General features: G+C 45.2%; 1 protein-coding gene across 1 annotated transcript; it reads left to right on the forward strand.

The window, feature by feature from the left end:
• Positions 1–1,578: 1,578 nt before the first annotated feature.
• On the forward strand, positions 1,579–61,200 carry LOC101338669 (ATP-binding cassette sub-family C member 12). Its single transcript, XM_073796775.1, is given in 32 exon segments — positions 1,579–1,697; positions 4,689–4,844; positions 7,409–7,556; positions 7,846–8,082; positions 9,378–9,551; positions 9,936–10,083; positions 13,686–13,834; positions 16,419–16,526; positions 21,299–21,595; positions 25,104–25,175; positions 27,529–27,548; positions 27,550–27,642; positions 29,940–30,012; positions 31,605–31,767; positions 31,770–31,807; positions 35,211–35,272; positions 35,274–35,337; positions 35,447–35,522; positions 35,620–35,670; positions 38,485–38,580; positions 39,273–39,368; positions 41,301–41,500; positions 42,179–42,405; positions 45,023–45,160; positions 48,575–48,761; positions 54,516–54,605; positions 56,302–56,491; positions 56,934–57,093; positions 58,157–58,235; positions 59,195–59,308; positions 60,847–61,011; positions 61,114–61,200. Coding segments are annotated over 32 exon segments (4,077 nt in total).
• The last annotated feature ends 82,979 nt before the right edge of the window (positions 61,201–144,179 follow it).

Below are 144,179 nucleotides of genomic sequence, written 5' to 3' on the forward strand. Positions count from 1 at the left end.
TTTGTTTGGCGACCTATTAACTTCATGAAATGGGATATCAAAATCTCTAGGATTTGAGAAGTTCTCAGTCATTATTTCTTTAAATTAGTTAAATTAGTTTTGTAGCCCCTTTTCCCTCTCTTCTCCTTCTGGAACTCCAATAATTTGCAAATTGTTTCCTTTGGCGGTATTCCATATATTATGTATGTTTTCTTCACTCTTTTTCCTTTGTTCTCCTCTGTCTGGATAATTTCAAAGTTCTTGTCTTCTAACTTACAGGTTCTTCCTCCTGTTGATACTCTCTATTACAGTTTTCATTTTATTTGTTGTATTCTTCAGCATGATTTTTTGGTTCTTTTTAATGATTCCTCTTTGTTAGACTTCTCATACGCATTTGAAGTAGTAGTCACCTCCTCCAGTCTTTACTAACTGCCTTTGGGAGAGAAATACCTTCTGTCAGCCCTGCTAGGGACACCGAGGTTTTCTCAGACGTTCTGTGGATTCCCCTGCAAAATTGCTCTTGTTAGGGGCCAGGGAAGCACAAATGAGGTAAGGCTTAGCCATGAATCTGATGTCACTACTACATATACTCTTGAGTAAGTCCCTTTGCCTCTCTGGGCCTTTGTTTCCTCTTCTGTTCAATGAGGAGTTTATAAAAGATTGCATTTGAGAATACTTCTAATTCTGACATGCCATAGGTTTATCAGCCATTAAAACTTCAGTGGGAATTGGTTTATTTTATGTTTATAGCCATGAAAAATTCCAGAGAGAATTCATAAGATGGGGACCCATGTATTTATAATAGTGAGGCTTCTGGTTGCAAGTGACAGAAACCAACTTGGTATATTTAGGTTAAAAAAGAGAATGTATTGATAGGATACGGGGAGCAGAATGTCATAGAACTCTAGGGCAAGAATAGAGCTGTGTATCAGGGAAGAACTGGAACTAGAAATAGAAAACCTTCAGGAATCATTCTCTTTTCTTTTCATTTAGGTGATTGGTGAATAGGGTGGTTGGTTTGTGGACTGGATGGGCACTCCCAAAAGGGTCCTCTCTACCTGGATTGTTGGTTTCCCTTTGGGGTAGTGGTTACAAAAGTGGGGGGATTGTGCGCTTGTTCAGATATGCCTGGTCCTGAGAGGTGGTCTCGTTGAAGTTCTCTGATCCTTGGGTGTGAGGACATGGGAACGTGGATGCACAAGCTTGGGTATCTGAAAGAATCAGAGAGAAAAAAGGGTTTGTATGTGTGGCAGACTTCATTCTGGGTCACAATAAGGCAGAAAATCCACCATCTTGGGGTTCTTTTGCCGGGCTGGGACTCAGTCTTGGTCATGGGCTGGCTCCTGGTAGAAAACCTGTAACAGGCTTTTCTGCTCCCAGTCAACCCAAAATGGGTTGTGGGGTCTCTGGCCACGCTCTCCCATGAATGTGGAGGGTTGATTGGTGAAACCAGGTCTGAGTGGTCAGAGAAAAGGAGCTGGTCTGGGTGGAGTAGGGGCTGCCTGATCTCATTCCAGAGTATCTTCTCATCTCCTCATCTCTCTGCTGTAGAGTGAAGGTCCCAAAGCCAGGAACCCAGGGCTCTAGACTGCCATCAAGATGGTGGGTGATGGCCCCTGCCTTATCTCTGATCTGGACTGGCGAGGCCAGCAGAGATCATTTTCAGAGAGATATGACCCCAGCTTGAAGACCATGATTCCAGTGAGACTCTATGCAAGGTAAGCCAGGAGGAGTATTGGAGGGAGGTCCTGGGCAGAACTTCTAGGAATCATTTCCAGCCCATCAGGAGAGTGGACCCTGACCCCGTTCCCCATGTTGCTGCTCTATATGCTTGTCCTTTTGTCTTTCCATCCATCTATCCATCCATCCATTTTTTTCATTTATTGACCATTCACTTCATGAATCCTCCTGTCCTTTGGTGAAAGGGAGACAATAGCAAATGTTTAAGAGAGCTTTCCATGTGCCAGGACCTGTTCAGGTGCTTTACAATCATCTTCTCATTCACTCTTCACAACCACCCTGGAGGTGTTGTGATTATCTTTATCTGATGGGTGAGTAAGTGAGACACAGCAAGGTTAAATAACTTGCACAAATTTAATCAGGTAGATTTTGCTTTGTAACAAACTGCCTCTACATTTAGTAGCCTGAGACAATTCCCATTTATTTAGCTTACAATTTTATGGGTGGGTCAGCAACTTGGGCTAAGCCTAGTTGGGTGATTCATCTGGTCTTGACCAGGCTTTCTTATGCATCTGCTGGTCAACGAGATGGTTATGCTTCTGGGGGTTGACTGGCTGGGGGAAGGTGGGCCACATGGGCTATGAACCTCGAGCAAGCTAACCTGCCCTTGATCACATAGTAATGCAGTAGGTGGCCAAGAGGATGAGACGAAGCATATAGGCCTTCTTGAGACTCAGGCTCAGAACCGGTACACCATTTCTTTCACTGCATTCTATTGGCCAAAGCAAGTCACAAGTCAGCACAGATTCAAGGTGTGGAGAAATGTCTTGAAGGAAGGAGCTCCAAGGGTCTGGGATACAGGTGAGGAGAGAGAATTGGGTCAGTTCTGAACCACAGAATAAGAACCCAGGCAGGCTGATTTCCAAGCTCACATGCTTAACTATAGCGTCATATTATAATATATATGTATTCTTAACATTACATTAACTATAACATTATAGAAAGCTGCCTTTTCTACATGAGAAGTGCCCTATACCCTGCCCTCTGAGCAGCAGAAGGCCAAGTAGCATCTTTATAATGAGGTGATACAGCACTGCTCTCTCCTAGAATCCATGGACCAAAGATACACCTGTGAGCCCTCTAAGGTGAGAGGTGAAGGTTGAAAAGTGAGGGCTTGGTGTACCATCCTTAGCCCCATGCAGAAGAGCTCTAACTACCCACCGTTTTGGCTCAATTTACAATTTCTTTGTGGAGAGGAAATGTGGGATAGTGCTTAAGAGGATGATGGGACCCTGGAGTCAGCAAGCATTGGGTTTGAATCCCTACTTCACCACTGAGCAGCTATAAGATTTTGGGCAAGTACCCTAACCTCTTTGTGCCTTAATGTTCTTGTCTATGAAATGGGATCATAATATTTCTCGACTACTTATCTCACTGAGCTGTTGTTAGGATTACATGAGGTAATGCATGACTTCATCATTAAAGTTACCCTTTAGGAAACATTTACTATGCACCAGGCACATAGTACCTTATTAATATTATCTTAGCTTGGGTTCTCCCAAAAGCAGAGGCTGAATGAAAAACTTGGATGCAGGTAGCTTCTTTGGGAGGTGATTTCAAGAAGCAGGAGGCAAGATTTAGGGAGAGTGGGGCAGGGAAGGAGAACATGGGGTGTGTCATCAGTGTCACTGCTGTAGACATGGGGACTGGATTCTACTAGGTCCCCCCAAGAAGTGTACAATTTTCCACCCATAGGATGGGTGGTGGGGGCATTTGTCCGTGGGCTCCTGTACTCCATTAGTTAGGTTTTCTTCTTGGGGACATTAGCCCCTTGCAATTCTGGGCTGCACTTATGCTCTGAGAAGACCCCAAACCCAGTAGTGAAAAGAGGTACAGGATATCTGTGAGATGGGATGCTGTCAGCATGAGCCTGAGCTGCACAGCGCTGTCCTCCACATCTGAGATCGGAGGTGGATGTGACAAAGATTCTTGACCACTGCGCCACCAGGGACTGCGACTCAGGACATCTTGACAGCATCTGCTACAAATACCAAGCTCTTTCAGGGCCTGGAATATAACAAACACTCAGCAATTAGTAGATACCACTCTTGTGTCTCTGACTCTCATTCCATCTTAGATGGCTAGTTCCTCAAGGGCAGAAACATATCTCTTCCTCCTTCTTCATTGTTTCTTCCTTTTCTTCTTCCTCCTCTACTTCCCTTTCTCCTTTCTCCCTCCCCGTCCTCCTTATTTATCTGCTAGCTAATATTTATGTAGCAGCTTACATGTATTAATCCTCACAATAAACCATGAGTTTGCCTCTAGCTCTTGCCTCCTTGGACAGCCTCACCTCTACTTTGGCACACTGTGCTCTGACCCTCCGCATTCTCCTGAGAGCAAAAGCCAGCCGTCCAACTCCTCTGATGATCAGCTACTGGGTCTCCATTTCCTCATGCCAAATGGAGCAGGTACCCTCTTTCCCATGGAGTGGTCACTGGTAAATATTCAACAACTGGCTCACTAAAAAATTCCCTGGTTCATAGCATTTGTCACTCTTTTGATGTAAATTCTCCTACCATGGCTGATTTCAACGTGATGTCACTGAGCGCAAAGTTGGGAACAGATGTATGGTGATAGAGCCCTATCCTGTGTGGTATTTCCACCACAGACACCACAGACTTATATAATCTAAAGAACAAATACGAGTAAAATCTAGTAAAATAATCTTGGAAGCTATGAGTTTTGAGTATTGATTGCCTTTGTCTTTAAGATAATTTACTTATATTTATGTAATTTAATTTTTAATATAGGCTGTGTTTAAGAACTGACTTGCAGAATTCCTAAAAATTGAACAATCAGCTCTTGCAAGCTGGTAGGAGGTGGCCCAGCACACCGCTGCTCATGGGGCTGATGATGTGAGTCACAGGTCTGAGCGTGGCTGTGGTTATCACTGTAGTTAAGAATTCCAGCCAGGGACTCAAGGCAATGACCCCAACAACCTGGAACACCGAGTGTTTCGCTTGTTTTAGGCTGGCACCCAACCCTGGGGATGACGCAGGGCTGCTATCCTTTGCCACATTCTCTTGGCTCACGCCAGTGATGATGAGAGGCTACAAGCACACGCTGACTGTGGACACCCTGCCCCCACTGTCACCGTATGACTCATTCGACACCAATGCCAAAAGGTACCAGGATTTGTCTGGGTCACATCTAGAGAGGAGCCCGCTTTGGGAAGGGACCCGTGAGTCCTTGTGTGTGCTCCCATTTCCCTTTGCGGAAATCAGCGCCCACTGGTTTGGTGGCTGTTCTCATGGCTTATCTCTGAGATGAGGGCTGGGCTGACTGACCTTCTTGGCCTAGTCTCTGGGGAGGTGAGTACTGGGGAGGTTTGGTAGGGAGAATGAACTTCTTGAGAGCCTGAGGCTTCAGGCTTCTGGCAGGGCCATCAGCTATTTTGTAGGATCACCACATCAGGGCAAGAGTGGCCGGAATCTCACTTCGCTCTGTGTTGGCTGGACACCACCTGGGCTGCTTCCAGGCATGGTGTTGTATTTCCCTTTAAAAATTGTCATTGGACTTTTAAAGAAATTTTTTATTTTATATTGGAGTATAGTTGATTAACAATGTTGTGTTAGTTTCAGGTGTTACAGCAAAGTGAGTCAGTTACACATATACATGTATCTATTCTCTTTCAAATTCTTTTCCCATTTAGGTTATTACAGAATATTGTGAGCTTTTATATTACAAAATATGTTTAGGTTGAACCAAATGAAAACTTCCAATATTTGACAATTTTGGCTTGCAAAAACATGTATTTCATTGATTCAACCTAATTCAGATTCATTATAGAAATGTTAAAGTAACAGAAGTTCAAGCAGTGGAAGTATCCCCACCGTACTCCAGCCCCACTCCCCAGAGGTCAGCACTGTTAAATGCTGGTGTGCATCTGTCCTGGATTTTTTCTACTCAGGTTAAACACACCCTGTGCTACCATCTTCTGCAGATCAATACCTCTTCTTCTTCCTCCTTACTCACAGGTCATCTTTTTTTCTTTGAACAAAAACTGAAGCATGCTATCTCATGGTTAACCATTTTGCTATTTTCAGTGAAGAGTTTATAAAGATTTTTCCACAGCCCAGAACCTCAACTTCATTCTTTCTAACAGCTGCATTGAACTTCAAGGTTCATGTCTTAAACAATGGGGAAGATCTCATCGCCCTCTCTCTGCATTTCTTTCTTCTGGAATTCTCTTTCTCTTTGGCCTCATATGCTTGAAGGGCTGGGAGTTATAATCATGCTCTTGCAATTGCTCCTACAATTGTGCATCCCCTCATCTGTGTCCTGCAGAAATCTCTGTCAGTAGTAGTTTCCAAAATCTATAGTCTGGAGAAAGTTGCCAGGGAGCACGGAGAGAAAGGGGCTGGACCAGTGCCTGTGGACCAGGTTTTCCTTCTACCTCTCTGTTGGTTTTTAATGTTGCCTTCCATCTACCCAACATCAACTTAGATCCTCTTCTCTTCTGTGCTAATGTTCTCCTCCAAAGGCTGACCCACCAAACACATGTTGACAACCTTAATAACACACTGTCTTCAGTCCATGCCTCTCTTCCAGACTCTGAGTTCATACACCCAGCATCCGACTGCACTTGGATGATTCACAAGCATCCTATATCTAAAGCTGCATTCTTTTTTTTGTTGTTTTGTTTTTGTTTTGTTTTTTTGTGGTACGCGGGCCTCTCACTGTTGTGGCCTCTCCCGTTGTGGAGCACAGGCTCCGGACGTGCAGGCTCAGCGGCCATGGCTCACGGGCCCAGCCGCTCCGCGGCATGTGGGATCTTCCCGGACCGGGGCACGAACCTGTGTCCCCTGCATCGGCAGGCGGACTCTCAACCACTGAGCCACGAGGGAAGCCCTAAAGCTGCATTCTTGATCTTCAGCCCCACCTGACGATGTTCCCTCTTCCCCCTTTCCCCATCTCTGTGAACTGTATTCCCGCAGTTGGTCAAGTCAGAAAACTGGGGCCCCTGATCCCCCTTCTCCTTTTCTCCCACATCTAATTCATCAGTAAGCCCTGTTGTCTTCCCTGACCACCTTTCCCTAAATCCAGTGTCAAGCCGCTGCCACCTCCCACCTGGATGCCGATAGTCTCCCACTGTGGTCTCCCTGCTTCCGTCTTTGCTCCCCACCCCCATAACCCACTACTCTCACAACAGCCAGATGTTCTTTTAGACATGTAAAATGATCTTGTCATGTTGGTTTAAAAGCCTGCAGTGGCTTCCTTGGCAATCTAATCTCCTTCGTGAGGACTGTGAGATCCCATGAGATCTGGCCCTGCCTTGCCTCCCCGTGTCCCCACACGCCTGTCACACTGGCCTCCTTTCAGATCTTTGAAATGGACAAACTCCTCCCTGCCCTGGAGAAGATTTTTTTCTTGGTTTCTCTGTTGCCTCAGTGTTTTTATCACAACCGGTATTGTGCCAGAGACAGGCAGGAGGAGGAAATCAAGGCCCGGAAAGAGCCCAAATGCCAGATACCAGCTTGTACTGTGTCAGGGCTCTGCCCGCTGCCTCGCTCATGTCCCATCCACCCTCCAGAAAAAGAAGGGAGAACAAATGCTATTCTTCTGAAGCCACCACTGCCAGGGATGGGGGTTGTGCTAAGAATTCTTGCAAAGTTTTTTCCATCAGAGTAGCTTTGAGCAGCAAGTGGGAATGTAAATCTTTTTCCTTCTTCCTGTTCTTTCATCACAGATTTCGAATCCTTTGGGATGAAGAGGTAGAAAGGATGGGTCCCAAGAAAGCCTCTCTGGGCCGAGAGGTCTGGAAATTCCAGAGGACGCGTGTTTTGATGGATATCATGGCCAATATCCTGTGCATTATCACGGCAGCCATAGGGCCGGTGGGCGCACTGGCCCTTCTTCTGCCTTGTCTCCCAGGTTCCCAGACTGGCAAAGAATGTCATTAGTTATTTTCTCTACGATCTGGTGGGTCTAGTACGTTGTTGTTATCTTTGCGCTCCTTGGGGGCGAATTTTCATAAAGCTAATCCTTTGTCAGGCACAGCAGCAGCCACTGAAATTAATTAAAAAGTTTGCCTCATAAAGTCAGCTTGCTGACATTAGCTGAGGCCTCCTGTACCTACCGTGACCCCCAGCAGCACACTTCTCTCTTCACCGCGCTGTTTTACAGATGATTCTCATTCCCCAAATCCTCCAGCAGACCCAGAGCACCTCCAGGAAGGTCTGGGTTGGCGTCAGCCTGTGCACAGCCCTTTTCACCACCGAGTTTACCAAAGTTCTCTTTTGGGCCCTTGCCTGGGCCATAAATTACCGCATGGCGATCCGGTTGAAGGTGGCCACCTCCACCCTGGTTTTCGAAAACCTGGTGTCGTTCAAGACGCTGACACACATCTCTGTTGGTAAGTTGGTCCAGAAGGAGTTTAACTTTAGGAAACTAAATTCCGAGTTTTCTGAATATGTGTGAGATGTGCTTCCTGGATGGACTATCTGCCCCCCTTTTGGTTGTCAATATCCTGCCCATCATGTCCCATCTCCTTGCTTAGTAAAGTGGTGGAGACTCAAAACACCAGAAGAATTGAGAGAAAGGAGAGCTCCATTCAAGCTGGAGAATTTGGAAAGGCTTCCCCGTTCCACTTGGGACAGGGCTTAGGGGTGACCTCATCCAATCCCTTTGACCATCAGTGAGGACACTGAAGCAGTACAGAGAATACTACAGCATTTAATAAAATTGATTGACTAATGGATCTGATGATTCCAACTGTGTAGTATTTGGGATGCCAAGTCCCAACAAAGACCATGCCTGTTGGACTTCAGAGTTGACATTTTCTTAAGCCCTCAATCCTTAGCAATAAAATCTTCGCCCTTTACACAAGAACATTTCCCTGGCCAAGGGAAACCTGGGTGGTGTGAGATAAGGGAAAAGACTTGTTTCTTTCTTACACTTGCTCTTTCAGTTTGTTCAAAATATCCTGTATCAATTATGATTAGATTCAGTTGCACATAACCGAAAACCTCCCAAAACAGTGGATTAAACAGGATGGATTTATTTCACTCTGTGTAAAAGGAGTCTGGAAGAGGATGATCTGGGGCTGGAGTGGGGACTTCCAGGCTTTTCTATTTTTCTTCATCACTACCTTAGCATGTGGCTCCCATAATGGTTCAGGATGGAAGCTGCAGGTCCAACCATCCCAACCATGTTTCAGAGAGCCGGTAGGAGGAAAGAGACTTCCAAGTTGAGTTGGCTCCCTCTAAGAATTCATCCCCAAAGTTCCATTCAGCACTTTGGCTTATACCTCATTGCCCTTAACATAATTACATGGTCACCATGCTTCCACAAAGGAGGCTGGGAAATGTGGTCATTTTGCTGGGCCCATGGATGCCCTGATTAAGCAGGGTTGTACTAATAAGGAAGAAGGAGATAGAGCTATCAGGTAGGCAGCTGGCAACCTCGCCGGCATGTTCCCAGGTGGTACTTAAGCCTTTCTTCATTGGGATTCTCAGTTCTAAAAGACAGGCCTCTCCAAAGTCACACTAAAATGAGACCCACGAAACTCACCCTGTTGGTCCTCTGACAATTCTCTCCCCCTATAAGTCAGTTTTTCTCTTCCTTCCTCAGACCCCCTCAGCCATTCCAAAAGCCTTCAGTTGAGGAAATGTTTAGGTGGCCCTTCCAAAGGCTGAACCCATGTGCTTTCTTTCCAGGTGCTCAATATACTATCAAGTGATAGTTATTCTTTGTTTGAAGCTGCCTTGTTTTGTCCCTTGCTAGCCACCATCCTTATCCTAATGGCTGTCTGTGTGGTGTACGCCTTTTTCATCGTGGGGCCCACAGCTCTCATCGGGATATCCGTGTGTGTGCTATTCATCCCCATCCAGGTAATGGCAGGTCTCTGCTGTTGTACTTCACACACACTCTCACTGAAGTGGACTTTGTGTCCAGGGCCTGGCCCTGAAGCCTGGGCCCTTACTTTGAGCTCACAAACAGTACAGTTCTTTTACAACTTGAATTTGAATACCCTGGGGAAGGGGAGCATGCTTCTTCAGTTTGGCAAAGTCCCCAGCACTTTCCTTGCATCCTGGCAATTCATGCATTGGCCTCATCTGCCCTGACCCCAGTCGTGTCCCCCAGAGCACGTCAGCCACAACTCAAGGGAAGGATTCAGCTGAGAATCTCGGGCCTGACACACTCCAATCCCTGGATTTTTAGGCCAACTGCAACTCAGCAATTCTCTGAACACACTGTTTGTACCTCGATTTCAGATGTTTATGGCTAAGCTCAATTCAGCTTTTCTATGATCAGCAATTTTAGTGACAGATCAGCGAGTTCAGACGATGAATGAGTTTCTGACCTGCATCAAGCTGATTTAAATGTACACCTGGGAGAAATCTTTTACGAACGCCATCCCAGGTAGGATGAGCAGTTGCTGAAAGAACCACTTACCCTGTAGAATGTGCTCTTCTAAGGGGTTCTTAAGGGTCCTGGGGCCGGGCATTCTGGAAGTTGGCTGAAGCGACCCCCGAGCTGATCTGTAGGCTTTTCAAAAAATTACAGAGATTTTAGAATAGACCCAAGGGCTCAGCAGGTGAGTGACATATGGTTTAGCCATACTGAGGTCAGTGAATCCTTGTACTGGCCAGTTACCTTTCACAAAAATAGTCCACTAAAACATTACGAGCAGGAGAAGAGCTGGCTCAGCCTATTTCCTTGACTGGGAAGATGTCCACACGGACACACGCACACACTAACATTTACACACATGTCCCCTCCTTGCCGGCAGCAGCCTCATCAGGATCGGATGTCTCACTGACTTGACATGCTTTGGGCAGATAAGAGAATGCATATATAGCTGTTTTGTTTTAAAGACGATATGAAGACTATTTCAATCAAATAAAAATGCAAATCTAATTGCAGGAATAGTTACGTAATTGCTGACATAGACTCAGGTGGTTGACCGGTTAATGATTTGAACCACCGTTACAACTAACTCTCTGGATCCACAATTACACTTTTAGACCAGCATGTAATTGGGCCTGAAGCTGTGTATCCACATTTTAGGAAGCAGCTTTAGAGAATCTGCTTTTGAGACTGCCAAAGGAAGTGCCCCAGGTTGGGATGCTGGCAGCCCTATTGTACCCTCTTTGAAGACATAGAAATACTTCCTCACACTCTGAACTCACTTTAATACAATTTATTTGATGTGATTAAATTTGATTCCATTTGACATCATTCAATTTAAAACTCAATTTAATTCAAGTCAGTTTAACTCAATAAATATGTGCCAAGTTCCTACTATGTGCAAGGCCATGGGAGTCACACAAAATAATTAGGAAAAGGGTCCCTAGTTTTAAAATTGAGGGAGGATGAGTTAACTAAGCTCAAAAATAGCTATTAGTTTGCTGGCTCTACTTCTAGAATATATCTGGAATCTTTCTGCTTCTCTTCATTCTACTGTCACCCTAGTCCAAGCAATGTCCTCTCCCTTCCAGCCTATGGCAAGAACTTCTGGATGCAACCCCTGCTTTCCTCCTTCCCCCTAAAACCCATGATGCACTCAGCAGCCAGAGTGACCTTTTAAAAATGTCAGTCAGATCTTGTCTCTCCCCTGCTGAACAAGCTTTAGTGGCCTCTTATCACACTTAGGTTTTTTCACGTTTAGGTCTTTTGGATGAAGTCCAGATTCCTTCCTATGGGCTATTAGATCCAGCACAGTCGGGCCCCTGCTGACCTCCTGACCTCATCACATCTTATCCCAGGCCTTGATACCTCAGCTTGAGCCACAGAAACCTTCTGTTTTTAGAACAAGATCCACACCCGTTCATGCCTCAGGATCTCTGCCGTTGCTGTTCCCTCTGCCTGGAATGTCTTCTGCTAGATGTTCATGCTGACTTTGTCTTGACTTTGGGTCTCCTGAAGTCAATGTCACTGACTCAAGAGGGCTTCTTTTTTTTTTTTTTGCGGTACGCGGGCCTCTCACTGCTGTGGCCTCTCCCGTCGCGGAGCACAGGCTCCGGACGCGCAGGCTCAGCGGCCATGGCTCACGGGCCCAGCCGCTCCGCGGCATGTGGGATCTTCCCGGACCGGGGCACGAACCCGTGTCCCGTGCATCGGCAGGCGGACTCTCAACCACTGCGCCACCCGGGAAGCCCTCAAGAGGCCTTCTTGACCACAGTCTCAAGCAGGTCCAGTCCCCATTCACCTCTTAATCACTTCATCCTGTTCATTTCTCTCATATCACCCAACACAGTTTGTAATTATCTTATTTACTTATTTGTTTCTTTATTGTCTATCGCCCCTACTGGAAAAGCTGAGACCCTGTTTGTCCCTATATTCCCCAGCACCCAGCACAGCCCCTGGCATATAGCAGACATCAGGTTAAAATGTGCTGAATGAGTGAACATGTGAATTAATTATAGGATAAAATGGGTAAAATGCCACAAAAGAAACTGAGAGGAGCTCCATGGGTGTGAGAGATGAGCCTCCTGGCAGAGGTAGCGTTTTAGACAGGCCCTGAAGGATATAGCAGGGATGTGGAAACAGATGGAGCTGGGGAAGCCCCCTGGGCAGGAGCAAAGGCCTGGAGGCTTTGCGTGGGGAGAAGGAGGTGGCTGGTGTTCTTGAGGGGAAGGGCGTGTGGACAGCATGCTTTGGATCCCAGCCTCTTAAGAGGCAAGTCACTTAACCTGCTAAGCCTTTCCTCTACTGTCAGAAGGGCATAATGATGGCTTCTGCCGTGTCACACTGTGGTGAGAGCAGCCGAGGGAGAGCGTGCCTGTGCAGGGTTCAGCCCAGCACCTGGTCTGTAGGCAGCCCTCAGCGAGAAGGGCTGTGACACCATGTTGCTAATGTGAAAGGGTTTTTGCAGAGGACGCTGGGATTGCCATTAAGGACTCTTTAAACAGCAGGGGAGGGAAGCTTGAATTTTAAGTGTGAGTGGTGCGGAGTCATGGCCTCATCTGGACTTACGGAAGGGAGATGTGCTCTTGGGTTTTTGCAGCTGTTCCTGAGACAAAGGGCAGGGGCCTCAATCTGGCAGTCTTCAGGCTGGCATATGTGTTTTGTTTGGCCCCTACAGTACTTTAACTTTTTCAATTAGTTCCCAACATTTAAGAGTAGGGAGATGTCTCATAAAATTCCACATTTCAGACTTCAAAACAGTCTGGTGAGCCTGGGACATCCTCGCTCTGGTATTGCTCTCTGCCCACTCCCTTCATTTACCTTACTTGCCTGACCCCTGTAGGCATCTGAGTGTATGACTCCTGACACACAGAGAATCAGATCAGGAGGGACCTTGGAAACCATCCAGCAATGGCAGCTGACATGTACTGAACCCCCAGTACATGCTGGCATTGTGCTCCGGGCTGTCTGTGCTTCCTCCCATTTAAACTTCACAACAAGAGCCCTTAACACTCATTTGCAGGAGAACAGGGCAGGAGTAATATGTTTCTTTTTTTAAAAATTGAAGTATAGTTGGTTTACAATGTTGTATTAGTTTCAGGTGTACAGTAAGTGATTCAGTTATACATATATATATTATATATGTATGTATATAATATATATATGTTCTTTTTCAGAGTCTTTTCCATTATAGGTTACAAGGTATTGAGTATAGTTCCCTGTGCTCTACAGTAAATCCTTGTTGTTTATCTATTTTATATATAGTAGTGTGTATCTGTTAATCCTAGACTCCTAATTTATCCCTCCCCCTTCCCCTTCCCCTTCGGTATCTATACTTTGTTCTCTATGTCTGTGAGTCTCTTTCTGTTTCCTAGATAAGTTCATTTGTATTACTTTTTTAGATTCCACATATAAGTGCTATCATATGATATTTGTCTTTCTCTGTCGGACTTACTTCACTTAGTATGATAATCTCTAGGTCCACACTTGTTGCTGCAAATGGCAATATTTCATTCATTTTTATGGCTGAGGAATATTCCATTGAGTAATACGTTTCTTAATGCTGGTGCTTGACAAGCAAAATAAGACCACCGTGGACTGCTTCTATTTCACAGATATAAGGAAGAGGGAAAGGAGATTACTGGAAAAAGCTGGATTTGTCCAAAGTGGAAACTCAGTGCTGGCCCCCATTGCATCCACCATAGCCATTGTACTGACATTCACCTGCCACATCCTCCTGAGATGAAAGCTCGCTGCCCCAGTGGTAAGCACCTCTTTAGAGCTGGCCTCTTCTGTACCCAACTCTGCAAGTGCCAGGTGGGTAGCTCCTCTGGCACTGGCATCAGATCACCCAATCACGGTGAGCCAGAAGACAGCAGAATTTCACCCTGACTTCTAAGACAAGTACTTGAGCTGACTGGGAGCCGAGGAGAGCTTAGTAGCAACTCTTATTCAGTCTACAGCAGGGCAGGGGTAGTAGTTAATGCTGGAACACAATTTTTCATTTGGACATTGAAACCAAAGGAGCCCTTGGCTATTTTATTCTTATTTATCCATATATACGCCAAGAAAAGAGTTGGTGAAAGTTCTCCGGGTGGGAGGGGTGTCAGTATTGGGAGAGGCAGTGTGGTGTCCAGATCAGGGTCCCCCTTGTTTAAAGCCTGACTCCACACTTGCTAGCTATGACTTACAGCAATTCACGGAACCTCTCTTGTCTCGGTTTTATTATCTGTAAATGGGGTGATGACAGTCCCTATCGTAGTGAGGATGGAAGTTGTCTTCCACAAAGCACTCGGTCAGCACCTCGAATGCGGTAAATGCTGCGTAAGTTGTTGCTGTTCTCATTAGCCTTATGCTCACCCAGGCCAGGCATATTCGGGTTGAAAACCTCAGAAGGAGAATTGGAGTGAACGTGAGGGGCTCAGGAGCTGAGCTAGAGAGGAAATGGCCCCTGACTGAAATAAAGAAACAAACATTTCAGATATTAAAGCAGCGTCTGAAGGGCAAGTTGGAAGAAAGAACGTAAAGGCAAGAAAAAGAGAGAGAGAGAATGAAATAAAAAAGGAGAGGTATGCTCACCAGAAAAGAATTGCACCAAAAATCAGGGATCTGGAGGGGAGGGACGTTTGAGAAGGCAGGATCCTCTTCTGGGGCATTCACTGTGGCGCTGTCAATCCAATTACTGCCCCGTGTTTCTTTGGGAGATACCTTAATTTTCTTAGTTTCTTCACACACATTTTTCTCTCACACACTCTGGGGGCTTGAACATAGCCATGAACCGAAAGCCAAAACGAACAGCAATGGTTGATGTACAGAATGAATGTTACTGGATTATAGCGGCTGCTGCCTACCATCCCAAACCAAAAAAATTTTTTTTCCCAGAACACACCAAGCAAATTAATTTGAAACCAAATTGAGTGCACATTGTTAATATTTTTTAAAACAATGATTTAGAAGAAATCTAGACCAAGAACAAATTCCCTGAATGCGAGGCTCGTATTTCTTTGGCCTAAGAATCCCTTTCAGTCTCCTCCTCTGCCAGAGCCACATGAGTAGGAGGTCAGCCCTGAGGAGCTGTCACATCAGGCAGCCCGGGGACTCTGCTAGCCAGGGCCTGGGCTTCCTGAGCCAAGATAGTACTCTAGGACCTGGGGGAGCTGAATTCTCTTTGGGGATGTATTTAGGACCAGATGTGATGAAGGGAGCATCTTTCATCATCCTCTTAATGAACTAACTAGGATTAGTTGAAGCCTGGGGGCCCTGTCCATGGGGCCCATTCAACAGCAGGAAGGATCACTCCAGATTTGTCGATGGAAGTTGTGTTTTTAATTTCTTAGATGGGTGGTTAGGGAGAGGCTGCTAATTACAAGGACAGATGAGAAGATGAAAGCTGAGAGATGAGATCATGCCCCCTGTGGGGCACCCACAGAGCAAGGAAACTTGTCTTCATTGAGGCTATATGATATTATCCACCCACCATGCAGGGCTCAGTGGGGAAGGCCCTAGTCAAGGGGGGTCATTGTTCATTGCTTTGGAAATGACAGTGGAACCAAGGCTCTCAAATTGGTCCCTTATGTGTGTGTGGAGGCAGGGCATGGAGGCCAGACCCTGAGGGCAGGAGAACCAGCAACCAGCCTGGGCCAGGCACATAATTCTAGGGAGCTTCCACCTTCAACACTGGTCTCTGTGTGGTATGTAAAAGGATGCTCTGTCTCTGAAGGGTCAGATGCCTCTGAAGCAACCGAGAGAAGGGGATAATTTAGGAAAAATCTGCATAGGTTTTTTTTGTTTTTTTTTTTTCACGGTACACGGGCCTCTCACTGCTGTGGCCTCTCCCGTTGCAGAGCACAGGCTCCGGACACTCAGGCTCAGCGGCCATGGCTCACGGGCCCAGCTGCTCCGTGGCATGTGGGATCTTCCCGGACCAGGGCACGAACCCGTGTCCCCTGCATCGGCAGGCGGACTCTCAACCACTGCACCACCAGGGAAGCCCTGCATAGGTTTTTGAAAGAATGGTCTAGGCCAAATAAGGATATGGTATGGATGGAGATTTCCAAAGGTCCTCAATTAGAGGCCCTTTTCAGACCTTATCCTCTGGATTGACAGAGATAAGGGGATAAGTTTCCCACCATTTTGGTGAAAATCCAAACGCAAAATAGTTTAAGATGTTAATACCTTCAATTTGCCAACCCATGATTTCTGAGCCATGAAATGAGAAAATTTTTCCTCTGAGAATCCCAACTGTGCTACTGTTTCTCATCTCAGGAAGTTTAATCCCCATGGACTTAATGGTTCAAAGCCAAGGCAACATCCCATCCTGAATTCTATACCTCTCTTTTGTTCTTCAGGCATTTAGTGTGATTACCATGTTTAATGTAATGGAGTTTTCAATTGCAATCTTACCTTTCTCGGTCAAAGCAGCAGCTGAAGTCAATGTCTCTCTAAGGAGAATGAAGGTATAACTAACACTGGGTGAGCAGGGAAGAAAGTTCTCATTTGGGGGCAGGAAAATTCCCAGATAAGGGGAGGCTGTGTCAACCCATTGGAGGGCTGGGTCACTGGTTTGGTGGGTGTTGGGAGAAGAGCCTCCATTCAGTGTTGGATACACAAATATGCATCAAGCAGGATATAGGCAGAGTATTATAGGTGGCCTGCCCTTTTAGTAAAACTGAGATGGAGTCTCCACCCAGGGAGATGATGTTCCTGACCCTCTACTCTTTCTCCAAGCCATGACTCTTAACTTGTTCCAGGAGTGGAGCTCAGTTTGCACTGAGCCATCTCCCCTTTGCCTACCTAGTTTGTCCTAGGATGTGTGTGGTGACAGAAGTGATGAAGACGGTGGCGGGGGGAGACACCATATTTATACACTCATTTAGTCATTTTATTTATTAATTTATTCATTCATCAAAGATTTACTGTGTGAGTCCCAAACAGGATCAACACAAAGAGAACCACATAAAGACACATTGTAATTAAAATGGCAAAAATTAAAGATAAAGAGAGACTATTAAAAGCAGCAAGGGAAAGCAGCAAGTTACATACAAGGAAACTCCCATAAGGCTATCAGCTGACTTCAGCAGAAACTCTGCAGGTCAGAAGGGAGTGGCACGATATATTTAAAGCGATGAAAGGGGAAAAACTACAACCAAGAATACTCTACACCACACGACTCTCATTCAGATTTGATGGAGAGTTCAAAACTTTACAGACAAGCAAAAGCTAAAAGAGTTCAGAACCATCAAATCAGCTTTACAAGAAATGTTAAAAGGACTGTTCTAAGCTAGAAAGAAAAGAACACAACTAGAAACATGAAAATCACAAAAGGAAAAAGTTTATCAGTAAGGGCAAATATACAGTAAAGGTAGTTAATCAACTATGTATAAAATTGGTAGGAAGGTTAAAAGACAAAAGTAGTAAAATCATCTAAATCCACAATATATAGTTAAGGGATAACAAAACAAATTGATGTAAAATATGGAAAAACAGTACTTGTGGGGGAAGAGAGTAAAAACTCAGGGTTGTTAAAATGCATTTGAAATTAGGAGATCAGCAACTTAAAATAATCGTGTATATATATGTATAGATTGCTATATATAAACCTCATGGTAACCACAAACCATACATTTATAATAGATAAACACACACACAAAAAAGAAAGGAATCCAAACATAACACTAAAGATAGTCATCAAATCACAAAGGAAGAGAACAAAAGAAGAAAAGAACAAAAAAGAACTACAAAAACAACCCCAAGACAATTAACAAAATGACAATAACTACCCATTATTACTTTAAATGTAAATAGACTAAATGCTCCAACCAAAAGACATAGAGTGGCTGAATGGATATGAAAACAAAACTGATATACATGCTGCCTGCAAGAGACTCACTTCAGATCTAAAGACACACACAGATTGAAAGTGAGGGGATGGAAAAGGCATTCCATGCAGATGGAAATCGAAAGAAAGCTGGAGCAGCAATACTTATATCAGAAAAAATAGACTTTAAAACAAAGACTGTTACAAGAAACAAAGGCATTATGTAATGATCAAAGGATTGATCCAAGAAGAAAATATAACAATTATAAATACATATGCACTCAACATAGGACCCTCTTAAATATATAAAGCCAATATTAACAGATATAGAGAAATTGACAGTAGCACAGCAAAGGAAAGCATTGGCAAAACGAAAAGACAACCTACTGAATGGGAGAAAATATTTGCAAATGATATGACTGATAAGGGGTTAATATCCAACATATATAAACAGCTCATACAACTCAACATCAAAAACCCAAACAACCCAATTAGAAATGGGCAAAAGAACTGAATAGAAATTTTTCCAAAGAGGAAATGCAGATGCCAACAGGCACATGAAAAGATGCTCAACATCGCTAATCATCAGGGAAATACAAATCAAAACCACAATGAGATATCACCTCACACCTGCCAGAATGTTTATCATCAAAAAGAACACAAATTACAAATGTCGGGGAGGATGTGGAAAAAAGAGAACCCTCGTATACTGTTGGTAGAAGGTAAATTTGTGCAGTCACTATGGAAAACAACACGGTGGAGGTTCCTCAAAAAACTAAAAATAGAACTACCATATGACCCAACAATTACCCTCTGGGGTATATATATCTGAAGAAAACAGAACACTAATTTGAAAAGATACATGCACCACAATGTTCATAGCAGCATTATTTACAAAAGCCAAGATACGGAAGGAACCTAAGTGTCCATTGAGAGGTGAATGGATAAGGAAGATCGTGGTACATATACACAATAGAATATTACTCAGCCATAAAAAGAATGAAAATTTGCCATTTGTATGAACGTGGATGGACTTGGAGGGCATTATGCTAAGTGAAATAAGTCAGACAAAGAAAGACAAATACTAAATGATATCATGTAAATGTGAAGTCTAAAAAAGTAAAGCAAAATACCCTGAATATAACAAAAAGGAAACAAACTCACAGATATAAAGAACAAACTAGTGGTTACCAGTGGGGAGAGGGAAGGGGAAGGGGCATGATAGGAACAGGGGATTAAGCGGTACAAACTGTTATGTATAAAATAAATAAGCTACAAGGATATATTGTACAGCACAGGAATATAGCCAATATTTTATAATAACTTTAAATGGAGTATAATCTATAAAAACTTTGAATCACTGTGTTGTGTATGTGAGACTAATATGGTAAATCAACTATATCTCAATTAAAAAAAAGATTTACTGTATGCTTCCTATATGCAAGGCACTGTGGAAAATGCAAATATAAGGAAGAGAGTCTTTACTCTTAAGAGCCTCCAGTCTAATACAGGACCAGGTATCCCAGTAATTGCTATATATAGTAAGGGTGAAAGTGATGTGTAGGAAGGGCAGATAAAGTGGTTTTGAAGTTGAGGCAAGGAAAGGAAAAGGAGAAGCACATTTCAGTCAAGAGAACAGTGCGTTCAGACCTCTGTGAATTGATTGGAAGATCTTATTTACTCATGTCTGAAATGTGGATGTCATTTTAAGCATCCTAGGTGCCTGTATCCCTCTTCTCCCTTACCATCCACATTGAACCAATCAAGAATCCTGTTGGGACTTCCCTGGTGGTGCAGTAGTTAAGAATCCTCCTGCCAATGCAGGGGACACGGGTTCGAGCCCTAGTCCGGGAAGATCCCACATGCCGCAGAGCAACTAAGCCCATGCACCACAGCTACTGAGCCTGCGCTCTAGAGCCCTTGAGCCACAACTTCTGAGCCAGTGTGCCACAACTACTGAAGCCCACGTGCCTAGAGCCTGTGCTCCGCAACAAGAGAAACCACTACAATGAGAAGCCTGCGCACTGCAACGAAGAGTGACCCCCACTCGACACAACTAGAGAAAGCCCGCACACAGCAACGAAGACCCAATGTGGCCAAAAATTTAAAAAAACAAAAAAAGAATGACACAAATAATAGTTAAAAAAAAAAGAATCCTGTTGACTCACCTCCTGATCACTGTATTCCTTCAATTTTAAGAGGCACCATTTATGAGACTGGATTGGAAGGTGCACTGTTGAGTTATTACATTTTGAACAAAACACAGAGTTAACCTCATGACATTAATTGTGTAACAATACCCAATATCTTAGACTAGAGGAACAATGCTATTTCTTGACTCCACAACCTCCACTCTGTCCCTAGTGTCATCACCTTCATTCAAGAATTCATAGTCTCTCATCTGAACTATCACAGTGACTGAAGAACCAATTGTCTTTTTCCAATGTTGTCCTTTTCAAATACATATTGCACTGTTAATTGAGCTTTAAAATATTTGTCTGATCACTGACATTAACCTGCTTGAAATCCTTGTCCTTCACTCTCCAGGACTGAGCCTGAGTCCTCCATCAGCACATCCTCAGTTATGTCTCCACTTCATTCCTTATCCCCTTCCTACCTTGAGCTCTGGCCCTTGGTTATACTGAACTTCTCGTCTTATACCTCTCATCCCCCCAAACCATGCTATTGCCTGTTTTTGCTCATGCTGTGCCCTCTACTAGAAAGCTCTCCTCCCCTAACCCCTCCCTCATCTTTGCCTGTACAGCACTGTACAGACTCAGCTCAGGCATCAATTACATGGGCCTCCAGGATGTGGAGCCAAGTGTCCCATCCCTGGCAGTTACAGGGATTTGTCCCTGTCACATTTCACTGAAATGATCTGTGCATGTTCCCATCTCCGCCTGGACTGCAGTCTCTTCAAGGACAGGAAGCACGCCTTATTACTAATATTTGCATTTCTGTTGTTTACCCCAGAATCTGGCACAGAGTAGGCACTGGGCAGGTGTTTTGTTGAACTGAGCTGAGTGGGGACTTAGGAAGAAGACACAGCAGAGACAGAACATGTGACCTTGGTTTCATAAGCATTAGTGTCAAGCAGTGAAGCCAACCACCGAAAGACTGGCAAAAGCTGGCCATCTTGGGCATAAGGGTAAATTGTAGCTGGGATCAGCATTCTCCAATGTGGGTGACCCAGATAGGCCTTGTGCTTAAAAAGGCAACCGTTCTACATAGTATGAGCTAATAGACTATTTTTGCTGCAGCTTCTCCTGGTGGAATATCTTCAGAATACCTTTCCTGGATGTCCCAGGTAGAATTCCCAAGATTATGATTTGGGGTCATTAGAAGATATACTGGGATGATTCTTGCAAATGGATGACGTCTGCCAAGTTAATTTTGTTTCTTTACTCTTAGAAAATTCTCATAGCTAAAAGCCCCCCATCTTACATCACCCAACCAGAAGAGCCAGATATGGTCTTGCTTTTAGCAAATGCCACCTTGACATGGGAGCAAGAAACCAGGGGGAAAAGTGACCTAAAGAAAGTGCAGAATCAGAAGAAGCATCTTCTTAAGAAACAGAGGCCAGAGGCATACAGTTTGAGTCCATCGGGTCAGGGAGTCACCAGTGCCCAGGAGCAACATGGCAGCCCCAAATCGGTTCTGCACAATATAAGCTTTGTGGTGAGAAAGATGGGTATGTGTTCCAAAGGTGTGGCCTCCATCCTTCTTCCTTGTGTCACAGGACCATGGCCTTCTCAAGGCTGAATATAATTCAGTTTGAGCAGGAGGTCGTGGTGGGATGTCTCCATTTCTCCCCAAATTTTAAAGCTATGCAAATGAACCCTGGAGACATCTCTTCAAGCTGAGAGAATACTGTTGTCTTAGTGGTTGTATTAGTGCCGATCTTCAAATTCCACAGGAGTTGAGAGCCAGTTGCAGTGTTTAATGGACAATCCATTTCAGGTGGCTAGACTCAAACTGACTAGCTTTCATAAGTCTTTTCAGATTTGTTCTTAATTTCACGTTGAAGTCCAGTAATAGATTATAATAGCTGACAGTTATGAGCAATTTCTGTTTACGAGGCACATAATTAACTCATTTAGCTACCCCAATAACCTTACGAGGTGGGGGTATAGCTGCCCCACTTTATGACTGAGGAACCGGAGACACAGCAGGTTAAATAACTCGTCCAAGTCATACAGCTCGAAAGTGGCAGAAGAGGGCTTCACACCCAGGGTGCCTGGTGCCACCACCTGCTCTTAACCACCAAGCGACGCTGCTCTTGTAAAAAGCAAAATGAGTGCCACAAGCAGCCTAGGAACAGAAGCCGGCCAGATTCTGCTGACTGCCTCCCTCCCCTCGGGATTCGGGGGTGGAGTCCTTAGAGCAGCTCTGCATTTGGGGAATGTTTGACCTTCTGTTGCATGTGGTTTTCTTGCCCTGGGTACTCGTCAGCCCACAGCCCGATGGCAGTGTTGATTTTGCTGCAAAGGGCTCAGCATTAATCTTGTGCCTAATATTTTAATCTCCCGTCTTGTTGACTCACCCTTTCCCCATGTGAGCACTATAGAGGGAGAGGTTCTTATGTATTATGTGATGCTAGGCTCAGTAACTGGGGTAGAGTGATACCTCGTAGCTAACAAGGCTCTCTGCACATATTCATTGGAAATGATATTTGGTTGGCTGAGTGCAATTGAGCTTGGCTCTCAGTGAAGTCTTGCTGTGTGCAGCCCACTTGCTTTCTCATCACTCTTCCCCGCCTCTGACGTGCAGCACCCAGATTACTTCAACCATGTCTTCAGTGTTGCTCCAGAGAGGACTCAGTGAACAGCTCTTGTGTTGTAAAGAAGCCTCCTCAGCCCTTCAATCGCTTTCCTCCTTTTCAGTACGTTGGTGGCTCATGACTTGTCGTCAAGGACATGGTCAAATATTTTGTGAAATAAGGTGAAGACAAAGGGTGCAACACAATATCTTGGGGATTAGGGCTATGCCTCTCTAGCCTGGTGGACCCGGGCTCCAGTCCCAGCCACTCGCCAGCTGCATGGCCTTAAGCATATTGCCTAACCTCTTCAAGCCAGTTTCTTTACCTGCTCCATGGGTATTTTAATAATAGTACCCACTTCACAAGGTGGATGGGAGGACGGAAAGACACATCACGCACAAATGCTAAGTCCCCACGGACGGGAGCTATTGCTGTTGCCTTTTTCCTCTAACAATCATGTCCAGCTTAAGTGCTGCCCTTAAATGTCCTAAACTCAAGGCATCTATGCTTTTCCAAATTTAGTTCTAAGATTCCATTAGACCATAGCCTCCTTGAGGTCAGGGTACGTATCTGTGAACTTGTTCACAGTCGTGTGGCCTTACACTGAGCCCAGAGCCTGGCACAGAGTAGGTTTCCAATAATGTTTTCCAAATAATCAGAAACTCAGGGGTGCAGGCCTCATGGATTTCCTGCTGAAGACAAGGATGAATCTAGAAGGCTTAGATCTGGCCACAAGTAGTGGACAGGACTCAACTAAGAGCCAAGTGTCTAGGGAAGCTGGATCCATCCCTGTGTCTCTTTGTCCCAAAGTCTTCATAATGCCCCGGCTGCTTGTAGTCCTTTTGGTGGAATTAAAATGGATCCGCTTCACTTACCTGCAGCGCCAGTGACAGTAAAGGCAGGGACTGCGTCTACCTTGATCACTGCTTTATTGCCAGTGCCTAGTGCAGTATCTGGTGTTCAGTAAAGACTTATCCAAGGGCTGAATGATGACAGGCAACAACCCTCTTGTGCTGGGGGTAGCAGGCAGGCGAGGGGCCCTCTGGTCTAGCTCAGGTGGGAAAGAAGCCACATTTGGCCCCGTGCTGGGCATCTTTGCTCTGAGGCATCACTGGGAGCAGGTCTCAGTGAGAATGTTCTAGATGTTCCAACTGCTGCATTGCAATATCTGCTTGAACACAAGAGTGGTCTCACCTCAGAGTCTCCACATGGACTCCTATTCTGCCAGCCGTGCCCCACCCTCCATAACTACGCAGCTCACTCCCTTGCCCCCTCCGGGCCTTACTCAGACATCACCTGTAGCAGGTACTGTCAGTGACCCATCTGTGTGGCCTGGCCATCTTCCAGCTGCCAGATCTGCATCTGTGTGCCTGAGGGCCCTCCCCACCACCCTCAGTAAGCCGAGGGAGCAGCTCTCAAACACTGACTGTTGGCTATTTAACCTGACTCCCTCAGCCATTGCGGGGACAAAGCCATGCTCAGTTTCCGCAATTCCTTGAGTTTCCCAGCAGCATTGAGCTTCATTTGCCTCCTGTGGGAGCTGACCTAACAGCACTCCCTTGATGGGCCACCTTCCTCCTCCTGTACCATCCCCCTCCCCGCAGCGGGTGTTTTCTGCACCTCCCCAGCAAGCTACCTTCACTCAATTCCTTGCTTTGGGGTCTCCTTCTGGGAGAGCTCAAGCTAAGAGGTCCACATGTCCAGTAAGGCTCCCCGCCCCCATCTCCTTGCTGCTTTATCTGCTCCCATGGCACGTATCTGACATACTCCATATTTTACTTACTTATCTTGTTTACTGTCTCCCCAACTAAAACATAAGCTCCGTGCGGGCAGACCCAGACTTTTGACTGTGATGTTCTCTGCTGTATTGTGCTATTGCTGGTGTTCAGAACAGCACCTGGCACAAAGCAGGCTTTAGCAATGATTTGTCAGCTGGATTGATAGATCTGCGGCTGTAGAAAAGTCCATGAAGCCAACACGCTGGAACAGCCTAACTGCTCAGTAATTTCAGACTGAGTTGTGATGCAGGAAGGATGCTTTAAGAGGACTTTTAAACAGCACCTGGCCTCCTGTACTTGCAGGCTGTCACTGTCCCTCTGGGCTATGCAGCCTTTGATGTCCATTAGATTTACTTTCCTGGAGTCGGCACAGGACCACCCTCCTGTTCAGGGCCTGTGTGTCCCAGAGCAGCGCAAAGCTGTTCTGCACTGGTGCTTATACATGATTTCTAGAAGCCCTCCGGGTGCTGTGCTGGGGTGTGCAGAGGAGGCTCTTAATTAAGACTGAGGCTCCTGCCTCCTATGAGGCCGTGTATCAGGGTTGGGGGGTGAGGCTGCAACTGCCACCTCACAGAGCCAGCAGTGCCCCACTGGTCCCTGCCTGGCCTGGCCAGTGCAGTTTGGTGGTGACCCTCTAAGAACTCGGAGAATGACTGTCTTTTTTCTCTTTCTCTGGTAGGGGAAGGTCTTGGGCATCTGTGGGAATGTTGGAAGTGGAAAGAGCTCCCTCCTTGCAGCTCTCCTAGGACAGGTAAGCTGTGTGCTGAGCGTTGTGACGATGGAGTGGCTCCCTGCCGGCCGCGTTTGGGGCCCTGGGCTCGGCCGTACTGGACTCTGTGCTCATAGTTAACGGTGATGCCCAGGAGGTCAATGCACTTGGCAGTTCCAGGCCCATGGCAGGCGGGGCAGGGCCTTCCACGCACTGTCCCCGGTTTGCCTCCTGAGGACATGAGTTAAGCAGCGATAGCTTCCTTGCCTGGAGCTGCATCTTGGTCAAAGGAAGCAATGGGTCATTAAATCCATGGTTTTCTCATGACATGCTTGGCCTGTGCCAAATAGAAAGGCCGGCCAGGCAGCTTGGCGGGGAAAATCCCAGGAACCTGCGACTCTCGGTGACTTTAGATCCATCTCCATTTCCCCAGCGTCTGCCCTGAGCAGCTGTTCCTCAATGGAGGAGGGGCTGAATGAATGTGTGAACCAAAGTACACATCGTGGTAACAAGGGAGGGCGGGTGCACTCTCCTCCTTTGTCTGCTACTTCTAGCTGCTTGACCCCAGGGAAATGGCCAAGCCATTCACTGTATCCACAGTAAATGAATAGTTCACAGTTGCCAAGGCTTCTCATTCCAAATGAATGAGAAACTTTCTGGGGAAAGAAATTAAGTTCTCTTTCTCTCCACTCTGTGTTCCTAAAGGGAAGTTTGGACACCTGGGATTGCCTTTGCCTGCCATAGAGAGAGGGGGATGCTAGGCTCAGAAGAGCCCCTCCAGACCAGGGTGACTCATTCTGGCCTCAGCTGACTCATTTGTAGAAAGAGTGACAACTCCTTCCCTGCTTGAAGGCGGAGGCAGGGGCTGAGTTAGGTGAGCTGTGGCGGTCCCTCAGTCTCCGGGATTCAGCGTGAGTGCCTTTGATAACCCTAGAGTCGGTAGGGGCATTACAGGTGACCCAGCCCAATTCTCCACCTAATAACATGAGTCCTTTCCACTGAATCCTATAAGAGATGAGTCAACCTCTGCTCAGATGCCTCCAGTGATGGGGAACTCATTATCTCTTTAGAGAGATTTGAGGTATATGGGAGTGAAATTTGCCTCATTTTAACTTCTACCCTATGGTCTGCTCCTGTGGAATGTCCCAGAGAAAACAGAATCCATCTCCATGTGACAGTGGTGGGATCAGGCCCCTCACATGGTCACTGGGTTAAGGGAGTGGGCTCTGGACGACATGGTTTCACCAGCTATCTCAGTCTCATGAGCATGGATAAGTCACTTAACCTCTCTGAGCCCTGGTTGGCTCATCTGTAAAATGGGGCTAAGGATGTTGTGATGAAGACTAAATGAGATAACTGATATAATAGTAGTTACAGGACAATTCCCAGAGCCAGCCACAGTGATTAGAATTTTATATGTACTTAACACAGTGCCTGGCATACACCCTATTCATTTTAGCTATTATTATTATAGTTGTTGTTGTTGTTGTTATTATCATTCTCTCTTCTCCAAGTCTAATGTTCTCTATCCCTTAGACCATTCCTGAGGAGCAATGGGGTCACATCCCTCGGCCACCTTGGCTATCGTCCTTGGCTGTGCCCAACACACTGCCGCTGGCCCATGAGCACCAGTCCTGAGCACCACGGCCTGCCTCATACACCCTTTCCTGACAGCTACAAGCTGTCACCACCACTAGCCTCTCCCGTTATCTGCTGAGGCTCACCATGGAGGGCCATCTTAAATGAACGTGGGTACTCAGGGTCACAGGCCGGAGCCCATGCATGTTTCTTAATTGGATTCCTCATTGTTTTGAAAGTTCAGAAGTTCTACATGAAACTAGACTTTGCAACTCCTCTTGAAAAATTAGAAACTCGCCACAGCAGGCTTGCATCCTTGCTTGGCACCAACTGTGCAATGGAGTCAAGGTTGCTTCCTTAGGATGGGGCATGCCAGGGCCACCATCCACAGCAGTGCAGGCTGTGCCCTCTCCCTGGGGGCCTGGCTGAGGAGGGTGGGGTCTAGCCAGTGCACCTGGGGGAAGAGGGAGCCTTTGTGATGGGTCTGCTCAGAAAGCATCTCATGCTAGCTACACAAAGGTGCACATGTGCCAGCAGCAGCCTTGCAGCCTGTGCTCTCCAGAGCACAGGGCTCACCTCTGCCCCTTCTGGAACATGCCCACCTGGGCTCTCGCAGATGTTTGACTTTGAGACCCTTGGTCGGCACAGCCGGGCTTTGCAGTGTGTGGCAAGACAGCTTGTCACCCTCTTGCACCTTCCGAATTAATGCTCATACATTAAGTGGGTGGCGAGTGTGCAACAGGCCCCACCCCCACCCCCGCCGAGGAGAAGGTGGCGAGGCCTGGCTCCTGAAGGTTCTCTGGTGTTGTTGCTCCAGATGCAGTTACAACAAGGAATCTGGGACTCTGGCCTACGTTTCCCAGCAAGCATGGATCTTTCAGGGAAATGGGAGAGAAAACATATTATTTGGAGAAAAGTATGATCACCAAAGGTAATATTAACTTTGAAAGCATGAGGCATTTTAGTATTTGGTATAATCTGCTACAGATGCTGATGCCATTGGTAATGATTGCTAACTGGGTTTCTTTAACGAGTTCTGATTAAACATTTGTCAGATCTAAATGGATGTTGCTTTTTCTCTTCCTGATCCAAGAGTTCTGGAGAGGTGCCTTCTGCAGACCTTTTTCTCTTCCTGATCCAAGAGTTCAAGAGAGGTGCCTTCTGCAGACCTGTGATCACGCTCTCAGAAACGTACGGAATCGCCACTCAATCCCAGTGCAGAGTAGCATATGTTCTGAGGTTCTCTGTAACAGTGCATATGGTGTCTGACTGGAGGAAGAGGAATCTGGCAAGTTTGCTTTAGGCCAAGTAACAAGAACTTTCCTTGAAATTGAGTGCAGCAGGTATGCAATTAGTCAGCCCTGAAACTATTAATTGACACCAGTTTTCAGGATATATCACTGCTGATGTCCCCAAAACGACCTAATGGAATGAAAACAAAGTTCAAGTCATAATTTTTGAATTCACTTTGGACCATTATATTTAAGCTCTGGCAATAGCTTCCTAAGGTTCTTTGCCGAGTTTGGTGTGCTGCCATGTACATTCTCTCGTTAGAGCCCCATAATCACCCATTTAAGGGAGGTCCTGGCATCGTATCCCCATTTTACAGATGAAGAGGTTGAGGCCCAGAGAGGAGAGCTGACCTGCCAAAGGTCAAAGCTATTAAATGTCAGAGGAACTGCAGGCCAGCATCATTTGTTCCCACTGGAACTGCCTGACAGCCCCCTCAAGTGCCACGATGCTGAAGGAAAGACAAATGGGGTTGGTTTTACAAATCTGGCTGTCAGCTCTTTAACTGTGGTCTGGACTTTCACATCTTATTGCCTGAACCCACAAACTCTATCCTTACTGACGCCATCGGCCAGCATGTGGGTTCTCAGCAAGAGATCTGTTACTTCCCCTCCTTTTTCCTGGCCATGACATCCTGTCATCAAGAGGCTCAGTCAGGGAGTCCTTGGCACCCGCCGAACTGTTCTGCTCAGCATCTCCTGGACTGCCTTTGCCTGTGCCTCCTCCCAGCCCCGCCTGGAATGGCTTCTCTTTTGCCAGAAGCAGACTAGAGGGAGGGATTCCTGTCTTTTATTATTAGGACACCAGAGAGCAAATATTTACCAAATACCTGCAAGACACAGGACTATGCAGGACCATGTGGGCCAGCAGGGTGGCTCAGGTGTAACTTTGCCCTTGAGGTGCTCAAGTCTGTAAAGGGTTGTAGGAGATGCATAATGGGCCAAGGAGGAACGTGCCAAGGGCAGGAGACTGTGGTGGACTGTTCAGAGGCAGCGGAGATCACAAGAGGGAAGAGAGGGTGGCGCTTGAATTGGGCTTGAAGGATGGACTGAGCACCTTCCTATGTGGCATCTCTAGCAGGGGTTCTCCTCCTGGGGTGGATATTGGGACTCTCAGGACCACAGGAAGCAGGAGGGTGGGAGGAAGTTTAAGATGGGGGTGGAGCTGGCAAGAAGATGAAGACGCGCAGAGCAGTCTGAATCTCACAGTCAAAGATTGGCAAGGTGATAACATTCATTATAACTACCGCTGATGGAAAACTTGCGCACGACAGCATGCTCTTGGCTTGATACGTGTGTTCCCACTTCTCACAACCCAGTGAGAGTTAGTAGCCTATTGTGTAGAGTAGAGAGTGAGGATCAGGGAGGTACAGTCATTTGTTCAAGGTTACCCAGATGGATTCAAGCCCAGGTTGTTCTGATTCCAAAGCTGCTGGCTTAACCACCAGGCACACCAGCCCTGAAGTTGACACATGGGCGCAATGCTCAGGGCGTCAAGAGCTGCCAGGACGTAGTGCGCCACCTGCCGGGTAGCTACCTGTGACCTGCCTGCTCATTCTAAGCTGGCACTGCCCACACGCTTCTCCTCGTCTACTAGTGGTCCTGCGGCCTCTGGGAGGCCTCCTCCAGCGACCTCAGCCCTCATTGGTGACTCCCTGCTCTGACTCCCACGAGCAATTTTCCCTTCAGGTGTTTCCTGTGCACTGATTTCATCTTTCTCGAATGGTGGGAAGCCTGTGAGTAGAGGGGCCCTCCCAAGTCAACTCTGCATCAGGTAAGCGGGGCAGAGGTCAAGGGGAAGCTGCCCTTGGACATCAAAGACCAAGCAATCAGCCACCTCCTCGCCTGCCCATGGCACCAGTGCACCTTTGGAGCAACCTAGGGCTGCATGGACGTGGGGTCTTTCTCACCATGCTGACTTCTAGCTTTCCACCCACAGGTATCAGCACACGGTTCGTGTCTGTGCCCTTCAGGTGGACCTGAGCACCCCACCTTACGGAGACTTGACTGAGGTGAGTCAAACCCAGAGCTCAGCCCCACAGCGGCTCATGGCAGATCAACCGCCAGGTCCTATGGGCTGAAGCTCTGCAGGCAGCAGCTCCTTCATATCCGTGTGCCCCAGAGGACAGAAAGATCCCAGGAAGTGTGGGGAAAGTCAGGTTCTACCATTCTGCATTCTCCATCTGGGTCCTTTCTTGGGAGATACCACAATGGATGTGACACCAGCTCCACTTGTGCTGGGCTCAGCCTGGTCACTCTTGGGGTCACTTCCAATTTGCCTGTCATCTCAGGGAAGGTTTCTGGTGAAAGGTGCTTCCTCACCTCCTGGGCCAGCTCTGTCATCCTAAGACAGAGGTCAAGGGTACAGCATTGTGGCTGGAGGCCCAAGGGCCCCTTCCTGCCTCACTGGCCCTGCCCGCCCAGGAGTATAAGGGTCATCTCCAAACATTGCCCCCCAGGGTTTTGTTTAAAGGGCTGGCTGGGTCCTGGGCTGAGCCTGCCAACTCAGGTGACCCAGGGGAGTCACTGGACCACCTTCTGTCTTCCCATCCCAGTGTACCCTCTGCACAGTCTTCCTACTCTGCCCAGGAGCCCAAAGAATGAGGCATCCTGAAGAAAGCCCAGTTCAGAGCACATTGTCATTCTCTGCTGGTACCTCCGTGTACCTGCATCAAAGAAATGGCCGTCACAGCCACTGCAGCCCTGGCCTTCCTGCCAGCGTTTGCTTCCACCCACCCCTACCTGCCTGCCTAGGTGTGCGCTCACCTTCCAGGCTCTAGACCTCTGCTTCTGCCAGTTGCCACCCTTCAAGTTCCCTCCCCAAATCCACACCCTTGAGGAAGACTTTCCCCAGACCCAGAGTCTAAAGTAATTTGCCCCAAAGTACTTAGTTTATGCTTCTCAGTTGGCACTTGTTAAATTCTTCTTTGTGCCATTATTATGTGTATAACTAGCAACTGCCCCCGCCCCCCCCCCACACCGCTAAGATGCTAGTTCCCAGTAGACAGGGGAATTTTCTGGTCCCACTTCATGTGTCCAGCCCCAGTGTTCAGCACAACAGCTGGCTGAACTCCTGGAGGCTCACTTTGTGTGGTGTGGTGCCAGGCCTTAGGGATGTAATGACGCAAAAGGCTGACATGTCTGTTATCTTCATGGAGCTTAGACTTGCCTAGTGGGGGCGGGGAATTGATCCACAGGTAAACAAAGAGAGACCCCTTGTCCCTCTTCTCCCAGACAGTTTTCCTTCCTGTTCCCTTGTCCACTTGCCCAGAGCTTCCTGCTCAACAATGCCCTTTGGTGTTAGTGGTCAAGATGGAGCCCCTCCCTACAGGATTGTACTGGGATGGGGCTGTCGTGAGCCAGGTACCCCTCACTCAACACTGGAAGGAACTTTTCCCTGTTTGCCACTGCCCACCAGGCTTCCTGCAGAAGTGGAGCTTTCCAGGGTAACTGGTGTGGCCAGGGGGTTCCTGTAAAGGGGTGATGAGCAGTCTGCAGAAGAATCTAGAGAAGCTTCAGGAAGTTCCTGGTCCCCAAGGACTGCAGGGTGGGGAATGGAGTCTGGTGGTGGACAGTAAGTAAGTAGCATTGCCCTTGTCTGCAGATCGGGGAGCAGGGCCTCAACCTCTCTGGGGGGCAGAGGCAGAGGATCAGCCTGGCCTGAGCCGTCTACTTGAACCATGAGATCTACCTGCTGGATGACCTGCTGTCGGCCGTGGACGCCCACGTGGGGAAGCACATCTTTGAGGAGTGCATTGAGAAGGTGCTCAGGGGAAGACCGTCGTCCTGGTGACCCACCAGCTGCAGGTGACTGGGACCAGCAGGACCCATGAGGTCATGAAACGGGTGCGGCACTTGATGCTCACAGAGTCTCTTCTTCTGCCTAAACCTGTTGTCCTCACCTGGACCAGGTCAGGGAAGGGGAGAGGTGCACAGGAGACACCGTGACCGTCCCCGGCCATCCTGGCTCGCACCTGGCCCTGCCTGCTCCTCTCTGTGCATGGCTTCCGTTGCCCTACCTTTGGGCTCAGTGGGGCCAAGACCTTTCCTCCATCAGAGGGAGATTCTCCAGCTCTGGACCACTGACCCCTACCTATGGGGTGGACATGGGGCACCTTCTCCAGCTCTGGACCACTGACGGTGGGGAGATGGGAAGTCGGGTAGGAACATTTAGACCAACCTTTCCTCCCGCAAGGGCTGGGCAGGCCTGAGGTGGCAGGGGATGACAGATCCCTTGATGAGAGGCCCAGCTACCCCTGGCATCACTCCCCAGGGGAAAAAGGCTGGAGACGAGGACTTCAGAACTAAGGCAAGAAGCTTCTCCCTGCCCAGAGCCACGCTCTCAGGCTTAGGAACATGAATATTGCCCAGGAAAGGGACTGACTGAATACCCTGAATGACTTTGGGAATTTGGCAGGGTGGGGACAGTTCTTACAGTGTCAGCCCCATGTAAAGCGTTCTGGATGCCTGGTGGGAATCCAGGACCCCTCTCTACCCTGAGATAAGCCAGGTTACCCCTGTCCTACAGTGACTCCCCAGAGATGTGCTCTGTGTGTGTGTGTACGTGTGCGTGCACATGCGTGTGCACGCACATGCGTGTGCGTCCCCTGCAGGAGGAGAGAGCCCACTGGACTGGCCTGTAATGAGAGGTCAATTGGAACAGAGGCAGCAGAAGTCCTGTCTTCTGACTCTCCCGCCACCTGTGGGGAAACGTTAAACTAGGGGTAAGAGGCAGGACTCTCAGCCTTTGCAAAGGTAAGTCAAGCTGGGATGGGAGCTGGCAGCAAATGAAGTTGCCATGGCTACAGGATGCTGTAGCCAGCATCTTTAGCCTCCTCTGTCAGTGGCCAGAAGGGCTGGCCAAAGAGGAAAAAGTTTCTTCAAGACCCAGGAAAACCAGGCCTTCCTATACCTGTGGCTTTGCCCCCAGCCTCTACCTCTGTTTGCTGAGAGCTAGAGACCTCAGAATAAGCTCCAAGCATCTGAATTTTGCGTGTGGGGATTGCTCAGGTTTCCTCTGAGTGGCATCTGTCACCTCCAGGAAGCATCCAGCTGGGCTGGTGCAGACAAGACCTCCTCGTTCCTCTGCTGGGCAGGGACCAGGGTGAGGAGAAGGTTGGATTTCTTCTGGGCCCCCATGAGGTGACTGGGAACGGGCTCTCGCCCATCTAGGGTGCTAAATATGGTGACCACAGCTCTGCAGTGCAAGGGTCCAGTCCCTGGAGACCATGTGTAGCAGGGAGGGCTGTCCTCCTGGAGTCCTGGGGGTGCACAGGGAGACTCCCGGCACCTGACGGATGTGGGTCAGAGCTGTCTTTGCAGGAGTCCTCAAGGGGGGAGAATGTGACCTTGGCCCTGGCCCAGTCTCTGAACCTCACTCACCAGCGGTATGAACTCAGGCAAGAACCCAGGAGGCCTCAGAGACTCTATTTTTCACCAAGGTCATTTCATCTTACTTTTTGTGTGTTGAAAAATACAGGTAGCCACCAGATGGCACTGGAGTCTCAGTCTGGCCATCAATTGTTGGGGAGGAGGCGCTCAGAGCCCGGACCTGGAGCCTGTGGGCTTTTCCAGAACATTTCTCGGGCTGCTTTTACTCTGGGGCCCGCAGGCAATCTGTATGCTTCCCAGTGCTCAGGCTGGACGATTGCCCTTCTATTACTTGAGGAAACAAATGAAATGAGGCCGCTGGCCTGCCACTGAAATCCAACCCAGGGCCAGATTTCGTGAGTTTGCAGAACAAAGCTGCTCAGATCACACCTAGTCTCACTGGAGAGAACTGGGAGCTTGCTGGCCAGAGGGGCTGCACCAGGAACTTCAGGGGCTGGAATGTGTGCCCTTACATCTGTGCCCCAGCTTCCACATCTGAGAAGTGGGCTGATGATAATGCTGCCTGCTTTCTTCACTGGGTTGTGGGAGACTGAGAGATAGGAGACGAGATCGGCCTTTGAAAGTTAGAAGATGCTGTGCAAAGGTGAGAGGTGATTTTCAGGAAAGTGGCTCTGTCGGAAAGTGTCTCAACTGGACATTAAAAGCCAGACTGTCCCTCCTTGGGCTGTCTGGGAAAGTGGACAGGGCAGTTAGTACAAAGGACGCAGAAAGGCTAGAGCTGTCCAAAGCCAAGCGAAATTGCTGTCATTTGGCCTTTGGGGCACCACCCTCTTCCCCCCAAACCCAATCAGATGCACAATGACCAAATGCAGCTACTTCTTTCAGGGTTTCAATCGAGAGCATCAAAGGTAGATTTGACCTTGGGTGAACCCCAAAGCACAGGGGAAAGACCTGTATTTCAAGGCCATGTTTTGGCCGAACCATCTTAGATCTCACAGCATCTTGTCCACCTCTAAGAGGGTCTTCCTGCCCCTAGATGGGCTGATCCTATGGGGAGAGCTTGGTCTCATTCCAAAATGAAAGGAAACTCCTCTTAGCAACTCTTTGATTTCAGGCATGATATGGAAATGAAGGGAACTCAAATTAGAAAAACAGAAGTGCTTTGGGCAAAATGTAGGATGCTCTCATGAAATGCGGCTATATTTTTATTGTACAGATAAAGCTGGTGTAAACTCCTCAGGCCAGGTAGTGTGGCCTGGAGGCCGGAGACTGCACGGTAGGCTACATCACCTGTAGCCTAGATGAGGATGATGAGGTGGGCTTGTAATGTTACAACAGAGGGAAGCCATCTCTGAGGTCATATTTCCCCTCTCCACCAAACCTTGGCTGCAGGGACTTTGTCAATTTCATACTCTCAAGTCTCCATGATGAGATTTCTCAGCACAGCAGCTCACGTAGGAAGCGATAACAAAGGAAGGCTCAGTATGCTTCACAGTGGCAACCAAAGGCCTCTTTTATACTCGTGAGACCTGTGGGCACTAAATCAGTGCTTCTCAACTGGGGGCCATTTTGCCTCCTAGCCGGCACTGGGCAATGTCTGGAAACGCTTTTGCTTGTCACACCTTGGGGAGGAGGTGCTCCTGACATCTGGTGGGTAGAAGCCAGGGAGGCTGCTAAATATCCCACAATGCACAGGTCAGTCCCCACCCCACCCCACCCCCCAACAAAGAATTATATGGCCCTCAATGTCGGTGGTGCCAAGGTTGAGAACCCCTGGACCAGATGAGCCTGGGACGCTGCTGAATGGGAGTCTGGCACGGCTCTCTTCTCTCTCTTCCAAGGCAGAAGCTCGTTGCAGATTGCTTTAATATCTCTGCAGTTCCTGGAGTGTCGTGACGAAGTCATCTTGTTGGAAGATGGAGAGATCTGTGAAAAGGGAACAGTTAATGGAGGAGAGAGGACTCTATGCAAAACTGATTCACAACCTCTGAGGGTTGAAATTCAAGGTAAAACTCTTCGGCCTTGGGTGCAAAAGATTGGGTGCCTTCCCTCATGATTTCTGGCCTGGAGAAGTTCTTTCATTTCATTTTCAGAGGAATTTCATTTTGTCTCCAGGATCCTGAGCACATTTAGGATGCAGCAGTGGTGGAAGCCCTTAAGGAGAGCCCTGCTGAGAGAGATGAAGAAACTGGTACAATCAGAGTTCCAATCACGCCTCTCTTATCACCCATGGCTCACGAGTGGACACAGATCTCTCCTTATTTCTCACCCTAGTTTTGGCTCCAGAGATGAGAAACATGATGGAAAAGAACCTGAAACAGAATCAGAGTTTGTAGACATAAAAGGTATTTACCTTTCATTCCCTCAGTTACATACTCTTAACTATTTGTTGAGCACCTACCATTTGGGACAGAGGAGTGTAGGCACACTGTATGTCCTTTGGGGCAGCTAGAATTATGTGGTTTACTATAGTGTGAGCCTTGGGGCTCAACTGCCTGAGTCCAAATTCTGGCTCAACCACTTACTAGTTTTATGACTTTGAAGCAAGGTACTTGGCCACTCGGAACCTTAGTTCCTTAATCCATAAAATGGGGGAAATAAGAGTACCAACTTCATAGGTTCTTGCAAAGATCACATTAGAAACTGTACATAGAATGAATAACACAGTGCCAGCATATAGTAGCCCTCAGTGGTTGTTGTTATGATGATGATGATGATTAGTTGGAAAGATCAAAGCAATGCACAGAGATTAATTACACGCAAAAGTGCACACAGGAGATGTTTCCCAGTCTTTTTGGGGAGCATTGAGAAAGAATTGTGCAACCGTGAAGAGACTGAGGTGGGATAAGTTTATTCATTCTTTCCACAAAAGGACTCAACGTTCTACTATGTGCCAGGCACTAAGCTAGGCTGGAGAGAGGAAGAAAATATGCCCCTGTCCTCGGAATCTTTTGGTCTGGTGGGAGCCACCTGCAAGAGGATAATCATGGGAAACTGTGATAAGAGTAATGGGGAGCTGGGGTGGGAGTGAGAAGTCAGGGAGGGCTTCACAGAGGAGGTGAACTTTGGGCTGGTCCTTTAAGCATATGTAGGAGTTTGCCAGGGACACTCTGGTGACGAGGAGGGGAAAGGGGAGGACTTGGGCTCGAGGGCATCAGGCAATTCCAGGAAGGCAGAGAGGAGAGATGTGGGAGATAAACTTGGAGAGCTGTCTCTCCTCCTTAGACTCTGTTGCCTTCCATCCCTTTATCCAGTCAACATTTGTTGAGCACCTACTCTGTGCCCTGCCCCTCACTGGGCACTGAGAGGGCGGAGATCAAAATACCCCTAGCTCAAAGTGCCCACAGCAAGGTCCCTCAGAAATGTGTAGCTGAAAAAAACCCTTAGCATATTTGATCAGATTTAAGATGCCATCCATTTTGAGAGGACCATCATCTTATGTAGCACTAAGAAAAGTCTCTGCCAATTAGATGATGTGGCATACTACCGAATGGGACACATCCTGATTTCAGAGATGCTAAAATGCAGGGAAAAAATGTGAGTCTTCTTATCGATGAAAGTTGGCACCATTAATGGTGCTTGTGACAAATGCGTGCCCATTTGGAAAGACAATATATTTTTATCACTCTGGAGGCGGCCAAGGCTGAAGTGGGGGGGCCTGTAGTCTCTTCCACGCTTTCCCAGGGAAGCTCCAGGCTGCTCAGGATTTGGGGTCCTGTGGGGAGAGTAAATCCTGCCCCTCTTCTCCTCCTCATGCCCCTTCTCTGGAGAGGAAAGGGGAAGTGTGAAATTAAATGCTCTGAGAGCTATAGGAAGGGAAGGGTTGAAGGTGACAGCCCACTGGGCTGGCACGAGGGCATTTTCCAAGGGCAGCGAAGGTGAGCAGAGCATCAGCAGCACGGCTGACTGGGCGGGGGCTGCAAGGGGATCTGACAGTTCCTTTTACGCTCTAGGGTGCCATTCGTTAGGCTCTGCCGACCCATCGAGGTGACCCCCTCATGCTGCAGCCCCAGAGGGAGACACAATGAGTGAAAGTCAGGCTGAACATTTCAAAGAAGCGCGAGGGTTCCCAGGCAGAGAGGATAATGGCAGCTCTATTCGTGGAGGCGCCTTTGAGATGGGACAGTTTTCCTTGCCAGCACAGGATGCAGAGAGCCCTGCGAAGGGGGGCCCCCTTGTCTGGCTCTATTTATCTCTGTTTACAAGAGCCAGGTATAACTACAGCATGCTGCTTTGGAGTGGACATTTTCATGCTCCTCTGTGTAGGAGAGGGAAGAGACGTGCATTCAACCCTGGCTTCTGGGAGCTCTTAGGCAGCCTCCCTGCACCTCTGAAAGCTGTTTCAACGAGAGCTTGACAGTCATTTGCCCTCACCCTTTGGGAAACGGAGAGGACTTGGGACAGCCACGTGGAGGGAATCAGGAATCCACCTGGGAGGATGCCCCAGGTTTCTTCTCATGGTGTGAGCTCCATGGTAGATGCCTTCTTGTTGGCCCTGTAGTAGATGGTGTGGGTGCCCTTAGCACTTCTGCGCACACAACCCAACACCCAGCTGCCATACCTGCATCCCTTTGCCTGGGGCTCTCTCGTAGCTGCCAGCTGCAGGTCAAGGTAGAAGTGCTGGGGAATTAGCCCCTGGGGAGAGCCCTCACCCAACAGCCAACGGGAGTTTGTGTAGAAACATCCCAGATCCCGCTGATCACGAGAAAGACCTCTGAGTTGTAGTTCTTTCCCAGCCTGAGATTTCTCTGTGCTGGGTTAAGCTCCCATCGCCCACGGGTGCTGCTGCCTTGATGAGACACCTTTTATTGTTGCCTTCCTTTCCCTGTACCCTTTAGCTCTGGAGTAAACTGCATGCATTCACATCCTCTTCTTAGGATCTGCTTCTGCAGAACTAGATCAAGACAACCCCTGTCTCCCCAGGGCTGAGCATGTAGTAGGTGCTTAATAAATATATTTCTCAAAACACTGAAAATCACCTGCCTCACAGGGCTGTAATGAGGACCAAATAAAACAAAATGAGCAAAAGTATGTTGGAAATTTCAAAGCATAGGGCTAGTGGAAGAAAGGATGGCAGTTGGCCCTAGTGGTGGTCGGGAGTGGGCGGGAGGGGGCCTGCCCTGCCGGGAGCGCCGCAGGACTTGTGTTTGTCCCCACCGTTCCTCTGCACCAGCTCATCCAGACTGAGTCCCCCCGGGGAGGAACCGTGACCTGGAAAACTTATGACACGTACATTAAGGCTTCTGGAGGTTCGGTAGAAAACAACGGGTTTCTTGATTTAATTTGCATTAAAAAATTCTTTCTTAAACTGTTGGGTTCATGTTTTATGGTTTCTTTAACAATGACTCTCTTTATGCTAGGGTCATTTATCAGTGCTTTTATTCTTTCCTCCTAAAAATCTAAAGTCTGATAAAACAGCCTTTTAAATGGAATCATCCTTTATCTCCATTAAAGCTGCCAGACTCTCTTTATTGAAACTGAGTGAGCAGCAGCGTGACCCAGCCGTGGTTCTTGTGTAACCTCGCTCTCTAATCGCTGAGGACAGCAGCCGCCCACTCGCTGCCTGCCTTCAGTGCAAGAGTCATCTCCATGAGCAAAACATCCCTGAGCGTTTCATTCCTTGTCTCCCCTCAGCAAGACTGGGATTTTGTTTGTTTTAAAATACTGAGTCATATCTATTAAAGTGAATAGCGGTGTGTTTTTTTTTTTTTAATATGTTGACAATTTGGACCCATGTTCCAACCAGGTGGAACAGATGTTCCCATTGGGGGTTCAGGGACCTAACACTCAGACTTGTCACATCAGCCTAGAAAGTGGTTCCCGGGGTAGAGGCCATTTTCCTACAGGCTTTGATTTTCCCACCAGGGTTGGACCCAAGGAAGAGGAGTCCCCGACAGCCCCCTGGCCTCTGTAACCCCTGGCCCTCTATCCGCCCCTGCAGGGTACTTCCTCTCTCCGTGGTCTCTCTTCCTCGTGATGATCGGCAGCTCCATCTTCAGCGACGTGTGGCTGGGTGTCTGGTTAAACAAGGGCTCACCGCTGAGTTCCCTTTTGGCTTTGGGAAATGCTGAGTCAGTTGCTAATGGAGAGTCTGAACACCATACAATGAGCCTTCCACAGCCCTCTCCACGAGGCTGAGGTCAGCTGCTTGCTTACACTACACAACTCAACTCCTGAAATCCCCTTTGATTTTTCAAGACAAGCAGGGCATCCAAATTTGTATGTGCCACGTTCAAATGTTAAAGGATTGGCTGAAAAGCTTGTGCCAGGCCAATGCAGCGTGGCTGGAGCTGTGCACATGCAGGATAGGGTCAGTTCTGCGACCTCTGTTGTAAGGCACCTCTGAGGAGTGTCTGGGAAGGGCTCGGGAAGCCTAACACAGATTTCTGTCTTCTTGCCTCTGAAGAGAAATTGGCATCTTGTCATGGACACTGTCTGGTGTTAGAGAGTTCTACCTGGCTCTGCTCCCCTACAGGAATAAGACATTCAAAAGTCAGACGGGGTCCCTGGATGTGCTGTAGGGCCATTGGGGGGCCTCTCTCTGCCACCCAAGCTCTCATCTAGGCCAAGCCCCTCCTGGGAAGGACGGATAAATCTGCTCTCCCTCAAGCTTGCTGGAAACTCTCCCAGATTTTGGCCTATGGTTTCAAAGCTTTCCTGGAGCCCCAGGAAATGCTGTGGGGTTGCCTGCCCATCCTCCAAGATTACATTTTGGTACAGTTCTGTTGCTATGACAACCAAAGGGAGGAGGTCCTGGGAAGACATGCGCAGGGGAGAGGATGCAATTGCCCTCCTGGAGTTTGGCATAGCTTCCTGAGACCAGTCCCAAGGGGAGAAGCCAAGGGGTGGCCTTCTCTGTGCAAAAAGAGAGCCATCTCTGGAATGCCCCCCAGATCCCTGCTTGCTCATGAAGAGCCCTTTCCTTGGAGAACCCAAGGGGTGAGTCAGAGCGGAGCCTCTCCCTACACGTGGTGCCTCCCCAGTAGGCCAGTGCCATTCTAATTGGGCAGCAGCAATGACGGCTGACCCACGCATTGGCGCCACCACCAGACACTGTGGGCATAGCCCACAGCGCAGCGAAACCTCCTCTTCAAGATGGTCCTTTGGTCAGTTGGCTCCCCAGGGATGCTTTTGCTTTTACGGATGTTCATCCATCAGCCTCTGGTTTACGTTTCCGCTATTGCTGTAAGAAGCAAAATGGCATTTAGAAGAAAGATGCTTGTTCGCTCCCCAAAGGCAGTCTTGACTTTTAGCACATGGCTCAGAGAAAAGCAAAACTGCCAGTTTTTCAGGAGGAGGAGATGGCCTCCCTCCAGAAATGCAGGCAAAAACACGTGTTCTCCTCGTGCAAGATGGAGCCAAGTGTGGTCTCCTTGAATCCTCCCAGAGCCCTTGGTTCATCAGGCTCCCTCCTCCCACCACCGACTCCAGGGCATGGACCAGCACCCTCCTAGGTGCACCCTGAGAAAAGGAAAGGCAGAGGGCCCTGGGGGGGGCGCTAGCCCATCACACAGAGAAGCTCCTGAGTCTCCCCGAAGGCCTGGTGGTTTCTGCCAGCAGGTCTCTGATTCCCTGGCCTGTCTGGGCTGCCTGAGTGTGGCTCGGCCAGCATATGGGACCCAGATATTGTTGCTTCTGTGATTTTCCTGGCCCAGCATCACCTCTGGTCTCCTGAGGTGCAGTTGGTTTCTGAGATGACTGCCCTGTACAAGTCTGGTTTGTCTGCTCTGCTTTTCTCCCTGACTGTGCTGAGCCTCGTCAGCCAGGGGCCCTTGGGGGCCCAGCGGCCCAGCAGGAGGACCATGCGAAGCTCAGGAGTCCCCACAGGGAGCTGACTTGATTTTGCCACCTGACTCATTCTTAACCATTATGCACTCCTTTTTAGCTTCTTCTCCCTGGAAAGATTCTCTGAAAAATTCCCATTCTTTTGACAGTTGATCAATTCCTGGTGCCTCTTGTTTTCCTCCCAAGATGACGTGTGGGCCTCACGGCATCATAAGCACGTGCGAGGTGGGCCTGGTGCAGGCAGACACCGGGCCGAGGGTGTACCAGTGGGCGTACGCAGGGAGCATGGTGTCCGTGCTGGTGTTTGGTATCAGCCAAGGCTTCACTTTCACCAAGACCACGCTGATGGCATCCTTCTCACTGCACGACCGAGTGTTTGACAAGGTACAGGCTCCCCATCTTCCACCCCAGGGGCTGCATGTGCATCGGTACATCAGTCAGTGGGGTTTATTGATCACCTGCGATGTGCCAGACACTGTGCTCAGCTCTGGGGTGGACACTGCTCACAGAGCTTATAGTCGAGTCTGGGAAGAGTCTCCCAGTATCTACTTATCAACTGCAAAGGCAAACTTCAGGGAGCTGTGGGTGTGTCATGGGCCCAGGCAGGGCTGGGGGTGAAGGTGTGAGTGGTCACGAAGGTCTCCCTGGGACACTGCCCTGGAGCAGACACGTGCAGGCCCAGAGGGCATCTCCTGCTCCTGAGGACATCAGGCCCCCCTTCATTCCGCTGTTGCCATGGAGGGCCCTGGCCGGAGCACACAGGTGTGTCCCCCATCCCACCCCGCCACACACACACAGGGGAACTTGGCCTTTTATTGCCCTGGGCAAAAAATCCCTCCCTCCTCCAAGGAGGCTGAACCCCTCCACGGTCACTCTCATCCACGGTGGTGGCGAGAAAGGGCCGCATTCTCGCTTTCCCAGGACGGCCTGGCACATTGTGTTGGCCCCCAGAAAAAACCTCAGGCCTGGCTCGCGATCCCAGCCCCAGGGAGCGCCGGACGGGGCAGGGGTGGAGGTCACCAAACAGGCACCTAGCCCCTGACCCTCCATCGTCGCCCACAGATCCTGGAGAGCCCGATGAGTCTCTTTGACAGGACTCCCTCCGGCTGGCTAATGAACCGTTTCTCCGAGGACACGAACGAGCTGGATGTGAGGCTGCTTTTTCATGCCGAGAACTTTCTGCAGCGGTTTTTCATGGTGCCGTTTATCCTCGTGATACTGGCTGCTGTGTTTCCTGCTGTCCTTTTAGTCCTGGCCGGCCTGGCTGTAGGCTTCTTCATTCTTTTACGGTAGGTCAGTGCATGATTTAAGGAGGAGCACACGAAACCTATGCATATTTGGTTAACCCTGTGCAGTGACCCGGTAGTATCCGGTGGTACTGAGTCCTTGCTGTCTTCTCTGAATGGTGGAGCACGTTGATTTTTGGTGATGTGCTAAGTGCTCGGCATACGTCTGGCATTTGAGCCTCAGAGCAACGCTGAGGGGTGGATATGGCTGGGAGATTAAGTCACCGGTCCCAGGCCAGGAAATGAGCGACCGTGGTTGCTGTCTACCTGCTGCTATGTTCTTAACCGCTGGGCTTCGCCATTCCTGCTGCTGGAGGATAGAGGAGACCAGTCTCTCCGAGCTTTGAGAAACAGCCCCACCTGGCCACTGATGTGGTGAGAGAAAGGCCTTGGCTGCTTGGCACTGAGGGGTCCCCGTGCCCACCTTCCCCCACCCTGGGGGAAAGCAGGAGGGCAGCATCGGTCCCAGCTTTCCAGGAAACCCAGCTCCTCAGGCCCTGCCTCGCCCTGGGCGAGCTGGAGTTCTCAGCAGGCAGCCTGCTGGGTATTGCGTGAGGGCTAAGGATTGGAAATCAGTTGAAATTTGCAACAGGCTCCCAGCTCTGCCGCCAAACTAGCTGGAGGACCTTGGAGACGTCAGAGGAACACTGCAGGCCTCAGTCTCCTTATCTCTAAAATGGTAATCATCGAAACATGCGCCTCGCCTGTTTTGCAAGGGTTCTCAGAGGATCAATAAGTGTCTTGTAAATTAGAAATGGGACACAATATTATACAAACTTTGAGTTTCTATAAAACTCAACGAAATGTTTATCACGTTCCTAAATGTGCCCAGCCCTGGTCTGGACACGGAGGGTCTTGAAGAGGGTGCCCAGATTGCAAGGATTCAGCCCACAAATCGTAGACCCACGTCCACCTGTAAGCAGGAACATCACACTCAGAGCTGAGTTTTAGAAATATTGCTGTGGCCATTGCACAGTGTGGAGGGTGGATGAAGCTACAGAAGGATTGAGACAAGGCTATAGGATTGGAGACTCTTGCAGTATAGAATCTGAGTGAGAACTGAGACATAGGCAGCAGCAGTCAGGACAGAAAAGAGGTGGATTCGGGAGACATTTCGCAGATAGTCCGTTGGGGTTGGGGGATGGGAGAGGCCAAGGATGAGTCCAAGATGGGGAGTGCTGTGAAGACAGATATGAGTGATACAGGAGGAGACGCAGTTGGGGGTGATCAAGATTACCGGTTTGATTTTGGATGGTTCAAGGTTGTGGATCAAGTCCACAGATGATGCCACAGACAGTGGGGAGTGTGCGTGTAGGGATGCATGGTCAGAGAGGCTGACTCCACATCCTTGGCTGAAGCTGGCGTCGACATGGGAACTAGCACATGTGCCCTGGGAGTTGGGGGAGCCGGGCTCTCGCTTCAGTCTCCCACTGCCTCCTTCGTGACTCTGAGAAAGGACCCATGGGCCTCAGTGTCCAGATCAAGAGTTTATTGCAGCGACCAAATACAAATAATTTCTGCAAGTCCTTTACAAACCATAACAGGTCCTGGGTGCCACTTCTTAAAATGGATTCCTTGGGCTGGTGTTTGTTTTTGTAATCTGTGTGTTTGTCTGACCATTGTTCCTGTCTGTTCTCCCTTCTGTGCTGTTGACTTACATAGTAAAAAGTTTTTCTCTGCCCTGCACCCCTACTTCTTGCTACAAGACAGGCCAGATCAGGCTGATCCAGACTGAGTTACCCAATGTTTCCAACTAACTCACTTGAGCTCTGAATGAGGTTTCCCTTCCTCTCCCCTGGGTGAGTGTCAGCTGAGTCTGGAGTCCAGATCAGATTCGCTGTCACGGGCCAGCTGCCAACGTGCGTGCCGAGGGCAGTGGTCTCGCACTCACCGGGGCCCTGGGGGAGTTACATCCCGTGGAGCATTTGGTTTTAAAATCAGCTCCTGAGGTGACAATGTTCAAATGTTGTTCAAAATTACCTTAGAAAATGTCTTTAGAAGATCGCATATTGGCAGTTGATACACCAGATCCAGATTTTCCTCCACGATTGGAACAGATCCCTTTTTCTTTGGTCGGGCTGGCTTGTATTTAGGGGCTGCACTGTGTGAAAAACACTAGTCTTCAAAGAAGAGAGCCACAGCTCGTGCAGCGAGACACATGCTGCAAGAAGCCTTCAGAACTGAGACCACAGGAAGGAGTGGCTCAAATTTCTGAGACCCCACCCTCACACACAGGGATGGGCCCCCGCAAGAGGAGAATGGCGGGCGAGCCCCTCCTCCCTGGTTAGATAGCACCGTCTGTCTTAAATTTGTCTTGAGTGCCCAGTTGGATTTGTGTGAGCTGCGGGGAGTACTGGGAGACCCCATTTGGGGCCCTCTGGGCCACTCTTGGTTTTCCCAAAACATTTTTTTTTTTTTTTTTTTTGTACGTGGGCCTCTCACTGTTGTGGCCTTTCCCATTGCGGAGCACAGGCTCCGGACGCGCAGGCTCAGTGGCCATGGCTCACGGGCCCAGCTGCTCCGCGGCATGTGGGATCCTCTCGGACCGCGGCATGAACCCGCGTCCCCTGCATTGGCAGGCGGACTCTCAACCACTGCACCACCAGGGAAGCCCCCGCAGCATTTTTCACAGAGGAGTCCAGGAGCTCAAGAAGGTCGAGAGCGTCAGCTGGTCCCCCTGGTTCTCCCACGTAGCCTCGTTCATGCAGGGCCTGGGAACCATCCACGCCTACAACAAGAGGGAGGACTGCGTCAGCAAGTCAGTCCTGGGCAGGGCCTGCCCCAGGGCTTCTGCTCCCTGTCAGCCCCAGCGGGAGGCCCAGAAACGCCAGCTGCTCTGGCCCTGAGGAGGGAAGTCTGGGTGGCGCGGCCTGACTGTGGACGGAGAGCCAGTAGAACGGAGGAGGTGCCCCTCACACACTAGGCCTTTCTCTCCAGTGTCCGAGGCCCCCAAAGACTCGAGCTCATCCAATGACAACCTCAGTACAGGGTTTTATGTGTTTTATTTGTTTCTCCCTAAAAGTAAAATGTGTTCAGTTCAGGAAAATAGGAGAAAACAGAAAAAAAAAAAAAAAATCACCCATGGGCCCCCAACCCAAATCCTATTAATATTTTTGTGTATTTCCTTCCAGTCTTTTCTTTTTTTCTATTTCTGAAGCATTTATAATCATTTTTGTCTTGTTTTATTTTTAAATAGCATTTTTCATGTTATTACATATTCCTTGTAAGAGTCATTTTTAAAGACATTACATCTCACTTCGTAGATGGACCAGTTTTCTTCTTTTTAAAATGTCGGGACTAGATTAATACATTTCTCTGGAGTCCTCCAGCTCCAAACTTCTAAAACACCATATAATCACATATAATTAGTGTGTATCAATCACAGTAGGCTCACTGTGGTAACAAACAACTACAAATTTTAGGGGCTTAACACAATACGTATTTATTCTTCCTCAAGCCACACCTGAATGGGGGTCCATGGGGCAGGGGTAGGGAATTCTGCTCCACACTCAGGTACACGGCCTCTCTCCATCTGGGGCTTTTCCATCCTGAGGGCCTTGGGGACCTTTCCAGGATCCTCTGGTCTAACTGGAAGGTAAGAGGAGAGATGTGGGTGGAGGACCCCAATGAAGGCACTCATCATTTCTGCACACTCATTGGCCAGAGTTCAGTCACATGGGTACACCTAACTGCAAAGGAGGCTGGGAAATGTAGTCCAGCTGTGGCCATAGGAGGAAAAGAAGATGGAGTTTGGTGAATCTATGGCTTCTCTGCCACATAGATGGTCTTTTTCCACCCCCATCCTTTCCCTCCTTAAAATCCTAACACACACTTTAAAGTTTGTGTCTCTCTCTCCCCACCACCCACAATCTCAGTGTGTACCTGGCACCCCGGCCTGTCTTTAGTTCAGTCAGCAGCTAGCCCCGTTAACTGGCGTGACCTGAACATCATCTATCAAGAGTCCTGCATCACACATCCACCCTTCCAGTGTCCTGGTCATGGGCCATTCATCAACTCACAACCAACTGAACAGATTCAATCCTTGTCTTCCTGCAGATTCTCCCCCAAGGTTTCCAAAATGATCCTATAGGAGAGCTGAGCCCTACGCCATTGATGGGCTCTCCCCTCTTTTAATCCTTTCGTTCCTTTCATGGAGTTTCCAGAGGGCTTGGGCTTCTTACTTGTACTGCTTCTGTGAACAGACAAAAATGCTACAGCACTAAAAAAAGGTCCGAGGTCAAATTCCAATTCAATCCCCGCCAGTGATTCTGTTTCTGCACAACCTAACCAACCACACATGTAAGACCGCAGATGACTCCTAAGTCACTTAAGCTGTCAGTTGAATTTGTAGGCTTTTTAGAGACATGGTAGAAAGACCAAAGTGTTTGGAAGAATATTTTAACTAAGCTCTGGGAAAAATTAGTTGGAGTGGAAACAGAGAGGAGGGTGCTACAGGACCCAGCCTGGGTAGTCAGAGGGGTTTCCAGCCAGAATCCTTTGAGGAGGTTTAGAACAGGATGGAGCAGCAATGCCCGAGGATGTCATGACTGCACCAATGGAGGAATCTCAACTCTTTAGGGGTTTAAGCATGGAAAGTTTTTATTTTTATTCTAATAATTTCTACCAGTTGTTCTGATGAAGCCCCTTTCCCAGTAAGTCAGGGGAACCTTCAGTGGCAATTGTGATTAATGTCCCTTCTGGTCAATGGTTAGCTCAGTCCAGTTAAAACTTCAATCTTGAAGGTACTCAGGTCACAGCCCCCCCACCCTCCATCTGCTCAGAGGTTTGGCGTGGGCATGCTGTGCTGCTCTGTGTGTCGGGCAAGGGGGCAGGGTCACTGCTGGGAAGCACCCAGTCTTTTCTTTTAAACACTCTCTCCCTTTTCCCTGAGCCTGGTTCTCTGAGGCTGGTGCAGGGGGATGGAGGTGGGGAAGGACACATCCTCAGGTGACCACCCTGTCCAGGTCATTCTCCTTTCTGCTGCTGATTTCTTCTGGTCCAGCTCCCCGTGCAGATGAGGTGTGGCAGGGGAGAGCCCCCAACGGGACCCAGGTCCCCAGCCGCTCTGCTGGGCACTGCCGATGGGCAGGCTCTGGCGGGTCCTCCCATGAGCTCCGCCTGGCAGCCTCACACTGCTTTCCTTTTATGTGGGGCCTCTTGCCTCATGCCGATCAGTGTGGCATCAAGACTGCGGCCTCACATGCCATCTTCCCTCTGCACCCCAACTCTAGGAACTGCAGGAACGGGCAGGACCCACCTTCCATACATCTGGGGACCGAGTAGCTCCGGGGCTGGGTCTCGCCTTCATCCCTCGGCGGTGTCACCTCTCTGTTGCTCTGCCTTGTGCTCCTTCTCCTCTTCGGCTCAGGGGACACGCAGCAGGTGTACAAGATGTCAGCTTTCTTTTTTTCCCTCCACCTTTATAAACAATTGCCTTGACTCTTCTTTCCCTGAACTGGGGAGGAGAACCAATCCAGCACCCTTTTTTCCTTCCTCTGCCATCACAAACATTGAGATCTCCTCACCTCCCACCCTGTATAGATCAAAGGGGTCAACGGTCATTTCCACAGGGCCTTTGGGGGGTGGCTACCTCCAAGACAGCGGTCCTTTGGAGGTAGAGTGTGAGGTTCTCAGCCCCTTTTGTTCTCAGCTGTGGGTTCCAGTTGCCAGTTCTGGGAAAGACAGAAAGAGCCCACTCAGCACCATATGCTACTGCCATGTAGGATTTCTCAAAATACGTGCAAATCAAAGATGCCCATGGCAGCAGATTTTAAAGAGTATGAATATATGCTCATCTTTGTAAGAGATTCCTATATAAGAATGCGTTGGGGGCTTCCCTGGTGGCGCAGTGGTTGAGAGTCCGCCTGCCGATGCAGGGGATGCGGGTTCATGCCCCGGTCTGGGAAGATCCCACATGCCGCGGAGCAGCTGGGCCCGTGAGCCATGGCCTCTGAGCCTGTGCGTCTGGAGCCTGTGCTGTGCAACGGGAGAGGCCACAACAGTGAGAAGCCCACGTACCGCAAAAAAAAAAAAAAAAAAGAAAAAAAAAAAAAAAAAGAATGCATTGGCCCTTGAGTAAAAATTCCTCTTGCCCTATTTCTCCAGTAGCCCTAACCCTAAGTCTGTGGAAGCACAGCCTGACCTCCTGTTTTGTCTGAGTTCTTAATTTTAGGTTTCAGATGCTAAATGATGAAAACTGCAGCCATCTCCTGTACTTTAACTGTGCTCTCAGGTGGTTTGCTCTAAGGATGGACATCCTCATGAACATCATCACCTTCATTGTGACCTTGTTGGTGACCCTGAGTTTCTCCTCTATCAGTGCTTCATCCGAAGGCTTGTCATTGTCTTACATCATCCAGGTAACACCTAGTGTAAGGCTGGGCCTGGCCTGGAGGCTCTGGCATAGAGTGTCTCAGGGAAGATGGACATAACAGAAAACCCAACTCAACGGGTTTAAACAATAAGGAGAGCTCCGTGGTGAAGTTCACATCATTAAAAGGTCTGGTGGCTGTATGGGCTTCAGGCACAGTTGGATCATGGTCCCTGAGTTTGTCCTCCTTCTGGGATGACTTTCTTCATTGCTGTGCAATGGTGACTGGCAGCCTCTGGGGGCTATAGCAGGAAGGAAGCAGGAGAAAAGCGTTTCCTGCCCCAGCCACTGAACAAAAGCCCTGTGTTTTACTTTCACTGGATTAATTGAGGCATCCCCAAACTAATTTGTGGCTCGATGGGGTGCAGATGACTGGCTTAGGCCAAAGGATGGAGTCATACCCCATGCTGCTCTCATGTCACACACCGCTGCCCCACAATGGGGAGAGGGAAAGGAATGCGGGGGGGCAACCATGATGTCCATGACAAATAATCACCAACTTCTCTTTTTGGTTGCTTTGGTGTTTTCTTTTGAAAAATAAGAATAACAGGGAAACAATAATAATAGGGAATAATAATGATAATAGGGAAACACATGTCATTTTAGGCACTGTTGTAAGTTCTTTACATAAATTAACTCATGTATCCCCACAATAACCCATGAGGTAGGGATGCCATAATCCCGGTTTTACAGGTGAGGAGACTGAGGTCCAGAAAGACTTGTCAGAATCACACACCGGCATGTGTGAGAGCCAGGATTTGAACCCACGTCATCTGGGTCTGATACCAATCTGAGTCTGCATCTGCTCCTTGTTACATACCTCACACGTCTGTCTTTGGAAGCTGTTCCCATGCAGTCCTTATCCTCGGTGCTCTGACATTCCAGGACAGTGAGTCTGAGTGGGGGTCTGTTTCCACTTATTCTGTTCAAGACTGGGAACAGAATAAAGTCAAATCTCTCTTCAAGTGGAAAAATTTCTCCTTTTCCTCCTTTATTCCTTTTTCTCCTCTTGATAATTTCCTTGTCCCCCTTCCCTTTGTTTTCCTTTTCTGTCATTCATATTGGTTGAATATTGGTTTTCTTGCATCAGTCCTCTATGTTTCCTTTCTTTCATCTCAGTTTCCATGTTCTTGTTTTTTTATCTTTATTCTGGGAATTTTCCTTTGCTTTGTCATTCGGCCATTCTCTTGAATTTGAAGATCATATGTTCGTATACTTAATTTCCACAAACTCTTTCTTAGTCTCTGAGTTTTTAAGCAAATCATTTTAAAATGGGTGCAACATATTTTTAATCTCTCTGAGGATATTAATTGCAGCTCCTCACCTTTCTTTTTTCTTTTTTTTTTTTAAAAATTTTATTTATTTATTTATTTATGGCTGTGTTGGCTCTTCGTTTCTGTGCGAGGCTTTCTCCAGTTGCAGCAAGTGGGGGCCACTCCTCATCGCGGTGCGCGGGCCTCTCACTATCGCGGCCTCTCTTGTTGCGGAGCACAGGCTCCAGACGCGCAGGCTCAGTAATTATGGCTCACGGGGCTAGTTGCTCCACGGTATGTGAGATCTTCCCAGACCAGGGCTCAAACCCGTGTCCCCTGCATTGGCAGGCAGATTCTCAACCACTGCGCCACCAGGGAAGCCCAGCTCCTCACCTTTCTTAAACTCTCCTTTCTTATTTGACTGATACCTGTTTTTTCCAGGGTCAGTTTTTTTGTTTGTTTGCTTGTTCATCTGGTTCTTGCTCTTTCATGCCATTGGTTTTGTTCATATGTCTCTTGATCCATTTGTGGTTAAGGCTGAGAAACTTGGTTGGATTTTCATGTTTTCATCTGCCTTTGTATATGCCTTGGTAGGTCTCTCCTGATGGGACGTTTTATAACTATGGATAGGTTGGTTGGACTTTTCCACAGGCTGGCTTCACTTCAGGAAAGCAGCCAGAGAGCTGGCCTTCAGACACCCAAAGGCTAGATTTAAAGAGATTTTATCTAGGATACTATTCTGGGAGCCCCATTTATCCCCAAGTCATTTATCCACTTTCTTTAGGGAAGTGTGTGTGTGTGTGTGTGTGTGTGTTTTGGCCTAGGGATAAATTGCCCACCTACCTCTGGTTGGGAGGAAGAAGAGGAGGGGCAGGAAATGGGCCCAACGGGAGTAGCTGTCTATACGCCACCTCAGTCTGTCTCTTTGTGGACCCCTTCTCTTACCTGGAGCCTCTCTGACTTCTGCTGGAAGAAGGTTGTGGAAGCTCCTGCAGCACACTCTGCCTCCATCCTATCAAAAGGCTTTTATCCTCTTTCCATCTTCCAGAAATGTGTAACTCTCTCCTTCAATGATATCTCTTGATATCTCTTCCCAAGCCCCTTGCTGTTAACGGTCTATTCCTTTTTGCAATCTCTGTACTATCATTTTAATAATATTTTGGAAAGGAAGAGGAACAAATATATGCTCAGGACTCTATGTTAAGTGAGGGAAATGAGTTTTCCTTGGGTAGGCAGTTTCCCTCATTGATGGATGATTTTTTTTTTTTTTTTTTTTTTGTGGTACGCGGGCCTCTCACTGTTGTGGCCTCTCCCGTTGCGGAGCACAGGCTCCGGACGCGCAGGCTTAGCGGCCATGGCTCACGGGCGCAGCCGCTCCGCGGCATGTGGGATCCTCCCGGACTGGGGCACGAACCCGCATCCCCTGCATCGGCAGGTGGACTCTCAACCCTGCGCCACCAGGGAAACCCTGATGGATGATTTTATTTGTTGTTACCTAGTAAAATATTAAACAGATGATGTTGAATAGATTCCCTTACTTGGTCCAAGTGAAACCGCTTTCCTCAACTGAGGTTATGCTCTTGGGATATATCACCAGCTTTCTATGAGATTGTTTTCAAACATTCCTGTGAGGCTGGAGAATTTGCACATCTCAAGATCTAGGGGGTGTTTCCCCTCCAGCTGGCTTTGGAGCTTTATTGAGCATTAGCCCCCCTTTGGAGAATACAGAAAATCCAGCTGACAGAGCTTCCCTTGAGAACAGACGAGACTCCCTAGGTGGATGAGAAATTGGTGTGAAGTCCCACAGAGCAGAAAGTGAGTGCAAAGTAACATCACATAACATCACAGACGAGGATGAGCACTTCCTGGGGCCAGCACTGTGCTGATAAGGGATTTCTAACCCCATGGAGGGCTGCCCGGGGCCCTGAGAAGCTGATACCCTTGAACTTAACAAAATACTTATATGCCCTTCTCAAGATCAGAGTTCATTCATTCACTCAGCAGATGTGTCCACTGAGCACCTGCCAGGAGCCGGAACCATGCCAGCTGCTGTGGGTTCAGCAGTGAACAAGCTGAACAGGTCTCTGCACTCATGGAGCTTACATGCTAGTGGGATATAAAGGGATATAAAGTGGGATGGAATAAATAAGTGCGCAAGTAAATAAATAAGGAGACTTCAGAAACTGTTGAACTGTTATGAAGATAATGAAGCAGGGTAATTGACTGTAAGTGGGGAAGCAGCATTAGACCCCCATATAGTCAGGGAAGGCCTCTGCCGGGAGGTGACTTGCAAGCTGACACCTGAATTTGATAAAGAAGGAGCCAAGGAAGTGCTTCAGTCTGAGGGCCCAGGGAAGGCTGGGGGTAGGCAGGAGACTGGTGCCTTTGGGGAACTCAGAAGCTCCTGTGGCCTGAGCAGGGTGGTGGAGAATACGATATGAGGGGTCGGTGGGGCTCCGTCAGCCGTGGGCAGGGGTGTCACCTGTCTTCTAAGAAAGGCTTTCTCGCCTGCAGCACTGTGGACATTTGGGCCAGATAATCCTTTTTGACAGGGGCTGTTCTGTGTGTTGCAGGATGTCAGCAGTCTTTCTGATCTCTAACTAGGAGATGCCAGTAGAATCTCCCGCCTCCAAGGTCGTGACAACCTAAAATGTCTCTAGACATTGCCAAATGTCCCAGGGACAGGGTTCCTAATCACCCCGGCTGAAAGCCAGTGCCCTAAGAGAAATGGGAAGCCAGTGGCATGTGTAAAGCTGGGAGGCAGCAAGGGAGGCCCACTGAGATGAGCTCTCGGAGGGTCTGGACCCACACTGCTCTCACCTCATCCACCTGCTCAGGACACACTGCCTCCTTCCTGTTAAGGCCCCTTGCTGCTACCCAGAGTTTGCTTGGCAGACTCTTATCATGAATGCTTCAGCACACACCATCTTCTTAATCACCCCAACTAAGGTAACGCCCCAGCCCAGCCCTAGCCCCTCTTTCACATCTTACCATATAACTGACATTCTTAGGGTTCCTTGACATTGACTGTGTCTCATCCCGCCGGCCCACTAGAATGCAAGCCCTGGGGCTTCAGTGGTCTTGTCTATCACGTTCACCCCTGGGAAACCAGCCCCAACTGTGCCGGCACCCAGTCACTGCTCACCTAGTGAAGGCCTGGTCCTTCCTCCAGCCCACTAGCCCACCCTGCGACTGAGGCAGGTGCTGTTGGTGGCCCCCCTTCCAGGGCAGGCCAGCTGGCCTCCCACTGCTGCGGGAAGGTGCTCAGTTCAAGGCTGAGGCAGGTTGCACCTGCGGTATGGTGAGTCCTCCCAGCGCCTCAGCAATGCCTGCAGGGAGTTAGGGGAGATGGAGCCGCATCCTCGGGACAAGTCAGGTGTGTTCCGTGCAGACTCCCAGGACCCCCAGGGGCGTCAAGCTTCAGTTGCCCTTCAGAGCCCACTGGACTCTCCTCCTCTGTGCCTCAGTTCTCCCAGCTCCTACTGGGACTTTTTGGGTCCACCTCCTGGAGGTGTTTCCTAGGGCTGCTGTAACAAATTATAAACTAGTGGTTTAAAACCAGAGAAATGTATTCTCTTATGGTCCTAGAAGTTGGAAGTCTAGAATCAAGGTGTCTGTAGGGCCATGTTCCCTTGGAAAGCTCTAGGGGAGAATCTGTTCCTTGTCCCTCCCGGCATCTGGTGGCTGTTGGCTTCCTGGTCTTGTAGCTGCATCCCTCCAATCTCTGTCCTGTCTTCATGTCTCCTCCTCCTCTGTCTCTTATATGGACACTTGTTGGATTTAGGGTCCACCCAAGTAACCCAGCTTGATCTCAAGGTCCTTAATTACACCTGCAAAGACCTTTTTCCTAATGAGGTAGCATTCAAGGGTCCCAGGGATTTGGATGTGGAATATCTTTTGGGGGGACCTCCATTCAACCTGCTTGCCCTCAAATCTCAGGGTTGGCTTCTGGGGGATCCTGGCCTAAGGTGGGTGACCTTAGCAGGCCACCGTCTAAGCCTAGAGTTTCTCATGTCCAAAGCAAGCAGATGGGCTTGATGGTTTTCTTCCACTTCTGATACCTGTGGTGATTGGGTTTCAGGTGCTTCCAGGATGCAGGTGGGATAATCGGGGAGGGCACAGAGGTGCAGGACCCTACCAGGTGGCCGCAAGCGCTGGGTTTCCAACAGTGCGGAGGCCCTGGGAGAATTCCTGCTCACAGCAGTTCCCCACCCCTCCAACCAAGAAGCTTGTGCCTGAGCAGTGCTGTGATGGGATGACTCTGCCCATCTGGAGTGCCAGGGAGAATATAATTACCATTTGTTTCTAAATACAAAGGAAGTGTTTAAAGGCAAAACACCCCAACAGGAGTGTCTTTACATCTGGACACTTGGCTGGGAACGCAGGCCTGCTTTTGGTGTGGTCCTGAGTGAGACGGAAGGGGTGACTCACAAGCCGGCCCTGCAGGCAGACAGGGCTCTGACTGTGGCTGCTTGTCGCCCCCTCCACAGCTGAGTGGGCTGCTCCAAGTGTGCCTGCGGACAGGGACGGAGACCCAGGCCAAGTTCACCTCCGTGGAGCTGCTCAGGGAGTACATTTCGGTAAGAAATCAGTGCAAGAGGAGGAGCCAGTTAACTCTGGCAGAATTTAGGTATTTGATCTTTTTACATGTGAAAGGGATCTCTTTAAAAATTGAAATCGGACCACAACCCCTTTTCTTAACACCCATATTTACAATATAGTCTAAAGTCCTTGATGATGAGGGAGAGGTTCTTTTCAAAAAAATTTCCTCAAGGGCTGTTTCTGTACACAGAAGAGAGAATTCAGTGGCTTACTTTAGTTTCTAAAAATTAATACTTATTTGACTAAAATTGTAAATTGAAAAAAACTGTCTTCTTTAAAAGCTTTTATGTTCCCCTTACAAATCCTGCTATTCTTTGAAAAGCAGTCTTGCCAATTCAAGCAATCACTTTTAAGGGCCTTTGAACAGCATTTGGCCCCTTTTAATTAAATACTTTAAAACATTTTAAGCTGCATTTTAAAATTTAATGCATTCCATTTCCTTTTTAAGTACCTCGATAATCTGATTTAACAAACAAACCTTCCTGAGGTTATATAAATCTAATAAATTAAACTTATAAATATGGTGAGCTTTAAGTTCTCATGACAATCCCAATGCTGTATATAAATAGTAAGTTTTTAAACTTAAAACCATGTTAAAATAAGTTATTCAATTTTACATTTTAAATTAGAATCACAAGCCTGAATGTTATTAACATTATGAATACTTAAAGCACCAAATATGCACATTCCATAAACTAAAAATACTACTATTCCAATCATGCTTCTCTTAAATATTATTATTACTAATTCTAAATCTTCTAGGGATTAAAAATACTCACTGTCTAGGAATACAATTCTTTTCTCAGCTAATTGTGGTTGCCTATCGACCAGCGATGTGGGCTGGTCAGCCACCCTAATGGGGAACACGGGAGCTCTATTTCTCCCGGTTAACAGGTACTTTATAATTCAGAGGAGGGGTTAGTCTTATAATGCAGTCAAGTTGCTCTCCTCCTTAATTGGAGGAAATTTGCATTTCTTGGGCTCTTATAAAACTTTAATTCCTTTTCCATGTAACTCTGAACTTGACACCCGGTGCTACTGTCATCTTCCTGCTTCTAACACCACAGTGACTCTTGCAGATAATGAAATTGTATCTGATCGAATTCTGCAAATCTCAAGGCTTGGTCTGGATTTGTCACACAGCTTCAAGGTCACACTGCTGACACTTGCCCAGGCTCACAAGGCCCAGTATGAGCTGCCACTTACAGTCATCCATTCTTTTCACTAAGCTCTAGCCACACGACTTTTCTTTCTGTTCCTCAAAGTCCCCACACTCATTCTGGCCTCAGGGCTTTTGCACTAGCTGTCTACTCTGCCTGGAATGAATCTTTCTGTAGCTGACATCTTCTCAGCATTCCAGGTCTCAGCTCGAATGTCACATCCTCACAGATGCCTTCCTCAACACTTAAGTAACTTTTACCCCTCCTACACTTCCACCCCACACATTGTGTGTTCTGTTACAATACTCTGTTTTATTGTCTTCATTTCTCATCTCTTTTCTTGTTTATTATCTGACTTCCCCACTGCAATGTGAGTTTCTGGAGTGCAGTGGCCTTATTGGTCTAGTTCACCAGCATGAATACCAGTACCTAGAATTGTGTGAATGAATGAATGAATGAAATGAGTGGAAAAGCAAATGACTATTAACCCATCATTTGTTATTCTGCTTTTCAGACCTGTGTTCCTGAATGCACTCACCCCCTCAAAGTAGGGACCTGTTCCCTCGACTGGCCCAGCCGTGGGGAGATAACATTCAGAGACTATCAGATGAGATACAGAGACAACACTCCCCTTATTCTCAACGGGCTGAACTTGAACATCCAGAGCAGGCAGACAGTTGGGATTGTTGGAAGAACAGGTTCTGGTGAGGACAAGCTCTGATTGTGTTTCTTTTAGGTTGTTTTCTTTGCATTTCCACTGGGCATGCTAGTTAAATCACACCAGAGGGTGATGTGCATGCGTGGCGGATTGGTTGTTTTTTCCCTGACATCTCTTTACTATAAATTAGGATTTCAGGTTGGATGGATGTGTGGAGTTAGAAGTAAACACACATCAGTTTTTGAATTAATTAAATGAGAATCATTCTGGTGAGATGAGGCCCAGAGGATGAGTCATGTGTTAATAGCCCCTGCAGGGATGGACCGGTTAACTGTATTAGGGTAGCTGAGTGCCCCTGCAGAGTGGGATTTCTGTCTGCACAAGGCCATTTTCATTGCATTAAAAATTCCCTTGATTAGATAGATACTCAGGTATGATGAAATACAAACTGATGTTTGATTTGCTGCTGTTGTATTTTTCGTTCCCAGGCAAGTCGTCCTTAGGAATGGCCTTGTTTCGTCTGCTGGAGCCTGCCAGTGGCACAATCCTCATTGATGGCATGGATATCTGTACTGCTGGTTTGGAAGACCTCAGAACCAAGCTGACTGTGATCCCCCAGGATCCTGTCCTGTTTGTAGGTACAGTAAGGTAGCTGTTTTTGATCGTTGTGCATCCGTATTTTTGGATAGTGAAATCAGACCAGCAAGAGCTTTGTGAAGCGCCCACGCCATGGCGGGCCTGGGGCTGTCCTATCCTGAGATGCTCACAAGCCTTGGGAGGAGCTGAGGACTAGGGGCCTGAACATTACTTGTGTTTTATAAGCTACATCACAAATACGCAAGATGCTTATGTGCAGGGTGAGCAGACATCCCAGTTGGCCCTGGAGGAGCCCTGATTTATGCCTGTTTCAGCATCCTATCAGGTTTAGCAGTGGCCACTCCCTGAATTACCCCAGTTTGCACAATCAGATAAATGGTTATTCTACGTATGTAGCTATCCTTTTGGAAGTACGTCAATTCATTCCCACTAAGAAGTGAACAGAAACTGCTCAAGTCCAAGAACAGTAGGGTTGCAACTTTTGCAGGGCTCAAGATCTGTTGTCAAGGCACAAGGAGAAAACCACAGTTACTCACTTACCCCAGTGTAGTGGCTGCCCCTCTAACAAGAGGGACATTTCCCCCATTGAGTACCAAATGAAGTAGGGGGCTGTATTGAGTGTTGAATGAAAAGGACCTTCCGCGTCTTGAAATGCTAGACTCACACCCTGCATGTAAGGTGCTCACCCTCTGCAAGGCCCGGGAGCTGCAGATACAGCTCTTGCCTCTGAAGGCAGAGTGAACACACCGGGAGGTGGAATTGCTCGCTGCCTCTCTCTCTGCCAAGAATTTGCATGAGGTCAGATCCGCTCTGCTGCACACGGCCATGGAGAGGACCAAATGTGTCTCCCCGGTGCCTCGCTTGGGGCTATCTCTTGGCAGGGTTGGTGGTCTGCCCGCCTTGGTGGTTTCTGCTGCATCCCAGAGTCATGGGTCCTCGGTCTCTTGGCCTGAGGTTGGTATTTCATGAACCACTGCCCTGGGCTAAGCACTGCTCTTGTTGCTGTGGCGTCATCACACACCACCTCCCGCTCTCCCCCTCATGCTGTAGAAAACATGCTCTCCCATCCTCTCGTCCTCAGAAATTCAGCTTCCTCTCCTTTCCTTCATTGCAGGTACAACTTGGATCCCTTTGCGAGTCACAGCGATGAGATGCTCTGGCAGGTTCTGGAGAGAACATTCATGAGAGACACAGTAGGTCTCTGGGGCTGGCCGGGATGAGTCCGATTCCCAGCACCAGTGCCCCAGACGCCTGGCTCAGGTTTAGATTTGGCCAGTTGTTTGTTGGCACCACATGTGTCAATCCTAATTGCTCCTTGTTAAAAGCAACAATAGACAGTATTTATTAGGCCACTGCAATGATTCAGTCAAGAGCGCTACGTGCATTGTCTCAGTTGGTCCTGACTACAACCCTCTGAGGTTGGTACTCCTACCCCTACTTTTAGAGATGCAGAAACTAAGACTCAGGGTAGTCAGGTGTGAGTAGCAGAATGGAGACTTGACCCCAAGCCCATCTGACTCTAGACCAGAGGAAGTGCCCTACTGCTCTGCCAATAGCCTCATTTGCTTATTGAAGCAGATACACTCTGGGAAGGTGAGAGGGCGTGGCATGGAATGAACGATTTGTGAGATGGAACCCTGTCCTATAAGAGCTGCAGCTGGGGTCCGCGGGTGAGCGTGGCCACCTCTGCAGCCCAGAGGGAATTTTTTTTCCCAGGACTTGGTACCAAGGTGAGCATCGCCCAAAGCCACTCTGACTTGTCCTGCTAGATAAATCAGACCCTGTCTTTACCTTTCCTCGATGACCAGAAAACTCCATCCCATCTCCATTTTATGCATAGAAATAAGGATCCTGAAAGCCATTTGCACTTGTTTGTGTTTCTCTGGAGCCATATGCGCATCATTTGTCCTCTTTTGGCAAGGTGTCTACGGGGTTCGATGAATCGCACTGTGATTTTAAATTATGAATGACTGCCTACTCCTTGGTCTTTCCCTGGTGCCTGTTCGCAATATTGAAATGATTGTTGTTTTGCACTTTCTTTTCCGCAGTAAAATAAAACCAGCCGATAAATGCAAGAGAAGGGGGCAATCAATATGGAGGATACAGGACAATTTTATAGATCGCACAATATGGCATTCTCTGTGTTCTATAGACAATGAAACTCCCAGAAAAATTATAGGCAGAAGTCACAGAAAATGGAGAAGACTTCTCAGTAGGGGAACGTCAGCTGCTTTGTATGGCCCGAGCGCTTCTCCATAATTCAAAAGTAAGGAAACAACGCGGAAAACGGATTGGTCCAATTTTGGATATTTCCTGCAGCGCCACTCAAGCCAGGAGGTAGAGCCGGGCGTTTGTCTTTCAATAAAGAGAGAGCAATTGGGCCATTTAAAAACCGATCACTTTTTCTTAAGACAAAGTTGTGAGGGGAAAAAATTGAAAAATAACAGCCATTTACAGCAATAGCACCTGCCTCCCCTGGGCCTTTCCCCGGGACGTCTTGCTTAGGTATTATCTCTGTCCTCCTAAGTCGTTTGGGTTTGAGAAATCTGCCTCTCAACTTTTTCCCTTTGTCCCTGAATGATTCTGAGGCCTGATAAACAGTACTCAAGATACTAAAGAAGGCCTTCCGAATGCCAGGATATAAGGTCTGTAAAATTTATACTCATTTTTCTTAGTGACTTAGCCATCTTTGCTTACTGATTTCAGAGAAGGGATTGCTGTTGCTTTAGAAATCCCATGCTCTGAACCCTGATCAAAGTGTAACCCATCGTGTGTGCTCTCTGCATGTGCTAACGACAGGGAAGGGAGCAAGCATGCATTCAGTCCTGACTGTGGCACTACACAGTACTGAGTGGTTGATGTGTTGTCTTTGCATTTCGTGTTCATGATAAGGTGTAACCCCCTTTTACAGACAAAGAAATGGAGCCTTGGGAAGTCAAGTAATTTAGCCAAAGTCAAGCAGAGTTAGAGCTGAACTCAAGCCCTCTGACTGGCAAACCAGCACTGTGGCAGGCAGAATAATGGCCCCCCCCAATGATGCCCATGTCCTGATACCCGGAATCTGTGAACATGTTACCTTACCTGGGAAAAAGGGGCTTTGCAGATGTGATTAAGTCAAGGATCTTGAGATGGGGAGATTATCCTGGATTACCTTGGTGGGCCCAGTGTAATTACACAAGTCTTTATAAGGGGAGGAAAGAGAGTCAGAAAGAAAGAAGAAATGCAACAATGGAAGTAAAGGTTAGACTGATGCCAGAAAGAGGCCACGAGCCAAGGAATGCAGGCAGTCTCCAGAAGCTGGAAAAGGCAAGAAAACCATTTATTCTCTTGAGCCTGCAAAAGAAATGCAGTCCTGACAGAACTTTGGCTTTAGGACTTCTGACCTCCAGAACTGTAAGATAATAAATTTGTTTTGTTTTGAGCCTCTAATTTGTGCTAATTTGTTATAGCAGCAGTAGGAAACATAACAAGTACTGTTATTATATCTCATGCTAACTCATGTAGTACAGTAGGTAAAGACCATGGGGCATTTCTTCTTACTGGTTTGTAGGGTTAGAATAAGCAATTCACAAAAAGGGGAGCAAAGAATATACAACCTTGTTTCTCTAGCAAGTCCCTCTGAGGAAGATGAAGGTGGTGTGATACGACTTTTATTCTCTTGTTCTTTTTCTAACTTTCTGAGATGGATACTTAGCTCATTACTTTTCAGCCCTTCTTTTTTAATAAATTGAACTAAGACTATAAGTTTCCCTCTAGGTATAGCTTTGGCTTGGTGTGACTTTCACAATGCTCCTTCCTCAACAGATCATTCTCCTTGATGAAGCCACTGCCTCCATGGACTCTAAGACTGGTACTCTTGTTCAGAGCACCATCAAAGATGCCTTCAAAGACTGCACTGTGTTGACCATTGCCCACCACCTCAATACGGTCCTCAACTGTGACCACATCCTGGTCCTGGAAAACGGGAAGGTGCAGGAAGTTGGCGTCACCTCTCCAGAGGCTTCAGTGGTTTGGGCTCTGTGGTGGGTGGATATTTTCTGACAATTTCAGCTCTCCTTCTCCGACTTTCAGGTGGTCGAGTTTGATAAGCCTGAAGTCCTTGCTGAGAAGCCAGATTCTGCGTTTGCGATGTTACTAGCAGCAGAAAACAAAGTCTGACTATAAAGGTCCCCATAGGGGCCACATCAGCTGATTTTAGAGGAAGAGGAGGCTGTGTGAGATGAGTCAGATGTGCCTGCAGGGGGAGGGGCCGTTATCTCAGGGGGCAGCTCTGGTCCACCATCCCTCCCACGCCTGGAGCACAGGCAGAGCTGGGGTGGAAGTTGTTTCCTTGCCTCGCCCAGCACATGCCTCCTGACCTCACTTGAAGGGCATGGGTCTGGTCCTAGATGATGAACAGAGGCAGAAGAAGCTTGTGGGTTAAAAAACTGCCCCTCACCTTCTAAAACCCTAACCATCCCTCATGTGTCCTTACCATTACCACCTCAGTGCCTGAGAATGGAACCATTGTAACTTTCAGTTAAAAACTGGTCAAACAGAATGGAAAAATGCCTAAGGATGGACTTTGTAAAGGTTTCCTGCCTTGTTATCAGAAGGGAAAAGAGCAGAGTTTTCTTCCTGCTTAACTCCTATTCACATCTATTTGGAGTGTGTGACAAGCAGTAACTACACAGATCTGTAGCATGAAAGATTGATTACAGTGTTTGGTGAAATTTAAAAAAAAAAAATCATATCGTATGTCCCATTTGCTCTATTAGAATAAACAGGAAAACAAAATGTTGGAGTTTTTCTGTAAATTACATTTTTATATCTTCTATATTGGTCATTAAAATGCAGTAGGAAATTAAACTACCCTGAAAGGTTGCCTTGCAATTATTTTGCTGAAGATATTCCAGTTTCTGTACTATTTACTCTCACAGACCCTCTTTGCTTTCTCCATTGACTCAGTAACAAACCTCCACAGCGTTTCCCAAATAAAACCTTTCTTTCCAGCCTCAAAGTTTGCTATGACGGAGGCAGTAAAGACATAGTCCCAGCAGCCCAGGAGTGAGTGGCATGGGGCAGCCGTGGCCAGTGAAGCCCCCACCCCACCCCTTCTTAGTCTTGGTCCCATCCTTCACCCTATCCATCCAAACATGGAGGAAGGCAAGCCTGGCACACAGTACTCAAGAATGAGTGACATGAGTGCATGACACCATGATGAACTCATCCTGGCAGGTACCTGCCATCTCCCTACTCCCAGGGTATATTTATATGTTAAGGGTTTAATCTGGAGAGGCTGAGATTTAGGGCACACAAGCCATCCACTAGCATCTCAAAGGCTGGGTTTGTGGCATGTGCTTCCAACAAATCAGTCTCCAGCTCTCCTCTGGCCAGGCCTGGGCAGGTGTCTGCAGGACCAGAGGTGAAGCAGGCACAGCTGGCTGCAAGTAGAGCTCCCCGTCTGGTGACCGTTAGGGCCCTGGCTAAGGTAGCTGGGCAGCAATTCTGCCATCAGCAGAGGGCACAGAGCAAGAAGGATGTGGTTGAAAGGCCACGAGTGAGGGGGCTCCGTTTACGGCAGCTCCATGCCAAGTTCAGATCTCCCTGTGAAGGGACACAGTGCATCTTAGGACGGTTCACTGTCCTGACCTGATTCTTGCCTTATCACAGTATGTGAGGCTGATCTGAGGTCTTCAAATCCGCATGCACTGGGCTCTGGAGCAGCTACTCCAGGCTGAGTGTGGCCTTCACTTTGATGGATGGATGTCCAGTGACTCCTCCGTGTGGCAAGCAGACCAGGCAGTCTGTGCTGCTCGTGGAAATCCATGCCAGCTGTCTGATGGAGGAGGATGCTCTGTTTTCTACCAACTCAGCACCAGCCAGACAATCAGTCTATGATTTCAGGAAGGTGTTTCCAGGAGGGCAGGAGGGCGCCAAGGCCACGAAGATCCCTGTGGCTCATTCAGACGCACTAAAGTATGAATCATCTGCTGCTGCTTGTTTTTGCCCATGCTCCCCTTGGCTTGTACTGTCCAGAAGAGAATACCAATCCTGACTCACCCCTGTGATGTGCCAGGCACCGTGATAAGCATTTTTACATGAGTAATTTCATTGACTCTTCACCTCACAGCAGGAGATGGACGCTTTTATTATTCCCATCTTCCAGAGGTAGAAACTGAGGCTCACTGAGGTTAGTAGCTTAGCTATAGATGTACAAAAGGAAAAAACAGAGGCAGGATGTGAACCCTAACCAGTCTGACTCTAGCACCCTGCTCCTAACCCCTCCACAAGAGCCCCTCATGCCCGTCCCGCTCATCCTGTAGCAGGGACAGTGATGGTTGTCAGGATGGCACCCAGCAAATAGCGACTTCCGGAGGGATGACTGTTGCTTGCATGTGCAATGGCATGGATTGGTCTCAGGGAGCCCTCCCCTCCCACCCCTATTGTCACTGAAATGTTGGCCAGGGCGAAAGTATGTTGAATAATAATAACCAATGTTTAGCCAGTACAGGCAGACCTCGGAGATTCTGCAGGTTTGGTTCCAGACCATGGCAATAAAGCAAATATTGCAATAAAGTGAGTCACACATTTTTTTTGGTTTCCCAGCGCACATTAAATTTATATTTGCACTACACTGTAGTCCACCAAATGTGCAAGAGCATTATGTCTAAAACAAAGTACATGTCTTAATGAAAAAATATTTTATTACTAAAAAATGCTAACCATCATACAAGCCTTCAGTGAATCATAGTAACATTAAAGGTCACTGATCACAGATCACTATAACAAATACAGTAATAATGAAAAATTTGAAATATGGTGAGAATTACCAAAGTGTGACAGAGAGACAAGAAGTGAGCAAATGCCGTTGGACAAATGGCACTGAGAGACTTGCTCGAGGCAGGGCTGCCACAGACCTCGGATTTGTAAAAAACGCAGTATCCGTCAAGTGCAATAAGGCAAAGAGCAGTCAAGTGCGGTGTGCCTGTAGTCCTCAAAACACAGACTGAGTTCATCGAATCCTCACCATATTGCTGTGGGGAAGGTACCAGTGTTACCTTCATATTACGGATGATGACACTGAGGCACTGAGAGCCCCTGGACCAACATCACACAGAGAGTGAAATCTGAATCCAGGCAGGCTGGTGCTGGAATGTGTGCTCTGCTGGAAACCTGACACTCTCCAGGTGAGAAAGAGCCCAGTGTTCAGAGCTGTAAAACCTGTGTCAGAATCAGGCTCAGTTATGCCGTGGTAACAAACAGCCTCACAGCTCAGTGGTTTATTTCCCGTTCACATGACATGTCCACCATGGGTCGTCTGTGCCTGTGCTGTTTATCTTCTTCATCCTGCAGCCCAGGCTGGCAGAGCAATCAGAAGTGCCACGTGCCACTTCACCACATTTCATGGGCAACAAGTCACATGGCCATTCCTGAGTTCAACAGGGAGGTGAGGCATGTACTCCACCTGCGGGGGTTGGGGGGCATGACAAGGCACATGGTCAAGCTTGTCCCTGCAGGGAGTTGTATAATCCACCTCTTGGGAGGGACAGCAGATATTTTGAACAACATTACAACCTACCACAGCCTGGGTTTGGGTGTTAATTTTGGCACTGAGTGGCTGTGTGATCTGGGGAAAGTAGCTTGCTCTCTCTGAGCCTCCATTCCCTCATCTGTAAAATTTGGGGGTTTGGACTGAGTTCTTTTCAGTCTTGACTTTCAATACAGGAGGAATAAAAAGGAGATATGGGGGCTTCCCTGGTGGCGCAGTGGTTGAGTGTCCGCCTGCCGATGCAGGGAACACGGGTTCGTGCCCCGGTCCGGGAGGATCCCACATGCCGCGGAGCGGCTGGGCCCGTGAGCCATGGCTGCTGAGCCTGCACGTCCGGAGCCTGTGCTCCGCAATGGGAGAGGCCACAACAGTGAGAGACCCGCGTACCGTAAAACTGGAATTTGGACTTCCAAGGGGATTATAGTGAACCCTAAATGTAATTAAACATTTTTGTAAATGTTAACTTTGTAAAGTAACTTGAACAAGGTTTAACTGAGTTCTGACTCTTCCTTTAATGTCTACTTTGATGCTCATTAGGACATTAGAAGGACTTTGAAATTTTTATTCTCACTTTATTTGGTGCCCCAGTTTTGCTGTCTTCTCTTAATCTGCCTGTCTATTAGGTGATCATACGTTCAATCTTATGACTTAGAACTTCTCAAATATCCTTTATTAGGTGCCAGCAAAGAATAGAATAAGCCACCAATAAGCATTGTTATTATAAATTAATAACAAATTGCCTGTGACATGCTTCAGAACGGCTGATCTAGAGTGGGGATGGCAAACTACAGCCCATATGCCAAATCCAGCCTGCCTGTTTTTATAAATAAAGTTTTATTGGAATGCAGCCATCCTCCTTTGTTAATGTATTACCTCTGGCTACTTTTTGGCAGAGCTGAGTAGTTGCAACCAAATGCATGTCCTCAAAGCTAGAAATATTTACTCTCCTGGCCCTTTACAGAAAAAGTTTAGGCATTGCTGTGTAATGCAATTCAGGTCAATGAGACGTAAGAGGGAAGTCAGCTGAGGGTTGGAGGGTGGCTTCTGGAAAGCGTTCTCTCCCATGGCCTGGTGTGTGTGCATGGTGTCTGAAGCTGCAGCAGCCACCTTGTGCCCACGGAGGAAGTAGAGAGATGGACAGAGCGTAAGTTCTTGCTTACGACATTGAGCTGCTGTTTTGCTGACCCTGAAGTCACCCCACCTCTTGTCACGTGAGAGGCTGCATTTTCTTTATGGTTTAGACCAGCTGGAGTTGACTTACTGTTACTTGTGGCCAAAAACATCATGAACGATGCAGAAGACAGTGACATCCTCCTTCCTGGGAAGATGCTGAGCCTGACCCGAGGAAAAGCAAACCTGGGTCCCTGCCCTGGAGTCACACCCATTTTCTCTACCTTAGAAGTGGCCCAAATGGGCACTAGTTCACATCCAAGCAAGAAGGACTTTCTAATTCTCATCTCCTGCCAAAGCTTCATGCCACATATGAATATTTCCCTCACCCTCCCTCCCTGCTGCTTGAGATCAGAAGGACCCAGAAAGAACTCACAGATTTTATTCTTGCTATTCAAGTGAACAGATCTGAAATCAGCCAAGAATTGTTGGTCAAAATGTGAAATATTCTTTGCTAGGAGTTGGAGTCACTTTGGCCAGAAAGCATGATTTAAAATGAATTAAAAAGCACAGGAGGTCAGTTTGGGGTCAGATGGACGATCAAAGAAACCACTTTTCTTTTGGCCCTTTGTAGAAGGTCACCTCCGAGTGAGGCTAAATCGGGCACTAAAACCTTCAAATACATGCTGATTTCCATGGAGAGGGTCTGCCTGCCTGACTTCCCAATGTGCATGTTCATGGCTTCTGCTGAAAGCCTTTCCCTCTGGTGGGACTGGCATTAAAGGGCCAGACCCAGGCTGTTTCTACAGTTTCAGCAAGAAACACGGAGACAGCCAGGCTGATCTTTACCCTCAGCTCCAGGAATCTCTGGCAAAACTCACACCCAAAGGAACCTCAATTTGGTTTGTGGCAATTGTTTATATTCTTTAAACATTTTTTATTATGTTAAAAGATATAGAACATAAAATTTACCACTTTAACCACTTTCAAGTGTACAATTCAGTGGCATTAAGTACATTTACATTGTTGTGCAACCATCCCCATCACCCATCTCCAGATCCTTTCATCATTCCAAACTGAAACTCCATACCCAGTGAAAAATAGCTCCCAGTTCCACCCTCCCCCCAGCCCCTGGTAATCACCATTCCGCTTTCTGTCTCTGTGAATATGACTACTCTTGGCAACTCATATAAGTAGATTTATACAGTGCTTTTCTTTTCGTGACTGGATAATTTCTCTTAGCATAATGTCTTCAAGGCATGTGTCAGAATTTCATTCCTTTTTAAGGCCATCCTAATAAGCGTGAAGTGGTATCTCACTGCGGTTTTGATTTGTCCCTGATGTTTAGTGACATAGAGCATCTTTTCATGTGCTTATTGGCCTTGCATTTCTTTTAAAGAGAAATTTGCACAGCATGTGAGAATCTTAACAGAAGAAACAGTCTTCCACCACCTTGCAAATTCCTTCTCTGATATAGTGTCTTGAATGAATATTCTCATTGTTTCAGAATAGGGACAGGAATTTAGAGACTGTAATTATCAGCTGTGGGCTAAACACCTAACATGTGGCATATCATTAAGTATTTAAAGCAACTCATTAAGTCTTCCTGTTTGTTCAAGGAGGTTACAGGATCTGCCCAAATGGTAGACAGAGGAAACAGGATTTGTACTCAAGAGCCCACTCAGTTCAATCCCTCCGCTCTAAAGACTAGGGAGCTAAAGCCCAGAAAGTCTAAAACTGGTCTGAGTTCATCTGAAGAGTGTGGCGGGGTGGGGGGACTAGGATCCTGAATTCCAACTTGGTGCATGACGTCACACTGATTGATTCACAGACTGTGCTCAAAAAGATCGACGGTGGCCCAGTTCTGTGACCTGAACCATAAAAGAAATAAAAAATAATAGTTCTTTCCTCCAGGAAGCTTATAATATTACTGGGGAAGTGACTTAAAAGTGCGCGCCTGCCGATGCAGGGGATGCGGGTTCGTGCCCTGGTCCAGGAAGATCCTACATGCCACAGAGCGGCTGTACCCGTGAGCCATGGCCGCTGAGCCTGCACGTCCGGAGCCTGCTCCGCAACAGGAGAGGCCACAGCAGTGAGAGGCCCGCGTACCGGAAAAAAAAAAAAAAAGTGCCAAAGAGCGTACAGTAAAATCCTGGAGGATGGAGTGTAACATTAGACGTGAGCTCATTCATCCATTCTTTCATTTATTTATTTATTCATTCTTTAAGTATTTTATGTGATCATTCACTCTTTTGATCCTTCCTTCCATTTAAAAAAGGGGAGAGTGAATGAAGTTTGGAAGCGGTGAGAACGATTCTGAAAACAACCGACAGTCCCTGCAGGACAAGTAGGGGCCGCTAAGGCGGGAGACTGGGAAGGGTGTTCCTGGTTGGGGAAATCATCCAAAGACCTCAGGTGAGGATGAGGCCTGGTTGAGGGAGACGGCAGGTGACTGCCTAACTAGCACTGAGAACTGTTTGCAAAATTGTCAGGTGCTTCAATGTCTGCATCTACAAACACAGGTGGAGACCACCAATGGCTTGGATGTAACTGGATATAGTTTGCTGTGGAACCAATTAGGGCAGGTGCTGGGAAGAGCCCATTAGCAATCCAGGGAGTCTGGCCAAGGAAAGCAGGGTCTCGGACAATCCCACTGCCACAGAGCCAGTGGAGCCAACAAACGATGGGAGGACAGAGATGGGTTGGTTCCGCCACATCACCCCCCATCCCCAGGGCAGGATGCATGTCCTGAGGACAAACTGCCAGAGACATGCAAGGGTCACATTCACCAGCCTGTATCGTGCATGCTGCCCGCCAGCGGGAAGCTCTCTCCCGGGCGCACCGTGGAAGGGAAACCAAGTTCCCTCTGGCGCATCCGTTTCCTCGGCATGTCTCTTTGTTTCTGGAATAGCTAAGTCTGAGATGATCTGCACAGCAGGACCATTTAGGAAATGATGAGGCCACCCTGTGCAGAAAGCACATTTGGCTTGGCAACCAAAGGGCTTCTTCGGTAAGTAGTGATAACGGTGCTACAGCACTAATCTAATTCCTCAGTTTTCTCTGACGTGGGGATTTTAGAGCCAGGTATCCTCACTCTAAGTGGAGGCAACCTGTTAATATCAGGATAGACAAACTGAAGGACAGGGCATGTGCGGGAGAGAAGCAAGCCTGGGCCGCAGTCTTCTAGGAAACGCTGTTGGTGCTCTGCCCGGATCCCTCTGGGCAGTGGGACGTGTCAGCCTGCTCTCGCTTCCAGAGGGCTCTACCGTTACCTCTTCTTCCCAGAACCACCTTGGGCTACTGGAGCCACTCAGCTCACACAAGGAAAGGCAGAAGAGCCTAGAAGTTTACGTTCTTCTAGGGCAGCTCTGAGCTGATAGGCCAGCTCCCTAGTCTCAGGGTGGGACTCTTCAGAAGTGTAACACACACTTGCAAGTTCCCCTGCGGGATTAGGTTGAAAGGAGTCTGTACAGGACTTGGTCAGAATCTGGACCTCTCCCCTTCCTTGTCCTGCTTTCCCTCAGCCTTTACAGATTTTCCCTGGGAGCACTTCCTTGATAAATTACTAGCATATAAATCCTTATCTCTGGGTCTATTTCTCAGAAAGCCTACCTAAGACAGAAGGTCAAAGAAATCTCAGCTCAAACCCAAACCCATCATTTTCAAGATCTCAGCACCTCTTGGGGGACCATTACCCACTCTATTCTTAGCCCAGGACCTAGGCAGTTCAGATGATGCTGACTCACCAGCTATCTCCTGGGGTGGGCCTGGGATAAGAAGAGGCCAATCAGAGAGTCACACCTCTGTGGTGCTGTGAGAGGTGTGTGGTGGGCACGTGACCCAGGCTGGGTCAGTCAAGCCCAAGACTTTAGCTGGAGCTAAGGGGGAAATGGGGAATTCTCCTGCCTGGATGGGGGGAGGGAACCACAGACCTCTTTAGCTTCCAGCTTCCAGATGCCATTTTTGATATCTCAAGGAGAGCATCTGCCTGAGAAAGAAGCCAACACAGAAGAGAACAGAACTGAGAGATGGGGAAGATGTTACCGTGTGCCCTGGGCATTCCTCATCTCTTTTGGGTAGCTTGATCTCTGTTGGGGATTTGTTGCTGATGGGGTACTGACTCCTGGTGCCCCCAGAGCTTCCCAGCCCCCAAACTACCTGCCATGCCAGAGCTATACTGTGTTGTGTCCTGAATGGGGAGAAGGCCCCTCACCAGAAGGCTAGGCTAGGAGCCAGATGCTCTTTCAGGCCCAGGCCTCCCCTGCACGAAGCCTCCTCCTACAAGTCAGTCCCAGGGGGTCTCCTGCTCTGTTACACTCTCCTACCAGAATCTTGAAGCACAGAAATAAGAACACATTTATTTAGTGCTTGCCACGTGCCAGACATTGTTTTATGAGTTTTGCAGGATGACCTCACTCACTTCGCACAAGAGCACAGCTGGGATCCACGTTTCACTGAGGCCCAGGCAAGTAAAGTTACTTGCTCAAGGACCCTGCATTTTAAAAGTATCACTGAGTTTTTTTCAATGATTTTACATCTTTAATCTCCTTTTATTGTCACAACAGTTTCCTGAATTTAAAAAAAAAAACCAAAGCATAAAAAGTTGAAGTAAATTGCCTATGGTCAGACAAGGACTCTCAAGTCAGAGTTCACTCACAAAAACATGGAAGTTCGGGGGCTTCCCTGGTGGCGCAGTGGTTGAGAGTCCGCCTGCCAATGCAGGGGACACGGGATCGTGCCCCGGTCTGGGAGGATCCCACATGCCGCAGAGCGGCTGGGCCTGTGAGCCATGGCCGCTGGGCCTGCATGTCCGGAGCCTGTGCTCCGCAACGGGAGAGGCCACAACAGTGAGGGGCCCGTGTACCGCAAAAAACAAAAAAACCAAAAACCAAAAAAAAAAACATGGAAGCTCAGAGTTGGAGGGAATTTCGGAAACCATGCAATTCCAGCTGCTCATCTAACTGTGGGGGAGACGGAGAGTCAAAGGAGAGAGAGGTCTGCCTGAAAGCAGGTTGGGGTCTGGAGTCTTAATCTTCTCAGCTCTTTTATTCTACCGTGCTCCTCAGAGGGGTGTGCCCCTCTCTCTCTCTCTCTCTCTCTCTCTGTCTTTGTCTCTCTGCAACTCTCTCTCCCTTTCTCTCTCTCTCTCTCTCACACACACACACACTGCGCCTGCCCACTGTCTCAGAAACTGCTCATCTCCACCCTCACCCTCCAACCCCCTAACCTGGACGACCTCCCTCTAAGTTCAGAAAGAGCAGGTGGTCTGTGCTAGCCACGGTCCCTCTGATAAGCTAGGTAGAGTTTCAGCTCAAACCCGGATGGCTTTATTTCCCCCCAGAAAGTGTCCTCAGTGTCCAAGGGAGTTTAAGGTTTAATGTTTTGTGAGCTGAGGTGGGAGGCAAGTATATTATGGAGGGACCACCATCCCGGGGGATGGTCAGAGCTCCTGTGTGCGACAGGGCTGCTGTGAGGACTCTGGTCTTCCTCTGCCCCAGACCATGAGCGTCTGGGAGAGCGAATGGGAGGAAGATGGGAGTGGAGTGCTTGAGCAGCCAGCCAGCCAGGCCCATGGGCTGTCACTAATGCAGAAAAACATGGAAGGAGGCCACAGCCGAGGGGAGTTCATAGTCAGAAAGAGAAACCCATGCAAATGAAAAGTATCACCTGAACTTGGGAGGTAATGAAGAAAGCGAGTCAGCAGAGGCAATGCAAACTCCGACCACTAAGCCAAGCCTCTCCCCTCTCTCTTCTGAAAAGCTACCACGTGTGCATTGATGTATATCTCCTGAGTCGAAGTCGGCAGCACAAATAAGATTAATGAGGGCAATAGCATGGAAATGCATTATATTAATAGACTCAAGCAGAAAACAAACGAAAATGACTTTCATGAATGAGTCCAAGCTAGGAACAAAAAGAAGATGCAGAGGACAATAGGAGGTGTTGGGGGGCAGGGGTGTAGGGGAGGGGAGGAAAGACATGGAAAATGATTGCCAAAAGTTATTTCTTTGAAGCCATTGGTGACAGCAGCCCCAGAGATGAGCTATCTGATTAAACTGAAACATTAAAACATAGTAGGATTCAAGGGATTGGCACCAGAAAGGAGAATGAGGGTGAGAGAAGAGGAAAAGTTGAAAATCGAGAAAGTGAAGAGCATGATGCTACAAAATTGGGTTTTGCACCTGTGTGCACAGTAGAGTACCTGGGGGCAGAGTTCCTGGAGGAAGGCGGGGATGTTGGTAGATGCAGTGGAGAAGCACTGCTCCGTGGACTCCAGGCACCTGCCTGAAGATGGAGATCTCCTGTATGTTGGTAACCACACTGCAGAAGAAGGCCAGGGACCAGTGAGATCTGGGCAGTGAGTAGCATTTCCGAGGAAAGATGGACATAACAAGAGTGTTTGGAAGGCTTCATGCTTAACAATTTCCTGTGTGTTACTGGGAGCCAGGGCATGGGATCTCAGGCTGGGCAGTGTGAGTTGGTGACTTCCCCCCCAGTTGTGCCCATCTTCCTCATCTGGTGAAGAAAAGCCAGTGGCAACTTTAGCTCCTACCTGTAGCAGAGTCAGTGGTCTCACCAAACATTCTATTGGCTCCTTCCCCACCCCCACCATTCCCTTGCTATTACAAGGGGAGTTTTGCAATTCTCTTGCAATGTTGGTTAATAGGCTTAAATGGAAAGGATACAAGTCAACATGGACTCATCATGGAAAAACCAGTGCAAAGCCCTCCAGTTGTCTCTTCCACTGTTTTGGCCACATTCGAGATGCCATTCCATATGGTGGAGGCTCCAACATCCTGGGTTCCTAAGTAACTATGTGAAGAAGAATCCTCCTTCTCTCCCTACTCCTATCACCAGCTGACCTGAATGGAACACGTGGTATGAGCAGTATGAGAAAGAAATAAGTTTCTGGGATGTTAAATAAGAAGATGCAGTAGAAGAAGTCTTATTGCATTGGGTTCAAAAGAACCATGAGAAAAGCAAACAGCTGAAGTCCAGAAGCTGAGGTGTGTGTGTATGTCAGGGGGCGGTGATCAGGAAGACCCTACAAAGGTGGTAGCCCTTTGAACGGGGCTTTGGAGGAAGTGTACAGATGTATCAGGTAAAAAAGGCCTCAAGAGAATGCAAGTCAAAGACTTGAAGAAGATTAGAATACCTTCTGTTGGCTTCTCTATTGGACTAACTTATCTGCTACAAATCTTTTAAAGTTTTCTCAGGCATTGCTCTTTCCTGAAAGCCTTTCTCACCTCTACTCCCCTTCGTCATCACCCTGCACCACACACAGAGGCACACAGAGAGGAGAGGCAGGCCCTCCTCTCTGCCTCTGCAACATGCCAGCCCCATCACAACAGCGTTTTTTAATTTCTTGCCTGTATTCCCCATTGTGTTGGAACCTCTTAATGTTGGGACTGCACTGTATTCCCAGAGCTCTGCAGAGGGCTTGACCCATAGCAGATACTCAAAATATTTTGAAAAAAGTAAACAAAAACAGGAAAAATAAACAATCATCTAATCAGAAAAAACTCAAGACTCCAACACAGACCTACAGAAATCTGGGTTCTATCTGGTTCCAGATTCTAGAACCAGAGGAGGAGGAGGGAGGGGAGGGCTACACAAGGCAGGAGTCTAGGGGCCTAGGAAAAGTGCAGTCCAGCCGGGAAAAATCAGTTGTACCAGGAGAGGACTGATCTTTAAAAGCAAAAGGAAGGCAATGATTCAATGTGGGAAAGTCATGGAGGAGCCGTGAGCTACTGACTTTGTTAAATCATTAATGATTGGTATTGGCCAGAAAATAGCATATCTCTTTCCTGTGATTTCTAATTTATCCAGGAGCCTCTCTGGCATTCTAAAATTTCTGTTAACTCATGTGTCTTCATGGTAAATTCCAAGTGTCACCATTCTTATTGATGTTTCTCCCAGTCTAAGACCTAATGCTGATTCCGTGACTGGGAATCAGTAAATACTTGCTGAGTCCTTGCTCTGGACAAGATGCAGGGTTAGGAGTGGGAAGGACACCATGTAAACACGACATAACTGGGCTCTGGAGTAGTTACAGTCTAGGGGAAACAAACATGTTCTCCACCATCAAATGACCCTCAAGGTGACAGTGGGCTGCAGAGCAAGCCCAGCTAACATGAGGCATCAAGGTGGTCCAGGGACTGGAGGCAGGCTGGGCTGGTGCTCATGCTAGGGGGTTAGGACAGGAGAGAACCAGAATGAGAAAAAAGCTGTTTCCTAAGGAAAACAAGGATCAATACCAGGGACATCAACTTCTACACTCAAGTTCAAGGAGGATGCACAGAGCCAAAATGGGAGAACTATTGAAAAGTCAGAAGTCAAGAAGAGACTGGAGTAAACAGTGAGGAACAAGATGGGAAGAGAGGGAAGATCCCAATCACATTGCTGTGACTGGGCTGGAGGTCCCAATGCTTATTTTCATTGGTCATTAGCCATACCTTTTGTAGGTGGGTGGATTTGTTTAAAAGCTCAGGAACTGGATATTCATCTATGTAGTGCTTTAAGCCATGACCCACAAAGCCCAGTCCCAAGGTGGTTTTGAGGTCAAGACTCAACAATCAAGATTAATTTCAAAACAGGCACTCCTATGCTTGGCTTATATTTTTCAGACGCCAAGGAGGGCACGTATAGACCTTAGCCATTCTTATCACATTCCTGTTTTCTCTCTCATCCTCTTTGCTCATGTACTACAGCAGCTCTGATTTCCCAAAACACACTGAAGAACTTTTTCCTCTAAGACCCACCTCCCAGACCTCTTGTATTTCTCTCCCCCTTCCTTTCTCCAGGTTCTCTGCTACCAAGTCAGAAGAGCTGCTCTGCTGAGCAGTGCCCTTCTCAGAGGGTAGAGAAAAGGCCCAGCCAGAATGTTCACGAGTGGGGAGGGGATCAAGAATGACTGGGACCATTCACCTTCTAAAATTATATCCCATCACATGTATAACAGATCACGAAATGCTGAACTGTGCAGCACGTGCCAAGCGGAGGCCTAAGGATCTGTGAGCAGGCTCAGACAGAATTTCCTGTCTGTCGTGGAACATCACAGAGATTTCCTGGGCCAGTGCTGTGGGGTGTCCCAGAGAGAACATTCCATGTCCTTTCAGGGCAAATAAAGTTTCCCAGTCCATGTCGAAACTTGGAGGATGTCTCCCTGTACCTTTGTGATGCTCTGGACTCCAAACATAGGTTTGACCCAGCATTTCATGGTTGATTTCCCCCCTCACTGCTTCTGCATCTTCAACCAACATCATTAAAGGCCTGTGCTTTGATGGCAGGGCACACCTTAGATTTCCCAACTATAAAATGATCCTGTTTTATAACACTGCAGGCTCTGTGTCACTTGAATGCCTCTCAGTCCCGGAATCAATCCTGCTCAAGCCAAGTTGTTGGAAAAAAATCCTCCCCAGCCATTTTCCGTTCATTTCAAATGTTGAGTTTCCTGACATAATTGCCTGGTCCTGGGGTGTCGCTGATGCTCCATCTCACAGCTGGAGGAGATTGGTAGCATTTCCTTATAGGTAGGAGCAGGGCAGGATGCTTTGTTCCCTCACAGGCAGCAAAATATTCTTTGTTTGTGAAGTGTGAATCCTCTAGGACTTAGCTTAATCCACACACTGCCCTTGAAATGGGAGAACAGGAATTCAAAGTAGGCCCCGTGACAGCCAATTAACCAGTTTAATGTCCACTTCAGCCCACAGCCTGGGCCTTTGGGAGGGCTGTCCCTGAGGAGTCCTAACCACGGATATTTCTAGGTGGCCGAATATTCCCTCGCCAACATCCCTCCTGCCTAACATCCTGGTCATCCATCCCATCCCCGACTTCTTCCCTGGACACAACTCTGTGACAGGTGTGTATCCTGCCCAGGAGTTAGAACAGTACTTCCCAAAGAGTGTTCTCTGGAACCCTAGCCCTTCAAGATGAACTGTGAGAAAAGTGTTCCTCGGTCAAATATATTTGGGAAGGCCTCAGACTATGGCCCTTGGCTGGAGATTTACGGTGTAAGTTGGCTGTGTCTTCATTTGGGTTTTCCGAGAGCATTGACTGAGATAAAGTTTCCTGATTCCTGAAAGATGGAGAATGAAGGTGGGGAAGTGAGACAGGGAAGGATGAGTAATAGGGCCAGTGACCCCTGTGAACTGAAACTTGATTCCACTGGGGAATTTTGCAGCAGTGAGAATACTGGCCTGCTGTCTGCCCAAAAGGGCAGGGTGGGAGAGCTGGGTGGACACACACCACCTCTGTGGATCTTTGTCTGAAGGCTGCTCCTAAGGAGTGCTCATGCCTTGGTACTTCCTGCTGGTCCTGTGTTGTCAGGGTGAGCTCCAAGGGTCCAACAAAGACTTCAAGAACAGAAATGCAGGATCTGACCGTGGAACTAGGGTCAGTCGCCTGCGCTGAAGAGGCAAGGGTGTCGCTGACAGCGACTGCCGAAGTTTATTAACCCAGAATTTTTAAAACTTATTTGACCACAGAACTTTTTTTTTCCTCCAAGGAGTATCAATTCTTACACTGTGACACATTTTGGATAAACCTAGCTCAGATAGTTAGCAGGCAGATGTATAAAACCAAAAGCTGAATGAGTCGCTTCTGTTATAAGAATAACAGGCTCTCCATCCAGGACAGAGGATACCTGAGAGACGGGGGAGGCCTGAGGGGTTGTCAAGCGGGGCAGACTGAGCCCTCTTCCCTTGGGCGCAAGGAAGAAGTGGAGATCTCGGGTCAGCGGCCAAGGGGATGGAGGGACAGCGAGCTTCCCGGCGCCATGCGCATCCTAACAGCATCGGGGTTCTGTGTGCGTGTGTTGTGGGGTGGGGGGTATTGAGGGAGGAGACATTTGTCAGAAGGCTGAAGTTCTAGCTCTGAGACTGTGTCACTTTCACATTTTCACCATGATGCTAGCTCCAGGATTGGAGGGCAGGAAGAGGAGAAAGCCGGGGTACTCCTTCCCAATCTCTCTGCTTATTTGGTATCTCTGGGTCTCTCGGCACCCCTTGGGCAGCCTCTGCCGTGATTTAGTTTCTGCCAGAAGCCCCAGCTTGTGAACTTCTGATCAAAGATGGAAGACTCATTTCTGCTCACAGCAGAACCCTCTCCCCCATTATGCATTTACTCACGGGCTGAGGGGAAACCTGCCCTTTTCACACAACTGGGGTGGAAGGAGGATAAGGGAGAGCAGTGCCCAGGGTCCTAAAGTCTTTGCCTGGTGTGGCAAAAGCCATCCTCTTTCTTCCTTCCTTTCCCACTATGTTAAAAATCCCACAAGAAACTCAGCCTGTGCTGAGATTGTCAACCAAGTCTCAAGCCTCCAGATTGCCAAGGAGGCAGGGAACTTCTTGGGCTTTTAACTCAAAGAGCTATGCTTTTCTGTTGATAAGAAATAATAATTGTCCTTTGTTCAAAGAGTCAGAAAAATGGATTAGCCCTACAGATTTGGTTTAAATTGATCTTCCAAAGATATATGGAGAACATGAAAGAAAAATCCCAGATTAATAATAAAAAGAACTAAGGCACTTGCCAGAAAAAATTTAAAGAAAACAAGCAAATGTAACTCCCCCAATCCCAGCAGCATTTCCCTTCCTGCTATTTATAGTATTCCTTATCCTAACAGAGCAGCCCTGGGTATGTAGTGTGGTTCCAGGACCCTTCTAACCAGTTTACCCAGCACCTTCTGATACTTCCCAGATGAGATATGCTCTTTTGCATTTTAATTCCCTCAAGAGACAAAATTCTGTGCCGGCTCCAGGGGAGACAAGTGCCTTAGGAACTGGGAAAGGAGGCTATGCTTGTCAACTACCCGTCTCTCTCAGATTCATTGCCTGCATTCTCTATCTCACTTGGTGTCGTAGGAAACTATATTTCCCAGACTCCCTTGCTCACTGGATGGGATGAGAGGAAGAGAAAAGCCAGGGTGTTTCTTCCCATCTCCCTCTGCTTACTGTGCTGTCTCTGGCAGTGGCTCTGTCTCCTCCATGGCTTTAGCTTCCACCAAACAGTCCCTCCCTCCAATGTCCCAGGTACTTCCTATCAGCCCGATATGGCCTTAGCTCCTACCTGGAAGCATGGCTTTTGGACCCTGCAAACCCATATTTTCCCATTGTCCTTCCAGCCCTCAGATGGTAATGACTTTTTGCCATTGCCAATTTCTGGCTCACCTCACTCTCCTTTGCTTGGCTTCTTGGCTCTTGCCTTACCTGTGTCACCAATTCCCCATAGTAAACTGCTTCTGTTTGGAAGATCTGGAGTGATTTCTGTGCTTTTGACTGGATCCTGGTTAAAATATTGGTCTGTCCTATGGGTTGGAGACCAGAAAGACCTCTATTGGCCTATGCTTTGAGAAGCTGATTCCCTTAACTGAGGACTGTGCTAAACAGAAGCCAGGCTGCAAGGAGCAAGGATTTGGGTCAACGTCACTATCGCACAGCAGCCACAGGGGCCCCTCAATGCCATAGTTCCCACAATTTCCCTCTACCCTCACCCAGAACATTCCAGGATTGTTACCATTACTTACTATTATTATCCTATTTTACAAATATGGAAATTAAAGCCTAGAGCGGTGAAGTCAATTGCCTAAGGGCAGTGTGGGGTTTGAACACAGGTAGGCTGACTCCAGAGCTTGTGTTCCTGACCGCTATACTACTCTGATCCCCTGACCTATTCTCCATATGGTCCCCCAAGTAAGCATTGCCCAAGGCCCCCTGTTTCTGATCTGCTCAGACCTGCCTTGGTTTCTTTTGACTTTAAATGGAAGTTGGACTAAAGAGAAAGAAAACATATGCCTGGTTTTTGCACCTTAGATGTCATTTGAATTCTAACCAAGATAAGTCCTTAATCAATTATTCTATGAAACAGCAGAAACAGCCCCCAGGTCCTGAATGCTTAGCTATAACTGTGAGGTCTGCCTCGTGGATAAAGATGGCCCCTCCAATCCAGCAGTAATGAGCCATCCTCCACGCCCTCTCACCATCTATATGAATGCTCTGAAGACATTTGCAAGATGCTGGGTGACATTAGGCGTGGACTCCACTCACAGAACAAGCAAACCTTGTTATTCCATGTGGGGTTGGAGCCCTGACACTAGCCTCATTAGCAAATAATCTCTAAACAGCTGGCGACAACCATTGATGCAAACTCCTTTTCTTTCAAGAAGATTTTAGGTCATAGACAAAAGTCTGTGTCCCTGTCCATTCCCTGGGAACCAGGCTTTATTAAGAAAAGAGATAGTTGTGCCCAAAATTTCCTCAGATGACAAATTAACTAAGCTTTTAATAAACTGTGGCCTTGGGGATGAGGAGGAACTGGGTTATTCCCAGTGAGTCTGCTCCACTAATATTGTCTTGCAAAGAGTCCTGTGTGGAGTGACCGGGAAGGCACAAGGCACCTATGAGAGAAGAAAAGAATTTTCAGAGCTCAAACTGGGGCTGACCTGATTTCTTCCTGGGAGCTGTTGCCTGGTGCTGAGACTAGAAACACAAGAGTGAATATGTTTCAGGTTTTTATCACCGCCACCACCATCATCATCATCATCATCATCAATGACATTATCATCCTCAGCCCCAGACAACATTTATTAAGTCTGCTGGGTTAGGTACCTTGTGATAGTAGCCAAAAAACCTGGAACAATTAATTATGAAATTTGGTCCCACATCTGAACTCTTCAATCAATCAAATATCTATTGACCATTTCCTGAGTACCTGTGAGGTGCTGAACCACTAGTTCTCAAGCCTGGCTGTGCAGTAGAATCACCTGGAAAGCTTTATAATAGAACCTGGGCCTGGGCCTCACATCAGACCAGTTAAATCCAAATCTCTGGTCGTGGGACCTGGCATTTATTTATATTTTTTGCAAAGTTCTAGTGGAGACTTTAAAGTATAACCAAGGTTGAGAAGAGGTGTAAAAAGGAATGTGCTAGAAACTGTGGCAAGGTTAAAAAAAAAACCCTGACCTCTAAGTACTTACTGCCTAGTTAGAGAAATAAGATGCAGTTAAAAAATAATGAACGCGGGGACTTTCCTGGTGGTGCAGTGGTTAAGAATCAGCCTGCAAATGCAGGGGACACAGGTTCGATCCCTGGTCCAGGAAGATCCCACGTGCTGCAGAGCAACTAAGCCTGTGCACCACAACTACTGAGCCTGCACTCTGGAGCCTGCAAGCCACAACTACTGAAGCCCACATGCCACAACTACTGAAGCCCGTGTGCCTGGAGTCCATGCTCTGCAACAAGAGAAGCCACTGCAATGAGAAGCCCATGCACTTCAACGAAGAGTAGCCCCCGCTCACCACAACTAGAGAAAGCCCACATGCAGCAATGAAGATCCAATGCAGCCATAAATTAATTAATTTTATTTATTTATTAAAAAATAATGAATGTGTTAACTAATGAACCAAGACAAGACTCAAAAGAAAAGATGTTTCAAACTAGCACAAAACTGAGAGAGAGAGAACTTTCCAGATGTGTGGAAAGAAAAAAAAATTTCAGGAGGTGTGGAGATGAGAGTAATTTCAAGTATTCAGGAGTGCTTTGTGGAAGAATTGGAGCCTGAGAAGGGATTTAAGGAGAGTTAGCTAGCAGATGGATCATTACAAGCTGAAGTGGTCTCAACAGTTCTAGAAAAGCAGGTTAAACTTGCTATTTTCTGGAAGTAGTCTCTAGATCAAGAATATATTAAATGGTGGGCCAGAGAGAAGATTAAAAAGGTAGGTCATGGGTTGGATTGAAATGGTCTTGATTATGTTACACAGAAGATTTCTAGAACTTATTTGTTGTGTATAACTGAAACTTTTTACCAATTGAACATAGTGGCTGTAGTTAACAGTACTGTATTGTGCACTTAAATTTTTTAAATTTGTTAATAGGGTAGATCTCATGTTAAATGTTTTTACTCACACATACGAAAGGACACAAGGAAAATTTTGGAGGTGATGGAGATGTCTGTTACCTTAATCGTGGTGATGGTTTCATGTGTATATGCATATACCCAAACTCATCAAATTGTGTATATTAAATGTGTATGTTTTTTGTATACAAGTTATATCTCAATAAAACTGCTTAAAAAAAATGAAAAGAAAGAAAATGGCCTTGACTGCAAGCTAAGGTGCTTGGCTTTTATCCCATAGATAATGGAGTAATTGTTGATTTCTGAGCAGAGTATCAAGATGCAGAGATTTTTAAATTTTTGTTCTTTGAGGTTTGGCTTTATATTTTATGTAATGTAATATAGTATGGACTGGAGTGGAAGGGAAAGAGAGGGCATTTAGAAGACTGTGTTTCCTCAGGAATGAGAACTTGGACCAAGACAAAGGCTGTTTAGAGAGAGGAAGATAGAAGAGATGCGTAGAAGAAGACTCAGTGGGCCCTAGTGACTGAAAGGATATTGGAGTTGCTGACTTGCATGACACATTGGACGGTGGTGCTCTTAACCAAACAGGAGGACAGCCAACCTGGCATAGTGGAGTCAAAGGCAGCCAGCAAGGATTGGGAACAGTTGGCCTGAAGTTAAACTGTGGCTCAGTTACTTACAAATCAAATGAGCTTAGACTCTTTGAGCTTTAGTTTCCTCATCTGTATAGTTGAACTTATACTATCTGCCTTGCATGTTAGTTGGGAAGATTACAAATAATGCATATATATACTGCCTACTATAGGGCTTTGCACAGAGTAATAACTTATTTGTTATTATTTTCAGTAGTATTATGAGACATAGAAGAAGATATCTGGAGGGTTGAGGCTGCATAATAAGTTGAGTTTTATTTTTTTTATTTTTTGTAATTTTATTCTTTTTTTTTAACATCTTTATTGGGGTATAATTGCTTTACAATGGTGTGTTAGTTTCTGCTTTATAACAAAGTGGATCAGTTATACATATACGTATGTTCCCATATCTCTTCCCTCTTGCGTTGAGTTTTAGATGTTATACTTGCAGGATCTCTCGGTAGAAACGTTTCAGTAGTCAGTAGATAATATGAGCCCAGTGTTAAAGTTAGGGCCTGAAATAAAGATACGAAGGTCATCTACATACAGATAACAGCAGAATCTCATGGAGGTAGATGAGATTGCCCAGAGAAATATATAGAATAAAGAGAAAGGGTATTCAAGAATGGGTTTGGGTTTTGTATCAGTCAGGACTCTGGTTACAAATGACAGAACCCCAACTCAACTGGATTAGGGAAAAAAATGGAGACAGGAGGAATGTTTATTGACTCCAGTAACCAAAGGCACAAGGAGAGGTACATATGGCTTCACACGTGGTTGCATGGTTGATTCTGGGTGCTCAAAGATGTCAGGAGGATCCTTCCTTCTACCTTCCTTCTGGATAGCTTCATTCTCAGGCATGTTGTCCCTGTGTTGTGGCAAAGGTGACCCTGAGGACTTACTCTGTTTGCTTAGTAATCCCAACAGAAAGGGAGTATGTCTTTCTCAACACTTACAGAAAAAGGAGCAAGGCTGCTTCTCATCAGTTCACTGGCCTTGTGCCCATCCCTGAGGCAATCACTATGACTTTGTCTGAGCCTGGGTCACACGACCACCCTTAGGTCTGAGGAGTGGGCTCAGACATGAACTGAAAGTCGAGAAGGGTGTTTGCCCAAAGAAAAATTGGGGGTGTTGTTAATCCACTAAAACTGAGGTCCACGGGCCAAATCCCTCCCCTTACAAGCCATTTTGTAAATAAAGTTTTATTGGAACCCAGCCATGTGTGTTTATGCATTGCCTATGGCTGCTTTTGAGCTACAGCAACAGAGCTGAGTCATCCAGAGACCTCCAGAGACCATCTGGCCTGCAAAACCTGAAATATTTACTGTCTTGTCCTTTACAGAAAAAGTTAGCCAACCCCTGCATGAAAATCTAAGCCCCAGGGACTTTTGTCTGTTATATCCACCTGTTGCATCCCCTGGGTTGGAGGAATGCCTGACAGATGGTAGGCACTTAATGAATATGGTGGAATGAATGGATAAAGGGGAAGCGAGGACTGGATTGGTATAAAGACTGGATGCCCACTACCAAACCACAGAGAGCATCACCAAGGTCGGCTTGAGGGGCAAGAGGAAGAACAGAGAAGGAGAGGAGACCTCCTTGTGTGCCTGTCTCAGGAGCTCCATGAGGAGAACGGCTCAGAGAGGCAGGTCACCTGCAGGAAGGCCTGGGAAGAGGTCTGTGGATCTGGATGGGAAGAGGGAGCTCAACATGGTGCCCTTCCCCAAAGTTGTTTTAGTGATGCAGCCAATTAAATGTGGATGGACAGGTGGAAACTGTTCATGTGTAACACATTTTGAGATTTGGGAGGAGAAAATAAATGCTCAGCAGCCCCAAGTCACCCACAGAAGGGTGAGGGCAGGTCTTGACAGGGAGGAGGCTCAGGTTCTTAAACAGCCTTCGGCCCTTGGGAGGGTCTCTTTCTCTCCTGGTCTCGGCTTAAGTTAACCCCTGAGTGCCCAGCCTGCCTGCTCTGACGTCCATCTTTCAAACTGCTGAGAAGCAGGCCACACCAGGTCCAAGATCACACATGGCTGGAAGGATCTGCTGTCCCCTTACAGACTAACTCACATTCCTCTCCAAGATCCAGAGCTCCAGGCTTTTCCTCATGGGTTAAACATCTTCTGAGACTTTGATATAAGCCCTGAGGGAATTGCCCTGTATGCGGTTTTAATTTCAAGCAGAAAGTATAAGAGCTGTTTATTCTTGTCTTTTTTTTCTTGAGCTTAATTCAAAGACCCCTTCTACTAACTTTATTGGTGTATATTAACTGATGTCCAAATCACCCAACTCAGTTTCAGTTGTATTTGAATCCATTTTAACATGTACAGGGTCCATTAAAGGCAGGAACAAGAGTTCCATTCCCCCAAGTGTCAGTTCCCTCCCAGAGGAATTCTTCCCATGCTGGTTTCTCTGTGCAGAGTCTGAAGTGAGCTAAGGTTAGTGAAGGAAGCATCCCGTCAGTAGGCGTTCACAAATCCAATTCCCCTCCTTTCCCAGCCCTTCCAGAATGGGCCTGGGAGGACCCTGATGCTTCCACTGGCCTTTGATTCCAGGAAGGGGGGCTGTGAAGGGGCCCCCTATTTAGATTCCCTTAAGGGAAAGTAGTCTTTGCATCAATTCCTCACCCGGGTTAGGGATCCAAGGACACCCTTGGGACGCTGTTTGAAATAAGCTTTTGCATTTAGACTTTCTTTAAGAAGAGTTGTTTAGGCTGTCATCCAAGGTAGGAAGGAGTTTGAGGTTTTATGAAGTCATTCCCTGGGAAGAGAGAAGACATTCTGCTGCTTAATGAAGGGCTCTCTCTCAAGGGTGCCATTATGCTTTTCTCACCTTGGCTGCTGGCAGCCGCTCGTGGGGCTGTGAGGATAAAAGCAGGGATTGTCAGTCCCTGTGTGAGGCCTGGCTTGTCCACCCCTCACTCTTTGACAGCTGACTCTTCTGGACAAAAATCAAGTCAGAGCCAGGCCCCAGTTTCCCAGGCCACACTGGACCAGTAAACATGGGAATTTGTTGAGATCCCCTCCCTCTCCTCAGCAGTCTGCAGCCCTGCACTCCCTTCCACCTGAAAGGCTCCTTGACCCGGCTGGTCCCACCCCACACAGAGTCAGTGTGAACATTCATTCATCTGTGAACATTCATTTGTGTGCATTTGTGCGTATTGAAAAATCAAAAGGTTAACCTGAGCCCCCAAGAAATAAAAAGTAGCTCAGTGAAGGTGAACACGAAGGGTGGGGTCTGGAGACCTGTCTGGAGCAGTCTCAACTCCGAGGATCCTTCCGCAGGCCTGCGTGCCTAGCTTGCTGCCACTAGGGGCTGCTGTGGGCAAGGAGTAGATGGAGAACAGAGCGCAATTTAAAAACAGGGAGAAAGAAAGACAAAGCCGGGATTATTTCAGCTTGTGAATATTCTTGCAATTTCCGAGGATATGGGTAGTATGCTTGCCCCCCCTGCCCCCATTTAGCAAGTACGTGACTCCTTTCTCACAGAGTGGCCCTACCGGGGCAGCCCCATCGGAAGATTCCGTCTGGCTGATCCGGGCTCCGGGGGCCTTGTGCTGATACGCACAGGCTGCTGTGGCTGACATGGGCTGGGCTGGGCTGGGCTCGGGGCTTCATCTCCAACACACTGATAAGGGAGTAAGAGCTCTTCTGAGGGTGCAAACCTCGAGTAATGAACACGGAAGAGAGCAGGGTAGATTGGGGAGGCAAGGTGTCTTTTCCCTGGATTCTGTAATTCTCCACTGGGCTGAGGCCAAGATAAGGACCTATTAGTCTTTCAATTTAATCCAGGGCAACATTTATTAAGTACCTACTACATGCAGGATACCTTACTCTAGTTTAACAATATTTATATAAATTCTTCTCAGAAGAGCCAAGTTAGATATTTGGAGGGAGGGGTAGGGGAAGAGTTGAGAGGCTTTCAAAAACAGAATTCACAGGAACAAGGAAAGTAAGAAAAGCCTGTAAATTGCACCTATTTAATTTACTAAGAAATAGACACTAGATGGGAGAAACAGTGAATTAAAGGGTAAGGTCCAATGCTTGCTTTATTTCCTGTGGCTGAAAACATGAAAGCTGGAAAAATGATTCCCTGCTGAAGAGAGATTTCCTCCATGTGCTAAAAGGGCATGGTGGCATTGTTATTATTGTGGTTGTTATTATTACTGTCATTCTTACCTGGGATATTTTTTACCAGTGTGAGCAGCTGTCCATAAAGATACACACTGTTGCTTATTAATTTAGCCCCTTTCAACTGGGAAAAAAAAAAAAGACAAACCCATTCCTCCTCTATTGGAAATGGACCCGAAATCGACAGCATTGATAACAAGGTGTTTGTGCCACAACATTTTGGTCTGGGCTCTGGCACTCTATGGTTTGGCATTTCAGGCTCCAGGAGAGGATCCGTAATTTTTGTGAGTGCAGAATCTGGGCAGGACTTCTGCATTTGCTGTCTGCAGCCTCCCCTGGGAGCAGACAACACTGGGAGAAAATAACGACTTGTAGCCATCATTGCTAGATTCTCCCTGTGCAGCCAGGCAGCCTTGATCTGGGAATACTTTGGTGTCTGTCCTGGGCCCCCGGAGACAGTGGGAGAGTTCTGGACACAGTCAAAGTTGGGACCTGTGTGTAGAGGGACAGGAGAGCAGTCCGGGAACTGTTGACTCACCTCTGATGCCCATACATAATCAGGAAACTTCTTTTTCTGTCCGTACCTTCCATTGCCCTCTAACGATAGTGCAATGAGCGTGAAGGAAAATGTGTGGAATGAGCCTGGTCCATTGTCTGGCATGTAGTCGGCGCACAGCAGTGTGATTCCTCCTCCGCTTCTTCCTTCCCTATCAACTTGCCACCCCCGCTCCCAACAGAAGCTGTCAATTCCGTGATCTCTGCTGAGGAAGGAATGGCCAGTGGTTCAAGAATGGCTGGTGTGGTAAGCTCAAGGGCCTGGAGGGCAATTTCCCAGGCTCTCCAGAGCCAAGTGGAGGAGCAGCATTAGGGTGAAAATCTGTATGAAAAGCTGATAACTCAGAGAAACAGACTCAATGGAGTCACTGTGGGTGTACGAGGGACCTCATTTTTGCTGAGAGCTTTAACCGCCTCATGGGTTCTGCATGAGTTATGTATTTTCTGTTTGTAAAGCATTTGACAGGTTTCAAATGCATCAAACTGAGCAGATTTGTTGTGAAGTGCAGTACATATGCTGAGTATTTTAGTAGAATCATAGCCACCAGGAATGCTTTTTCTTCTGGTGTGAAAATACAAAGACATCCTTTGATCACAGTTCCCAGCATAGAGATCTCTGGATTTACATAAATATAAAGATGAATTTGTATGTCTGGAAATCACACCATACCAGATTTCTCAACTTCGTCTTTTTTGTGAAAGGCTCAGCACTCAGGGACTCTTAGAGAAGGAAGTGACCTAAAATGATGATTAACACTAACCTCGCTGAAGAGTTTCATCTATATCTTCCCTGCCCCAAAGGTGGTCCCTGACCAGCAGCATCACCTGGAAGCTTGTTGGCAATGCAGAATCTCAGCTCCACCCAGACCTAATGAATCAGGATCTGCACTTTAATAAGAGCTCCATGTGATTTAGGAGCACACTGAAATTTGAGAATCACTGTTCTTCAGCTCTGACAGATGCCACCCACTTCCCCCAAAAGCTCTTTGAAACTTTTTCACTCATTAGCTATCATCAAGCTTTCTGAAGCAGCATGCAGCAAGTCATCCCCTTCTTTTCCAGGTAAAGCAATTAAATCACTCACCCAACAAATATTTATGATGAGCCCACTCTGTGCTAAGGGTTTGCAGGGGAAGAAAGATGTATACGTGAAGATAGCAGCTCTCCATCCCATTGCTTTTCCTTCTCCAAACTCCCAGTGTATTCGGCTTGTTCTCAAACAATATGGCTCTCAGACCCCTTCGCCATTCTTCTTCAGCTCATCCAAGTTGTCAAAGTAATTCTTTCAAAAGAGTTATCCCCCTTAAAATCTGGCACTTAACCAAGACCATATATATATTTTTTTCTTCTCTTCCTTTTAAACCATTTGATCCAGCAATCTCAATTTTGGGTATTCATGTACTAAGCACTTGTTAAGATGAAATGAAGATGAGACATGGTAATCTCTATCTTGTTAATTCAATCGAATATTCTATATTTAGGCTTAGAGAAGTATGTTCCCACAATTGGAAGCAGATTAAATAAAATGAAAAAATCCCCCCCCTCCAAATTTATTTACCCAAAAGAACAGAAATCAGAATCTTGAAGAGATACTATCAGTCTAATGTTCATTACAGTACTATTCACAACAGCCAAGATGTGGCAACAACCTAAGTATCCATTAGTGGGTGAATGGATAAAAAAAATGTAGTCTATACATACAATGGAATATTATTCAACCTTAAAAGGGAGGGAAGTTCTACAACATGCAAAGTTCTATACCATGTCTCCGGCCAATACTGCATGATCCCACTTACATGAAGTTATCTAAAATAGTCAAACTCATAGAATCAAGGAGTGGAGTGTTAGTTTCCAGGGGCTGGGGAGAGAGAGAACTGGGCAGTTACTTATCAACAGGCATAAAGTTTCAGTTAAGCAAGATGAATAAGTCCTAGAAATCTGCTGTACAACTTTGTAACTATCGTTAACAATATTGCATTGTACACTTAAAAAATCTTTGAGGGTAGATCTCATGTTAAATGTTAAATACAATTAGATTTTAAAAATCCTGTATTTCTAATGTAGCCTGAAAAAATAGTAATTTAGGGGGACTTCTACCTCTGTGGTCTGGATAGAATTGTCTCATTTGAGTCCCATCCCTACCACTAACCGGCTGTGTGATTTGGTGGGTGGGGAGGGGGAAAATCCTTTTATTTCTTTGGGCATCTTCATCTAAAATGAGGCCATTGGGGCTTCCCTGGTGGCGCAGTGGTTGAGAGTCCACCTGCCGATGCAGAGGACACGGGTTCGTGCCCCGGTCCGGGAAGATCCCACATGCCGCGGAGCGGCTGGGCCCGTGAGCCATGGCCACTGAGTCTGCGCGTCCGGAGCCTGTGCTCTGCAACGGGAGAGGCCACAACAGTGAGAGGCCCGTGTACCGCAAAAAAAAATAATAAAAATAAAAAAAATAAAAATAAAATGAGGCCACTGGAGTCCATCACTAAGGTCCCTGTATGTTCTACATTATTATTCCAGGCTATGAAAGGAAGGGAAAAGACACCCTGCCACATGGCACCACTGGTGCTCCCCACTCCCCAGTCGCAGGCATGTTCCTTGGCCCTGGAGATGCAGCAGAGAGAGAGCACACAGCCTCTGCCTTCATGGAGCTTCCATTCTAGGAAGGAAAGACTGAAACGGAGGAGTTCATGAAGAGGCACTGTCCAGCTGCTCTCCAGCCCTGCAGCTCAGATGGGGAAGCCAGGAGAGAAGGATTTGCTGCTTCTGCCACCGTAGGCATATCAGTTATTCCTCACCTCTATTTTGTAAGCAGACTTCTTAAGAATGACGGAATGAATAAGGTAAAATAAACACTTTGGGGGGAGTTTAACAACTCTTTCATTTAACAGCTACTCCCACGAGGAGCAAGCATGTCACTTTTCCTGGGCAGCAAGAGGAGGAAACAGGAGAGAAGCAGAGGACCCACAGCACCAGGGAAGCAGCATTTTCCACCCCGAGGGCAGCAGGAAAGAGCCCGAAGGAAGTGGGCTCCGAGATGTGATTTACAGAGGCTCTCACGCCTGTCCACTCCCTGAGCGCTCTGGAAACAAAGCTCTGTTGCAAAATGGAAAATGTATGTTTCAGGGCAGCCGAGGGAGTGGATGCCTCCCCGGTGCAAGGTCAGGGGTGAGCACTCCAGACTTGACTCACTGACATTTCCTGGGCCGGCTCTTTCAAGCATCTCTGCTACAAGCAGCAGCCAGAAGAGAGGATAGCCTTTCTATAGGATGCCTGCCATTCTGCTGGTGCAGGGAACCAGCTGCAGGAGGAAATGAAACTTCGAGCAGGCTTTGTGATGGAGAGGCACCCCTGGGATGTTCCTGTACAAAGCCTGTGCACAGGCAGCCCCAGCTCAGTTCAGCATTTAGTCCCAGGGTCCCCCGTGGGACACGAACTCCTCTGTTTGGCCAGGAATCCACCATCCAGCAGACTCCAGGAGTTTCTCACTGTGACTCAGGGATGCAGCTGACGATCCCCCAAACTCGGGATCTGCTCACCTGTAGCCGTGTGGCCTAAGGAGAACACAGCCCTCTCTGCTCCCTTCCCAGTTCCTGGCTGTCCGCCGAGGGCCTCAGTGACCGAGGAGGGGGCTGGAACTTTGGAAAGATTTTAAGCCCTGCCAACACTTTGTGTCAGTTAGGGGTCAGGGCTGCCAGCAACAGCAAGCAACTTTGGCCTCTTTGTACAAACGGAGATTTATGGGATAGCTATAACAGGCAGGAGCCGTTCCATCCGAAGCCTGGATGCCATGGCCTCTGCCATGGCCATGATGAATGACCTCCAACCGTTTACACTTTTCAGCGTTTTTCAAGATTCAAGGTCTGGGGAGAGAACACATGCCCTCACTATCCTGGGGTGGGATTGGCTCCCTTAGTTTTTGTAGTGAAAGGTGGTCACCTGGTATTATTTTTCACCAAGACCATCTCCAATGGGAAGGGGCAGAAGATGATTCCCCAGCAGGAAAGTGGTGGGCCATCAGGGAAGGGATGTTGGCGGGTAGCCAAAGCTGATGGAAGTCTATTACATAGTTGGCCCAGCCTCCAGCTTGCAAAAGACAATGAAAAAATTACAGTGGAAAGCGTCTAAAGCTCCTGGTTTAATCCTCTTTGTCTTTTTCTTTCACTGTCTTTTGAATATACCAGAGGCAGCACATAGGAACCTCCACCTGGATTAGCACGTAAGGACCTAGTCTCAGCCCCGCCATCTCCCAGTTCGGTGTCCTTGCTGTAAAATGGGGCTAGAACTGTCAACCTTGCAGGAGTACTGAATGAGAAAATGAGCATGAATATTGTCGAAGAGCAGAGCTCATCCTGTAATTGAGAGAGATTCAGCTTGTCTGAATGAGCCAGCTGTGCCTGATCACCAGCTTTTCATTCCCTCCTATCCTCACTTCCCTTTCATTTGCTTTTGCTCTGATTGAGTTTGTTAGTTTCATTCTGCTTTTTCCTTAGAGGGTTCGGCTCTCAGGTGGCAGAATTCCTCTTTCGTTCCCTGGCAGGCTCACATCCAGTCCTCTGAGATTTCATGGGGGCTTCTGTCCTCCTCCTTTGGATTCCATGTGCAGCTGAAGGGAGAGCTGGAACAAGGGTGGGGGTCACCCTCCGATGGGCAGCCTTTCCTCGACACCCACAGGGGACCAGGGGACCTTCCCCTCATGCAGGCTCAAGCAGAATCTAATCATTCCAACCCCTGCCCCTCTAGCGCATTTTCCTCTTCCTCACCCCCCTTTTCCTTCTTCTTCTTCTAAGTATGACTACGTTGGGTCCACTGGAACCCAGCAGGCTGAGTGCGATGTTGCCTGCATCTCTATCCAAGGCTCTGGATGGAACACACCTTCCTAATCTATTCTATTCCAACAAGATGTCATTTGGCTGTAACAGAGGCAGACCAAGATTCTCATTGGAAAGAACCATGTAAAAACAGCACCCTGAGTCCTCTTGAAAAGAACAATCAACAACACAATAAAGAAGCCATGGAAAAAGAGCAGGTTCTGGACAATAGAGTCACTTCAATATAAACCAGGACTAAATAAATTCGGAATCTTACTTATAGACTAACCTGCAAATGTCATAAACCTTGAAAAATCTTTTAAAAAAGCCAGCAAAATGGGGCTTCCCTGGTGGCGCAGTGGTTGAGAGTCCGCCTGCCAATGCAGGGGATGCGGGTTCGTGCCCCGGTCCAGGAAGATCCCACATGCCGTGGAGCGGCTGGGCCCATGAGCCATGGCCGCTGAGCCTGCGCGTCCGGAGCCTGTGCTCCGCAATGGGAGAAGCCACAACAGTGAGAGGCCCGCATACCGCTAAAAAAAAAAAAGCCAACAAAAGTAGGGGGAGGGTAGTGCTGATTTCCATATTTTGCATAGAATGGAGTGGATAAATATTATTTAAAATGGATATAGAAAGGTAAAAATGACATTTTCAAGTTTTAATTATTATTATTATCTTAATCTAAGAAGGCTTTTTTAGGAACTAATACCTCTTGTGGTGAACATATTCTCAGGGCAGGATAGAGACAGAGACACAGAGAATGGACATGTGGACACAGGGTAGGAAGGGGAGGGTGGAATGAATTGGGAGATCAGGATGGACATATATACACTACCATGTGTAAAACAGATAGCTAGTGGGAACATACTATAAAACACAGAAAGCTCAGCTCAGTGCTGTGTCATGACCTAGGTGGATGGGATGGCGGGGGAGAGATCCGAGAGGGAGGGGATATAGGTATGCATATAGCTGATTCACTTCATTGTACAGCAGAAACTAATACAACATTGTAAAGCAATTATACTCCAATAAAAAGTAAAATTAAAAATAATAAAAATTTAAGCAGAAAAAAAATACCTCTAGTGGTACAGTAATTTTTTACTTCAAATTCATAAATTATTTTAGTTTAATGTCATTTTTTCCTACTAAATTTAAGTAAAATTAAATTAATTTTTTAAAAATAGCATGTATAGGGCTTCCCTGATGGCGCAGTGGTTAAGAATCCACCTGCCAATGCAGGGGACATGGGTTCGAGCCCTGGCGGGGAAGATCCCACATGCCGTGGAGCAACTAAGCCCGTGCACCACAACTACTGAGCCCGCATGCCACAACTACTGAAGCCCACATGCCTAGGCCCCGAACTCCGCAACAAGAGAAGACACTGCAGTGAGGAGCCTGCACACTTCAATGAAGCGTAGCCCCCACTCGCCACAACCAGAGAAAGCCCGCGCACAGCAACAAACACCCAATTCAACCAAAAATAAAAATAAATAAAGTAAATAAATTTATTTAAAAATAAAAATAAATAAAAATAGCATGTATAGTATCATCCAATTCATAGAAATATAGTTTACTTGATTTATCTGGCCTCCCATCTGTATATATGCAAAAGAGAAAGACATATTTGGACTAATATTTTTGTAATTTAAAAAATATTCACATTGTTTTAATATTTCTGGGGGTTAGATTTGGGATAATTCTTTTACTTTCTTCTCTATAGATTTGTCATTGCTTAAATTCTTTATAATAAACACAAACTGTTGAAAACAAAACAGCCCAATGCAATCATTACTCTCAAAAAAAAGCATCTTGAGAAAAAGGACCCTGGGTTAGTTGGAAAATCCACTGTAGAGATGAATAATTTAATGTGGATTCTGAGGATAACATAGGTGATTATTCATGTTTACCTGGACTATTTGAAGATGTCTATAAATCCTGGTGATTTATAACTCAGATACATATTTTTTAAATTTAAAGCCTTCCAATTTAGGAATTACTCTGTATGTTAATGTATGGCTATGCCGTTGTTGAAGTATGACACCCTGCTTTCTTCATCCATGTGGGAGTGCAGAGCTGGTGATAAGGTTGGGGCAGAGGGTGAGGAATGAGCTCTTGTGTTAAAGGCAAATGAATTTATTATGATCAGTCCTACCAGATCGAAGCAAAAAGTGAATATATAACAAAGTAATGATGTGAAGGAAGAGCTGAAAGATTCCTGTCAGTGATAGCAAGCTTAGCCTTGGGACTTAAGGCCCTGTTTTTATGCCTCCACCACCTCCAGTTTGGGCTTGATATCATGACAGCCCCATGCTTTTAGACTCTCTCTTCTTCAAGTTATTTTTTTGGGGGTGGCAACTTTTCTGCTCTCAATTCAGGGAGAGTGAGCTGAGAGCAAGTGGGTTGATGGGAGGGGCTATAGCCTGAGCAGAGGGTGCTGATGGGCTGCGCTTCCTAATCCCCAGCCTCTCCTGAGGAAACGCCTTGGGCAAAGTTGGTAGTGTCGTGAGTGCCCTCTGTAAAAGTGGGTGGTTTTGAATTTTAATCGATATGGGCAAATTTATGCCAGCCTTCTGACCCACGCCCAGACATTGCTGCCACCCAAAGCACTGGTGTTTAACCAGGATCTTCCAAATGTATGCTAAAAAACAAGGAATAAATGATGTACGTCCATTTCTACCGAAATTATGGGAACTCTTTGAAATTGCTTGCAATAAAGAAATCAGGGAATGCATGTACTTTTATTTATCCATGGAGAAATATGTGACATTATTTTGGGTGTATTTTAATATAAATATATATTAGATATAATAAAGTATAATATATATTAAATATACAGTATGATACAGTATAAATTGTATCATAATGTGTAGTTATATAAATGCATCTAAAAAGGTCTGCAACTCTCATCTCATAACAATGGTGGCCTTTAGGGAGAAGGGAAGGGACCAAGGCTGGGCAAGGGGAGCAAAGGGACATCTGCAATGTCCTCTCCTCTTTTCCTCTCCCTCCTTTCCATCCTTTTGTTTTTCTTTTTAAGAAATAGGGTCATACTTTACTTCCACAACTAAAAATTACTTTTATGGATTTAGGAACAATACTCTCCAGTAAAGTCCAGTTATGTGCTTAATGATTGCCTAGTCAAAGTGCTTCTTTGGTTGTTTTAAAAACTGATGTCTGCATAGTACTTATGCTTTTTTTTTTTTGGCTGTGTTGGGTCTTTGTTGCTGCACGTGGGCATTCTCTAGTTGTGGTGAGTGGGGGCTACTCTTCCTTGCGGTGCCTAGGCTTCTCATTGCTGTGGCTTCTGTTGCTGCGGAGCACAGGCTCTAGGCGTGTGGACTTCAGTAGTTGCAGCACACAGGCCTAGAGCATGCAGCCTTCAGTAGCTGAGGTGCACGGGCTCTAGGGCACGCGAGCTTCAGTAGTTATGGCGCGCGGGCTCTAGAGTGCAGGTGCAGTAGTTAGCTGTGGCCCACAGGCTTAGTTGCTCCACAGCTTGTGGGATCCTCCCGGACCAGGGATTGAACCAATTTCCCCTGCATTGGCAGGCAGATTCTTAACCACTGAGCCACCAGGGAAGTCCAGTACCTATGATTCTTGATGTAGCTGATTCCATAACATCATTGGGATAAATTCAAATATAAAAAGATGGGTTTTTGATCTCGTGTTTATATCTGAATAAATATTATTTGCACCTGCTAAGAGCAAAGAACTCGTTCATGAGTGGCACACAGTATTCACTCAACAAAATGCTTGTTAAATGGCTGGGCAGATGGATGGATGGATGGATGGATGGATAAATGGATGACTAACCTGGTGTGAGAGATAATCACTTGTTAGATTAAGGATGAACTTGAACACGGGTTATAAATTCAAAAAAATGAAGTTAAAAACATTCTCATTTACTTTTCGCCAAAAGCTGAGTTTGATAAAGGCAGTATTTCTTGGCTTAAAAAAAATCAGCAAAATGGGGAGTTGGACAAGATGATTTAAGTCTAATAGTAAAGCTGAAGCTGAGACTTACTGGTGTGCAACTAGGGAGCAATAAACTGTTTCTTCTCTGTCTGTGAAAAGAGAGGAAAACATACAAATGAACACCAAAATCATTTAGGAATGTAGCAGGGTGATTACACAAGTTACAGGGAGGACAATAGTGCCCAGAGGTGCTGCAAAGCAGTCAGGAAAACCGAATCCACTGCACAAATATGAGTTTTAGTCCAAAAGGGACAAGAGAAGGAGACAGTCACTGGTGGCCAAGTTTGCTCTCCATCCCAAATATGATAATGGAGCCAATCATTCCATCAAAGGAAGCAGGAGATGCATCTTCGTACAGGCACTCAGTGAGAGGAGACTAGGTCGAGTGCTTGACCAGTGTGATGTCATGTCTTTTCCAAAATGATCATCTCCTTCTCCCTCGTTTTCCACTTCCCAGATCAGGGTCGCTGCCCTCCCCTCCCAATATTTGTGCAGCTCCAGATGTGGAGAAAAATGAAGACTGAATGTGAAGCATGAAACTTTCATTCTATGTTTCCACTACCAGCCCACTCTGTCCCAGCCCATCAGGGAAAACAAAATCTTTTCTCTAAGCTCTAGAAGGCTTTCAAGCAGGCATCTTGCCAGAAAACACCTCTTGGTTTAGGCAGTGAAGAATCTCCTGAAACACATTTTGAAAAGCTAGGCGTTGTATGATGCCCTGGGGTCCATGGATTTCCAGGAGCTGTTAGGCATCATCACAAAGGGAATGTCAAGGCAGACAGTACCTTGAAAATTAGTGGGAACGAGAGGGAAATGGGTTTGCCTATTCACACAAGCATCTAAAGAGAGCAGACTGAGGCCCTGGGTGGAAAGAAGAAAAGAGAGAGAAAAGAAGTCCCCCTCCCTCCCTCCTGCCACCTCACACACAGGCTGGCAGTGATGGACTTTGGAAGTGCCATATACGAATCTCTGCTTAAAACACACGCTGTCAAACTTGTTTTTCTGCGCCTTGAATAATTCTGTCAAATGCCATAAGCCATTCTGTCAAGAAAACTCTTGTTTTTAACTGCCAGATGCTTTGCCTTTCCTCTTTCTTCTTCAAAGCATTAACCTTCTTCATGGGCTGTTGGCCAAATATAATGGAGGAAATGGATGCTTTCATTGGTCATCCCAATGATTGAATGTGCTATATGGTGATACACTAAGCTACCTGCCTCCAACTCAAATGTCTACAGGGTCCAGGCAGGCCACATAAATGAGCAAAGCAGACCTGATGGCAGCTTTGGCAAAGTGGACTGTCCTCATCCTACCTGAGGACCTGGTCCTCAGCTCCAGCTGACTGTACACCTGCAAGTCTAGTGTTACCAGATCTGTTGATGTGTTCCAGCCACTTCAGGAGCAACAATAAAACTCAGGAACATAAAGGTTAAGATCAATTATTTTTCGTGGAGCTGTTTAGTTTGCAGTAATTATTCCAGTGGTAAAGCTGTGCTTTCTCCATTCTTTAGGGATTTGTTTCATTTTTCTCCTATTCCATGACTCTAAAATATGATTTACCAGAAGCTACTTTATCTCTCCCTCTGCAATAACTTCTCCAAGGATAGGCGCCTAACCCAGCCTGAATGATCCTGGTACCTCACCCTACTGGCCACAGTGATTGGGTCCTGGTCATGGGCATGTGACTCAAATTGGCCAATCATTATCCTTTCCTGTTTCTTCTCTCTCTCTCTCTCTTTTCTTTTTTAAACAATTGGAGCTGGGGGGCAAGAGCCTTCTTTTCATTGTGAAGCTAGGGGGGTGTCAGCTAAGAAATAAGACTCCAGTTTTGTGGAAGAAGCCAGCCTGAAGGAACTATGGAAACACCTGGATATCAGAGATAGAGAGTCCTGAGGGCAGTCAAATTCCCAGTCTCAGTTGTCTCAGTGAGCAGTTCCCTTCCTGTTCTTTTCAAGGATTGGTCTTGTGAGGAAACAAACTTTCCCTTTTTGCCTAGTTAATTTGAGTTGAGCTTCTGTCACTTATAACTCAAAAAACTCTGATGGATATGTGGACTCTGGGGTTAGACCACTTGGGTTCAATCCGTATCTGATACTTGCTAGCTGTGTGATCTTGAGAAAGTTCATTAACCTCTTTGCCTTAGTTTCCTCATCTGTAAAATGGGAACATAGGGTTATTGGAAGGATTAAAATAGTCAATACACATAAAGCACCCAGAACACAAGTGTTGTAATCAAGGGGCAAAAATAATTAAAAACCCCAGAGGGAGGGATCCAGTCTGTCTGCAGTCGGACCCAAACTATAGGTCTTCCCAAAGAAAAACTTGAAAGCTGAAAGCTGATTCTTCTTCTAGCAGCTTCTCACTCTTTAAAGAATGGTAACTGCATAAAAAAGATGTTTCTCTTTTCCTTTCCCAAAGAGAAGGAAAAAAGAACTTTATGAAATCAAATGCATGTTACATCAAGAAATTAGAAGACAAACTAGACAGGAACTCTAGGACAAGGTGAAATTCATTACTATTCTGAGAGGGATGGAAAGTTGAAGAGGTAGTAGAGTCATTATAAGACATTTCAACACCCACCACAAAGAGAAGTTACTAATGGGTGAGTGTAGGTAAAACTTAATGCTTGCATTTATGAGAGAATCCAGGAAATGGCAGGCTTTTAATTTTGACTTCACTTGTAGGGGTAACGGAAATGCTATTCAGGCTTAGAGCAGCAGAATGCTGTGAAAGTTATTATTTAATTAGAAACCGTAAGCACAGATTCAAACAAGGGAAGAACTCTCATTTTGCAGGCAGTATGTTCATTGGCATCCTGAAGAAATTGAAGAGACAGCAGAGAAGTGAGCTACCACCTTCTCCAAGAGGACCTATCTGAAATGCATCCCAGAGTGAGCATCTGGGGTCATGGGTGCAAGGAAACCTTCCCTGCAAGCTGCCTTTACCCTCGAGAGCCCTTGGTGCCATTCCCAACAGAAGCTGTGTCATCTGCAAGAATACGAAGGGGAAGAACAAAGTCAAGTGGTAATTTCCATGTTTTAGGGATCAAACTGAGAAAGGAAGAGATTAAATGGATGTTGAAGGGATTGCAGTTTTGATCAGAGAATCAGCTTTGTGCAAGTCTAATGGTAAACCATCAGGTTCAGCCTACGGAGTCAGGGCACGGATGTGTCCCTTCTTGGAGATTTTCAGGAAGGGGTGTGATAGCTCTCTGAAGACAGTGCCAGAGAGGGAGTGAGACAGTTCTTTTTTGGGTGATTTCGTGGTTACTTTGCTCACCACCACTGCCTCCACAACACAACCTATCACCATGAGTTATATTGACATTTAAAGACTGTCGTGGAAAGTTCCAGCACCAAATCTCCTTTAAAGACAAATGAAGATTTCATGAGTTCATGATGCCTGGGAAGCCCTCTCTGAAAAACTGGTGGGGGAAGGCAGGTTAGCTGACTAAGGAAGCTCATGGCTATGCTTGACGTCACTATTTTTCCAAGGGTAGACAGTGGCCTTAAAAAAAAAAGGAGGATCAGGAAAAGGGTGGCTGATCAATCCCAACATTTATTTCACTCACTCTTATTTGAAAAGGTTAAAAAAGGAAGGAAATCAGAGACTGACTTGAAGAATCCATGGAGAGTGTATTCCAAGGTCGGTATAATTGACCCCAAGACAACATGGTCTGGTCACAAACCCCAAGGACCCATGACCAAAAGTATTTCTAGATTGTCTCAGAGGACACCAATCTCAATTCAGAGAGCATTGTGTCTCTTCTTAGTATCTGAAAACTCACACTTTGTCAGTTTAATCTCCAGGTTATACCTACAGGAGGTGGCCAGGTACAGAGAACCTACCTTATTTGAGCCAGATGACACAGATCCTTGTCTCAATGCCGACTCTTATTCTAGTGACGTTAGGCAAGTAAATTTGAGGCAATGAAGAGTGATTGGCTTCTTATGTCCCTTTCAGCATTAAAGTTCTATAAATAAGTTCATTCTGTGGTAGAAAAAGAAGGTATAGTGTGAATTATTGAAATGTGTTTTGGAAGAGGAAAATTTAATAACCAATGAAGTGTTGACTGAGAAGGCCAGACAGAGCAGGGCCAGCACCAGGATAGCTAGAAACCAGGAAGGAGAAGTAAAATACATTCTAGGGAACATGGTGGCTGAGAAAGGAAGTGAGGAGGCTTGAAAAGCAATGTGATAGGAAAGAATTAAGAAAAACAAGGAGCACAGTCAGTGCAGAAAGCAAGTGGGTTCTATACCAAGCTCTGCTCTGAGGTTCATTCATCAAAGTCAGGTTTTAGATTCACCTCCTTGGAGCGTTCCAAGGCCGGTCCCTCCTACAGTCCTCTGGACAGGTCATGCTTCTCTTAGAACCATCAGTGGCTCTTCATGGCCTAAAAAGTCTAGTCTCCAAAATTTGTTTCCTACCTATCTTTCCAGACCTCTCTCTAAACTGCCTCTGGCAAGGGCTGAATACTTCATCCTTTCCAGAATGTTCCTGAACATTCTCCCACTGTTTCCTCTTTCTGGAAAGCCCTTCAGCTCCCTCTCTGCTGGTGGAAATACTCTCTTCTTTCAAGATCTATACCATCATTCTTGACCTCAGGAGTATTTTATCCATCAGGCCCCAAAGGGTTTTCATGAGACTGTGACAATGTTGGAGACCTGCAGTGGAGGTTCATCTCAGAAAGAAAGAATGAACTCCAATATACAAAAACTGCAAAATCAAAATAATATTTTAAAGATAAATTTAGACAACAAAATGTTAAATTTAATATGAGAACTGGGTGCATTTTAATATGATTACCATGTCTTGGGTGGGGTCTTCAAAGGAAAGAATGCTTGAGTCTTACAGATGTCTCACAGGGAAGACTCCTGCTGAAACCCACGCTTGGAGGGCTCTCCCCCTCCTTCTTGCTTCTCTAGCACTTTGGGGATACATCTATCCCATCACTAATCTCACTCTGCTCTGTAGCAAGTGACCTGTGTCCACTGCTGCCTCCTGTTCTTGAGGACAGGAATCCTGTCTCCAACTGGGGATCCCAATTAGCAGCCATAGGCCAATAGACAGCATTTTCAAATCAGGACATTTTACTAAATGCCCAGGTTCATGGCTTCTTTTAAAAATTTAGATGATCTGGCCACTCCTCCTCCTCTTACCTTCGCATGAGGTGATGGGTGACCGGAGCTGAGTAGGCAGGGCATGTGGCCTCCCATTTGCTGACTCCCCGTATGCCCACTTGGGCCATACATGTCAGCAGTGTGGCAACTGCAGGCACTGAGACTGGGGCCCTCTTGTCTTACTTTTTTGAATTACTATTCCTCCTCCTCTTCATACCCAGCACAATGTCTTGCATAGTATGTATTTGTTAAGCAAATATGTGATCACAAGGTTTGGGGTTTGATGTCCCCAAAATTCACTGTTAAAATCAGACTTTGAGTTGCACAAAACAAACTTTATCCATTTACTAATAAAGTGACACTATTTTCCCTTTTCCAGCTGGTTGAGGGAAGGAAGCTAATAATAAGCTATGCAGAGTATAATTGGATCATTTTACTGAAAATGATCACAGCAGTAGCAAATTATATCTGTATGATGGATCTCCAGCTTTACTGAATTTTTTTGTCAAATTTACAGGCAAATTATTGTCTTAACTCCAAGATGATACATCCAAGGATTTGTTAACACAGGAGTGTCAGATGCAATGCAAATTCATAATGAAACATGAACCGAAAATGAGATGAATGCTTACCGTCTAGTGCTTCTATTTTTCTTTTATCAAATAAAATTAGTCTTCTCCCATAAACTGATAAAAATACCCTTGACGAGACAAGAAATTAAGCTGAAAGGAATGCCAGAGAAACCTAAGCATTGCTGATCAGAGATTTGAAACCATCATTTCAGAAAACTGAACTTTTTTCAAACTTTCATGTTTGCTTTTGAGATCCAAACTACAGAAGTCAGATTTGAGAACATGTTAAAAAACATGTGATTCCATGGCCTCACCTGGGGAATTTAAGGTGACATTTTCAGTGACGGTTTGATCTGAACAACACACACACTGTAGTACTGATATGGCTGGCTTGTGTCACTACGGAGAGTATATCATCTTCCCAACAAGACTGTACGCTCCTTGAGGGTAGGGACTCTCTTCTACTCAGTCTGTCTTTACTTACATAGATATGCCTACATATCTATGATTACTTGGCTGATAAACATACCCAACCCATCTGCCATTAAACACAGCAAACCTTCATGCAATGCTCTTAGAAAAGTAGCAAGCTCTAAAATCTGGAAAGGCCATGGAAAAGTGAGTAGATTTGTAAGGGGAGCTTTGGTCATTAATAATTCACGCACAGAGAAAACTGCAATTGGAGAACAGCGCTCACTCTCAATGTTGGGGTAAGTTTCTATGTTATTGTAGTGGAAATGTTACCACCTTGGTAATGGAAAATGGGATTTGAATATTGGCCCATTACATCAAGTCAGATGTAGTTCAGTTTCAGAGATGGGATTTGACCTGTGAAATATTAAAATCAAGGAAATGATGAACCAGAATGTAATAGAAATCTGTTGTAGCATTATGTTACAAATCAAGAATATACCCAGGGGCTTCCCTGGTGGCGCAGTGGTTGAGAGCCTGCCTGCCGATGCAGGGGACGCGGGTTCGTGACCCGGTCCGGGAGGATCCCACCTGCTGCAGAGCGGCTGGGCCCGTGAGCCATGGACGCTGAGACTGCGCGTCCGGAGCCTGTGCTCCACAATGGGAGAGGCCACAGCGGTGAGAGGCCGGCGTACCGCAAAAAAAAAAAAAAAAAAAAAAAAGAATACGCCCAGTATTCTAGTATTCTTTTGTTTTTTTTTCATGTTTATTGGAGTATAATTGCTTTACAATGGTGTGGTAGTTTCTGCTTTATAACAAAGTGAATCAGTTATACATATGTTCCCATATCTCTTCCCTCTTGCATCTCCCTCCCTCCCACCCTCCCTATCCCACCCCTCCAGGCAGTCACAAAGCACTGAGCTGATCTCCCTGTGCTATGCAGCTGCTTCCCACTAGCTATCAGTTTTATATTTGATAGTGTATATATGTCCATGCCACTCTCTCACTTCGTCCCAGCTTCCCCTTCCCCTTCCCCGTGTCCTCAAGTTCATTCTCTATGTCTGTGTCTTTATTCCTGTCTTACCCCTAGGTTCTTCATGACATTTTTTCTCTTAAATTCCATATATATGTGTTAGCATACAGTATTTGTCTTTATTCTTGAAGCACAATGTGTGTTTCTATTCCTTGACCAAATAGTCATTGAAACCCAACTGTCTCTCTCTCTCTTTTTCCCTCTCCCTCTCTCCCTCTCTTTCAGTTTAGAGATGGAGGCAGTGTGGTGCAGTTGACAGTACACTGGATAAAGAGGCAAGAAAACTACATTCTGGCGCTGACTCTGCCACTGCCTCTCTGAGACTTTGGCTAAGTGACTTCACTTCCTGGAGCTTCATTTTCCTCATCAGTAAAGCAGAGCTGGTAATTCTACCTGCCTCACAGAGGCATTGAAGGGATTTATGAAATAACAGTTCTCAAGTGCTCACAATGGCATCTGGCTCAAGCTCTGCCTCTGGGGAGAGGCAGATAGCTCTTTCTTTTACAACTTCCTGCAGCAGAGAAGGTTACACATTGCTCTGTCAGGTGAAAATGTGCAGAGCTAGCACAAACGAGCCTCCTCCTGTCAAGAAAACTGGCACATGGCAACCTCCGTAGCCTGAGCAAAACAGGTCTCCAGGGTCCTGAGCTCCTTCTGTAAGAGTCCTGTGTCCTCTAGCACCCTCGAGTGAGCTATTCTTAGTAGAATAGTAACACCACATATTCTCCAATCTGTTGCTTTGCATTTACTTCCTTTATCACACATCAGGCCCCACCAGGTTTGGTTCCTGGAGCTGCAGTCACCTGAATGAAGGCACTCACCTTCATTCAGCAAACATGGGCTGTAGGCCACTCTTAGTCTACTTGAGATTTGGGTACACTCCCTACCTGCGAGGCAGACAGAGAGGCCCTGCCTTGTCCTCCAGCAGTTCATGATCCCTTAGGGGAAGACTTCTAGTGGGGAATGTTCCTTTGTCCAACAGGTATTTATTTATTTTTTCATTCTTTCTTTTTTATTGAAGTATAGTTGATTTACAATGTTGTGTTACTTTCAAGTGTACAGCAAAGTGATTGTTACACACACACACACAAACACACAGATATATTCTTTCTCAGATTCTTTTCCATTATAGGTTATTATAAGATATTGAACATAATTCCCTGTGCTATACAGTAAGACCCTGTTGTTTATTTTATATATAGTATTGTGTATGTGTTAATCCCAAACTCCTCCCCCCTTTCCCCTTTGGTAAACATAAGTTTGTTTTCTATGTCCCAACAATTATTTATTGAGCATCTACTACTTGCCATGCTCTGTGCCAGGCCCTGGGAATGCTGCAGCAAATGAAATGGTGCTCATGGAGACATTTCATCTGGAGCAGCTCTGTCCAACAGAAATAGAATGTGAGCCACATATGTAATTTCAAATTTTCTAGTAGCTAGATTAAAAAACTGAAAATAGGTGACGTTAATTTTCATAACCCAATATACCCAATATGTTATCATTTACATGTAATCGAGATTTTTACTTTCTCTTATTCATACTAACTCTTTGAAATCTGGCGTGTACTTTAAACTTAGCACATCTCAGTTTGACTGCCATGTTCAAGTGCTAGGTAGCCACACGTGGCTAATGGCTGCTACATAGGACAGCGCAGGTCTAGAGAAACTAGTGAGCAGTGGGAGGTGATGGGCACGTGCCTTCAAATAGGAATGGTGATAGTAGGAGGGCTGCAGACATCAGACAGCCCTTGGGAGGAGGCAGGTGGAGCTGGGCCTCAGGGGTGGGAGGGTGAGAGAGACGGCACATCACTGCTGCACTGGAAGTCAGCTCAGCCATGCTGATGAGGAATATGTGAGGTGAGGGTGGATCAGAGGTGCTGGAGAAATTCTAATACAAATCATCCCAGCTACAGAAGCATTCTGAAGGGAGAAAAACCAGCTGGGAGTACCATGGGCCCAAACATGTGTTTTGGCCTTTGAACATGGATTCGCTTTTTGTTTATACACAAATATTTATGGAACACCTACTATGTGCCAGGGACTATGAATGTAGTGGTGAACAAGATGGTCCCTTCTCCATGGAGATCACATTATGTCATGGGGTGGGGAGGTAGACTGTAAACAGCAGTAAATAACAAGACAGTTTCAGGTAATGATTATGCATTATGGGGTGGGAAAGGAACAAGATTAAATGATGGACACAGTTTGGTTGGGGTTATATTCTCCATTGGCCCCTGAAGACCCATTCTCTGCCCTGTCCTGTGTGCCAGGAGGCTAACCACTGCTGGGTGCAGCAGCAGACGTGTCCTCTGGCTCCATATTGGGTCTGGCCAATGAAGAACACTGACAGGAGATTGGAGATTGGGAGGGAAAGGTAAATACACCTCGGGACCCACCCCTGACTCATATGGGACCACAGCTTGGGCAGTGATTGAGTTCCTGTACCTGTGGCCCCAGCTCTTGCCAAGCACTGTTAACATTGTTTCCTCCTCTTGCCCCTCCAAGCTGGGGATTGGTAATGTTCCCCATCTGGCTTGTCCCCAATGCTTTACTCTTCCTTCTTGGTTCCTGTTAGCCCATGCATACTTCTGTAAACTGTGCCATCATTAAACTCTCTTCAGTCACTCCTCTGAGTGTTCCTACCACTTCGCTTGTGGTCAGGGAGGCCACTTTGAGCTTCGGCTTGAATGACAAGAAGCTAGCCAAGGTGACATCTGGGCAAGGATACTCCAGGCAGAGGGGACCTAGGAGCAAAGGGCTTGCAGATAAAAAATTAGCTGTGTCAAAGGTATAAGAAGAAAGCCAGAGGGATCCAAGGTCAGCAAGAGACAAGAGAGCAGGAAAAGTGAAGTCAGATCACACAGGGACTTGTGTGCTGGGGGAGAACTCTGAGTTTATTCTAAGTCCAATGGGAACCAGTAGAAGGTTTGGAGCTGAAGACTAACTTGTCTAAGTGATGCTTTAAATATATGCAGCTAAAAAAAAATAATAAGATAAACAGTAAAGAGATTTCTGTTTGGGAGGGGAAAATTACTTGGCCTGTACCAAAAAAAGAGAAACAAAACAGCAAAACCAAACCACAAAAGGATGGAGACATATTAAAAAGTCACAGAGACCAACCTGAAAGAGCTCCCAATGGACAAACTAAACGATTTTCAGCAACAAAATATATAATAATGGTGTTGAATTTTAACCCAAAGAGTATAATACAGATTCATGAGTCCATACTGATATAAATAAATGATTGAATAAATAAATAAATGGAGGGGAAAGCCTAACTCTTCCTTACAGAAGAATTCCAATTAATAAATGGAGAAGGAATGAGGGAAATAGAAAATCACCACGAGAGCACCACAATAATCATTGCTGCAGGCAAAATCCACTCATGAATGTTAAAATTCATTGGGAAAGTTTAAGAAGAAATAGGATATTTGCATAGCCTCAAAGTATCTCCCTTCAAATATTAATTAATTGCTGTGGTGGCTTTAACATATACCTGCAAATTCTTTGACAGACCTTCCTCCAGGAGGGTGGGCTTATCTCCTGTCCTCTTAAGTGTCGGCTGGATTCTGTGAGTCAATTCTAATGCATAGAGTATGGAAAGGGGAAAATAATGACTTTATAGGGAGAAAAACAATCGACACCACTTTCGCCAAGCAATGAAAATTAGCATCATCAGCAATAAGACGTGTTGGTCTCACCTACTCCCTGACATGATAGGATGAGAAAGGCTCCTCATCTTTGTGGTGCACTTCCCCAAATCTACCACCTAGGTCTAATCATTAAGAAATCACCAGCCAAATTCATACAGCCTACAAAATACCCAACTGGTATTCTTCAAAAGTGTCAAGGTCAGCAGGACAAGAAAAGATTGAGGAGCTGTCACAGATTAGAGAAGATTAAGGAGACGGTGACTAGATTGGTTCAAGATGGTGGAGTAGAAGGACGTGCTCTCACTCCCTCTGCGAGAGCACCGGAATCACAACTAACTGCTGAACAATCATCAACAGGAAGACACTGGAACTCACCAAAAAAGACACTCCACATCCAAAGACAAAGGAGAAGTCACAATGAGACGGTAGGAGGGGCAAAATCACAATAAAATCAAATCCCATAACTGCTGGGTGGGTGACTCACTAACTGGTGAACATTTATACTACAGAAGTCCACCCACTGAAATGAAGGTTCTGAGCCCCATGTCAGGCTTCCCAACCTGGGGTTCTGGCAACAGGAGGAGGAATTCCAAGAGAATCAGGCTTTGAAGCCTAGCGGAATTTGATTGAAAGACATCAACAGGCCTGGGGGAAACAGAGACTCCACTCTTGGAGACACACACAAAGTAGTGTGCACATCGGGACCAAGGGGAAGGAGCAGACCCCACAGGAGACTGAACCAGACATACCTGCTAGTGTTGAAGGGTCTCCTAAAGAGGCAGGGTGTGGCTGTGCCTCACCGTGGGGACAAGGACACTGGCAGCAGAAGTTCTGGGAAGTACTCCTTGGTGTGAGCCCTCCCAGAGTCTGCCATTTACCTCACCAAAGAGCCCAGGTAGGCTCCAGTGTTGGGTTACCTCAGGCCAAACAACCAACAGGGAGGGAACCAGTGCCACCCATCAGCAGACAAGCAGATTAAAGTTTTACTGAGCTCTGCCCACCAGAGCAACAGCCAGCTCTACCCACCACCAGTCCCTCCCATCAGGAAACTTGCACAAGTCTCTTAGAAAGCCTCATCCAACAGAGGGCAGACAGCAGAAGCAAGAAGAACTACAATCCTGCAGCCTATGGAACAAAAACCACATTCACAGAAAGATAGGCAAGATAAAAAGGCAGGGGGCTATGTACCAGATTAAGGAACAAGATAAAACCCCAGAAAAACAACTAAATGAAGTGGAGATAGACAACTTTCCAGAAAAGGAATTCAGAATAACGATAGTGAAAATGATCCAGGACCTCAGAAAAAGAATGGAGGCAAAGATCGAGAGGATGCAAGAAATGTTTAACAAAGACTTAGAAGAATTAAAGAACAAACAAACAGAGATGAACAATACAATAACTGAAACAAAAAATACACTAGAAGGAATCAGTAGCAGAATAACTGAGGGAGAAGAACGGATAAGGGACCTGGAAGACAGAATGGTGGAATTCACTGCTGTGGAACAGAATAAAGAAAAAAGAATAAAAAGAAATGAAGACAGCCTAAGAGACCTCTGGGACAACATTAAACATAATAACATTCGCATTATGGGGTCTCAGACGGAGGAGAGAGAAAGGACCCGAGAAAATATTTGAAGAGATTATAGTCAAAAACTTCCCTAACATGGGAAAGGAAATAGCCACCCAAGTCCAGGAAATGCAGAGAGTCCCAGGCAGGATAAACCCAAGGAGAAACATGCTGAGACACATAGTAATCAAATTGGCAAAAATTAAAGACAAAGAAAAATTATTGAAAGCAGCAAGGGAAAAACAACAAATAACATACAAGGGAACTCCCATAAGGTTAACAGCTGATTTCTCAACAGAAACTCTACAAGCCAGAAGGGAGTGGCATGACATATTTCAAGCAATGAAAGAGAAGAACCTACAACCAAGATTAATCTACCCGGCAAGTATCTCATTCAGATTCAATGGAGAAATCAAAAGTTTTACAGACAAGCAAAAGCTAAAAGAATTCAGCACCACCAAACCAGCTCTACAACAAATGCTAAAGGAACTTCTCTAAGTGGGAAACACAAGAGAAGAAAAGGACCTACAAAAACAAGCTCAAAACAATTAAGAAAATGATAATAGGAAGATACATTTTGGTAATTGCCTTAAACGTGAATGAATTAAATGCTCCAACCAAAAGACACAGGCTTGCTGAATGGATACAAAAACAAGACCCATATAGATGTTGTCTACAAGAGACCCACTTCAGACCTAGGGACACATACAGACTGTAAGTGAGGGGATGGAAAAAGATATCCCATGCAAATGGAAATCACAAGAAAGCTGGAGTAGCAATATTCATATCAGATAAAATAGACTTTAAAATAAAGAATGTTACAATAGACAAGGAAGGGCACTACATAATGATCAAGGGATCAATTCAAGAAGAAAATATAAAAATTATAAATATATATGCACCCAACATAGGAGCATCTCAATACATAAGGCGAATGCTAACAGCTGTAAAATAGGAAATCGACACTAACACAAAAATAGTGGGGCACTTTAATGCCTCACTTATTCCAGTGGACAGATCATCCAAACAGAAAATTAATAAGGAAATAGAATCTTTAAATGACACAGTAGACCAGATAGATTTAATTGGTATTTATAGGACATTCCATCCCAAAGCAGCAGATTACACTTTCTTCTCAAGTGCGCACAGAACATCCTCCAGGATAGATCACATCTTGGGTCACAAATCAAGCCTCAGTAAATTTAAGAAAATTGAAATCATATCAAGCCTCTTTTCTGACCACAACGCTATGAAATTAGAAATCAATTACAAGGAAAAACCATAAAAAACCCAAACACATGGAGGCTAAACTATACACTACTAAATAACCAAGAGATCACTGAAGAAATCAGAGAGGAAATCAAAAAATACCTAGAGACAAATGACAATGAAGACACGATGATACAAAGCCTATGGGATGCAGCAAAAGCAGTTCTAAGAGGGAAGTTTACAGCAATACAAGCCTACCTCAAGAAACAAGAAAAATCTCAAATAAACAATCTAACCTTACACCTAAAGGAAGTAGAGAAAGAAGAACAAACAAAATCCAAAATTAGTACAAGGAAAGAAATCATAAAAATCAGAGCAGAAATAAATGAAATAGAAGCAAGGAAAACAATAGCACAGATCAATAAAACTAAAAGCTGTTGCTTTGAGAAGATAAACAAAATTGATAAACCATTAGCCAGACTCACCAAGAAAAGAGGGAGATGACTCAAATCAATAAAATTAGAAACAAAAAAGAAGAAGTTACAAGAGACACCGCAGAAATACAAAGCATCCTAAAAGACTACTACAAGCAACTCTATGCCAAAAAAATGGACAACCTGGAAGAAATGGACAAATTGTTAGAAAGGTATAACCTTCCAAGACTGAACCAGGAAGAAATAGAGAGCATGAACAGACCAATCACAAGGAATGAGATTGAAACTGTGATTAAAAATCTTCATACAAACAAAAATCCAGCACCAGATGGCTTCACAGGTGAATTCTATCAAACATTTAGAGAAGGGCTAACACCCATCCTTCTCAAACTCTTCCAAAAATTTGCAGATGAAGGAACACTCCCAAACTCATTCTATGAGGCCACCATCACCCTGATACCAAAACCAGACAAAGATACTACAAAAAATAAAAATTACAGACCAATATCACTCATGAATATAGATGCAAAAATCCTCATCAAAATACTAACAAACAGACTGTAACAACACATTAAAAGGATCATACACCAAGATCAAGTGGGATTTATCCCAGGGATGCAAGTATTTTTCTATATACACAAATCAATCAATGTGATACACCATATTAAAAAATTGAAGGAGAAAAACCATATGATCATCTCAATAGATGCAGAAAAAGCTTTTAACAAAATTCAACACCCATTTATCATAAAAACTCTCCAGAAAGTGGGCATAGAGGGAACCTACCTTAACATAATAAAGGCCATATACGACAAACCCACAGCAAACATCATTCTCAATGGTGGAAAACTGAAAGCCTTTCCTCTAAGATCAGGAACAAGACAAGGATGTCCACTCTCACCACTATTATTCAACATAGTTTTGGAAGTACTAGCCATGGCAATCAGAGAAGAAAAAGAAATAAAAGAAATACAAATTGGAAAAGAAGTAAAACTGTCACTGTTTGCAGATGTCATGATACTATACATAGAGAATCCTAAAGATGCCACCAGAAAACTACTAGAACTAATCAATGAATTTGGTAAAGTTGCAGGATACAAAATTAATACACAGAAATCTCTTGCATTCCTATACTCTAATGATGAAAAACCTGAAAGAAATTAAGGAAACACTCCTACTTATCACTGTACAAAAAGAATAAAATACCTAGGAATAAACCTACCTAGGGAGACAATAGATCTGCATGCAGAAAACTATAAGACACTGATGAAAGAAATTATAGATGATACCAACAGATGGAGAAATATACCATGTTCTTGGATTGGAAGAATCAATATTGTGAAAATGACTATACTACCCAAAGCAATCTACAGATTCAGTGCAATCCCTATCAAATTACCAATGACATTTTTTACAGAATTAGAACAAAAAATCTTAAAATTTGTGTGGAGACACAAAAGACCCCGAATAGCCAAAGTGGTATTGAAGGAAAAAAACAGAGCTGGAGGAATCAGACTCCCTGACTTCAGACTATACTACAAAGCTACAGTAATCAACACAATACGGTACTGGCACAAAAACAGAAACAGATCAATGGAAAAGGATAGAAAGCCCAGAGATAAACCCACACACCTATGGTCAACTAATCTATGACAAAGGAAGCAAGGATATACAATGGAGAAAAGACAGTCTCTTCAATAAGTGGTGCTGGGAAAGCTGGACAGCTACATGTGAAAGAATGAAATTAGAACACTCCCTAACACCATACACAAAAATAAGCTCAAAATGATTTGAGGCCTAAATGTAAGACTGGGCACTATAAAACTCTTAGAGGAAAACATAGGAAGAACACTCTTTTACATAAATTACAGCAAGATCTTTTTTGATGCACCTCCTAGAGTAATGGAAATAAAAACAAAGATAAACAAATGGGACCTAATGAAACTTCAAAGTTTTTGCACAGCAAAGGAAACTACAAACGAGACAAAAAGACAGCCCTCAGAATGGGAGAAAATATTTGTAAACGAATCAATGGACAAAGGATTAGCCTCCAAAATATATAAACAGCTCATGCAGCTCAATATTAAAAAAAAACAAAAAACCCAATCCAAAACTGGGCAGAAGACCTAAATAAACATTTCTCCAAAGAAGACATACACATGGCCAAGAAGCACATGAAAAGCTGCTCAACATCACTAATTATTAGAGAAATGCAAATCAAAACTACAATGAGGTATCACCTCACATCAGTTAGAATGGTGCATCATCAGAAAATCTACAAACATCAAATGCTGGAGAGGGTGTGGAGAAAAAGAAACCCTCTTGCACTGTTGGTCGGAAAGTAAATTGGTACAGCCTCTATGGAGGATAGTATGGAGGTTCCTTAAAAAACTAAAAATAGAATTACCATATGACTCAGCAATCCCACTACTGGGCATATACCCAGAGAAAACCATAATTCAAAAAGACACATGCACCCGAATGTTCATTGCATCAGTATTTACAATGGCCAGGACATGGAAGCACCCTAAATGCCCATCAACAGACAAATGGATAAAGATGATGTGGTACATATATACAATGGAATATTACTCAGCCAGAAAAAGGAACAAAATTGGGTCATTTGTAGAGATGTGGATGGATCTAGAGACTGTCATACAGAGTGAAGTAAGTCTGAAAGAGAAAAACAAATATCATATATTAACGCATATATGTGGAACCTATAAAAATGGTACAGATGAACCGGATTGCAGGGCAGTAATTGAGACACGGATGTAGAGAACAAACATATGGACACCAAGGGGGGAAAAGTGGTGGGGGGGGTGTGATGAACTGGGAGATTGGGATTGACATATATACACTAATATGTATAAAATGGATAGCTAATAAGAACATGCTGTATAAAAAAATAAATTAAATTAAATTTTAAAAAAAAGGAGATGATGACTAAATGCCATGTGATGGCCTGGATTGGTTTCTGGAACAGAAAAAGAGCATCCAAATAGAGTCTGTAGTTTCGTTAACAGTGCTGCACCTATATTAATTTCTTAGTTTTGATAACTGTACTATGATTATATAAGACATTATCATTGGGGGAGGCTGGATGACAATTATGTGGAAACATTGTGCTATCTTTGTAATTCTTCTGTAAGTCTAAAACTTTTTGAAAATAAAAAGTTAAAAGATACATGGTTGTATAAATATATACATAAACACACAGATATAGATTGGCTACATATGACTCACACAATTATGAGGCTGAACCGTCCCATGATCTGCTGTTTGTAAACCAGAAACCTAGGAAATTTTTGATGTAATTCAGTTTGAGTCAGAAGGCCTGAGAACCAAGGTAGCTGTATAATTCTCAGTCCAAAGGCATGAGAAGACCAAAGTCTCAGCTCAGGCAGTCAGTCAGAGAAGGGAAAAATTCTCCTTTTCTCCTCCTTTTGTTCTGCTCAAGCCCTCAGTGGATGGGGTGTCACCCACCCACATTGGGAAGGGCCATCTACTTTACTGAGACTACCAATTCAAATACTAGTCTCCTCTGGAAACACTCTAACAAAAGTATTCAGAAATAATATTTAGCCAAATATCTGGGTACCCTGTGATCCGCTCAAGTTGGCACATAAAATTAACTGTGACAGTGGTCCAAGATGAAAATACACATAGCAGCAAGAAATTTATATTTAGTCATATCCACAAGAGAATCACAGGGAAATTTAAGTAGCATCGTTTTTTTAAATATCTTTATTGGAGTATAATTGCTTTACAATGGTGTTTTAGTTTCTACCGTACAACAAAGTGAATCAGCTATATGTATATGTATATCCCCATATCCCCTCCCTCTTGAGCCTCCCTCCCACCCTCCATATCCCACCCCTCTAAGTCATCACAAAGCACCAAGCTGATCTCCCTGTGCCATGCAGCAGCTTCCCACTAGCCATCCATTTTACATTTGGTAGTGTATATATGTCAATAGTACTCTCTGCCTTCGTCCCATCTTCCCCTTCCCCCGTGTGTCCTCAAGTCCGTTCTCTACATCTGTGTCTTTATTTCTGCCCTGCCACTAGGTTCATCAGTACCGTTTTTAGAGACCATATATGTGCATTAGCATACAGTATTTGTTTTTCTCTTTCTGACTTACTTCACTCTGTATGACAGACTCTAGGTCCATCCACCTCATTACAAATAACTCAATTTCATTCCTTTTTATAAGTAGCATCATTTTATACTACAATTCATGGTAGAAATCAAATTAGCACACCCTCAGAGCTCTCCTTTCTGCCTACACACTCTTTAACACAGGGGCAGAGGGATGAATCCATACCCCCAATGAGTTGCAGGAACTGAGGTTTGGCCTCTCTGGGGCTCAGTGGCTCCATCTCTAAACTAGGAGGTTGGGTTATGGATTTCTAAGGCCTTCTGAGTTTGAGATATTCAACTCTGAGGGTAGTTGAACTGGATGATAATCATATCTCAAGCCACTGGGGCCAAGTAAAAACTTGCTCTACTTGTTGCATGGTAAGATCACCATGGTAGAAGGCAATCATAACATCAACTATAAAATAACTAACACGGAACTCTTACTGTGTGCTGGGTGCTATTCTAAGCACTTGACATGTATTAACTTACTAAACCCTCAGCATATTCATTATCAGAACCTCAGAATACTATCATTATCATCATTTCCCTTTTATAGATGAGAAAGCTGAGTCAGAGAGAGGTGGAGGGAGTTGCCTGGAGTTACACTTCTCAGGAGTGATACAGCTAGCACTTGAGTTCTGTATGATTATATGAGGGGCCTGGGTTGTCCTATGCTGTAAAGAGCAGGATGGGGACCCTGGAGAAGATGATGAAGTCCTGGTGAAGGCAAGGACAGACCTGCCTCCTCTCCCGAAAAGGGAACAGCACATGCTGGCTGGTGTCTGCCCCTTCTGTACCCAGGACCACGAGGGGCCATATTCTCAGGCCAGGCCTGGGTCCTGGCACAGGAGCACTGAGGTAGGAAACACGTAGAGCAATTTTCTGACTCCAAAAGCAATTTCCTTTCAGCTGCCTCCCTGGGGACAGAGGAAGATCTCTCTCTCTCTCTCACATGGATTCTCCCTACTCCCCTCTATCTCCTCCCAGCCTGGCTCTTTACAGATGGTGTGGGCTCACGGGTGCATGCAGCTCATTTATTTTGCTTCCTCTATTGTTGTTGGGTTTTTTTTAACATCTTTATTGGAGTATAATTGCTTTACAATGGTGTGTTAGTTTCTGCTGTATAACAAATGAATCAGCTATACATATACATATACATATATCCCCTCCCTCTTGCATCTCCCTCCCACCCTCCCTATTCCACCCCTCTAGATGGTCACAAAGCACCGAGCTGATCTCCCTGTGCTATGCAGCTGCTTCCCACTAGCTATTAGTTTTATATTTGGTAGTGTATATATGTCCATGCCACTCTCTCACTTTGTCCCAGCTTCCCCTTCCCCTTCCCCGTGTCCTCAAGTTCATTCTCTACGTCTGCGTCTTTATTCCTGTCCTGCCCCTAGGTTCTTCAGAACCATTTTTTTCTTTTTTTTAGATTCCATATATATATGTTAGCATACGGTATTTGTTTTTCTCTTTCTGACTTACTTCACTCTGTATGACAAACTCTAGGTCCATCCACCCCACTACAAATAACTCAATTTCGTTTCTTTTTATGGCCCATTATACATATGTGCCACATCTTCTTTATCCATTCTTCTGTTGATGGACATTTAGGTTGCTTCCATGTCCTGGCTATTGTAAATAGTGCTGCAATGAATATTGTGGTACATGACTCTTTTTGAATTATGGTTTTCTCAGGGTATATGCCCAATAGTGGGATTGCTGTGTCATATGGTAATTCTATTTACAGTTTTTTAAGGAACCTCCATACTGTTCTCCATAGGGGCTGTATCAATTTACATTCCCACCAAAAGTGCAAGAGGATCCCTTTTCTCCATACCCTCTCCAGCATTTATTGCTTGTAGATTTTTTGATGATGGCCATTCTGACCGGTGTGAGGTGATACCTCATTGTGGTTTTGATTTCCATTTCTCTAATGATTAGTGATGTTGAGCATCCTTTCATGTGTTTGTTGGCAATCTGTATATCTTCTTGTGAGAAATGTCTATTTAGGTCTTCTGCCCATTTTTGGATTGGGTTGTCTGTTTTATGGATATTGAGCTACATGAGCTGCTTGTATATTTTAGAGATTAATCCTTTGTCAGTTGGTTTGTTGGAAAATAGTTTCTCCCATTCTGAGGGTTGTCTTTTCGTCGTTTATGGTTTCCTTTGCTGTGCAAAAGCTTTTAAGCTTCATTAGGTCCCATTTGTTTATTTTTGTTTTTATTTCCATTTCTCTAGGAGGTGGGTCAAAAAGGATCTTGCTGTGATTTATGTCATAGAGTGTTCTGCCTATGTTTTCCTCTAATAGTTTTACAGTGTCTGGCCTTACATTTAGGTCTTTGATCCATTTTGAGTTTATTTTTGTGTGTGGTGTTAGGAAGTGTTCTAATTTCATTCTTTTACATGTAGCTGTCCAGTTTTCCCAGCACCACTTATTGGAGAGGCTGTCTTTTCTCCATTGTATATTCTTGCCTCCTTTATCAAAGATAAGGTGACGATATGTGTGTGGGTTTATCTCCGGGCTTTCTATCCTGTTCCATTGATCTATATTTCTGGTTTTGTGTCAGTACCATACTGTCTTGATTAGAGTAGCTTTGTAGTATAGTCTGAAGTCAGGGAGTCTGATTCCTCCAGCTCCATTTTTCTTTCTCAAATTGCTTTGGCTATTCAGGGTATTTTGTGTTTCCATACAAATTGTGAATGTTTTTGTTCTAGTTCTGTGAAAGATGCCATTGATAATTTGATAGGGATTGCACTGAATCTGTAGATTGCTTTGGGTAGTATAGTCATTTTCACAATGATGATTCTTCCAATCCAAGAACATGGTATATCTCTCCATCTATTTGTATCACCTTTAATTTCTTTCATCAGTGTCTTATAGTTTTCTGCATACAGGTCTTTTGTCTCCTTAGGTACGTTTATTCCTAGGTATTATATTCTTTTTGTTGCAGTGGTAAATGGGAGTGTTTCCTTAATTTCTCTTTCAGATTTTTCATCGTTAGTGTATAGGAATGTAAGAGATTTCTGTGCAAGAATTTTATATCCTGCTACTTTACCAGATTCATTGATTACTTCTAGTAGTTTTCTGGTAGCCTCTTTAGGATTCTCTATCATGCAAACAGTGACAGTTTTACTTCTTTTTTTCTGATTTGGATTCCTTTTATTTCTTTTTCCTCTCTGATTTCTGTGGCTAAAACTTCCAAAACTATGTTGAATAATAGTTGTGAAGGTGGGCAACCTTTATTTGTTCCTGATTTTAGTGGAAATGGTTTCAGTTTTTCACCATTGAGAACAATGTTGGCTGTGGGTTTGTCATATATGGCCTTTATTATTTTGAGGAAAGTTCCCTCTATGCCTACTTTCTGGAGAGGTTTTATCATAAATGGGTATTGAATTTTGTTGAAAGCTTTTTCTGCATCTATTGAGATTATCATATCGCTTTTATCCTTCAGTTTGTTAATATGGTGTATCACATTGACTGATTTGTGCATATTTAAGAATCCTTGCATTCCTGGGATAAACCCCACTTGATCATGGTGTATGATCCTTTTAATGTGCTGCTGGACTCTATTTGCTAGTATTTTGTTGAGGATTTTAGCATCTATGTTCATCAGTGGTATTGGCCTGTAGTTTTCTTTTTTTGAGACATCTTTGTTTTGGGTATCAGGGCGCTGGCAGCCTCATAGAATGAGTTTGGGAGTTTTCCTCCCTCTGCTATACTTTGGAAAAGTTTGAGAAGGATAGGTGTTAGCTCTTGCTAAATGTTTGATAGAATTCGCCTGTGAATCCATCTGGTCCTGGGCTTTTCTTTGTTGGAAGATTTTTAATCACAGTTTCAATTTCAGTGCTTGTTATTGGTCTGTTTATATTTTCTATTTCTTCCTGGTTCGGTCTCAGAAGGTTGTGCTTTTCTAAGAATTTGTCCATTTCTTCCAGGTTGTCCATTTTATTGGCATATAGTTGCTTGTAGTAATCTCTTGTGATCTTTGTTTTTCTACAGTGTCACTTGTTACTTCTTTTTCATTTCTAATTCTGTTGATTTGAGTCTTCTCCCTTTCTTTCTTGTTAAGTCTGGCTAATGGTGTATCAATTTTGTTTATTTTCTCAAGGAAGAAGCTTTTAGTTTTATTTACCTTTGCTATCGCTTCCTTCATTTCTTTATCATGTATTTCTGACCTAATCTTTATGATTTCTTTCCTTCTGCTAACTTTGGCTTTTTTATTTTTGTTCTCCTTTCTGTAATTGCTTTAGGTTTAAGGTTAGGTTGTTTATTTGAGATTTTTCTTGTTTCTTGAGGTAGGATTGTATTTCTATAAACTTCCCTCATAGAACTGCTTTTGCTGCATCCCACAGGTCTTGGCTGTCATGTTTTCATTGTCATTTGTTTGTAGGTATTTTTTGATTTCCTTTTTGATTTCTTCAGTGATCTCTTGGTTATTTTAGTAGGGTATTGTGTAACATCCATGTGTTTGCATTTTAACAGTATTTTTCCTGTAATTGATATCTAATCTCATAGCATTGTGGTCGGAAAAGATACTTAATAAAATTTCAGTTTTCTTAAATTTACCAGGGCTTTATTTGTGACCCAGGATATGGTCTATACTAGAGAATGTTCTATGAGCACTTGAGAAGAAAGTGTATTCTGTTGTTTTGGATGGAATGTCCTGTAAGTATCAATTAAGTCCATCTTGTTTAATGTATCATTTAAAGCTTGTATTTCCTTATTTATTTTCATTTTTGTTGATCTGTCCATTGGTGAAAGTGGGGTGTTAAAGTCTCCTACTATTGTGTTACTGATTTCCCCTTTTATGGCTGTTAGCATTTGCCTTATTTATTGAGGTGCTCCTATGTTGGGTGCATAAATATTTACAATTGTTATATCTTCTTCTTGGATTGATCCCCTGATCATTATGTAGTGTCATTCTTTGTCTTTTGTAATAATCTTGATTTTAAAGTCTATTTTGTCTGATATGAAAATTGTTACTCCAGCTTTCTTTTGATTTCCATTTGCATGGACTATTTTTTTCCATCCCCTCAGTTTCAGTCTTTATGTGTCCCTAGGTCTGAAGTGGGTTTCTTGTAGACAGCATATATACGGGTCTTGTTTTTGTATCCATTCAGCCAGTCTATGCCTTTTGTTTGGAGCATTGAATCCATTTACATTTAAGGTAATTATCGATATGTATGTTCCTATGACAATTTTCTTAATTGTTTTGGGTTTCTTTTTGTAGATCCTTTTATTCTCTTGTGTTTCCCACATAGAAAAGTTCCTTTAGCATTTGTTGTAGAGCTGGTTTGGTGGTGCTGAATTCTCTTAGCTTTTGTGTGTCTGTAAATGTTTTAATTTCTCCAACAAATCTGAATGAAATCCTTGCTGGGTAGAGTAATCTTGGTTGTAGTTTTTTCCCTTTCATCACTTCAAATATGTCCTGCCAGTCCCTTCTGGCTTGCAGAGTTTCCACTGAAAGTTCAGTTGTTAACCTTATGGAGATTCCCTCTTATGTTATTTGTTGCTTTTCCCTTGCTGCTTTCAATATTTTTTCTTTGTATTTAATTTTTGATAGTTTGATTAATATGTGTTGGTGTGTTTCTCCTTGGATTTATCCAGTATGGGACTCTCTGTGCTTCCTGTACTTGATTGACTATTTCCTTTCCCATATTAGGGAAGTTTTCAACTATAATCTCTTCAAATATTTTCTCAGACACTTTCTTTTTCTCTTCTTCTTCTGGGACCACTATAGTTCGAATGTTGGTGTGTTTAGTGTTGTCCCAGAGATCTCTGAGACTGTCCTCAATTCTTATCATTCTTTTGTCTTTATTCTGCTCTGGGGTGGTTATTTCTAATATTTTATCTCCCAGGTCACTTATCTGTTCTTCTGATTCAGTTTTTCTGTTATTGAGTCCTTCTAGAGAATTTTAATTTCATTTATAGTGTTGTTCATCATTGCATTCCTGGGATAAACCCCACTTGATCATGGTGTATGATCCTTTTAATGTGCTGCTCTTTAGTTCTTCTAGGTCTTTGTTAAACATTTCTTGTATTTTCTCCATTCTATTGGAAAGATTTTGGATCACCTTTACTATCATTACTCTGAATTCTTTTTCAGGTAGATGGCCTATTTCCTCTTCATTCATTCGGTCTGGTGGGTTTTTACCTTGCTCCTTCTTCTGCTATATATGTCTCTGTCTTCTCGTTTTGCTTGACTTACTGTGTTTGGGGTCTCCTTTTTGCAGGCTGCTGGTTCAGAGTTCCCGTTGTTTTTGGAGTCTGCCTCCAGTGGGTAACGTTAGTTCAGTGGGTTTGTAGGCTTCCTGGTGGACGGAACTTGGGTCTGTGTCCTGGTGGATGAGGCTGGATCTTGTCTTTCCAGTGGGCAGGACCACGTCCGGTGGTGTGTTTTGGGGTGTCTGTGAACTTGTGATTTTAGGCAGCCTCTCTGCTAATGGGTGGGGTTGTGTTCCTGTCTTGCTAGTTGTTTGGCATGGGGTGTCCAGCACTGGAGCTTGCTGGTCGTTGAGTGGAGCTGGGTCTTATTGTTGAGATGGAGAGCTCTGGAAGAGCTTTCACCGATTGATATTATGTGGGGCCTAGATGTCTCTGGTGGTTCAATGTCCCGAACTCAGCTGTCCCACCTCAGAGGCTCAGGCCTGACACCCGGCCTGAGCTCCAAGACTCTATTAGCTACACAGCTCTTAATGAAGTAGGTTCAGGAGATAGAATAGTTGGTTTCTATTTATTTCCCTCTTGTTAGCATACATCTTTTTTTCCTTTGTGTGTTGTCTAGCTTCACTTGCTCACAGAGTGCCACGTTCAGAAGCCTTGCAACAGCCCTTCAGACCAGAGTTCCTCTCCTCTATTTGTTTTACAAAAATTACAAAATGATAAATACTCATTGTAAAAATATTCAAATAGCATAAACTTATATAATGGAAGAAGTGAAAACACCACCCTCCTTCCCCCAGGCCTCTGTGGCTTCCCCAGATCCCACAGCCTGGGGACAGTGGCCTTGAGCAGGCATTTTCTGAGGATGTGACACCAACATATTTATACCAAAAATAGGCCCATGAGAACCAGGACTGTGTCTGTCTTGCTCCTTGTTGTTCTGTTGACCTAAAACAAATAAAGGCCAGGTATTTCTCCAGTAAAGACAGGTTTATTCACGATCAACAGAGAATTGCAATTCTGGGTCTGCAACCATGGCGAGCCACACACAAGTCCCCACAGGGCAAGGAAAGGGGAGTGCTTTTATAAAGGGGAAAGGAAGGTGGGAGGGCTCTAGTAAACAAAGAGTCCATGGCTTTCCACTGGCCAAGCCCTTGCCAGGAAAGAAGAGAAGAGTTTTTTCTTCTTGTTGGGCTCTGCTGTGGTTGCAGGGTGTGCAAACTCCCCTCTTTGGTCTCCCAACTCTATTTAATTGGGATTTCTGTTTATTAATTTTTATTACAGTTCCCAGAAGAGAGCCTCGGCAGGCAGCCAATCATATTTGCTGAATGCTGGATGAATAAATGATTTCTTCCTCAAGTTATTTTTTTCTCAAGAAACAGAGCTATTGACCTACTTCATTCTTTTTAGAGACCACCAAGCATTCCATAATCCAGATGTACCTTAATGTGTTTAACCATCTCTTTATTAATAAACCCTTGGGTATTTTTGTAGTGTTTCTATCACAAACATGTTGCAATGAGCCCTCCTTTACTGGGGTCTTGGTGTGTGTGAATTACCATGTCATAAGGCAGATTCTCTGATGTGGAAGTGCATCAAAGGATATGTTTAAGTTCTGCCCTAGAGATGTTAAAGAACCCCATGGGAGCCAGACAGAAGGCATGGGGTTGTGGCGGAGGAGTCACAAGTGCTTCCCAACGGGGTTAAGTCAGCATCTCCTGCTCAGGCTTGGGTTGGGGTTTATAAGGAGCCTCCTTTGGGGCCCTGGCCAACGAAACTCAGTCTGACAACCTGCAGGTGGCTAAGGTGACAGACAAGGGTCTCTCTATAGGGCGCTTAGTACTCTTTCTTGGAACTCTTACTGAAAGTGCTTGTGATTTTCAAAATACCTTCACTGGATCAGCTTCTCTGGATCTTCTGATCACCATGCTGCCACTGATCACCATGATGCAGGCTGGAAAGCTAATGACATCCGCATTTTACAGGAGATGTGAATGACGTAGCCCTTGAATCCAGCTGTTCCTGAAGCCAAACTATCCTGAACTTCCCAACTAAGAGAGTCAATAAATCCCCCTTTTTGTTTAATCTAGTTTGGTCTCCATCGCTGAAGGACTCCTCATTAAGACTGATCTTAGGGCACAAAATGTTAAACACAAGTAGAATAATAATTAATAATAATGATTTTACTGGTAATTTTTAATGAGGATATAATTTATATATGGTAAAATGCAGGTCTTAAGTCTTCAGTTCAATGAGTTCTGAGAATTGCACGCACACCCCTATTAAGACATAGAACAATTCCATTACCCTTGAAAGACCCCTTGCATCCCTTCCTGAGTCTCACTAACTGAGACTTAGTGAGGTTAAGTAACTTGCTCAGATCACATTGCCAGTCAGCAGATCTGTCAGGATTTGAGCTTGGGGGTCTGACTCCAGAGCCGGAAGCCCAGAGAACCTGGCACAGGTCACATACCACTGGAAACCCCCTCACCCCGTCGCCCCTTGGCCTCCCAACTGATCCTTCCCGTTCTTTGTTCACTCTTCTTGGACCAGGCTGAGATCTCATCTCTTATTCCACTGGAGTGGGGTGGGTCACCTTCACTAGCCCCTCCAAGTGAGCCAGCTTGGGGAGGGAGAGCCTAGCTTGTGAAGGTGTCTCGGCTACTCCAGGGAGTCACTGCTTTGTGGGCCTGTCTAGGGAGAGAAAGATTATCTACGGCTATGAAAAGGGTAAGGTGAAGGTGAAAAATACAACTGCCACCCAGAAAACTGAAATTAAACAAAAGCCTTTATGTCTAAAGTGACACCCGATTCAAAGTGGAATTTGTGAGGGTGGTGCAGAGCTATTAGTCACCACTCACAGATAAGCCCCAGAGCTGTGCCCACTGTGCATGGAGCCCAGCAGCCCAGGTCCCGCCTCCCACATGGCCAATCAGCCACTGAGGAGTGGGCACTGCTGCACTGTTTAGAAAGCTCTCTGTTCGGAAGAGCAGAACCCCTGCTCTTGGTCCTGCCGGCTTCCTGCCACACACACCCAGACCCTTCAGCCTAGACTCCTTGAGATCAAGGGAGAGAAATGATCATTAGAGTTCTCCGGAGGAGAGGGAGGTAAAGAGGAGAGCAGGCAGCTGAGGGCACGTGGAATTGGGAGGAAACTGGGCCAAATAAATTGAGCATAGGAAACAGGGAAGGACGGCAACTCCTCTGTCTGGCTTTGACGGACACCGATCATTTCCTGGCTGTGTGATCTTGAGCAAGTTGCTTAACCTCCCTGTGTCACTGTTTTTTCATGGGGGATAATAATAGAACAGACTTTATCAGGTTGTTGTGAGGTATATCTGAGTTAATACATATAACATACCTGGCATGGTTTCTGGTGGATAATTGGCACTCAATAAATGTTTATTATATTGTTATTACCGTCACTGTGCTCATTGGGACTGTGGAAAAAGCATTCTGGACTGAGAGTCTTTCAATGTACATTCTCACCTTGTCTCTGCCACTAACTTGCTGTGCGGACTTGAGCAAGTCACTTCCCCTTTCTGGGTCTCAATGTCCCTATCTTCAAAGCCAAAAGACCATTCCAATGGATGTATTTTAGTCTGTACTTCTTGGAAAGACAACATTCAAGCAAAGCCTTCCAACTCTCCTACCTGCTCCTTCCCATTTGTCCTCAGCACCCCAAACTGTCTGAAGATGTCAGCAAACCCCCTTGCATCTCAACCTGGAAAAGCTGGGACAGCTCTGCACCCAGTTTGGAAGACCACCTTCCCCCCAGTGGAAGATGCACCTGTTGGCTGCCTCCCTCAGGATATGCTTTAAGTCAAACCATCCAAGTTCTTGCTCAGCCCCTAGCCGGCTAGTTGACCTTGGGCTGGTTGCTTGATGTCTCTGAGCCTAGACTCCTCTTGCGTAAAGTGGGGGTAATAGTAACACCTATGTCACACAGTTATCGTGAAGAGTAAATGTGACTTTACAGTTAAAGAGCTCAGCATCATGCCTGGTGTAAAATAAATGCTCAACAAATATTTTTATATTATTGTCATCATCAACATCATCATCATGATCATGATTATCTCTTCCTTTCCAATCCTGGGTCTCAGAGACAAGCAGTAATCAGTTTCAGAAGACAGCTTCCTCCTTCACCACTCCTGGGAGCCATCTGTTTTTGCTGCCCTCCACGGGGACACGTGTGCACATCCCCCCACCTTGACCACCTGGCTCTGGGGGCACCTGGACTGGCTGTCCTGCAGGGTGCGGGCAAAGGCGAGGAGCTGGCACACAGCTTCTGGTCTGAACACCATGATTTGCAGGCCAAACTGGGCTATTTCTGCAGATTCACCAGCAATTTCGGCAGCTCAATAAACACAGCTTGTGAGTCAGCAGTCGGGTAAATTGTGCACCCAGACTTGTATTTAAGTTCATCCTTGGACCGTGGATGGCAGTCAGAAAACCAAGTGTATAATTTTCGATTAGCACACCACAAGCATCTAGGTTTGCTTAAGCCACTGCATTCTCTTCTGGAATTCATGTTGCTACTGGTTGTGGTCTAAAAACAAGTCAGCCCTGGACTTCTGCAAGAAAAAAAATTCTGTATGTGAGGATTTCTGAGGCTATCCCCAGCCCCAACATATACACCAGCCTTGTCATGGGAATGGTGCCCCTTTCCAATCCACCCTGGGATCTCCCCACCCTGTCCCTTACCCTCTCCTTCTTCTTACTACATTAGGGCTCATCCTTCTCTTTTTGGGCCTGGCTTCATTTCCACCACTACTTTATCCAGGCTTGAACTCCCAAATGACCACACTTTGGTGCACATGCCTCCTTCTACATGATTTAAAAGCAGCAACAAACACAACAGCAACAGTTATAATGATGATACGTACCATTTAGCAGCCACTTTCTATGCCATGTCAAGCGTGGTGTTGAGTGCCTTATAAGCACTATTTCTCTTAATTTCAGAGCAGTCCTTGGGGCTTGGGTACTGAAAACATTACTCCCATTTTGCTAAGAAGGAAATGAGGACTAGAGAAGTAAAGTAACGTGGCTGAACTCTCCACTGGTGTCTTGAACCAAGGGGATCTGCCTCCAGCGCCCAGGTTAACATCTGTGCGTCACTGCCCTAAAGGGTCACATGTGATCTGCCGCAGCATTCTTCACGTCTTGGCTTGTGACCCACAAAGTCATTTTAGTGAATCATGCATCTGTAAAAATAGACTACACCAGGCTCCAACCGGGAACATCAAAGCGCGTCATCCATATTCAGGATAAGTATTATTTCTCAACACTTTATTTCAGTTCAACACATACGTATATGCACATACCTGTTTACAGTGTAAAGTTGTCCCTCCTAAGTTTAGTCACAACCGAAAACAGTCTGAAGGTCTCTGGGCTATTGGGTCCCTCTGGGAAAACACTGGATAGGTCCTGCCCTCTCTCTTTCCTACCTCTCCTGATCATAATAATATTAATGGCAATGATTTCTCCTGGCTCTGATGGATGTGAAATTGCTTAGCAAATTCTAAAATGTTGCATGTCATCGATATCCAGGTTGATTTTCACTTCTGCTGAATGGTTTTGTTCACATATCTGGGGGCAGATGGAGGGGGCGAGTGTCATGGGACTGTCATCACAGGCTCCGAGGGAGTCTCCCATCTCACTGTCCTGTGGCTGCTGCCACCTGTCTGACCTCGGGGTGCCGTTTCTTCCAGTTAGAAGCTCAATGCCCAAGGGTTAGCTGCTTAGGCGACGGGGATAGAAAAGCTTCCAGTTCTTTGGGAAATGTTTCCAGGAGAATTTATCCCGGTCGGCCTTTTCCCAGACATCGAGGGACTAGTCAGGGATCGAACTTATCCATCCCAGCAGCTGGGGAGACTGGGGCAGGAGTCTGCTGGCTCCCCCCTCCCCCTTCCTCCACCCCAGCCTTTGCTCTGCTGCTGTCCTTTCACAGGTCAGAGAAGGGCTTTGGGGCTTGATTTTGGGTTGTAAGAATCACAACAACCCTATGGGCTTACACAGGGTCTTGCTTCTTACAAGCTCAGAGCAATTTCTTGGATGTTGGGCTCATTCTTTCCAAGGTCACTGTGGAAGGTGTTCTTAATACCTAGGTGGTATAAAAGGAAGATGGTTTGGACGTTCTGGCCTTGACAGCCTGTAGAGAGTGTGGGCTGGGGTTGGATTTGCCTCAGTTTAGCTTCCCAAACCTTCCTATCTGATTGCTGATTTCTCAACCCTGTTTCATTATCACTTTCCTAAAAAGTCTTTTTAGACATTTCTCCTTATTTGCCTTCCACCTGCCCATGAAATGTTAGTACCACAGATACACTATATGTTTGTTTATGTACTATATGTATCTCTGCTTATACCTAAAAAGAGTAAGATTTTTTTCACTCCCCACCCTTCCAGGAGTCAATTTTTACCCCCTTGGGGGTGATTTTGCCCTGTTGAGAATGCAGGCTCGAGAGAGATGGTACTGACAGGCCTGGCCTCCTGGGTCCTCGGCTCTTGGTATGTACAGGATAAAAAGAGCACCACCACATGGGGTTATTGAAGGACTAAAGGCCATACTGCAAGTAATGTGCTTAGCACATGCTTGGTACCAGTTAAGCACTCATAACTACTATCACATCATTACTGGTGGTAGTCACAACAGTTTATGTTTGTTGGGGAATTATTGTATGATGGGATTTAGAGCTTTTCGTAAACTCAGTGACTTAGTTCTCATAGCAGCCCTGTGAGGTAGGGACTATTATTATCATCTTACAGATAACAAAATTGAGACACAGACTCACTGACTTATCCAAGGTCACATGGCCCATACGTGACAAAGCTAACATTTGATTCCAGGGCGTCTGGCCCCTGAGCTTACTCTTAACCATGATGCTATGTACATTAGTCATGTAAGTAGAATGTTAGTGGCAGCATTGGGATTAATACTTTAACTTTTTCAACACTGGCAAGTGGCCTCACTGGTACTTTGGCTTCAAATGGTTCTGACCCCTGTGGTCATCTCAGGACTTTGAAATGAACTTTTCTGATTCTTTGATTGCAGGCAGAGCTGCCTGAATTCCTGGTAAGGATCAGTTATTTGAGTTTCCACTTCCCAGCCTAGGGAAACCACTCAGGCCTCCCCACGACCATTCCTCCCTCTTTGGAATCGAGACGGCACCGAGTGTGGGCTGCTGCTGAGGAGACGTGTGTTGCTATGGCAGCGGCTCATGCCTCCTTCCTCCCCTCTCAGAGGTGCTCTGACACAGGAGGCAGTTTCTGTGGTAACAAGCTGAGTGGAGGGTCCATAAAGAAAGGACTGTGTGTTCCGACATGGGGGAATTGAAAATGAATCCTGGGCATTTAGAGGGCTACCTGCCACATGTCCAAGGCAAACAGCAGCATCACTGCAGGAATGGTCCCAGCAAGTGGAGTATTAGAGACATGAGAGTTTCTTAGCGTATTGTCCCCTACAAGTTCACCTTTTGTCTTTTTTTATAAAGACAAGTTAAGATTTCAGAAGATGAAATGAAGAGGAGGAAACTGTAGAGTATATAATTCAGGGGTGTATAATTCAATTCCTATGCAAGCAGTAGACCCACAAGTAAACTTTTAAGCATGGTTCCAAGCCCTTCAGAGAAGTTTCAGAGGATGGAGGGACAGGTGCTCAGTTCTTTTTGAAGCTGTTCGGTGCCCAGCTGCAGAAAGCCCTTCCCACTGACTGCCACCCCTGCAGCTGCTGTGCCCCTTTCGAGCCCACGCCTTTCCTGCTACCAGGAAGCGTGGGCTGCTCTCCTTGCCTCCCCGGGGCCATGGTTGGCTGCATCCTGGGATCTGGTCCTACACATCAACACTCATTTTGCCCTTTGCAGGGTTTCAAGGTCACAGGAGATGTGGGAGGAAAGCCCAGTACTCTAAGAGGAGGCTCAGCAGGGAGAGACCTTGCGGCTGTGACAACTGTTTTGCATCTCTTCCTGGTCACATAAGAGATGTAATGAGCTGGTTAATGCTTACTGAGAGCTTACTATGTGCTAGGTATCATTCTAAGCAATTTACATGTATTGACACATTTAATTTTGCCAAAAACCAGATGAGGTAAATAATATTATTATCCCCATTTTACAGATGAGGAAATAAGCACAGCGAGCTTGAGAAACTTACTCAAGTTCTCACCTTAGTAAATAGCAGAGCTAGCCTGCCTGGCACCTGGGACTTCAATAAAGTTTGTTGAATGAATGAAGAAGTGAATGGGAAAGGAAGCAACAAAGAAAATCCTTTATGTATACACGTGCATTTTGGCTTAAGTTGCATCTTAGAATCAAATGTGGGCTTGGCAAATTTGAAACCCTTCTTCTTCAAACTCACTGATAGTACTATTTGGTATCAGACCCCAGTATAATTAGAATACCTCCTGAGAATACCTCAATAGCAGTTAATTGCCCCAGCCCCTCCCCAGTGAACTCACCCCTCCCACATCATCCTCTCTGAAGGGCTGGCTGGCCTCCAGTAAGCTTATTATTTGCTTCATTGGGCAACCACAACGCTCAATTGTTACAGTTTACATGTGTTACGTGTTGATGGTCCTTAAACCAGGAGCACCAGGAGGACAGGGACTGAATCTTTATACCTGCATTTCCCAGGGCTCCCACAGGACCAGTTCTATGGAAGAAGTTTAGGAGATGCTGATTGAGAGAATGAACTGTCTTCTATTGTCTGCAATTATTTCCCATGTGTTAGTTTGGTCACTCCAGTAAGACTAGAGTAAGGAGGCAGGAGAACACTACTTCATTTTCTCCTTGTGTCTTCTTTGCGTCAAGCATGTAGCAAATGTTCAATAAATATTAACTGATTTCTTTTTCCTTCATTGGGGCCCACTGTGTTTTGCCGTTCTCCCTGTATGTGGAGACAGGTGCTCACAGAAGGAGCTGGTAAGCTTGCTGTGAACTCCATGATCAGGGTCTCTGGGCTTCTTAGAGGAAAGATTAAGTTGGGGAGGGGAGGCAGCTACCACAGATGGATAATACAGTGGCTTTATCGCCAGTATTTCTAAATCCCACATTATAACACTGTGTCTGGATAAAGATTTTTGTGTCATGTTCAGGTGCATGAGGTAATTTTGGAGTTGAAATTCAGATACCCAGTAAACATTAGCCGAACGAGTAAATGAACAAATGGCAAAAACTAAGATGAGCTGCAAAATCAAAATTTTCTGTCTCATATGCAAATGACATAAGAAAATCAATTATACCCAGAAAGAAATCTCATTTTCTAAAACTCTTCTGTAATATCAAAATATTCTTTAAATGAAATGTGAGACAAACTGATTCTCTGCTTTGGTTTGAGATCTTATTGTGAAGCCCTTAGAAATTCCTATAAGATGCCAGGAAGGTCCTGGTCACAGATGGTGCCCCACAGATGGGTGCCTGTGTCAGTGGCTGTCCCATGTTAGTGTTTCCCTCATAGGTGAGTGCCTTCAAGCTCTGCACAGTACAGACCCGTGGCCACAGAAGCATGTCTTGTTTGGCGTAATCCTTGCTCTAGCTGAGCCAGCTGGGGAGAGAAACATGTAAATAAATACTGGTGGCGAAGCTTAATGTTCTATCAGAGGAGAATGCAAGGTGTAGTGGGCACCATGGGAGAAATGGCTAACTGCCTCTTTACAGTCAAGGAAGGCTTTGAAAGAGATGCTTAAGCTGAGCCTTGAATGATGTATAGAAGAGGACCTTCTAGCTCATGAGACATGATTGCAAGAACAGAGGAGTGGGGAACAACTTAGTGCCTTGGATCCTTTCCGGGAACAGCAGGTGTTCAGCACTGCTGGGGAACGGGGCAATTCCATGCTGCCTTCAATCTGCTTTTCATCAAGCTTTTGTAGTCTTGCCAGCATATAGCATCAATCACACACATTCACACACATGCACACATGTGCACAAATATGCACGCACAAGCACACTTGCTGGCTTTGACCTAAAATACACTTTGTGTGCTTCTCATGGTCTGTGAAGTCTGTTCTGAGGGCTTAGACATATACAAATGTGCGCACACACGAGCCAAGGGAAATAGACTTGGATCTTGGTCCAGAGAAATGCTGGGGAATTATCTCAACAAATAGAGCAGATATGTAATTCCCTGAATAATTTTCTGGGTTTTTTTTGTTGTTGCTGTTTTGTTAAATTTAACAATCTGCTCTCCTGCACATCTTTTTTGTTATTATCAAGTAATGTAACAATGTCAGCTGTCAATCTCAGAACTTCCCAACTACCTGGAAGCCAGACAGGAGCTAACTCCATCATCCCCTTCTTGGAACTAGTCATTGCAAGAACCATCGTAGCACACACTTTACCTAACCAATGATTGGGGTCATTTTGTATGACAGCTTTATGGTTTTTCACATAAACTCACACCCTCTAAAAAGATTTCAATTGTTAGGGTCACCGATAGAGATCTGTACGTCACCTCAGCATCAAAACAAATTCTGAACTTCTTTTCCTTGGCGTTGTTCTGGTAGGCTAGCTCCACGCTGGCAAAGTCTAGACATGGCAAGTGGGAAGATGGTAGTGGGGACCCCCCCACAAGCTGGGGGTCCTCTTGGTCGATGGGCCCCCTTGTTCCTGCTGCTGTGCTATCATTTTGGCTAGAGGTAATAATGCCTGCCTTTTTAAAATACCAGGCAGCTACTTTTATTTTCAGCAAATCCATGAGCAGAAAAGTGAACCAGCATGGTCTGGTGAGAAGGAAGTTAATCGAATGTCAAGTTAACCCTAGTGGCAGGCCAGGAGCAGAAAGACTGCCATCACACTGACTGCCCCCCAATCGCCCTACCTCACTGGACACCTGCTGTGTTTTAAATACCCTCCAATAACACCAACTGCACTGCAAGGACTTGCTAAAAATTTATGTTCTGACTAAATTACAGATTTCTTCCCTTGAAAGTTAACTGAGTAGAGTTTGTTATCTGGTGACTAAACCACTATCACCTGTTATTCCCTAGAAAAGAGAGAGGTCTGAGGGATGGAAAACAGGTTCAGGAGAAGCTCCAGAGGTCAAAGGGTGCCTGCATGGACTGTAGCAAAGTAAACCAGGTTGGTCCATAGGAGGGCTATGCCAATAAGAGTTATGGGCTAATGTGACCGAGATATACCTTGTCTATTGCATAATTTTGTCCAAGTCCATTTCTAAGGATTTTGTAAAAAAAAAAAAAAAAGCAGAACATGTATTTCTATCAATCTTTCTGAGTCTGAAGAAACTTCTTCCAGAGCAATTGGCCCTCTTGAAAAGGTGAATCACATTTTCGCAGAAGTAGTTAAGGATGAACTCCAGGGTATATATGTGTCCTTGAAATAGGAAGGAAAAAAGAAGAAAAGAAGAGCAAGGCCAGGGTAAGGGCTAGTCTAGACTCGCACAGCACTGAGAGGAGTGCTGAGCAAACTCGACATCAGCAGGACGGTTGGTTCCAGCAGAGAGAGCTGGTGATTCGACTACAGCCTCCCAGCCGGGTGCTCAGAAGGGAACTGTTTTCATTTTTTTTCACACTGCACAGTCTCACGATTCTCACCTTCCCTCAAAGTCCAGCAGCCAGCATTTGCAGGATGATGATTTATTTCAATCCTGCTTTTATAAATAGCTTCTCAAATTTGGTAAAATCAAATTATCTTGCTGCCACCCAGAATGTTAATGTGTACCATCAGCAGTGGAGCTACTGGTCAGGGTGTCCTCAGGGACACTAATATGCATAGATTTAAAGCCGCAGGACTTTAAAAATTTACACTTTGCACTTTAAAACACCTCCTGCGTTTAGCTCAGAAAAGAAATGTGTTTCAGCAGGCAGGTCTATGACTCCCACCCCCACAGCTTCTTCCGTGTCTCTTAAAACTCAAACTCACCTTCTCCACAATATAATTTATAAACATCTTTTTCCATTTTCACCTCTTGGCAGGGGACAGATTTTCATCTTGACAAGTCAATTCCCTTTCGATGTTTGAAGATTTTTTATATCTTTAATAGCACATTTTGAAAAGAAAGGGATTTCTTGGTTTGTGGATAAGAATATTATACACACAAATACTTACAAAATATTTGGGTATCTGGAGGACAAAGCTCTGTATTTGTGATTGATAGGTCTTTTCAATGCACTAAAGGGGAATCAGCTCTGCAGTTTTCTTTATTGAAATCCTGTCTTTGTTGATTGTTTTGCCTCTGGCTGAGCCCTTGGAGAAAAGCTTCCCAAAGTGGGAAGATGCACTGCCTTATCTCCCTTATCACCCTCATTCAGCCAACTTGTTCAGGAGACTGTGGCTGCACTGGGGATCGTATTGGGTCCATTAGGATCCCCTTCCCCCAATTTCAGCCACACAAAAGGATTTTAAAATTGAGCTGTGAACAAGAGGCTCTTTCTCTCGCCCTTTGTGAGACCTATGTCAAGACTGAAGCCCTCCCTCCCACACGTGTGCATCTGCTCAGGCCACCGTCAGTCATCTGGGCTGATGGAGGGTGGACACAAGGTTGAGGACCCCACATCATTTCTACAAGGCTTTGGAAGAAATTGAATGAACTTGGTTCTGAGGGAACCAATGTGTCTTCTGAATTACTTATTAGAGCTTGGCCTTGTAGACCCCATGTTTTTAAAATGAGGTCACACAAAGCAGGGGTGACCAGTGATGAGATCTAGTCAGATTGGGGTGAAAAAAGTTTCAAGCTCAGTTGCAAAGCTGATATTGAGAAAATAATTGGTGGTCTGAATCCACCACAAGGCTGACCCTTGACTTTGAAATTTGTGGGAGGTGTGTTTTGTTTTGTTCTTCTCAGGCCCATTTAAAAAAATTGTGGTAAAATACAGTAATAAAATTTACCTTTCTAACCATTTTTAAGTGTAGTGTTCAGTAGTGTTAAGCACATTCACACTGTTGTGCAACCAATCTCCAGAACTCTCTTCATCTTGCAAAACTGAAACTCTTTACCCATTAAACAATTCCCCATTCCACCTCCTCCCAGGCCCTAGCAACCACGTTTCCACATTCTGTCTCCTCAGGACCATTGTTAAGTGCCTGTGCTGTTAGGACTCTTCAGCCACAAGTAACAGAAGCCACTGGAAACTGCTAAAGCAATAAAGGAAGTTTGTAGGCTCAAGGGAATCCAAGGAAAGTTTGGCCAGTTAGCCACAGAAAGGCAGGGATGGGCCTCAGGAGCAGATGGAGGCCAGGACTCAAATGCCACTAAACGCCTGCATCCCTGCTCCCTTCTACACCTCAGCTTCACCTCCCACTCTCCGCAGGGAGGCTTTGTCTACACGGCAGAGAACGTGGCTACCAGCAGCTCCATATTAACTTCATCCACCAGAGAGACATTGGATGGACAAGCTCTGTGGTTCTAATATAGATTCCTAGGAAGAGGCTTATTGAATCAAGTGGATCAGAGGCTCCTTCCTAGACCAATCAGCCATGGCCGTGATGGCAGGGATACTACCATTGGCCCATCTTAGGTCAGGTGCCCACCTCTGACCAATCAACTATGGCTATAGGAGGGGCATGTACTATCAAGACTGACCCCATGGGTAAAGGGCTAAAGGAGTTCCCAGCAGAAAGGGCCAGTGATGTTGGGCAGGAACAGCAGACGGTATTTACTAGCACACCCTCCACTTCCTCTTCCTCCACCAGATGTCCATGAATTACAAAGCTGTTTTGCTCCCGCCCACTCACTATGATGAGTCTTTCCAGGAGCTGCTCCTTTCTCTAGATCGTCCCTTTTTACCAACAACAAGAGATAATGACATAATCATATGCAGAGTATCAAGACACACATGCTCATATAGTCCCTCTCCGTCTCTCTTTGTCTTTCTCTCTCTTTCCAACAAAAGATTACCTGTTAGGATCTGACCGTGTGATTCTTCCCAATGGCATTCTTATATTTTAAGAAAGAGTCTAATGACCAAAACCTTGTCAAGGCTCCCTGCCCCAAATTCACACCTGCTGGAGGAATCCAAGGCGCCCAGTCACCCACTCTCCTTCCCTGAGCCGGCCATCAGCACTCCCTAGAGGGAGCAGCCTCGGAGCTGCTGGTGAGAAGACAGAGGGAGATTTTCTCCTTGTTCTTGTTATTATCCTAATGCCCTTTTTTCATGACATTTAACCAAGCAGCCTCCATCAGTGTTATTATATTAGTCAGATTTTGCTTGTGTTCAAAGAATTGTCTCGGCATTTGGGCTTGAGCAGATTTACAGACAGGCAAACACTTCCTTTCCACAGCATATTAGCTGAAAAGCAAAACCCAACTGTGTCCTGGGAGGTCTCCATCCCAGGCTGACCAGGGCCACAAATCCACTGCAGCAGTGTCCCCATAGGGATCCTGAGAAACTTAGTGCTCACTGGCACCCTACATGGTGTCCACATAAAGACCTGTTTAAACTGACAGCACTAGACCTGGTCCATATTTGACCATGTATTTGAATGGTTAGCCCTGAGTCATGTGACCCGCATGCATTTGAAAGACTATTAGCCCCATCTGAGTTTCCAAAGATGCCTGGCAGTCTGCTGCTCAAAGTCTGAGTCTGAGGCTACTGAACACCTTCACAACTTTGAACAAAGTCAGAGAAACGTTTTTTTAAGTGTTTGAGCTATATTTCTGATCATAAGTATTGTCCTAGACTTTTCTGCCTAAAAAGCAGGATGGAATCATAACACTGAGAATCAAGGAGTTTTCAATATCAGTCAGGTCTGGTGATAGCCAGGCTAAAGGGAAGATTATTTCTTGAGCACTTACTATGCACTCACAGTACGTAAGATTGTGCTTAGAAAAGCATGAGCTGTCATCTCCACACGCAGGAGGTTCACAGTCCACCACAGGGGAGCTGTGCCCACTTTCCTTTGTGCTGCTCAAGGACTCTTGACTTCCTTTGAGGAACCATCCCACCTCCACTCTCAGATTGTATGGCTTTTTAGCACTGCCTCTTCTCCTGTTTCATAGATGGTCACATGACTCAGGGCTAACCATTCAGACTATTTCAGTCCTCTGATTGATTCATAAAAGGGCATATGACTCAAGGCTGGCCCATCAGACTCATTGCTGGGACTTTTACTAGAATTATTGGGAAAAAGCCTTGGTCTTTCTGTTTGTCCTTTAGCTGATAAGATGGTGGTCTGGGTGCCTGGCGGATATAGGCCTCCCCATTTTACAGATGAGGGAACTAGAGCACAGAGAAAATAAGTAAATTCTGTAAGATTATAGAGTCAGTTTGTGGGAGGGCTGGGGTTCAAATTCAGACAGCCTAGTTCTAGAATCCATGCTCTGCCAGCGTGCCTCTCATACAGTCCATATGCCTCTCGTTGCCGGCCAACAGGACACTCCTTATACTCCCCATAGTTCTTTCTTCCAGGAAGAAGCCCCTTCCAGAACTTTCTTCCAGAAGGTATGATCCCTGTCTTTGGTTCATACCCTGGGTGAGTAGGGCCGATCTCTGGGTGAAGAACCCAAAGACCAAAAAATAGGAGCAAGATAAGGTAAATAACCCACTAGAGAGCCTAGAAAAGGGATTCTTAACCTACCTTGGACCTCTGACCCCTCTGAGAATTTGGTTCCCCAAAATAGTTTGTATACACTTGAAGGGCTGTACATGACATGTTCTGATCGCAAGTGACGGAAACCCAATTTGAATCAGTTTGGTTAAAAAGGGGAAAGTATTTTTTCACATAACTGTGGTAAGAGCAAGGATGCAGCCAGGCCAAGGGACAACAGGAACCAAGGATAAAGGCTTTGTTTTTTGTTTTTTTCTTGGCCTCTTTCAATGTGTTAAGTTCATTCTCTCTGACCCATGGTAAACAACATGGTTGAAATTGAGTCTCATTTCATATTGAGTAGCCACATCGTTGCCCCAGCTCCAGTTCAAAATATCTTAGGGAAGAACCCATGTGGCCTGGGTTGCGGACACACCTCTGTGGCTGTGAAAGCAGAGAACTGGGATCAGCAGTGGTTATCACTGCAGGAAAAAGGGCAATATACTCAGAAGAGGGTATGGGGCAGACAAAACAAAGAAGACCTCAATACCCAGTGGGACCTTGGACCTAGAGCCTAGAGCTACGTCTAAAAAACAAAGTGGAGAACTGAGGATACTATATGAATAATTCAGAGAAACACTTATCTGAATGATCTGAATCATTCAAGGGAAATGTGTTGACCAAGATGACCCAGAATGTGGCCTCCAGATTTTCCTTTCTTTGTCCAAGAATTTATAGAAAATTACTTCAGAAAACAGAAAGAAGATATGGATTTCCTATTGGAAAATATAGTGCTCTGCAAAGTTGAAATTTCTTGTTTCTGCATCTTAAAAGAGAAATAAGATACTTTTGCTCAGATTGGTCTTGTCTAGGCTGTCTGTATCTAATACTAATTGTGCAAAATCCTTAGGAAATACTCAAGCAAGCTTTTATTTTTAATTTAATTAATTAATTTTATTATATTAGTTTCAGGTGTGCAACACAGTCATTCAATATTTTATGGATTATACTCCCTTTAAAGTTATTATAAAATATTGACTATATTCCCGGTGCCCTACAACATAGCCTTGCAGCTTATTTGTTTTATGCATAGTTGTATGTACCTCTTAATCCCCTGCCCTTATCTTGCTCCTCCCCCTTCCCTCTCCCTACTAGTAACCACAGTTTGTTCTCTATATCTGTAAATCTATATCTGTTTGGTTATATTAATTTATTTGTTTCATTTGTTAGACTCCACGTAACAGTGGTAGCATACAGCACTTGTCTTTCTTCATCTGACTTATTTTCACTAAGCATAATACCCTCCAGGTCCATCCATGTTATTGCAAATGGGAAATTTTCATTCTTTTTTATGGCTGAGTAATATTCTTCTTTATCCATTCATCTGTTGATAGACACTTAGGTTGCTTCCATATCTCGGCTATTGTAAATAATGTTGCCATGAACATTGGAGTGCATGTATCTTTTTGAATTAATGTTTTTGTTTACTTCAGATATATACCCAAGAGCGGAAATGCTGGATCATATGGTAGTTCTATTTCCAGTTTTTTGAGGAACCTCCATACTGTTTTCAATTGTTGCTTGTTCCCACCAACTAGGGTTCCCTTTTCTCCACATTCTCACCAACATTAGTTATTTGTGGTCTTTTTGATGATAGCCATTCTGACAGGTGTGAAATGATGTCTCATTGTGGTTTTGAATTACATTTCTCTGACAATTAGCAACGTTGTGCATCTTTTCATATGCTTGCTGGCCATCTGTATGTCTTCTTTGAAAAAATGTCTATTCAGGTCCTCTGCCCATTTTTTAATCAGGTTGGTTTTGTTGTTGTTGTTATTGAGTTATATGAGCTATTTATATATTTTGGATATTACCCCTTATCTGTCATATCATTTGCAAATACTTTTTTCCATTCCATAGGTTGTCTTTTCATTTTTTTGATGGTTTCTTTTGCTGTGCAAAAGCTATTAAGTTTAATTAGGTACCATTTGTTTATTTTTGCTTTTATTTCTTTTGTCTTAGGAGACAGATCCATGCTATGATTTAAGTCAGTGTTCTGCCTACATTGTTTTCTAGGAGTTCCATAGTTTCAAGTTTTATATATAGGTCTTTAATCCCTTTTGAGTTAATTTTTGTATATGGTGTGAGGAAATGTTCAAATCTCATTGTTTTACATGTGACTATCCAGTTTTCCCAGTACATTAATTAAAGAAACTGACTTTTCCCCATTGTATTTTCTTGGCTTCTTTGTTGTAGGTTAATTGACTGTAGGTGCATGGGTATATTTCTGTGCTCTCTATTCTGTTCCCTTGATCTATGTGTCTATTTTTGTGCCAGTACCATGCTGTTTTGATTGCTGGAGCTTTGTAGTATAGTCTGAAGTCAGGGAGCATAATACCTCCAGCTTTGTTCTTTTTTCTCAAGATTGCTTTGGCAGTTCAGGATCTTTTGTGGTTCCATATAAATTTTAGGATAATTTCTTCTAGTCTGGTGAAAACTGTAAGTTATTTTGACAGGGATTGCATTAAATCTGTAGATTGCCTTGGGTAGTATGGACGCTTTAACAATATTAATTCTTCCAATCCATGAACAAAGTATATTTTTCCACCTGTCTGTGTTGTTTTCAATTTCTTTCATCAATGTCTTATAGTTTTCTGAGTACACATTTTTTTTTTTTTTTTTTTTTTTTGCGGTACGTGGGCCTCTCGCTGTTGTGGCCTCTCCCATTGCAGAGCACAGGCTCCGGACGCTCAGGCTCAGTGGCCATGGCTCACGGGCCCAGCCACTCTGCGGCAAGTGGGATCTTCCCAGACTGGGGCACGAACCTGTGTCCCCTGCGTTGGCAGGTGGGCTCTCAACCACTGCACCACCAGGGGAGCCCGCTGAGTACACATCTTTTACTTGCTTATTTAGATTTATTCCTAGGTATTTTATTTTTTTTGATGAAATTGTAAATGTGATTATTTCTTTAATTTCTCTTTCTGATATTTCATTGTTAGTGTATAGAAATGCAACAGATTTCTATATATTAATTTGGTATCCTGCAACTTTACCAAATTCATTGATGTGCTCTAGTAGTTTTTTGGTGGCATCTTAAGATTTTCTATGTATAGTGTCATGTCATCTGCAAATAGTGACAATTTTACTTCTTCCTTTCCAATTTGGATTCCTTTTATTTCTTTTTCTAGTCTGATTACTGTGGCTAGGACTTCCAATATTATGTTGAATAAGAGTAGCAAGAAATTTGGCTTTTCACAATTGAGTGTGAAGTTGGCTGTAGGTTTATTACATATGGCCTTTATTATGTTGAGGTAAGTTCCCTCTATACCCTCTTGTGGATATAAATGGATATTGAATTTTGTCAGAAACTTTTTTCTGTGTTTATTGAGATGATCATATGATTTTTTATTGGAGTATACTTGCTTTACAATGTTGTGTTAGTTTCTGCTGTACAGCAAAGTGAATCAGCTATACGTATACATATATATATATGTATATGAATCAGCTATACATATATATCCCTCTTTTTTGGATTTCCTTCCCATTTAGATCACCATAGAGCATTGAGTAGAGTTTCCTGTGCTATTCAGTTGGTTCTCATTAGTTATCTATTTTATACATAGTAGTGTATATATGTCAATCCCAATCTCCCAATTCGTCCTACCCCCCTTCCCCCATTGGTATTCATACATTTGTTCTCTACATCTGTGTCTCTATTTCTGCTTTGCAAATAAGTTCATCTATACCATTTTTCTGGATTCTACACATATGAGTTATTCTTCAGTTTGTTAATGTGGTGTATCACGTTGATTGTTTTGTGGATATTGAACTACACTTGCATGCCTGGGATAAATCCCATTTGATCATGGTTTATGATCTTTTTAATGTATAGTTGAATTCATTTTGCTAATATTTTGTTGAGGATTTTTGCATCTATGCTCATCAGTGATACTGGCCTGTAGTTTCTTTTTTTGTGATATCTTTGCCTGATTTTGGTATCGGGATGATGCTAGCCTTGTAGAATGAGTTCAGGAGCATTCCTTCCTTTGTGAGTTTTTGGAATTATTTGAGAAGGATAAGTGTTAACTCTTCTCTAAACGTTTGGTAGAATTCATCTGTGAAGCCATCAGGTCATGGACTTTTTTGGGGAGGGAGTATTTTAAATTACTGATTCAATTTTATTACTGGTCATTGGTCTGTTCAAGATTTTTATTTCTTCCTGTTTCAGTCTCAGGAGATTGTATGTCTCTAGGGATTCATCCATTGCTTCCAGGTTGTCCATTTTTTGGCCCATAATTGCTTATAGTAATCTCTTATGATCCTTTGTATTTCTGTGGTGTGTTGTAACTTTACTTTTTCATTTCTGATTTTATTGATTTGGACACTCTTTTTTTTTTTGTGATGAGTCTAGATAAAGGTTTATCAATTTTGTTTATCTTTTCAAAGAACCAGCTCTTAGTTTCATTGATCTTTTCTATTTTTTTAGTCTCTATTTTATTTATTACTGCTCTGATCTTTAAGAATTTTTTTCCTTCTACTATTGGGTTTTATTTGTTTCTCTTTTTCTAGTTCCTTTTGATGTAAGGTTAGGTTGTTTATTTGTGATTTTTCTTGTTTCCTGAGGTAGACTTGTATTGCTAAAAACTTCCCTCTTAGAACTGATGTTGCCATATCCCATAGATTTTGGATTGTTGTGTTTTTGTTTTTACTTGTCTCTAGGTATTTTTAAATTTCTTATTTGATTTTTTTCAGTGACCCATTGGTTGTTTAGGAGCATATTGTCTAGCCTCCATGTGTTTGTGTTTTTTGCAGTTTTTTTCTGGTAGTTGATTTCTTGTCTCATTATATTGTGATTGGAAAAGGTGCTTGACACAATTTCAATTTTCTTAAATTTACTGAGACTTGTGGCCTAAAATATAATCTATCCTGGAGAATGTTAAATGTGTACTTGAAAAGAATGTGTATTCTGCTGCTTTTTGATGGAATGTTCTATATGTATCTATTAAGTTCATCTGGTCTAATGTGTTAATTAAGGTCAGTGTTTCCTTATTGATTTTCTGTCTGGATGCTTTGTCCATTGATGTAAGTGAGGTTTAGGTGGACCTATGTTGGGTGCATATATATTTATAATTATTATATTTTCTTCTTGGATTGATCCCTTGATCATTATGTAGTGTTCTTCCTTGTCTCTTGTCACAGTCTTTATTTAGAGTCTATTTTGTCTGATTTAAGTATTGCTACCCCAGCTTTCTTTTGATTTCCATTTACGTGGAATACTCTTTTCCATCCCCTCACCTTCAGTCTGTGTGTGTCTTTAGACCTGATGTGAGTCTTTTGTAGACAGCATATGTATATGCATATTGTTTCTGTAACCATTCAGCCACTCTATGTCTTTTGATTAGGACATTTAGTCCATTTACATTTAAAGTAATTGTTGATAGGTATGTAGTTATTGCCATTTTGTTTATTATTTGGGGTTTTTTTTTTTGTAGGTCCTTTTTTGTTCTTTTCTTCTGTTGCTCTCTTTCCTTGTGATTTGACATCTGTTTTTAGTGTTATGTTTGGATTTCTTTCTCTTTTTTGTGTGGCTACCACGATACACACACACACACACACACACACACACACACACACACACACACACACAATTATTTTAGTTGCTAATCTCTTAAGCTCAAATACATTTTAAACACCCTGCATATTTACTCCATTCCCACCACATTGTTTGTTTTGTTTTGTTTTGTTTTTTGGCTGTGTTGGGTCTTCATTTGTGCGTGCAGAGTTTCTCTAGTTGCGGTGAGTGGGGGTACTCTTTGTTGTGGTGCACAGGCTTCTCATTGCAGTGGCTTCTCTTGATGTGGAGCACAGGCTCTAGGCTCACGGCCTTACGTACTTGTGGCACGTGGGTTCAGTAGTTGTGGTTTGCAGGCTATAGAGCACAGGCTCAGTAGTTGTGGTGCACAGACTTGGCTGCTCTGCGGCATGTGGGATCTTCCCGGAGCAGGGCTTGAACCTGTGTCCCCTGCATTGGTAGGCAGATTCTTAACCACTGCGCCACCAGGGAAGCCCTCCCACCACATTTTGACATTATATTTTACATCATTTTGTGTGTGTGTATCCATTAACTACTTTTTGTAGGTATAAGTGATTTTATTACTTTTGTCTTTTAACCTTCCTAACAGATTTATATGTGGTTGATTTACTACCCTTACTGCATATATGCCTTTACCAATGAGATTTTTCCTTTCATAATTTTCATGCTTCTAATTGTGGTCTCAAGTGGGGTTTTAAAAGTATCCTCAACTCCAATTTAAGCCCCTTTCAATTTGCCCTCTGCACATATGCCAAGCTAATTTGCCTAAAACACTATTTTGTTATGATCCTCCATAAATTCCTATTGCTCAAAACTACACAAGTTGGGGATCCACTCTCCTAAACCAATCTCATCTCCAACAACTCCATCTTGAGTTGCCTCCTCAATCTTCCAAGCTTCATGCTTATTTTCACCCTTGACACCCTCTTCTCCTCCTCTCACTTATCCCAAAGCTCCTCCATTGTTAAAAGTTTAGTTTGATCTCCACTTTTTTTAAAATAAATTTATTTATTTATTCATTCATTCATTTATTTTTGGCTGCATTGAGTCTTCATTGCAGCACACGGGCTTTCTCTAGTTGCAGCGAGCAGGGGTTACTCTTTGTTATAGCGCATGGGCTTCTCATTGCAGTGGCTTCCCTGATTGTGGAGCATGGGCTCTAGGCATGTGGGCTTCAGTAGTTGTGGCTTGAGGGCTCCAGAGCATAAGCTCAGTAGTTGTGATGTATGGCCCCGTGGCATGTGGGATCTTCCTGCACCAGGGATCGAACCCATGACCCCTGCATTGGCAGGCAGATTCTTAACCACTGTGCCACTAGGGAAATCCAAACATCAGGATGCTTACAGGCAAGTCCAATAAGCTCACAAGTTAGGGAACCGTGGTTACATTATATGCATTAATATTTGCTTATAGCCCTGAATTTCATTAACGTTTATACTGATAGTAAACATTTATCAAGCACTTGCATGCACTGTTCTGAAAATTTTACATACTTTAACTTATTTAAGCCTCAAAATTCTGTCCAGTAGGTGCTTTTATCATCCCCATTTTACAGCTGAGATTGAATAATTACTTTTGAATAATTACTTACTTTTACAGTAAGATTGAACAATTTCTTCAAGATCATAATGTTTGCACATAAAGAATATACATGTCATAGTTCCTTTATCCAAAGTGATCTCCACTTTTGTAGAGAACTATCAAGTGTTATAGAATGTGCTTTTGTTCTTTAATTCATTGCCCTGTTCTGCTCCGTATGCAAGGAGCTGATCCCTGAAAACTCTGTTTCCAAGGCTCCCTTGCCAACTGGTTTCTAGGTAGGTTCATCCAATAGGAGGTGAGACATCATTGAGGAGTAGCCTCACTGGTAGTGATTAGTCTCCTCCATGGTCAACTCTATTATCTGTATTACTAATCTCTGGGCTGCCTCACTAACCCTGTTTGACTTCTCAAATCTTCCAAACATATTTGTACCTTTATAATGAGTCTTCCATATTAAATTCTCTTTATTTGGACAGCTGGTGTGGATTCACTTTTCCTGACTAGATCTTTTTGAAACATAGGGCCACCTCTCTAGCCTCTCTCTTCTCAGATTTTCCATAATAGACATTGTACATATTGCCTGTTTTAATAATATTTCTTAATTTTTAAAAAATAATATAGTTTGGGGCTTCCCTGGTTGCACAGTGGTTGAGAGTTCACCTGCCGATGCAGGGAACATGGGTTCATGCCCCGGTCCAGGAAGATCCCACATGCCGCAGAGCGGCTGGGCCTGTGAGCCATGGCCGCTGAGCCTGTGCGTCCAAAGCCTGTGTTCCACAAAGGGACAGGCCACAACAGTGAGAGGCCCGTGTACCAAAAAAAAAAAAAAGTATAGTTTGAACTGTTTCAAGTAGTGCAAAATAATAAGCAATGAAGAGCTTCTTTCTCTTTCTAGATGCCCAGTCCTTTGTTTATAGTACATCAGAGTTAAACCATTACAGCAGACTAGGATGCTCCAGGCCTTCCACCTCCCCCACCCTGAAACAATGAGTTAACAACAATATATGGGCCATAATAACTCTGTGAGAACTCTAGAGACAGTTGAGAAGCTACAGCATCCAGGCCAATGTAAAACCAAGGAAAGATTCCAGAGAAAGATGTAGAAAATTTTGTGGCATTTTGCATAACCATTCTTTCCCCTCCCTCTACACAGCTTAGTGAGGCATCCCCCACCCCCAATACCAGGGGTTCTTCTTTGGGTCTGAAACAAAGAGAGGACTGTGCATCCAACATTTTGGCTTGTCTGGGGGCTGCCTGAGGGATTGTTTTCTGTTTTGCCTGACTTGGAGTACTGAGGGCACTGGTGCCGGAGTTTGGAAGCTGCTGAAAACAGAGGCAAGTATTGCAGGACATTATAGCTGAAGTTCTGCAGGCAGACGTCAAAGGGAACCAAAGATCAGAAAGACTTTGGAAGATCTTATAACCTCTAGCCATGCTCATTGTGAAGGTCTTTTCCTGCACAAAGCCAGTCTGTAACAACTGGGCGAGGTGGCTGCTTATTCAAATGTCCAAATATCAAGAAAAGATCACAAGGCATACAAAGAATTGTGGAGACATGGCTCAATCAGAGGAACAAAATAAAACTCCAGAAACATACCTTAAAGAAATGCAGAGATATAAGCTGCCTGACACAGAATTTAAATAACTGTCATAAAGATGTTCAATGAACTGAAAGAGAGCACAGATATACAACTAAATGAACTAAGGAAAACAATGGATAAACAAAATGAGAATATCAACAAAGAGATAGAAACTATTAAGAATGGAGCTGAAAATTACATAATTGAGTTGACAATTTTACTAGAGGGGTTTAACAGTACACTTGATCAGGCAGAAGAAAGAATCAGTGAACTTGAAGATAGGTTATTGGAAATTGTCCACTTAGAGAAGCAAAAAGAAAAAGAGAACAAAGGAAAGTGAAGAGCACCTAAGGAATTTATGGGATACTAGAAAGTAGATCAATATATGCATTATACCATAATGTAGATCAGTATATGCATTAAGGGGATTCCAAAAGGAGAAGAGAGAGAGAGGAAAGTGCAGAGAGCTTATCAGAAGAAATAATGATTGAAATATGGGGAAAGAAATGGACATACATAGTTAAGAAACTCAAAGAACTCCAACTCTGATAAACCGAAAAAGGCCCAGTAAATGAGTCACATTACAAACTGTCAAAAGTCAACAATAAAGAGAGAATCTTGAAAACAGCAAAAGAAAATTGACTCCTTATGTACAAGGATCCTCTGTAAGATTCTCAGTGGTTTTATCAGCAGAAACCCAACATGCCAGAAGGCAGTAGAATAATATATTAAGAGGGCTGAAAGAAAAAAAGGAACCTAACCAAGGACACTACATCTGGCAAAACTGTCCTTCAAAAGGAAGGAGAAATTAAGACTTTCCCAGATGAACAAAATCCAAGAGAGTTCACTACAACTAGACCTGTCCTACAAGAAATGCTAAAGGGAGTCTTTGCAGTTGAAACAAAAAGATGGCAGACAGCAACATGTACAAAAATATAATGTTCTCCAGTAAAGGTAAATACATGGACAAATGTGTAAACTGTATTATTGTAATTTTGGTGCATGGAATTAGAGGCAAAAGCATAAAAAATAAATATATGTTCATAGGCATGAA

The sequence above is a fragment of the Tursiops truncatus genome, chromosome 19 (genome assembly GCF_011762595.2).
Source record: "Tursiops truncatus isolate mTurTru1 chromosome 19, mTurTru1.mat.Y, whole genome shotgun sequence".
Classification (NCBI taxonomy): Eukaryota; Metazoa; Chordata; class Mammalia; order Artiodactyla; family Delphinidae; genus Tursiops; species Tursiops truncatus.